This window comes from Stigmatopora argus, chromosome 13, assembly GCF_051989625.1.
Source record: "Stigmatopora argus isolate UIUO_Sarg chromosome 13, RoL_Sarg_1.0, whole genome shotgun sequence".
NCBI lineage: Eukaryota > Metazoa > Chordata > Actinopteri > Syngnathiformes > Syngnathidae > Stigmatopora > Stigmatopora argus.
Genome location: NC_135399.1, coordinates 7,704,011 through 7,825,906, shown reverse-complemented (window position 1 = coordinate 7,825,906; position 121,896 = coordinate 7,704,011). Strand labels below are relative to the sequence as shown.

General features: G+C 37.2%; 1 protein-coding gene across 5 annotated transcripts; it reads right to left on the bottom strand.

Moving 5' to 3' along the window:
- Positions 1–11,153: 11,153 nt before the first annotated feature.
- epha3 (eph receptor A3) lies at positions 11,154–95,401 on the bottom strand. 5 transcript variants are annotated; one of them, XM_077616575.1, is made up of 18 exons: positions 95,197–95,400; positions 88,146–88,210; positions 79,856–80,516; positions 50,323–50,478; positions 48,581–48,940; positions 41,705–41,829; positions 35,807–35,969; positions 35,554–35,659; positions 35,211–35,275; positions 32,891–33,016; positions 30,611–30,796; positions 26,101–26,162; positions 24,538–24,747; positions 21,558–21,707; positions 21,249–21,442; positions 18,050–18,196; positions 15,260–15,381; positions 11,154–13,948 (listed from the first exon to the last, which is right to left on the bottom strand). In XM_077616575.1, exons 1-17 carry the CDS (start codon positions 95,288–95,290, stop codon positions 15,300–15,302), a joined length of 2,952 nt encoding a protein of 983 aa, XP_077472701.1. In that variant the 5' UTR covers positions 95,291–95,400; the 3' UTR covers positions 11,154–13,948; positions 15,260–15,299. The 5 variants fall into 5 exon arrangements, with proteins under 5 accessions (XP_077472701.1, XP_077472700.1, XP_077472698.1 ...); XM_077616574.1 differs by lacking the exon at positions 15,260–15,381 and having other exon boundaries at positions 24,538–24,744; positions 95,197–95,401; XM_077616572.1 differs by lacking the exon at positions 15,260–15,381 and having other exon boundaries at positions 35,554–35,656; positions 95,197–95,401.
- Positions 95,402–121,896: the final 26,495 nt, after the last annotated feature.

Here is a 121,896-nt window from a genome sequence, read left to right as displayed (position 1 = left end):
AAGGGCGGGCGGGAAGGGAGGAGGGTCAAGCAGGAGAAGGGGAAGCAGCTGTAGCCATGGTAGTGCCAGGATTACATCTCAACGTATTGACCAGAAAGTTCAACAATTACTCATTAGCCTAGCCTCGCAATATGATTAGCATGGACTCTGATGATAATGGATTTTACATGCAATTACGCCAAAAGGGAATTAACTGCATTTTGAGAATAAGGGAGTTAGGGAATGAGACAACTGCCTGCTTAATGTCTGCTGTATTTGGCCGACATACTGGAGAAAGACTTATATTCAGACAGACTCTGGTTAATCTTGATTATTCATATAAAGACAATAAATCCATTCGTCATATGGAACTTTTTAGGATTGTGGGAGAGTTCAACTTTGTTATAATAAAAATTGTTAGTGACTGTGTTGGGATTCACCTTCAACATTTTGCGAATTCACTATGCACTTGGCCATTAGATTTTCCTATTAGACTGCAATCTCACACTGACTTGCCACTAAGTAGAATTCGAGAAAAAGTAGCAAGTGTTATTTGAAAGAGAGAACAAGATCCATCGACTGCATTCTTACCCTCTTGGAACATTTTTCTTTGGAAGTTACAGTAACTTGATTTGCAGAATATCCCAAAGCACCATTGGTTGTGACCCAACAAGAAATAGGACAATCATTCTCTCAATGTGACAGATACGGGGCTTGAGTGGGAGCTGAACAACACTTGCAAAGTCATTAGTGGTTAGACCATATCTTGCAACTGTTCTACTCTTCACATATTTCATCACTTATGAACACATACAAATGATTTCTGTTACTTAAAGTGCAAATAATTCTTTGCTCTGTGACATTTAAACTTATTATTGGCTGTTAGCAAAACAGCCATTTTAGATTCATAAATAAAGCCATTACATTCAATTCAGTTCAGTTGAATTTTTCTTCATGATTATAGATGTTGGGTGAGCCTGACTCAAAGCAACGTGGCCAACCTCAATGTAAACAGATGGCTGTGGCTTTAATGAGTACCTGCTGATTTCATCCAGATTGTGATTTTGACTGTCAGTTGAGATTTTCATACCCAGCAGAAGTGACCAAAACAGTTTGAAATTTGAGGAGCATCAATTTAAGACCCGAGACACGCTGCTAGTTCTATTTAGATGATTACATCCGAACTGGTTTAAAACAAAGTTATTTGCACGCAATATGTGTTATTGTTCCACCATTTACTAAGTCAGATGGACTTAGAAAAAACAATTGTTTCGATAGCCATAAAAAAACACATTAGTGATAAAATTGTAAATATTAAGTGACAATAGTATACGGTACTGTAAGTTGTCAAACATTTAAGGACATAAACTCTTTGCTTTAGCAGTACTTCAATATCCGGTAAAACATTTGCCTTTTTGTTGTATTTTCTGTAGTTGGATGTATAACCATGACTCATGCCTATAACTAATTTCCCTGATTATAAGGCCTGATTATGAGACATACTACACCCCATAGAAAAATCATTCCCATCTTGCAATTTATATATGTTCTCAGTCCAAATTCCAGATGCATTGACCATGTCATGCTCAAAACTTTAAACATTTTACATTTGTTTAGTCTTTTTTTTACGGAACTCGCAATTTCAAAGTTCATTATCAAGCTCACTTATATTTACTTTCCCATGAAAGTCAACCATGAATTTGTAAGATTAAAAGAAAAGAAACTACTAAACTAACCGCAATAACCTGCATTGACACATGTATTTGCTTTTCTCTTGTCTTTTAATTTTTTTTAAATTTACTAATTCACATCCAACTACCATGCTTGTCATCAACCACCAGTCTTGACCTTCACACCACCTACTCCACAGATATATTCCTCATATGCTGACAACTTTTCTTCCAATTTATGATGTCAGAGGTACATGTGATGAAGACTTTCCGGATAGTATGAAATGCTCATCTCTTTTGGTATTCACTTCCTATAACTTATACGTTTGACAATAACCAAGGGATCCAAATGAAGCTGTTAAACAAAGAGGGAAAAAAAGAAAAAAATCCTGATCTCTCCACCTTCTGCGGAAGGAAGGGGAAAGAGAAGGATTTAGAGTAAATTTTGGAGGATTGCGTTTGATCACACTGAACCTTAACTTTGATCTCTCCTCACATTTTCAATCCATCGACGCTGAAGCACTAGTAGACCATCACATCATTATCAGGCCTTTGATACCTATACTTCTCTAGTGCAAGAAAGTGGGCAAAGTGCCATGTGTGTGTGCCAAGATTTTCTCCGAGCTGGAATGTAATGTCAACATCCAACGTACGGCCGCTCAGCTCACTCCTCGTCAGAACACTTGTCTTTTGTTCACTCGACCATAAGATGCAAAGCCTTTTATCCAGGCTCTACTGGCTGTAATTCTGTAAATTCAAAATTGATTTACATATGTGATGTGTTTAGGTTTTGCACTGCGACACAGTATTTTGATACTTAGAAGCAATGCTTAATTAACTATTGGAAAATTATCCATCAGTCTATTTTCTTGACCGCTAATTCTTAGTTTGGTGGTGGATATGTTGGTCCTGTTCCTAGACAATCACGACATAATGACTGTCGATATACAGCCATTCAGTTACATTCAAACAAGGGGCGTTTTCCATTAATTCATTTTCCATACCGTGGAACCTCGTAAGGGTTGCTGGAGCTGCGGACTAAAGGCATACTACACCTTAGACTGGGCGCCAGTTAGTTGTAGGGCACACAGAGAGACGTACGATCATTTACACTCACAAACACACCGCCAACAGCGGGAATCGAGCCGCAACCAAAGTCAGGCAAGTGAACCTCTACACCATTTGATTTATGTGCAACTTGAACCTTGTCATGGTAACACAATAATATGTTATCCTTTGATATTTTTATCATCTGATGAAATTGTAGTCAATTATTTATTTTGAATTGCCCTAACCTCATATATATATATATATATATATATATATATATATATATATATATATATATATATATATATATATATATATATATATATATATAATAATAATAATTCCATACTACCTAAATGTAACCTTTCATCATACAACAGCCTGTTATAATTTACTATTAACAACATAATGTCTACATTAGGAAATTGTGTCATGTTACAAAAATCAATAGTGACATGTCTGACAGTCCTCATGACTTTGTCTGTCTATACAGTGTGTCCCCTGCAAGCTCTTCATTCAAGCCATTAGTGAATTTCAACAGCCTCTTCCCTGAAATTGTTTGACTGACTGTAATTGGAGAACGAGTGGGATTCAAAATGCATAAAAAGAGCAAGAGATATTGCTCGGTTTCTTAATGTCATTTCCCCTCTATGATAATATCTGCGGGGGACTCCACTCCAACATTTGTGTCATTTTTTTATAAGGTTCGGAGGGCTTTTAGATTCCTGAAAATTGTATTTCGAGAGACTTTATGCTTGCATTAGTGTTGAAAGACCATGAAGACTTAAAACAGATTATTTAGGAGTCAGGACTACTGTATCTCTGTTCAGTAGCTGCACACATAGGCGTTATTTAAAGGAAATGTTCGAGAAATGATATGTGGAAAAGATTTGAACATAATGTGATAAATTCAAAGGTGAGCTAGATGTTTGCATTGGGGGAAAGGTGAGTGGTGTCATAAAAGTAGTATTTATGTTCAAATGACAGATGCTCTCAAGCTTCAACGAATAATTCAACTTTGAACAACAGGCAGGCGAGGTTATTTGGCTGAGTCGCATAACTATAAGCCAAATGTTTCATGTTTACGTTTTTGGAACTTTGACCTATGACACGATGATTTCTAACCTTCTCAAAATATGAGGATTTAGTGGTCTTTTCAGCTAACCAGAATCATATTTATGTTGTTTTTTTCCTAGACTCACTCTAATGTGAACTTTATTCCAAAAGAAAAACATTATTTTTTGCGTTTTCTAGACACAAGTTTAGGAAAATACTCTGTTTTGCTTGCTATTTACATGAGAAACTCACTGAGTAATGCGGCATCAGGTCATCAATCATGATGCTTCCACAATGTTGTCATATTTTCTCTTAAAACATGGAGCAGAAGTAGCATAACTGACTAACAACAAAAATCCCCACATTTAAAGGGAGTAGGATCCTTAGAATTATGAGGAAAGCAAGATGAATCATTGGTTACCATGTCTGCTAACGTGCTTGCATGGGTCTGGGTTCTGCTAATCGTCACATGGTTCATGAGGGTGCTGGAGCCTACCCAAGCACCAAGCAGGGGAAACCCAATCACAAAGCACAATGAGACAAACATTCACACTCACACCTAGGACAATTCAGAGTATTCAACCAGCCTACGATGTGTAATTTTGGAAGGAGGGAGAAAACCATAGTACCCGGGGAAAACCTACAGAGGAATGGGCAGAACATGCAAACTCCACACAGGAAGGTCGGGCCTCTCCGGGGATCAAACCCTCGTTCACAGAAGTGTGAGGTAGATGAGCTAACCATGCACACACTGTGCCGACAGTTTAGTAACCATCTTTGCTTATATGTAATGGGAGATAACTACAACACAAGTAAATAATGATTCTGAATGAAAAGAGAATCTCACAACTATATACAGCTTTCTCCTTACTCTGCACATTTAAGGATGAATGCTATTGGGGATGTTACTTGGACGCACACACGCACACACCCAGAAATAACCAAACATGATGGTTCCCATGAAAGGAAAGCCGAGGCTTAAAAAAAGACTTAACCAAATTTGACAGTCAACAGGACCGTAAAAGCTGGCCGGGCTGTAACTAAACACAGTGGTAATTGTACATGTCAGGCAGAATTAGCATGAAAGTAAATAGCTTTATTTTTCTTTGTAAATATACTTTGCATTGGAGGGAAAAGAGGAGGGAACAAACACAACTAGATCGAGTACGCTCCATTTGTTTTCAATCAGATATGTATTAAATGTAACATGATCCACTCCTTAAACTGTTTATTCACATTGGAAGTTAAAAAAAATGATTAACCCCTTAAAGGTTGCTAATTTAGATGCTATAAAAAGAAAAGAAAAAAAAGTTAGGCTCCAACACCCCTTCCGACCCTTGTGAGGTTAAGCATTCAGAAAATGAATGAAATGTTAAATTATTTAAATGAAACTAAAACATCATGGAAAATTCAACTGTTTTAACATTAAATATTTTGTGCCACTGGCGATGACAGCTGTTTGTTTTCATTCTTATTTTGTGGGAAATTAGCTTCTCACTTGTAGATGTCCAAACTATTTACTGCCAGAAGTTCCACTTCATATGGATCGGAAGTCTATCACCAATGAATTAAATTACAAAATTTAGTCCCTTGAGCTATGTAAAACTCTATTCTAACAAAAGTTTTGCATTTTGACCAATGTTAGACAGATTTTCCCTGGACATACTTTAAGTATACACCAACTTTTTACTTATAAGCAAGATTTCTTTGCAAATAAAAGGAGTGAGGTTCCAACTAAAGTTTGGACTCATCCTTGGCATTCCTGCAGGACTAGTGCGGTACATCTGATTGACTCATTGGCTGGTTGACAGAGGCACTGTGGTAAATGAACTGGCTCACTTTGGGGAAAGGCCGGAAAGAGCTTGTCATGTCTCCTTTGCAGACAAGAAAACTCATAAGGGAGGAGAGACATATGGGAGGGGTGTCTAGAAGAAAAAGAAGAGATAGAAATCTTGCTTCGTGCGCTATATGTAAGCATTCATGCATGCAGACCTTGGAGCCTTTACAGCACGCAGGATTATGTAATTTGTTGTTTTCTCTATTGTCTTAGTTGATAGTGATCTGATCCGGTGTCGTGTTCACTGTTGGGGTTAGGTCGGGGTTCATGGCCTGAGTGCTGCAAACATTAAATATTCTTCATGCTACTTCTGGAAAGACCGAATTACTCAACTGCCCCATGACTAAAATTACGACTACTAGCTTGTTTGCATTCACTTAAGAATAAAGAATATCTTCCAGATTTGGTTGCAAAATATTGGCAAATGGTTGGAAACTGGACTGAATTAATTATTGAAAATAATAGAATAAAAATATAGTGGTTGGAAAAAACGTTTTGAAAGAGTTTCAAATTCAGAATTTTTATGTTAACGTCCCATGGGATGTCATTGTGAAGGATTGGATTTCATGGACAATAAACGGAATTCGAAAAATCACTTCACTAAGCATCTCATAAAATGATTTATCTGACATTCTAACATGGTGTTTTCCTATGGGCACCAGTTCAGGGGAGACCCTGAATTGGTTGCCGTCAATCATAGGGAAATATTAATATATTAAATATAATACTTTTTTTAAGTTCAATACTTTCGATAAATGGTGCAATTTTTTTGGTCCAGATTTTTTTTTCCTTTTCCAAAGGCGTAGAAGGCCCATGTGCCATATAACAGATGGTAAACTGTTTACCGGAAACTCTACCAAGTTTAAGTAAAAAGTAACATTAACAGGTGACCTTGAAATTCTCAGAGGTTGAGCTGGGGACATCAAAAAGGTGCAAGATTCACCAATGGCAACAGACAGGAGTTGACAAGAAGTGCGTCCCTGTATCCCTGGCATTTGACCCTAATAAAAAAACTCAGAGACACAAAGGAAAGCCAGCAGTAAATCAGTCTGTCACTGGCTCTCGCATGTGGGGCTTGAACCTTGTGATCTATGACTTTAATATGTGCATGAAAGGATGGAGAACCTGAAAAATGAGAAATGAATAGAAATTGAGAGAAAAGAGGGATGTGATGGACAATGAGTGGAGGAACATGCATTTAGGAGACAATTAAAATGGAAGTGAGTGTGATTAAAAGGAATCTTTCAGACATTCATTAAGCAGTTAGGGAGACAAGTATGTTGGGTGTGTGGGGTTTAACTGTAAATTAAGGCAAAACCTTGGGAGGAGTGAGTTGAAATGAAGTGAGATGGGAAGGAATGAAGAGGGAACACATCGGGGTTGGCAAAGTGCTGACATCAGAGCGACGTATCATTCAGCGTTCGCTGAAAATCGATTCTCTCTAAAAGGCACAATGGTGTTAACAGCTGTGGGCCTGACACTCAGTTTTACTTCCATCGTCTTTAACATTAGCAGACAAAACGGTAATAGAAGCATGAAGACAGATATTCACCTTGATCTTCATTTTAGCAACTGCACTCCTTTCCCTTCAGGTTTTACAACTGATGATATAACGCCAAATTTTTGTGAACTCCCATATGGCGTCAGCAGTAATACGATTCAATTATTACCGAGCTGATTTTGTCTCCAGATGTAAATAAAAGTTTTTTTTTATTGGAATTTTATTCAAAAATGATTATATGGTAAGTTTTAAATACACGTGTTTCAATCTTAAATCATAGAATAATTACACTGGAGCATTAGACTAATATTATTCGTAGATCCTGAACATTGTGACAATTTTTGTTTTTTTTTCCTCCGGAAATTCAGGTGTTTTTCATTACCAGTTTTGCGAAGAGGAGTAATGAAAATGCAGCTAATTTAAAGGGAGCCACAAATTTAGAAGGATACAAATGGCCTGGATGTTTTTCTAAAATCCTGCAATTTTCACTCGGTGGAGGTAATTAATCAAAACACCCCTAAATTGGTGAAAAAATAAAGACTGTCGTAGATTTCTTATTTCAGAAACAAACAATGTTTCCTCCTCGTGCCTGCACGGATGCACAGGAATTTGTTGTGATTATATTCCCACTTATTTTTGTGCTCCCATCATTTGTTAAGTTGACAGAAGGCAGTGTAAGCACGCCAGTCCTGGGACTTCTATAAGTGTGTGAGCTGTAAGGGCAGCACTTCATGTGACTCTGGTGATAAAATGATTGAGGATCCAGTATGTGTTTAAGGTCCTTTGAGGGAGCAGACAGTACAAAACTAACATTCATCTTTGCGTGTGTCTGTGTGTGCGTATGATGAAGACAGAATTTTGACAGCTTGGGGGACTTGCACACCACAGGCAGCATTCTTGCAGTAGTGAGTAGACTGTACACGAGAACTCGAAAAACTCTCTTTGAGTTAGCATTTGCTTTTTGTCCGGCATTGCCAAATTTAGAAGTTGTATAACATTCATTTTCTGAACTGCTTTATCCTCACGAGGGTTACAGGGGGTGCTGGAGCCTATCCCAGCTGACTTCGGGCAAGGGGCAGGGGACACCCTGAATGTGTGGGCAGCCAATCGCACGGCATGAAGAGACAGACAACCAAGTTGTGTAACAAAGATGAGTAAATTATAACATTGCGTTAGTGCCCTATAAACCCCTTTAGATTTAACTTCTGAAATTAGATCTACACTGCGGTTTGGCGAGGAGTTCAGTGGAGTGTTATGTGTCCTTAACATGATGTAGGGCAGCTGCACACAGCTGGAAACTCAGGGTTTAATCGGGACTGAAGGAAGAACTTCAGGAATGGAGCAGAGCAAAAGTCTGTGTCGAAAACTGAATTTATGCCAATTCATAATTCTAATATGAACATCAAGTTCACAAACTGTTAAACTGGGAGGACTGCTTGTAATTGCTCGTATTTAAGTACCATTGCCAGCAATATATGTTAAATCCAACGTGACTGTTAGTGATAAAATGACCATAAATGGCAGGGAATGAGTTAATTTTTTTCTTAGAAGTGGAGTTGGCAATAGCTAATAAGTCAGTAATTGTAATTGCTTTTCCATCCACCCAACTCTAGTCTCTGTTTAAAGATGCATTTCTCATGACGCTATGTGGTCAGCAAACAAGCCAAAGATAGCAATGGCTGCAATATTCGTAGTATGACTTATTTGTAATTTGTGTGTGTCACCAAATATTATGGTATTCATGTTGTATGCTGCCGCCTCATGCAGGGCTGACGTGGTCTCGATTGCCATATGTGGAAGTATTTGTCTCTCTGTGTACCCTATGGTTGACTGGTGACTAGTCTAGGGTGCAGTCTGCCTTTCGCCCAAAGTCAGCTGGGATAGGCTCCGGCAACCTCCGCAACGCTTACGAGGATGCACAGTACGGAAGATGGCTGAATGAATGAATGTTGTTGAATTTAGAATAAGGGTGATAACCCTAGACTCTTTTTTAATAATGCAATTACAAATAAACAAATTATATAAAGAAGCCATCTATTTTGATCCAAAAAAGGATGACCTTGCCTAATTTACACTATTAGAGTGGACAGTAATTACAAAACACAAGTATAATGATGGGCTAAGTTGATATTTATCCTCCAATAATTCATTCAAGCTCCCAAGAAGGAACTTTTCAGGGAAAGACACATAAGCAACCAAAAACAAAACAATACAGTGTTGAACAGTGAACATTGTATAATCAAAGAGAGCAAGACAATTTCAAGACTAAAAGTAGTTCAATTATGTGGAAAGCAAACAGGCCCATGTTGGAACTAAGTAGGGGTGTGTGTTTGTGTGTTTTATTGAAAAGGAGGTTTTGAAACATGCATGTGCATCTGTACCCTGAATGGATTACAAAGACATATTGTTGCAAACTGGAGTTTTGAATGGTACTGATGAACTTTGGCCCGGGATACTGCAACGCTCTTGGACGCAAGTAACACCAAGCACACCTGCTCCATATTTTATTCTCTCGAGTACTATCTCTTCCCAATATTCTTCCTGCCTCGTTCACTTACACCTTAGCTCTGTTATCCCCCTACATCAACATGATGGGTTGAGCACCAGGGAGGTTTAATAGATAAAACAAGGCGAAATTGGTGGCGGTGTCAGGCACACTGTGTTCATTGTTTCTTGACACAGGGAGCCCAGGATCCTGTTTTCCATCCTTGTACATCTGCCTTGAAACATCTGGACAGTGTAAACCTTACAACACTGAGCAGAGCAACTACTATTCTTTCTCCTCCCGTCCCTTCAGAGCTCATAAAAAGAAAAAAAAAGACAAATCATGTTTTTTTAAACATATTTGACCATAGAGAAACCTGAGAGATATGAGGAAGAAAAAAAACTTTCCTTGTGAATGGGCAATTACTTGCCAGAAAGGGTGTTGGGATTATAGGCAGGTGTTCAGCATGGAGCCACAAAAAAGTAATGTTTCTTAACTAGTGACAATGGACCAGTTAAATGGAATACATTAGTGATATTGGACGTGAGTGAAGGCCTGACTCACAATCTGTGCTCTCATCACAAAGGTGGATGAGGTTGTGGTTAGGGTTTTAGAAATAACCATGTTTTTATATGCCTTACTCCATTTATACAGAGAATGTTTTGCGCTTAACCTTTTCCAGTGTGAAACGTGTAATTACCAAAATGTGTTCTCTGCATCTTTACCACAAATGATTAATTAAGTGAATAAAATGGAATAGGAGGTGTGGTTCAGTGTGTCTCCATATAACTTAATTTTCCTTCAACTGGTAATTAATGTTTTTGTATCTGTATTGGTAGTGTCAAAAATAATTTGACGATAGTTATAGCATATCCAATACCTTTAAATACCTTCATTCTAGACTTACAATTTTAGCTTTCATGTAATTATGTGTAAAGCCCTCTTGGTCAATAGACCTTGCATAAATCATTAAATGTCATTATTTAAATTACTTGAAAATAGGCATCTTGTGTCAAAATATAAATTGAATCTGCAACAACCCAATTTCCTCCATTAATATACCCAAATAAATAGATTTTCAAGCTGTTTTTCCACTTAAAATTCAATAACAAACTGATAGAAATGTTGGTACGTACTTGTTTTGTGTTGGAACAAAATCCAAAAGCTGTTTAAATTTACATAGTGTGAAAAAGTGAAAGATGTACAAGGCTAGCACCTTGAGTGTGGCACTATATTTTCTACTGTACACCGTGTTGTGATTTACGTGATCATTTAAATGATAATTGTGAATAATAAAATTCTTATTTTTGGCACCAACAGGAACGGTTGTCTGCTGCCACCCCTTAATGTGCAATATACATTCTCTCAACACTTGTTTTCAGACTTTAATTTATATGGCTTCATTCTCTCTACCTCAAGTACAGTTTATTTATATAGCCCTTAATTACAAATGAACTTCAAACAATTTTTACAGGCCCACAGTTGACAAAGATTAATGACATTCCCTGATCAAAAAGACGCATTTCAAGGGAAAACAAATGTTAACAATAAAACACAGAACCAAATCCGTCATCCTTACTTTTTTGGAAAATATTTTGAGAATATTTATTATAAAAATATAAATGTTTCCACTACAAATCCTTTTACATTAGTTGACAAGGCCTTCTACGTTTGAACACGTAAACTCTCACGCAAACATACGGATCAGAAACCAGAGTTGGGCATATGGGTGCATAACAGTATTGCTCTCTCAGATGTTGCAGGTTGATAAAATGACTCAAAAAACAAACACATGTAACAATGACACATAAATTACTGTAAGCCTAAAAAAAAGCAACAACAACAAAAAATGTGTGTGGTGTAATGTTAACAAATAAATAATTATGTAATCACAATTGCGTTTTATTGTAGAAAACAAAAAGCAGGCTGACAAATATAATTCAAAACAAGATAAAGTATAAGATGCTTTTTGTCTGTTTAATTAAAATTGTTGCACAATTTGTAATCTTTTTATACATAGAAAAATTTGTACAAAGAAGCATGGCATGTATATATTGCAGGATCCGTTGGGCTAGTTGCTATATCGTCATGATGGTTTACATATTTACATGCTAATCAGATCACATAGCAGCAACAGCAGCATCCACAGGTAAAACACTGGATATTCCCATACCATGAAGAGAAATGTTTTTTTATTTTTTATTTTTTTCCAAAAGCACTGACGTCATCTCTAGCCACATGGCTAAATTTCTTGAAGGAAAGTGCTCACATATTTGTGTATTAAGTGCATTTAGAGTGCACGACTGTAAATTATTTTTTTTCTAAACCAAAAGTATAAAGTGGTACCAGTTTATAGCACTAGTCATGAGTGATTGACCAGAATCCATGCAGATATACCTTTTTTTTTCCTGTGGACAATCCAAATCTAAAGGTGCATTCAGAGAATCCCTTTCTGGATATATAGTAGTATGTATTTTGATCTCATATTTGAAGTTCACAAGAAAACTTCATACTTTGTATGTAGCAATGGTGCTAAATCCTATTCAGTTCAACCAAAAATTGGGAGTTTACATGGTGATCCCAAAAATGATCCTATCTAACCATGAGGCACTAGTCCTTTTGCCAATAACAGTTCATCTATAAAAATAGAAAACATGTATTTCCTTGGCAAAAGTTAAACATCAACTGTTTATTCCAGAAATTAGAATAGTTGGATTTCCCTTGTTTCTGTTATTATTATTATTATTTTTAATAAAGATAACATTCTACCAGTCTTATTTGACCGTTACAGTTTCTGTGTTGTTCTTAATCTGGACATAATCAATTGATTTTAGTGTTGGTGTTCAATTGTAAATTTCTCCACTTGAGGGCATTGCGTATGACTGAAAATCCAGAACTAAAGTACTTTAGGGTCATTGTTCTTCCATTTATATCCTGTAGATATCAGTCGAGTGCATTTTGAAGAGTAAAAGAAAACAAAAATGAAGTATTGTCTTTCTAGTCACGGGAATGATCATGCTAAAAACAAAACTAACACGGATGTTATCATTTGCCCATTAAGATGTTTTTTGTTAATATGATTTATTGGGACATGATATGCTGCCTGACCTGGAAGGTTAAAGGTCAGATTTTTAGCATTTTCAGTGTTTGCCCAGCTGTATTGAGTAAAGAAAGTGAGTGTGATTCCTGATGGAAACTTTTCTTTCACAAGAAAATAAACTTAAGTACAAGTTCACCAGAAGTATAAAACTAATATGTTGCACAATATGACTCTGAAGGAGATGTGGGCAAAACCACAAGTTCATCTTATGTCTCATTTTCAACTTTACAGAATCTCACTCTCATTTCTCTTACCGTGTGCCATCAATTCCGCGCTTCGATCCGCATCGTTCACTCCATCTGTTTCTGCTTGTTACAGGAAAATATAGATCAAATGATGTGTGCATCCTGAGATTTCACACAAAGGTTGCTTGCTGGATAGCGTTGACACGACCATAAAGGTACAATATCTGCTTCTTTCACAATTAACATACTACATTTGTCATATAAACATCGTGAAGTGTGTTATTGCCCCTGTACCTTCAAAGCTTACTGTTCACTCAACTGTGAGTGAAGCATGGTCATGGCTTCAGAACATTGCAATCTACACATGATTTACACCATTATTGCTTTTTGTGACAAGTATACATAATCATAGAGATTAGAACAGATTGAGTTAACGTGTAGGTAGTTGTAAAAGAATATCAAGACTTCATTAGTCCAGGTTGGGTCCACACTGGATCAGCTGCTGCTGCTGTTTTCCATTAAGAGTCACACAGGGCAGTTTGGCCATGCCGCTATCTTTTCTCACACAGGTTGCTGACCAGGTGGAGTGTGAGGCTGGCAGTATAATGGAGGGAAACATCATCCGCTTATACTGGGGCAGAATAGTTTGGCCTTTGTTCCACCTTGCATCCCAGTCCAGCCAACATGTGTCTATCCCTGACCAGTTCTGTTCGACTGTGTTAGTTCTCATGTGCGTATTTAAATCCCAATCTGTCTGTAAGGCATTTCAACTTGAGCATGGATCAATGGAGGGTTCAAGAGTCAGCTCACGGACTCGGACGGAGTCAGGCCAGTTGACGGACTTGCTAGTCTAGGCTCTTCCCATTCCATATGTTTAATTTCCTATCAGTCATCTGCCATCATCACGGTGTATACGCAGTGTGTAATTGCAAGCAGTTAGCTTAGCTCCCAAGTGGTCTTCCTCTGTTGATCTCATCTTTTAAACAGGCACTGGTCCGTTCTTGTTGTGAGATTCAAGGGCTTTGAGGCTGCTCACGATCTTCTTCTGGGGTCCTGCAATTGTCACGCCAACCTTTTTCAAATCCCTAGTGAGGAGAAAATGCGAGAGCGGGGAAAGAAACAGGGAAAAGAACGAATAGGGAGGTCATTTACCAGGCACAGTGATGGAGAGGGACATGACAGAGGGAAAGATTGGGAGAAAAGGAGATAGAAAGTGTGCATTAGTGATGAAGGATGTGACATCCTTGTGACATTTAATGACATGCTCCCAGCACGGCTCCCTTCACTTTCCCATGCAGCTGCCATTCACACTGGACTGCATTTCCCAGAAGGCCAGTGAGCTGCCACTGTTCTGAATGAGGATATGCCTCTACTCTCCATCGCTAATAATCAACAATATAAGCCTGGGGCAATACACTGACAGTTGCAGTTATGACCTGTCACTGGAAGAAACAATCACATGCGATGGTCTTGTTACCGACACTGAATTGAATGAGATTCGGTCAAACGAGCAGGTAGGGACATGGGGAAAGGAGCACAACTGGTACATGTTATATAATTAAACATGCAATTAATGACTATTCATTTAGCAAGACAAATTGCTCGATTAGAGGCACCATTTCACTTCAACTTTAGTTTAAATGAGCAACTCACATCAAAAAGTAGGGTGTAATTAGAAACTCATTGAAGAAGTTGCTAATCTGGTGAGTACATTTAAGTACAATATTAGTACAAGGAGATAAATGCAGTCCAAGTGGGGATATTACCAGCTAATTTTGGTATTTTTTTCTTCGTTTTTGAATTTGTTATGTGTAAATTGTTCATTAAGAAGCAGGGCATTGGGTGGGCAAAGCAGCACACTTAAAGAGACATTGCCTCAGTCCGTGCTTTAACACAAAGGGGCAGGTTACATGTAATGGAATGTATCAGTTTTGCAGTATAAAACAGACAAACAAACAATACAAATAAAAGACTTGAAGGAACAAGCAGCATTAGTTTGCAAAAAGAGATGATAACTTGGTTTCCATCCACACTTTATAAATGTAAATGCATTCACATACATTTAAATATTTAGATTCATGGACATTCCATTTTTTTTAAAATTATATTTTCATAAATTAACATTCAACATCGAACGATTCTTGCCGTTCCAGCTAAAATGGATTAAATGTCTGTCGCCATAAATGGCTGAATAAAAATAATCCAATATTTGCAATTGGACAGACATTACTATAAAGTGCACATGCACGTTTTCAAAGGAAACCTGTTATTTTATTTTGTACTGTGGGATGGAAACTTAGCCATCAAGTTATTACTGTCCCCATAAAACCCAGATGTGAAGACCAATCAGAACATTCTGCTCCTGAGGATGGACTTGGCTGTGCTGCACCACCCACCATCCAGAGTCCGAGGAATCGAAAGGTGAGGAACTGCATGTTAGAGAGTGGTGATCCCCATGGACGGCTCCCATTCTGGGCAAGTTGCTGGTGTGACGTGGACCTCTGTCAGAATCACTCTACTGAGAAACAGCCATGCCCAGCAATGTTAACAAATGGAATCCCATCACGAGTCACGTCCTGGCTGAAATGCTTTCATACAGTTTTTTGAAGGGTAGTTAGTCAGACAAAGGCTACAATGTGACACGCAAACAATTTAACTGAAAATCTGAAGCTACGAAAAATTCAAACATGGAAATATGCCAACAATTAAATGCAAAACTAGCACGTTGCCTTGTGAGTTCATGTATGTGTTGTAATTTTTCTTTCAATCAGAAACCTCTTGTATGATCTCATATGTCACATGCTACAACCTCCATAATTCATTTTAATTAACCAGGTCTGTTTGTTATTTTCTCGTCAGTATAGCCAAAAGGAATGATCTCAAAAACAGGATGCATTTCCAAAACAATACCTTGATCTACAAATGTATTTATATAGACCAATGGGGTAGGATTACTGTATACTACACTGAGAGATTGGTATCTCTAAAATAAATAAATTTCTAAAAAGCTGTCAAATGTTACTTTCCCCAGTGTTTTTTGCAGACTTTCCCATGACCTAAGTAAAATAACTCTGCTGTGTATTTTTATTTGGCATAATTAAATGTGACAATCGCACAGTGTGCACTCTACGGGTGCTGTCTCCTAACCGAAAAACACTTTTTTTTGTGAAGGGGGAAAAAAAGGCCATCCTTAACCAGTAGAAATACTAAGATATGAACTAAAACGGCTGATGGATTAGAGCTATGATCATTTCCTATGTCCTTGGAGGGTTTAAAGACTTTTCCAGATTTGCAAAACAGCACAAAGCATGTGTGGGAGGAATCTTTAAGATAAGGTCATGTCCACATGTTTACAGGTATTTTCCCCTCTCCATTGTCCAAAAAATATCTATCTTAACACATGCGATACTAGTTTCAGGAAGTAGAATTTTAATTTTCAGTACAGTACAGGGTTAGGTGATAGTAAGATTTAAATACGATATAATCATATCAATATTATTGCAGATAAGAAGAAAAAGTAGGTCAATCACTGTGATCAGCCGCAACATATTTAAATGATCAAATATGGAATTGTTAATTGACTATAGTTTGGGAGATTTAGAGCAATCCCTCAAAAAGTCATTTTGGAAACTGTTATCTTAATGCTATTCTAAGATGAACGAAACAATTCACGGGCATCGCTTGGCAGTAAAATAATTAATATTTTCATTGTTAGATGAATTAATCTGTTATTTTTTTATATGTGCCAAAATGTACTATTATAAAAGAATAGAAAATAGAATATTCCCTGTCATGTAAATTTGTCCAGATGCAAAAATGTCCTTATCCAAATTCTGCAAAAGGACTTAAGCAAGGAGATATTGATTTCTGTCTTTCGATTTAACAAAATGCTCTTAAACACCAAACAAAACACTATTTCCAGAATCTGCTTGTGCATGTGCACCGAATTTACGTTTGGGTGGTACAATTAAAAATGCTTTTAACTTCTTGTTGATTTGCCATGAATTCTATGTACATTTAATTCCCCAACATTCCACTAAATCTAACACCAGTCCCTCCAAACTGGACATATGTTACACCAGCAGATGACTCAGCACATGGCAGCCAAGTATGATTACTGTTTGTCGGAGGTCAGAGCACTGCCAACACTTGTGCTGACTATCAAGGACTAGATTAAGTCTGTACGAATCAATAGAATAATCTATATAGAGCAATGCACAGTCCCAGTCAAGGCTACTCGTTCTGTAGCTGCGGTGCTGTTGGCCTTGGTTGAAATACCTCATCTTTCAGAGGATTAATACTGAAATGATCCAATTTACCATCTAGCTGCAGGGGAAAAATGTAAGGCGATACGATTTCTTTCGTACAAGACTGCTCTTGTATGGTGTGTTCTGTCATCTGCGAGTCTGCAGAGTAAGCTCTTTTATGAGTTGTTGACTTGGGATAACTTATTATTGATGAAACATAGGTATTGATAGAAAAGGCATTATAAGTTTTCACAGAACACACATATTTTTGCGTTTTTCTCGTGAAAAATGTTATTTCTCTTTGTAAAATGAATGTATATTTGTTATTGAAGTCATACTTGATGATAAAACAGCAAATACAAATGTAATAAGACAATCCCAACATGACTGATCTTGTTTGGTCTATGCATAACTTTCAGAAAAAAACTACTTAAAACTTATTTTAATTTGCTTTTTTTTCATTTTAAAGAATGCAGCATTCTTGCATTCAAATCTGACAAGCACGCCTGTGTTTTCATTAGCAAAGGCCTTCTTTGCTGTTCTTTTCAGTTGTCAAATTTACCCTCTCATTCCATCCATGAATAGTTTCTCTTCTATTCCAATCTCTCTGGTGGAGCTCACAATTCCCCAAGACTGTATCTTCCTCAATTTCAATTTCTGTTTCTCCATTTATCGCTTCTTTTCACTCCCACACCGTCTACCTTCATAATCGTACTAGAACCACCGAGAGCATGGCGAAATGCCTGTCATGATGAGTTCAAATGAGACCTTTAGTAATGGCTCCATAGCTCTTTTAGCTTTTGATGAACAAGAGAGAAGGATTGTGTGTCCTTTATCAAAAGACTTTATAAATTCCCAGTAACGCTTGCCTCACAATTTGGGCCCTGTAAAGGCTATTGACATGAATAGGCAGAGTAGCCTTGTGTGTTTGTGTCTTACTCTGTAGAAGACTTGGCCAGGGTATCGCAGGAGCTGTAGCTGACCCCAGAAAAGGCCTCATTGCAGGGTAAGGTCCTCATTCCATCCATCCAGTCCCCCATTGAAGGAACCTCTGAACTACTTCTATCCAACAACAAGTTGGCAGGCCTGTGAGAGAAATTGGGAGAGGAAAATGTTCATATATTTATATGTATGTATAAAAATGGAAAAGACAAAAAGGATGAGAAACTGAGAGGACAGAGGAAATGACATCTCAGACAGAAAAAGGAAAAGAGCAATATGTCTAAAGCCGTGAGTTGGCGGCGCAGTGACAGACAGAATCTTTGGCTGCCAGATCAGAGGAACATCAAAAAGTGAAAGACCCAAAGAAAGAACTAGAAAGACTAATTTGTGAAAAAAAATCTAAAAATTCACACCAGAACTACACAGAGTAAGAACTTTTAACCAGGTGTCATATAAAACTATTTAAGTGGGAAAAAGTCAAATAATTAGAACTACTGCCTTGTTTCGACAAGTTTGTTCTAAAGGTTTATTGATCATCTCTGTGTATTTGCTCTTGTTTGACACTTTCTGCTAAGATCTCTTCCCCCCTTTATCATCTGCTTTCTCCTTGACTTTCCTCTGAGATGTAAACTGCAAACGACCTTGTTTTCCCTGTCTTATCATTCTCTTTGTTTGCGCTGTTGTTGTATTTTCACACAAACCCAAGCCAGGATCATAAGTAAAGGAGCTGGTAGCGTTGAGCAAGATGGCAAAGGGAATTTTAAAACCCTCTGCAGACCTTAACACTATCAGGGTAAAGAAAACACAAGACCGAAGTAAAACAGATATTTTTAGACTATAAACATGATGTGCTCTTTACATTTTTATTTTCCTCCCTTCCACACTATTTGTCATTCTCTTGCCCTCAAGATAACCGGAGCAGTGTAACTCTTGTTTACAGTGATCTTTAGGGAGGAGATGAGGTAAGCAGAAGAACTTGTGCAGGACAGCGGGAGAGCAATTCATCTCAGGTTGTGGTACTGGGACAATTCCCATGAAGTCTCTCAGAGAGGAGAGGCTGATACTTCACGCTAGCGTTGGCCCTTTAAATTGGATTTCTGATCTGCCTCTGTTGGATATGATGGATGTGTTGTAGTGTTAATCAGTACTACTCAGGTGGTCTGAAGGAAGCTATTAACCTGAAATACTCCAGGTGTGACATTTTGATTTTATTTCACTCGTGCATGCAATATTGGTACGCTAAATATTTGATTAATATTATATGGTATAATTGAAATGGATGTTGACAATGTTTTACCAAAGAAACATTAATGTATTTATTAATTGGATATTTTTTCCATGGCCCCTAATAGAACATGTTTAGTTTTATTATTCAGTCAATGACCTATATTGTCTTGACTTGGTTTGACCATTGGATTGGATTGGATTGGATAACTTTATTCATCCTGTATTCGGGAAATTTCGTTGTTCCAGTGGCAAGAGGGTGAGGATGCAGGAATAGGAAAGGCATTTTAGACATAAATAGATAGGTAATAAGTAGGTCAAGAAATAAATACATGAATACCATGAGTACATGAGAACCATGTTATCACATTCACGTCTTGCAACTTACTAGGTTTGTTTCCATCTGTACTGGTTAGTCCATTCTATCAATTAGCTCTCTCCAGCTACTGGTATGTTGTTTGCATTTAGTGCAGTGATTTTTTCAATGTTGTTAATGTTGTTGTTGCATGTGCATGTACACCTGAACCTATACCTTGTATTTTTCTGTTATTTTGAACCTTAAACTTTATTTCACGGAAGTGGGTATTTTCATTCTTTCACACACCATTCTTTGGTATTTGTGAAAATATATATACAAATATTTTTTTTACATTTCATTCACAATTTGGCTTCTGATATGTAAAATTCCCAATATGCGCACAAACAATACAGTGTCTTGAAAGCGACCACAGATTGACAAAGTAGTTTGGTTCACTAATTAACATAATTTGTAGAACACAATAATCCATTATTCAATGATGCCATTGTGGAATCATGCTTTGGTGTGACTGTACAGCCGGCATGATGGACAGTGCCCTCCAGCCCTGTTTGGACTGTTGTTGGCCTATAATTAGTCTCTGACAACCAACCTTGACCCACTGACCCCAGAACCTCTCCATGCAGAGACAGTAAACTCTGACTGGGTCCCACCCCTGAACCCTCCAGATGCTATATTCTAGTCCCAGACTCCGGTCTGGGTTTGAGGAAGGGGGGTGCTGCTCCATTAGCTAGCCAGGACAGCTCTGTGACAAACGAGGTGTGCAGAGTTGAGTGCAGCTGCTTCCACTGCGCAACTGCTGCCACACACACACGCGTACGCACACACAAACTTCCCATAAATCAGCATGCTAGACTCTGTCGGGCAGCCGGTGCTCACCCAGTGTTAAAAGCCAATCAGGAAAATTACATGCAAACTCCAAGGGACCTATTTTCACTTTCTTAAGAAATCATTAGTCAATGTTATGAGATTTGACATCTCCATAATACCACATGCGTCTGCTGCAGACCCCAACGCCTGCCCTCCTTCCTGCCTAAACTGACAATTGTACAAGGACCGCTCTCTTCCATCATGGCTCTCCAGGACAGAATGGTTGTGCCATGAAAAGAACAATGTAGAATCAGTGTAAAAAGAGTCAAGAAAGATGGCTGTAAATAGCAATAATGAACCTAATTTAGTTTAATGTCTAAACACACCTTCCACCTTTCCCTGTGCTTTTCTAGAAATAATGTTGATTGTTTCCGTTCTTTCGTATTCTCAGACAAATATTTTATCATTGAGGTGTTTTTTTTAATCTGAATATTTTGTGTGTAGAGACATTCGTGTGTATGGTTACCACTATATACATTTCCTTGTTGACATCACAAAATCAGTCTTTTGGTGTGTGTGATATGCGAATAATAATTAAAAAAAACAAAAAAAACTGACTGCTGGACAAGTCGTATTTTGAAATGTTTAAATATTCTTGCCATTGGAAATAAAAGTGTCATGTGAATTTTTGGAACATTCTGACATTGGAATGGCCAAATATGTACGGCATCCTGAAAAACTGGACAGAAAAAACATATGGATACTATATGTGTTGAGCTTTGCTTTGCAACGTCCCACCAAACTAAAATGAACATGATTGAGTTCAATTCCAGAGTTTATCCTTACCTTGATGTTGTGTTGGCAGTAATTTTCAGACTACTGGGGTTGCGTATGAGTTTATCAAGTATGCTGACTATCTGTTCAAATTTGGGCCGGTTGTTCCTTTCTTTTTGCCAGCAGTCTAGCATCAGCTGGTAAAGTGTAGCAGGGCAGTCCATTGGTGGGGGAAGGCGGTAACCCTCATCTACAGCCTTTATTACCTTTATACAGGAAGGAAAACAAGAAATATTGATCAAAGTCTGACATTACTACTGTAGATGTTTTTGCCAGTTGATTTTTTATTTCTTTGTCAGCAAAAAACATTCATATACTCACATCTTGATTGGACATCTCCCAGTAAGGCCGTTCCCCATACGACATAACTTCCCAGAGCACGATGCCATAACTCCAAGCATCACTCGATGATGTAAACTTCCTGTAAGCAATTGCCTCTGGTGCTGTCCACCGGATTGGGATCTTTCCTCCCTGAAAAAACAGTAGTAAGGGGGATGAATCAAACTGACAAAGATTTTTCTATTGAGTTACTGCCAAAACTATTGGAATATAAAAGTTAAGAAAACCTAAAATGGGCAACAATTACAATGCAATTCATGAGGTTATTACGGCTGAATTGTGTCTAGTTGGACTAGCTTTACCACAATCATAGAAAATGTTGTGCTTGGCCTTCAAGTGTCCTACAGGAATGAAAATGCAAAAAATGGTGATTGAAGGTTCTATATAGGCCAGTCAAGCCTTTCCACATGGGGCTCATTTAGGCAGTTCAAAATAGTTAAAAAGCTCAACCGCAAATATTTTGCAAAGGGTTGAAATAACACCATTGTCTAATTTTCTTGATAAGGACTTTTTTAAAAACCTTTTTATAGCGTATCCTTATTTTGACTCATTAGCTTCCATAGACAGTGCTAGACGTTCATTCCCTTTGCCTTGAATAGGTTGACAGGATGCACATGATTTTCTTCTGCGGGCTATACATAAAATAGCATAGCGGGCTGGATCAGGACCAAGTTTGACACTTGTGATTTGGATATTCACTAAAGGTAAGCCTTGCGGTAAAGCCACTGTGTGGATCGCTGAAGCTGCTGAGTCACATTTGTTTAAGTTTAAAGAACATTATAAATTCATTTCCCCCGTTGCCATGTATTGATTACAAAATGAAGGAAACATTATTCAAAAATAACATATTCATGAGATGTAATACAAAATTTCCTTTAACATTTCTTATTGTAGCGTCCACATCATTTCTCATTTTAGCTGAGAAACAGGACAAATGAGGGACAGGGAGCTAAGGGAGGAAAGCTAATGGCAGCCAAAACTAACAAATGTCATCAGCCAAGTCTAGTCAGTTCATGCTCGGTGGTGTGCAGTCACACACACTTCTCTACAACAACAGGCACTCCCGGAGCATTAAGCAATCACAGTGAGAAGTATCTGACACAAAGAGAAAAATAATGAAAAACTAAATTGCACACACGTGTGCATTATAATATTTGAAATTTGATTTTGAGGTCCAGACAAGACTCCAATACAAACAAACATAATAACTACTCATCTAAATGAATGTGATAAGTTTCCATTGGTCAAATGTATCATTAATTGTTTAATTTATACTGTGTATTACATTGTACAATTTGGTTCCATATTTTTCTCTATATATATTTTTGGGCATAAATATATATATATATATATATATATATATATATATATATATATATATATATATATATATATATATATATATATATATATCTTTCAGCTAAGATGGCATTGCAAATATAAATTTGTTCTCATTTCATTCACTTCCACTTGACAGTGATGCAAGGGAAATCCATTTCAACTGGGATGGTTGACATCAAATGGTCATATTTTAGAATCCACTTCAAAAAATTGAATGTCTCCTAGTACAAACTCATTTAAGTTTACATGTTTATTTGCTTCTTTTCCATTGTCCTTGGTTGCATTTTTTTCTTCGTTAGTTTGCTTATTTACATTTTTGTTCTTATGTTATTTTTGTTTTTTTTTCAATTCTTTGTGTTTTTATTTTGTTATGTTTTGTTTTTTTCAGTTCATATTCAAATCTGACCGAAAAACTAAAAACAAAAGGGAAAAAAACCCGCAAAAAATAGAAAAAAAAAATGCGGAAATGCAAGTAATGTAGTGAAAAAATTATATAGCAAGATAAATCAGAAACCTGTATACAACTGGAAGACTGAAAACACACCATAAAAATGTGCAAATAAAAAAACATATATAATAATTTCATAAGGGCGGCCCAGTGGCGCGAGTGGTTAGCGCGTCGGCCTCACAGTGGGAGCCCTGGGTTCAAATCCAGGTCGGTTTACTTGTGTGGAGTTTGCATGTTCTCCCCAGGCCTGCGTGGGTTTTCTCTGGGTACTCCGGTTTCGTCCCACATTCCAAAGACATGTATGGTAGACTGATTGGACACTCTCAATCACCCCTAGGTATGAGTCTGAGCGTGAATGGTTGTTTGTCTCCTTGTGCCCTGCGATTGGCTGGCCACCAATTCAGGGTGTCCCCCGCCTCTGGCCCAAAGTCAGCTGGGATAGGCTCCAGCACCCCGGTTCAGAAAATGAAGTGAGATGAGATGAGATAATTGGATATTATAGACGTTCAATCCATTTGAAGTTGGAACCTGCCACTTTCAATGGATTGGATACCACTGGCAACCAATGAGTTAATTGCAGTATCTTGAGAGATAACGGTTAAAAATAATAAATGAAAAATGATCACTGAAAACAAAACGGACTAGGAAACTGAATAATTTGCATAATGAAACAGGAAAAATACAATCCAGTGTGAAGCATTGTCAGTTACTGTAATATGAGTATGTTTATTTTCAATTACCATTCCACATTTTATACTGTATTTCTAAGAGGAAGCCAAATGCCACCCTGGCTGTTTATTTGACAAGCAATCATTTGGTCTGCAAATTGCAGCATATTTAAAAGGGACTACTTGCAAAAATTAGACTAAATTATCTCATGATGCAAAATAACACAGCTGCAATTCTGCGGCATGCCAGGCCAGCTGGTATTTTAGATGGAATAACAGTAAAATATTGGCAGAGATATTGTTTTTTGTTCCACTATGAATATAAATAAATCCTTTACTTTTTAGCATACATTATTCATCTCAAATTGTGTTATTATTAAATGGATGTGATGAAAATGATGTGTACCTTCAATTTATATTCTACATGAAGTACTTCGAAGAGTAAAAAAATCTTCATTTATTAGCTGCTGGCAGAAAGTTTTAATGCACATATATTTCAACTCACCCTTGTGGTGTATGCTGCCTCGGGGTCATCCTCCAGGACCCTTGACAAGCCGAAGTCTGACACTTTACACACCAGGTTGCTGTTGACTAAGATGTTTCGGGCAGCGAGGTCTCTGTGAACGTAGCCCATGTCTGACAGATACTTCATGCCTGAGGCAATGCCACGCAACATGCCAACCAACTGAATTCCAGTGAACTGGGCATCATGCTTCTGAAAAAAAAACATGAAATTAATGTCTTACTCCAAATTTGTTCTTACAGGTAGCACAACGGTAACCTTTTAAGTTAATTGCATGACACAAAAGCTTAAAAAAATAATAACACCACATCGTAATTAATAACCATGTACAGTTTTCATTTAACTCATTGGCTACCACTTATAGCAATAGACATCCAATTCATTTTGACTGGGAGAGGTTGACAGTGAATGGCCACTGCCTATAGTGCCAATCAAAGTGGTAAAAATGTTTATGATACATTTCATAGGTATTTGTTATTTGCTACCGATAGGAGAGGAATACGGTGTAAAGCAGTCAGTGAGTCAATTTTCCGCATATGAGTGATATTATGCATGTCAGTGTAAATGTGGTGTCTTCATATCACATTATTTTCAAGACGAGTATAAAATTAGTTATTTTAGTTTGTTTATAAACCCGACTTGACCATTTCATTTCAACAGCAGCAGTTAGTGTCCAGGCCACCTGGAATTGTCACTTCAAAAGCCTTCTCAAATCAGACATATGCTATAATGCATAAACTATGAGTTGGTGTGTGTGCGCATATGACACATCTATAAAGATGAAGTGCAGGCCTTGGGCAACATGCCAACAAACAGCTACTCCTCCAGGATGAACTATGATGCAGTGCAGACGTAGAAAAAGGCCTAAAACATGAGTGTGCATGCTTTGATGTCAATGTTATGACTTGGCTGTCATGCTTTGTCTAATTTCAGTAGGGCGGATCACCTTTTTTTTAAAGCAGCACAGAAATGGTCTATATATATATATATATATATATATATATATATATATATATATATATATATATATATATATATATATATATATATATATACATACATACACACACATTCTGAATCAATGCTCTGTAGTTTGTGTACCCTTGACCTATTACATATTCATCATGCAGGGATGGGCTTTTATTTAATTATTTTATATTTTTAGGTTGCCTGAAGTTATAATTTAACAAAGGAACATTTTAAAGCCATGGAAAGTATGTGCTTAACACAGACTTTGTTGTGATTATTCACTTACTCATCATTTGAGTACTTTCTAATCTTGATATTTTAAATGATTCTATGTCTGTAATCGAAACATCTGAAAATATTTATGGGAGTAGGGAGTAACTGCTAAATATATTAGTTTTATATTCATTCAATCAAAACACTCACAACACTGTATAGATTCATAAGACCAAAAAAATCTTAATAATTTAATGGTTAATTTGTGGTATTTTCCCTTTTCTTTTGACTTATGAGAATATAGGGTTGGGGAAAAAATGAAACACAAGAGGTTATATTTAAAAAAAATCCTTGGGTACTCACCCTTAAAAAGCTGTCAAGTGAGCCATTCTCCATGTATTCTGTGACAATCATGACAGGCTTACCTACAAAAGAAAATTCCAATATTTTAGAGTATAAATTCCATTTATTTGCCACACAGCTATCATTTTTGTAGTCCTCAATACATATAGAGGATGAGATAAATCAGACGATACAGTTTTTTTCCCTCTGTCGAAAAAAGTAAGGGGCGGCCTGATGGAAGAGTGGTTAGCGCGCCGGCCTCACAGTTCTGGGATCGAGGGTTCACCCTGTGTGGAGTTTGCATGTTCTCCCCGGGCTTTTGTGGATTTTCTCTGGGTACTCCAGTTTCCTCCCACAACACAAAAAACATGCATGGTATGCTCGTTGATACACCAAATTGGCCCTAGCTATGAGTGTGAGTGTGAGTGTGAATGGTTGTCAGTCTTCTTGTGCACTGCAATTGGCTGCCCACCAATTCAGGGTGTCCCCCAATCGGTGCCCATAGTTGGTTGGCACGAGGATAAGCAATTTGTAACATGAATGGATGAATGAAAAAAATAGTTAGAGTTAGAGTTAATTCTCAATTTAAAGGATAAAACGGAAGTAACTATTATTTCTGTTATCGTTATTTTGTTAAGAAATCACAGTAAATTAAAAAGTGACTATTTACTCATTTTTCCTTATTAAAAATAATAAAAACCTTTTCATTTTTCCACTTTTTTCAGAATGGAAACAAAATCAAAATTTAAAGTATTTGCTATTGAGAGACTCCAAAAGGATTTAGAAAGGTTTTAGGTAAACAACGATTAATTCAAAAATAGTTCACATTTCATTTGATAATGTACATAACTGCCCTTTGAAGGAAATTGTTACTGCGATGTGGCCCATGACATAAATGAGTTTAACACCCCGTGCTAACCAAATTCAAACTAATAAAGACAAGTTTAACTCTCCAAACTTTGTAGCTCCAGACGGCCAGCAATCAACAGTGAAAACTTTGTTTCATACTGCAGTCAGCATAAGGTTTATTACTAGGAGGGAAGAAAACCCCACTTTATGCACCTTTTAAACCAGTCATTGTTAAATCAACAGGCTTGATGTCAAGACTTGTTGTGTCCCAGATGGCTTTGTTGTCAGTGCTTCACTCTTGACTTGCCATCAGCTATATGCTTCATCTCCATTCTATCCTGATGAATATGCCACTCCTCTCCTGCCAAATCATGTGTGAACTGTTCTCACATCTGGATTGGATGTGGCACCAGTGATGGAACTGCGTGCTAAATCTAACAAATCTATCATCGCCGATGAAAGAAATAATATTACCACCCCAGTCATGATTGATCGCTTTAATTAAATAAAAGCAGGCTGCAACTGAATACATATCAATTACAATTTGAGGGATATGTCATCCAGTATTTGATTCTGAACCATATAAACCACACAAGTTGGCTGTCTCATTCATTCATACATCTTCCATACCTTGCATCCTTGAAAGGGTTGGGAAAAAAATGAAACACAAGATGCTAGAGCCTATCCCAGCTGATTTTGGGCGAAAGGCAGACTATACCCTAGACTGGTCGCCAGTCACCTGTAGGGGACGCAGAGGGACAGACGACCATTTGTATTCACAGAAAGCTCCATGATTTAAATTACAATACTTTTTTATTTATTTATTTTTTTAGACGGTGGCGCGAGTGTTTAGTGTGTCGGCCTCACAGCTCTGGGGTCCTGCGTTCAAATCCAGGTCACGTCCACCTGTGTGGAGTTTGCATGTTCTCCTGCGTGGGTTTCCTCCGGGTACTCTGGTTTCCTACCACATTCCAAAAACATGCATGGTAGGCTGATTAGGCACTCTAAATTGCCCTTAGGTATGGGTGTGAGTGTGCATGGTTGTCCGTCTCCTTGTGCCCTGCGACCGGCTGGCCACCGATACAGGGTGTCCCCCCGCCTCTGGCCCGGAGTCAGCTGGGATAGGCCCCCGCAACCTTTACGAGAATGCGCTGTATGGATGATGAATTAATGAATAATCTTCAGACTACTTTTGCCATTGATCTAATTTCAAAACTGATCTATAAATTCCAAAGTGTCCAGTGGAAATAGATTGCACATTTTTCTCCGTCATTGGCACTGAAACAAGATGATGAGTTGAAGTATCACTAAATAATGAAACCCTGTTCAAATGATATAGTTAAATTAACTTCCATTTTCATTGATTAAAAATGCTCTAGTTCCATTTTGGGCCCTAGATCATCTAATTCGACATAGTTTGTCTAAAAAAACTCAGAAAGCTTTCTCTTACAGTCGTAGTTTATACATCTGTGCTTTAACTCCTACAACATGGTGATGGACAATTAAGTTTAATAGACAACAACTTTATAGTAACCTAAGTGGAACACGCATCTATCCAGGTTTCTCCCTTGTGTCTTCAAGCCTCTTCGTTTCCACCCTTTTCTCAGTTCGTATTGGCAGCAAAGATAAAGGTCCTACAGCCCTTTTGTTGTGTGTGTGCATGATCATCAAACATGCACGAGTGTCTCTGATAATATGCAGCCTGTGGATCACCCAAAAACAGCGAGGTAAATGAAGTGTGAAAGTCTCAGGATTAAGAATTAACAGGAGCAGTTTAATAAATCGCCCGCAGGGGTGTGCACTTGTGTGATAGGTGCAGAGCAAATAACCAAAATTGTGCCTTGCTTCCGGGCTGCTGCAACCCATGATGAACATATGGTCTGGTGATCCCTCCAAATGTTCACTCTCAGACACACACATACTATACACATGCATGGACACTCATTGGCCATGAAAATGTTAAGGTAGAAGAAACAACTTCTTTATAAATGGGACATTTGCATTTTTTACTCAGTGTCCAGACATCCAACTCATTTAAACTTGGAGGTATGAATGTCCTTGATTCACTGCCATAGAAGGCGCTGGACAAAAAATCCGTTCATTCATCCACTTCTTCTTCAAACGGATTGGATGGCTAGCTTCGTCAATGGTAGCCAATGAGTAAAATGTTATTATAGACCAGTTTTGAAAATTCTGCACACAGGTTGAAGTGGACTCATTTATAATAGGAAGTTTTTGCTGCTGCAAGCATAAAAACAACCCACTCCTTTCACCGCTAGTTAAAGCATTTTTATGTCGCATACTCACATTTTTCTGAGCGACACAGCGGAAAAGGAGGAGCAATTCACGTGTAAGACCAGCCTTGTCACTGTGCTTGGCCAGTGAGGCAACTACATTGGCCATGAAGGGTCATAGAATTTGCAAAATTTAAACGCTTTGAAAATCATATCAAAAGAAAAAACAATATCTGCTAGACAAATGCAAATTGCTGCAACATATAAACAAAATGCCCACAACAGTATAGATTTACAGCGGAAGTAGACTAACAAATTAGAACAGTAATTATTGCTGTGTGACCATCTCTGCCATGTTATCTAGTAGAGATCGTTGTATGAGTATCAGCCAGTGATATACCTCTGTGGTTGTGTGGTGGTATACACCTCTATTGTAAACCTGGCAACCGAAGTAAGGACACACATTCTGGCTAACTTAATCGTCTAACGTCATACAACAATGGACTACCCTTATTAACTCAGTAGTGGCCAATAATGGTGATAAAACACAAAATCGATTTTGACTGGGAGACCTGGCAGCAATTGTTCGATCACTGCCAGGTCCCCAGTCAAATTGGATTGGCTGTCCATCATCGATGGCAATGAAACATTATCATTCATTACCAGCATCCCAGCGCAAATGTTATAATTGGAAATATTTGACTCATTGGCAGTGAAAGAAATAAGCAAATCCCCAAACCAGCTCCTTAGTCTTATTTCAAATATAATACAAATTTCCATGTTTCTTTTTAGGTTAAGGGATTGACTTGAGGGGATGAAAAGTATTTTCAGCAAAGTCAAACTATCCACCTGAAATGGGGCTTTTAAACAAGTTAGACAGTGAGATCACACGAGATAATAAGAGAATTAGAATGAGGGAGATTAAGCAAGGGAAAGCAAAAATTGAGGACAATTAAGTGAGGAGAGGCTCTTGGTGTTTTAGTGACTATTCCAGTGTTTCTTAACAAGGCCGGTGCCTCGGGGAAAGATTGAAGGCCAGGCATGTTTCTCAGCGACAAAGTTCAGACTCATTATTTTTTTTGAAGACATTTCTTTTTAAAGACTCCTTCTGTGCACCAATGATAGTCCTATAAGAAGACCCATAGGGGAGCAAGCAAGAGATATGGATTTATGCCTGCTAAGGACACAGCTTTGATCAGAGTACATTGATCTGCAGAGATTTACACCACAGCAACTCGATAACACTGCTGTGATTTTTACTAACGTGTCAGCCACTTTAGGGCCATTTGTCAAAGATGTTTTCAGATCAAAATCGGTAAAAAGACTCTAGAGACAATGGATCTGTTGTGAAATGTGGATACAAATCATACATACTGCAAACTTTTGCATTAATAAATGTAACATCTAAATGTTTTTCCATACTTTACTACTGAATACTTTTTACTTACTGCGGGTCACTACACCTTCCAGCCTGATGATGTTGGGGTGGTCAAACTGTCCCATGATTGATGCCTCAGCAAGGAAGTCCCGCCTCTGTTTGTCTGTATATCCGCCTTTTAGAGTCTTGATAGCCACACAGATCTCCTTTTTACTGGGAAGCTTCAGGCGACCGCTGCACACCTCACCAAATTCACCTAAAGGTCAAAGCAATTCAGTTTAAAAACATTTCACAGGTATGACACATTGCACTTTGCTTGTTGACATCATTCTATTGTGAGAGTCGTGATTAAACCAGCGATGTGTGTTGATTAGATACATGTGGTCCGAGATAGAGTCATTAGATCACTGTTGCAAAACTCGCCAAATCGGGTCTGTCACATTATTTTGTATGGCCCACCCAAGATAGTGAAACATGTGCTTAATCTTCATGTTTTTTTTCAAAGAAAATAACATTAAAAAAATACTCTATAGTGTACAATGAAAAATTGATGACTACATGAATACTATTCACTTATTTACACAGTATTTTTTAAATTTTACAATTAAAATGTATTTTTTTTTAAATTCTCTTTTTACATGCAAGAATCTAAAGAAAATGACAATTTACAGTTTTTATTTTTTATGAAGTTAAGTACATAAAAACTAATGAAAAACTAATAAGAACAAATCTAGATTTTAAAAAAATACTGACACTCCTTCCTTAGACTAATCTAATAATGCTTAGGTTGAGGTAAGAACTGACAATTGGGTAATGATCTAATCTACATCTTGATTAATACAAATAAAAAGACTAAATCCAGTTATTGACACAGCCTTTATTGTGTGTTAGTACAACTGGATGCAAGGTGACTCAACATGCCTTGATTAGATTTCCTTGCTGGTGAGGGGATATGCACATGTTTACTTCATCCTGTGCCAGTGTGTTAGTTTTGCACAATAAACAGTAAGTGGTGCAGACAGACTGCATGCCTGAAATGCAACCATCAATGCCGCAGCTGGCTACAGGGATTTGGCCGAGCTTTAGACAAGCGGATCAAGAATGTGTGCTCGACAATGTATATGCATATGGAGTGCATAGTGATGTCAGAGCTGAGACATTTGCAGATCTCTCGCTTCCTCTGGCCCACACTATAATTTCCAAGAGCAACTCTGGAACACAGAGCACGGGTCAAAATCTGGACGTGAAGCAACGGGGTCTGGAAGAATTTAGGCTGAAATAATTACAACCTGTCTAAATACCAACATCATGCCTGGTCTTTCCTGCACTGCTCCGTCCAGCAGTGAGCAGACCAGACAGGGTAAAGGAGCTCTTTTTGTGGTTACCCCCAGAGAGTGGAGATCTCGTTTTAATAAGGCTTGATTAGGGACACTCATTCACTTCCTGTTTTAAGTTGAGCTGGGTATCTGACTTTGAAGTGAAAGTCCCATGTCAAAACACACACACACATCTACACACAAAAATATGTTCTGTTTTTTAACACACAAACACTACTTTGCAGATCATAGTCTGGTTGACCTGACTTAGATGAAAATTTAAAAGGGATAGTTTCTCATTTTAGATGTATACTTTAAAAAAAATATACAGACAATTAGAATCTCTCAATTTTTATGCAAAACATCATTACAATGTAGTAATGTGTTGAACACATTTTAGAGCAACGTGTAAATTAGTGCACCCTTTTAAATAGTCTATAATGTAAATTGAATTACAAGTTATATGTAGTAAGGGGCTCATGATTTACAGTACACTATGGTAATCCATAGCGTAAATGCTTTATCAAGCACTAAATAATTGTTAACAAATTAACATATAATAACATTTGGAGGAATAAAATAGTATAGGGTAAGTTAGTTTTAATATAGGTTATCATCATTACTCAGATTTTTTTCATCTGCATTGGGAGGGGGGCATATTAGGCTGCTGCAGCCCTGAAACATTTTAAAACAAATTTTCTGTCTTTAAATACAAATGAATAATAACAGACATACATAGAATGTAGACACAAAAACACTCTAAAAGTGATTTTGGGTTGGAGAGATTTTATAAACAAGTCAATAAATTAAAATGCTGTCAAAAATAAAATTTATAAAATCTAACCTGACTTCTAAACATGTGTTCCTCCTAAAAAAGATGTGTGAACAGTGAGGAATCATCACGTTCAGAATACTTTATGGCATTTTATTTGGTAGTGAATGTATTGCCTTTTAAAGGAAGGAAGAGGAAGTATAGTATGCAGTGTATACACTTTTTCAATTTGACAGTTTTATTTTAATCTGTTGATTCTTACCTGCTCCCACCACTTTATCAATGGCTATGCAAGAGGCATCCAGTTCCTTGGCAAACTCATGCACCGCTTGGCTTGGGTCCTCATAAGTGTGGGGATCAACGTAGGTCTTAATACCTGGCAGACGCACTAGAACAGGAAAGAACAGGCCCCCAGCACAAGGCCATTCAAGAGTTGTCACTTGTTGAATAAATACTCACAATGTCTAAACAATAACTCATTGAAGTGCTGTGCTTTAATCAAAATAAACCCCCCAAAAATAATGAGATGCTCCCAACTTTTATAATGATCTCATCTCTTTTTGTCTCAGTGGGCTTCTAACATGTCAAGACACATGTGGATATTTTGCAGAAGCCAGTTAATACGTGTAACACATGTTACAAGAGCCTTACAGATGTTTTAAGATGATTATAAGAATGGTTCATGTCCAAGTATAAAAACAAAAAACGAATTTGATCATTTTAGGGAAAATCCAGATGCAAATAATGCTTTGTGGCTGTTCATTTTTGTTACATTTTGTCAGCTTGGCTTCAGTGAAGGAGAAAGAGGAAAGAGATGACAGATAATTGCCAGTTTTGCACATTGCAAAACCTTCCTAATAAATTCAGCATTACCTCAGCGCCCAGTTGTTTTCATTCAGATGAAATTTTAGCACTTTAACTAGAACCAAAATGCAAGCGAGTGTTGCTTTAAGACTTCTAAAAATGTCAAGAAAGAAAATAAAACTGTCTATTTAATTGGACTTCCCTATTGGATCGTTTAAGGTCATAACTTGACCCATATAAATAATTCATGAGTCGAGTTCCTGCTACTGTCTTGGGTAGTTTGGAGGCGTTTACCTGTGAAGGTTAAAGGTTACAACATACGAAGGAAAAAGCAAACATTACAATTGAAGTATTTTTCAGTGCTGCAGCCTGTGGCAATACTACTTAACTCATTGGGTCCCATTGATGGCGCCAGACAAGAGCTAGACTAACTAGAGTTGCTCTAAAAAGCAACCATTTTTATGTATTGACCACACAGTAATGTGGCAATATTACCATTAACAACACTGAAATTAAGGAAACACAACAACAGCCTTTCAACAGTTTTAAAGGATTTATGTTATTTCAGAAACTAACTCAATGGATGCCAATGACAGCACTACATGGGTGTCCGATCCATCTGGACTGGACTTTAATCCATTGGACATCTAGCAACATCTATAGCAGTGAATCAGTTATGAGTAAATATTCCCTTATTTTGATTATACATCAAAATTTAATGTTAACTAATTGAAAGAAAAACTAAATACTGCGATTGGCAGGCCACTAATTCAGGATGTCCCCTTTCTGCTGCACATAGTTAACTAGGATAGGCTACAGCACCCCGCACGACCCTTGTGGGGATAAGGGGCTCCGAAAAATTAAAATTATTATTAAAATTAGAAAATACAATTTAAAAACTGTATATGTTCTCTCTTTTATTTTTTATTGTTTCACAATTTTTTAAATCAAAACAAGGAAAAACAGTAATATGATCTTTAACTTTTTAAATTCATGTTCATCGCTGACAATGATAGCACAGAAACATGAACATTGTACGCCAGCCATGCTAGTATGAATCGTATAAATGCTAGTATATGAATTAAAGGTTGTTCGGCTGACTATAAATATCCTTTTCTATTGGCATGTCTGTTACTTTCCTCTCCATTAGTTTTTAAAATCTAGTTACATGTCTGTGATCAAATTACAGAAATAAATCACTGAAGAGTACAAATTAAAACGAGCTGGCAAGAATACATGCAATTAGAAGTAATTTATTGTTTTTCCCAAAAATGTTGCAAATCTTCACCACACTATTCTTCAAAATGGCATTCAATGATTACCATTTCACAGCAACTGGTAGGAAAGATCCTTAGGTGTTCCAATTTCATTTAATTAGCATGGAATGTTATATTCATTTGTAAAGTATTTATTCCACTGATGTTATGATGACATGCTTAATAATAAAAAAATACCCTTTCATTACCACATGAGCCTTTTTTCAATATAATGAATTAATGTATGTTTCATAATATTTTATTTGTGCATGTGCCGAGTTTATTTGAAATGCAAAATATGTGCCTTTGCTAAATAATATTTGAGAAACACTTTATCTTCTGGTCAAGATTTGGTAATTTTTTCCCATCAAAGGATTGTTTGTTTAGAAGTGTGAAAATATTTGAGAAAGAAACATCTACAGAAATGAAACATTCAAGTAATTTATAACGCAACCAGCTAATTGGAGTTCAGTGAACCGAAAGCGGAGACAGGAAAGATTGGAGAAGAAAAACAGTACTTACGATGGCCGTTGCCAAAGTGCAGTCTTTTCTCATCAGGATGTTTGGATTTGCTGTGGCAACAAAACCTGCCAAACCAAATAGAAAAAGGTCAGAAGCTGTGCCACGCTAATAAGGCTTCACCCATTGGTCCTCTGTCGAGTGTGTGTGTATGCATGTGTGTGTGTCCAGAAGCGTGAGCGAGTGTAAAATCCCAATTCTTACGGACTGTGGGAAAAACAGCTAAACCTACTATTAGAACTAGCTTTATCAAGAAGTTATACTTCGCAATACATTGTTCAAGTACAACTACAATCCCATTGTGCGAGAAAAAAAATGTAGATAAAGAGAAGGCAAATGGACAGACCTGCCAATCAAGACGTAAAGCAGGACAGTGAGCAGGATGATAGCCACTGCAGAGGAAATGGCGATTAGAACAACTTGGCTACTCTCACTGGAGATGGAGAAGGCTGCTGAAAGAGGCAAACAACAATATTGTAGTGAACATTTTGTTCCCAGAAACACATAAAGTACAATGCAAAAAAATATATATAAATATATCCACAAAGAATGGTCCCACTGTCTCAGGCCATGCTTTTTCCATTATGGTCACCACTTACAGTCAGGACTTGTCTCAAACTGAAAACTAGGACTGCTGGCTCCATAACCAGCTGCTGTGCGGGCTCTGATCTGCAGCAGGTAAGCAGTGTTGGGCTTGAGACCATTCAGAGTCACATTACAACCCCGAGCCCGAAGAATTGTGTAGCTGGTTTCCTGCTCCTCCTAACAGAAAGAAAGAGAGAAATTAAAGACATACCCTTGGGTGTAAATATTAATGAATACAACATGTGCAGTGTGTCATCTGAGAGTGTGGACGGCCATCAGCGCACACACCCAAACAATGCAGACATTTTGACAGCTTTCCTTTATCTGATGAATTATGGCCTCTATATTTTACAGCTTCACTCCTGCTGATCACGGCTGATAAAGCAATGCAAGAACACTGAGCTTTCACCTTGCAACCAGATGTGGAATCTTGATTGAAAGATGAAAATCATACTTTAAATTTATTTCTATTCCGTGACATTTTTAGATGATAACATAGAATGACTTGTATATTAACATGTCGATGAAATGGAGGGGCAGGCTTCTTATTTTCAACTTGTTAGGACTTTTCCCATCAAAGAATAACTACTTTTTTACAATGTAAAAAAAGACTATTGAGAGGATAAGCCGTATGGAAAATGAATGAAGGAAAGTTGAAAAAAAATGTAACAAGTAAAGATTTTGTAACTTGTGTCCTCTAGAGGGTTACAGAAGCAAATATTTTGAATCAAATGATACTAGAATTAATATTCAACATTAGACACAATATTTAACATTTAAATATATGAAATTAAAAAAATGTGCTGAAAATGATTCAAATAAACTGTACTTGTCTTGAAAAATATAAAAGTTGCACCTGTAAATGTTTAAAAATTAATATTTCCTGAAGAGTTAAATACCACTAGTTTGTATTTGATAATCATTTCTTTTAAATACCAGTAAAAAGAGTGATACTTTTACTGCACTTCTGGAATCAGTAGTTTATGCAAGTTAGTCCTGCACCAATAGAATTTGTGTATATTGTTTTTGGTATTGCTGATAAAATCTTAAAGTTTTTCTTATTTATTTCAGTATTGTTATCAATTAATTGGGCTTTCCATTTTAAATGTAACACATCCCCCCACCAAGCGCCATTAATGTGCCATTTAGAGGAATTACTCCCATGTCACATTTCTCCACCTTTGCCTCCTGGTCTGATCTCGCAACTGTGGATCAGACCAATTTACTAAAAAGAAACAAGTATCGGAAGATGAACTACAGAGATAAAGCAAGGTTAACAACCAATAAGGGATTAATTTAACAATCCCGAAAATTAGCCTTGTATTTCTCAACTATATAGCCATCCCATAAAACTTCCAATCGTGTCAAGACAAAGCTGAATCCTCATTCAACATTGTGGTTTGTTTACAGGCTTTCATTGTGAATGGCACAGCGCAATATGAAAGGACTTCACGCACAGTAATGGGAGGATTAGAGTTTTATAGTGCACAAAGCTTTTTAAACTGGTATGTGTGTGAGGAGGTAACTGATACACCAGGCCTGCATCAGGATAACTCTTCATTGCGACTATAAATCGACTCGCGGCTTGTCACCATTCAATGGTCAGGCCAGCATGGGATCCTTTTAAAATCACACACAGGTGTGGTAAGATGACCTGTGTGTAAAGGCGCAAGGCATAGCAATGCAGAGCTCTTTGATTATAGGCTATCCATGGGTGCCTCTCACCAGAGCACTATGTAGAATACTCCTCTAGCTGAATTGCCGCATTGGCAATCCAAACAAAGCTGAAGCAAATTATTGCCTGCATAAACATGCACACAAAAATGCTAAACAGGATTCCTTCCATGTATAACCAAATAAACACACAAAACTTGTGCATGTGAAAGACTGTGCTCTAGAGATTGCATGGATAACCCATCCAAGAAGTGCAGTATTTGGCACTGACCAGAAAAAGAGTGTATATCTTAATATTTAAAGCTATTATACCAATAGCTTATAGCAATAGGTCAAGGTATCAAACAGGCATTTTAGGGGCCTAAAAAGCCCACCACATTATTTTGGGCGGCAAAAGTAAAATATTGTCCATTGACTTAAGGTTTTTCGCAAAAAAAAAAAATAGAGAATTTGCTCATTCAAAAATAATCTGAGAATAGTATTTGCTGATTTTTGAAAATAGAATACTATGTACTGTGTTCCTCTTTTTTAAATTACATCTTTAAAAAATGAAGAAACAGAATCTTTATCAATTTCTTAAGTTTATATTTTATGTTTATGCATACATTTATGATGGGGGCCTGGTTTGCAAGTGGTTAGTTAGCATGTCGAGGGTTGGCTGGCCACCAATTCAGGGGGTTTCCCTGCCTGGTGCCCATAGTTAGGTGGGATAGGCTCCAGCACCCCCTTAAACCTTTGTTAGGTTGGTGTTACAGAAAATTAATGAATAATTATACTATATAGGATTTCAAAATATATGGCAATCACACACACACACACACACACACACACACACACACACACACACACACACACACACACAGCCCAGACATGATGTTTTGGACATCTAGTGTCGTCAATTGCAGTCAAAGTAGTTAAATAATTATATGAGCTGGCCATCATCAAAATTCCCCCAAAGGAAACCCCATCTTCAATATGGACCATGACAAATATGACCAAAAAAAGCATTGTTATTTTTTAATCATCATCCAAACCGTGCATTTTAGCAAGGGTTGTTGGAATCTATCTAAACTGACTTTGGGTGAAAGGCAGATTACATCCTAGACTGGTCCTCAGTCAGCCGTAGAACACAGAGAGACAGACAACAATTCACACTAAGAATCATACCTCCACCGAGCGGAAATCGATCCCACGCTCGCCTGCACCAAAGTCAGACGAGCAAACCACTGCACCATTGTTATTTTTTTTCGCACCAAAGATAAAAAAAATCATAACCATTTTTGGGCGTGAATCCTCCTCAATAGTATGATTAAACATTCTCTTTAGGCCCATGCTACACAAGCTGCATCTTTGGGGTATTCTTTTCAAAAGTCTGGCGAAAGCTTTATCTCTGATAAAATGCATCTGCTTAAAAGAGAGCGATTAAACTTTTTCAAGAGTGATCCATCACAGTAGTAGAAACTATCATTGAATGTGCTGAAGTGTAATGAGTCTTCATTCCACACTCCTTTTGAACATCATAGACAATTGTGTCCTCCAGGCAAAGAGGAAAAGGACATCCAGATTTCCGCCAGCTTGAAGCTGAAAATCTTTGATGATACATTAAGTGTCTTAGTGCTCGTGGCACCTTGGGTAACTTGCACATCTGTGAAAGTACCATTAATGCTGAAAAGCACTTCCAGGTTTCCCAGCAACATGTGCTGCCACCCAGAAAACATCTTTTTATGGGTCTGCCTCCTTATTTTGGCTAATACCACCAAGCTATTCTTGCTACTGCTGATTGTTTTTTATATATGTCATTTTTTTGACCATCCTGTCTCCTATTGAATTTGTGCATCATATAATCATGTCTGGAACTACATTATAAATGTATTTTTAACATAATCAACATTTGTTTATTTATGAAAAGTGGTTGATTAAAGTACACAGTTAAAAGGTAAATTGGGTGTCCTTGTTCGCCGATCTGCATAGTAGAACACTTTTTCTGAAGTTTAAAATCTTGGTTACAATGGAGAATCCTGGTGAATGTGTTAACATTTGTGTGCCTGTCCTTACGTTCTCCTAGATGTGACTAACAAGAATTTATGCAAAGGCCCAGTACTATACACTATTAAAAACACCCATTTTCATTTCTTCATCGTCTGGTAATGAATTAGCATTTTGTGGTTTAGTGGGGCGCACGCAAGTGTGTGTGAATGAAAAAACACAGTATCAGTCATTAACTTTTCCCCTTGCTGTCTTCCAGCCGTGTATTAGCATCTTAGGTAAGGGTGGCTGAGCAGGGAACGGAGTTTAGAGAGGAGACTGCTTCTGTCTGCCTACTAATCAAGAGATTAGGGGCCAGGGTTGGCACTGAAGCAAACTGTGATCTGGGAACACACGCATTTTATTCCTTTACTCTAGCTCACACACATACACACACTGCCCTCACACAGTGAATCTGCTCGAGTGACTAAGCTCGCGTCAATGGCTAATTTCACCATCAAATGTCAGCTATGGAGCAGCATTGGTGCTGAAAGACAGCATAATTCGTTTTGTGCTAATTTCCCTTACAGAGGAATGAACAGCCCCGTTTACAGTCTGCCATAAAGCATAAAAGTCCATTAAGGAGAAGGGAGGACAAGATGAGAGGCAGAACATGAAACATAGAAAAAAGGTAGGAATAAGTAATGGGGAGCGATATAACCAAACTGCAGTGAAAAGCAAAGATAAACATATGAAAGATAAGATGAGACAAGGTTCAGTGGTAGCAAAAGCAGGTGGGGATGTTCAAGAACTTTGGGGCCGATTTTAATTGCATATCCTCGATAACATCATGCAATTTTCTGAAACACAAGAATCATTTAAATGTGTATTAATCCTTTACATTAGGGTATAATCTTACTTCACTCTATTTTCTTATTACATTTAACCTTCATCCCCTTTTCTCAGATACCAAGAAGCTTACTTGTTAGTGTTTCTACGCAGGTGTTTGAAAGTCCCTTCAAGTAAATTAGGACTAATGGTGTTTTTGATGAACCAAACTCATTTTGCCAAAGCACTTCTAATAGATGAATCAATTTGCTGAGTTCATGTTGTGTGACACACTTTGTCAGGGGAGTAAGAAGGTGGGCAGTCCCAAACAACAAAGTTATCCTTATTTGTTCTGTCAACAACCCAAAAACTTCTATCTACCCTCCATAATAAACTAAGAGTAGAATAATGAACTTTTGAATAACAAAATTCAACCACAAATCTCTACACTACATCATGATAAATTACAATAATTTTCTAACAACATTACAAAAGCATTATTTATGGACCAAAGTCATTGTCTTTTGTCACTAATGGCTTTCATGGCTAACTAGCAGAGGGTGTTGTTGCTGGTATATGTAGTGCCAAATAAATCATGTTGTGGCTTGAAGCCAACAAGCAAGAACTTTGGCCCACTACCCTAAATTTTCTTGAAAAGAAAAATAAACGAAAATATCTTAATCATATGCAACGTTGTCCAGCTATCTAAATCATCTCCTAAAAGTGCACTTTATCACTCCTCATTCAATAAAATAAATGGGAATTTGCAAAGGCAATATGACTGGTTAAGAAAACAAACATACATTCACAGTGTGAGCTCTTGGGGAAAAACAAAACAAAAAAAACATGATAGAAACTGAAATATGATTGGTCAAAAACTTTTAAAATATGTTGTGTGGTCACTATACAGTTGGGCTCCGTTAAAAAAAAGAATGTTGTAAATAAATTAAAACGTTTTAATCAAAATGGTAAAAGTTGGGGGTTTTGACAATGTAGTCAGGTAGCATAGTAGAAAAAGGGCTAAACAGTAACTTTTTGCAATATTTATTTACATGTTTTTACAGTAACAATGTTTAAAAAAGCTAAATAGTAGGGCATGTCTATATTATATAGATATGTGAGTCTGAGAAATGTGAATAAGGTCATCAAAAGTTGCATCACGTCAAATAATTCCATCTTCATGCAAGACTTTGCACCAGCTATAGCGAAACGCAGAGCTTAGTTTTGCCAGTGACAAAGAATATTTTGGGCTTTTGACACTTATTCCAGAAGAAGGCCTTTTACAAGCAAATAAAGTAATTAGTCGGCCATTACCCTGGGATTAATCACTTGGGCTTTTAAGGGTCCACTGTCGATATAAATTTCCGTTTAAACACAATATTGAAATAAGACTTGCATGAAAATGGTATTCAAGAAAAATGTAGAGTGATCCAGTAAGAACCAACCTTTTCATAGTATTTGATCTCGTAGTCGAGGATAATGCCATTCGGTCTCTCTGGCTCCAACCATGACAAGGAAACACTATTCCGAGATGTCTTTTCCTTTTTGATTACTATCACTGGGGAGGGAGCTGGATAAAAATACAGAGAGAGAAAGATTGAGCATGTGAGACTTTAAGATCCCCAATATAGAGGTTCAGTTGAAGTTCAGTTGCCAGTGTTGCATCCTGGCAATTGTCTATGGTTCCTGTTAGGCTAATTCAGTTTGCTGGCCAGTGGGGCCACATTAAAGGATAGGGCCCTGGATTGGGGGCTGTATATGGATCATTCATACAAAGCAGTAAATGCAAACAACACATTCATGCACACACATACACACAGAGTTCTCATGCAAAGGCAGAGAGAGACTCTCGAGAGGACAATGCTTAGATATCGTAATTCAGTCTAACTTGTGCATATAATGCAAAAATTCCGCCCACCCCACCGCCTACTTAAACAAACGTCTGTAGGATCATGGGTTTTTGGGGCGTCTCATGATTGGGTATAGGAACTGGCAATACATTAGTCGTTAGTTTTTCTCTTTATAGCTTTATATATCATTTCAATACTACATTCTAAATAAAAAAAAAAAGTCATCACTTGGCTGGCAGGAAAGAGGAATATTTCCCAAACGATGATTTAAAAACCTGGCGTACTGAGGCTTCTCTCAGACATCTGTGTTTCCTTCAAATAAGATATCTCTTAAATACACGATCAGTTAAATGTCACTCCTTTAACCTGTTACAGGACAAGGGACCATTTTTGCTAATTTTAAAGATAAATAAACAAATGACACTATAAAGACCTGCATCAATACACATAATTGAATTGTTCAAGTATAATGAGATTTAAAGCTTCACCATCAATTACTCAAATACATAAATAATCATCATATACTAATAATATCATTCATCACTCAACACTAATTTGTCAACGTGTGGGACCTTTTTCAATAGAATGTACATCCAAAATATTTCTACCTATAATTTTAAGACATTGTGGCAACATTTGTTAATTTTTTTTGTGGTAATAATAACTTGAAAAACAATACATCAGTTTTATATATTATTTCATCCAACTTTTTTTTTGTTTTTGATGTTGGCTTTAGCTTCCGGTTCTCCTCACTAATTATATACTGCAGGATGTTCACATGGTACCACTCAAAGTAATGTTCTGCCTGCCATCCGTCTTTTTCAGTCGTTCTAATTCACATTCTCATTTCCCCTTTGTTTTTACTGCTCTTTACTGTAAGTGCCAGACGGTTCCAGGGTCCGCTCTCCATCTTAAGCATCGACTTTTAATTTTATTAGACCACAGGAAAAAACAAGTTTGTCTTTGAAATGTTCGAGCTTTGGTTGATTGGTATTATAAAGCCGCAGTGTGGGCCTGCGTGGGTTGGGTGTGTGTTTTTGTCTTTTCATGCATACAGCCATGCGTAGTTCTGGTTTAAGGTCTTTTTTTTTCTATAACAAATCCAGATGGGGAGAATCTGTTCCCATACCACTCACTCCTCGTTCCTTTTTTTCTGATAGTGGGGTGAAGCTGTGCTTTTTATTGGGACTGTGGTTTATACCAGTAATGATTGAGCAGCTTGAGGGTAACTTCAAGTTCTTATACTTTCTCTCTCTAGGCTTTTGTCTGTTGCAAAATGCTAAATTTGTTGGGTCTTCATTTCTTTTAAGTATAACTTTATGACAGATCAGTAATGGTTTTAAAATGGCATATAGTGTCATTAATAAGAGTTTAAATAGCACTTAAGGGAATACAAGTCATATATCAGGACCATTAGCCAAAGGAGCACACAGTAACTCAAAATTACTAAAAGACCTGAGGTTATTACATAGAGAAATTAAGTTTCATATAAAATACTGAAATAAACATTAAAATTGGTATGCCATGATAAATACCCTTGTAATAATGTAACCATTATATCAATGATCTCTGTCTGAAACCTTGTATGTCTAAATACATTTTATTATGGGTCGTTATTTCTCACAGACTTTTTGGTGATGCAATCCTAACGATTCAATAGGCATGCTGTGTTTTTAGTTATAGCTAATAATGGAAAACAGTGTTCTCCAGATATTTCTCCTCAACTCTTTGACAAAGCCAAATAATACAATACAGTTCTGTCTGACATTTTTGATCAAAAAATCTAAACATGACAAGGAGGTTGTTAAAAGTATTGATAGTGAAATATGATATCAGGATAAAAAAAGTTGATTGAAAAAGTCTCAATAATTAGTTATTTATTGGCCACAGGTCACCAGAAATTTGTTTTCATGGGGTAAATTTGATTTTGCCTTACACTTAATCGGAAAGGAAATTAATTTTGCACTTTTTAAGATAATTTATTTCCAATGGCAGAACTAGATGTTCAATCCATTTAAAGTGACAGCTGGTAGCTCATGAACAAGTTGATAGATGAATTTAAATTCATTCATTCCTTGATTTTCTGAACCGCTTATCCTCACAAGGGTCATGGGGGTGCTGGAGCCTATCCCAACGGACTTCAGGCACGAGGCGGGGGACACCCTAAATTGGTGCCCAGCCAATTGCAGGGCACAAGGAGACGGACAACCATTCATGTTCAGGTATCCAGTATTTTATGAGTATCAATATTGAGTTGAGACATTTTAGTATCGTGACATCACTAATGTCAGACCTTAATATTCTAATTATGCACTATGTGTTCCATCTGACTGGCCACTGCCTTATTTGCCCTCAATTTGACTGGACTGTACAATAAAAACTTTGGATGAAATGACTTATCCAACTATTTTTAATGTCCATATTGTATCCCTACAGTGTGTGGCCCTGCTTTCTCTCTCCATCTATCCTAGAAGCAGTTCACAGGGATACCACTGGAATAAAACGCTTCAAATGTAGATCACAGACTTCATCAACATTGCAATGACCATGAGATGGAGGTTAAAGAGATGAGAGGAGGAAATCTATCTGACAGCACCACCCGGACACAATGCTACTACCCAGGGAAACACTTAATCCATCTTTTAACAGATTTGGCATCTCTATGTGTGAGTAGATCAGTTAGGGCTGCGGTACTGACATACTTAATCCCTGTAAACTCACAGGGCCAACAGGGAGTGGATAGCTGGAGGTGGTAATGTTGTTTAGGCGGCGAGACATACAGTGATGTATTGTATGTGGCGATGAATTCAGGTGAATTGTGCATTGTGTTTCACCTTCAAAGTGTGGGTCTCTATCTACATCTTTTATAATAATTAGTGTTGCAATGATGTTTTTTAATTTTTTTTATCCTGGTACAGACTCTGACACATTGCTGTGTGGTATCAGTCTATGCTGATACTGTTCCGACACCATATATATGTATATGTATATATATATATATTATATTTACCTTTTTCTCTTTTAATAATAAATCACTACATGCTCACTTGAATGTAAAATAATTGCCCTAATGGCTTGGTCAGACACTGCTGAAATCATTGTCTATCTTAAAGGTGCTGGAATTCCAATCCATTTGAAGTGAAAGGATTGACAGTGGGTGAACGTTCATTAATTCACTGCCATTCTTCCACTTCAAATGGATTAATTCACAGCATAAGGATAATTGGACGCTACACAATTGGACATCTTATCATCTTAAGAAGGGCAACAAGGGGTTGGAAAATAGAGCTCAAAAGGTACATGTTGCACAGCATTCGCACATTATTTTTAGTACTCTCCGAACCCAAATTACATAATTTCAATATATAAATGTCAATTGCATGTATTGCAGAATACCACAAATATAAAGTACATCTCAAATAGTCAGTTAAATATGTTGCTGAAAATTTAAGTGCTCCATCCGTTGAAGTTTGATCATGCATACATGAACAAGCAGTGCCCTGCGATCAGCTGGCCACTGATTCAGGGTGTCCGCCGCATGTGACCCGGAGTCAGCTGGGATAGGCTCCAGCACCCCCCGCAACCCTAATGAGGATGAAGCTGTTCAGAAAATGAGAGCCATGAGAAGAGATAAACAAGCATACAAAATAAAAACATCTATATAGTATGTGCCACTAAATCATATTCTGTCATTTAAAATAAGTCTGTTTTTCATCAAGGGAAATATAAGCCATATGGGACCCTGCAATTTAATTATTGCAAACATTCAATTAAATATGTAGTAAATTTATGAGTTCACACAATCTAAATGCTATCACACGATCACATAGAGCCCATATGTTCCCCTCATGCCAGTTGAATTAACGATTCCCAAAATGTGTTATAGAGTCGGCAATTAAAATTGAGCATTCATAACAATTCCCAAAACAAAAAAGGCTAACTTGTGCATTCTGTTATTGAAGGATGAAGTTAAATTCACACCTATGACAGACAATAGAGAGAGAGCAGACAAAATATAGAATATGAAAGTAGCGCCCCTCATTGTTTTTCTGAGAACTGTCGATGATTTTTGGTTTGCTGTATTTAATATAAGAATAAAAGCTTTATGAGTCTGTTTTCCAGTTGTTGAACATGATTAGTAGAAACTTGCAGTGACAACTTTTGGAATTAAAATATTTTTAAAAAGACATTTTGGGTACTTTAGGACATAATATTATCATCATATAAACATGTGGCCTACAAAACCTAAAATTTAATCATCATATAATAATCTACATCAGTCATTGAAACATACATAATGTTGCAGTTATGAATTTGGTCGCGCATATCTGTCGGTTAATTTGACTTAATGTTTGTGTTAAAAAACAAATACTAAAGAAATTTTTAAGAAATTTATGGGATATGTTTGTAATATAAAACAAGAGGTGGTTACATTTTGAAGTTACAAGATCAAATGCTACACAGGTTATAAAAATAATATTTTGATAATTTAATAACAGATTAGAGAATTTATCTTAAATTTGTATTTGCGTCGGTTTGTAAAGGGAGTGCCCACTCTACCAAATATGGCCATGTCTAAAATTTAGCTGCATAGGCAGTTTAAAATAAGTGAAAAGTCTTGTGCACGAGTTGTGATGATAACATGTTTTAACTATTTTCCTTTGTGCAGCTGCCACAAGTTATCACTTCAAATGTCATCCAGGTCATGCTGTAACCAGAAGGGTTGAGTCGAGACAGTGTTCAGTCGCTATTTAGATAGCGTGCAGTTTATTAAAGCTCCTTTGTGTCTCGTGACTCCTTGCTGTCTCCCTTCTCAGTCCTGCTTCATGTGACCCAGATATCTATCGTTGTATGTCATTGCAAAGTAGGATACAATTGCTCAAGGACAATGGAAAGGTATATACTTTTTGGCGTCTGTGATATTTGAAAGAGGCATGCCACATTGCTATGAAAGCACACAACTATATTTGTTTAGTCAGGCCGTACTGGAGTCCCTCGGCTGCTTGGTCAACAAAAGCAATATGAAAAACAATATAAAAAGAGCTATGGACAATATTTTAGGTCCGCAAAAACAAATATTGGTAAAAACAAGTTGCTCTTGCCCTGTACCGTTTTAAAATATAATCTACAGCAGTACTAGCCGCAAATACAAATATTAAAGAAATGTGTGGTACTCATACATCACTTGTATGTAAATGTCTTAGCATAGTCCTACCGAAACCGTGTATTGTTTGTCTCTGTAATTAACGTGCAACTACTGAATGGCTGCGTCTGTATAGTGAATGAGTCATAATGGTTGTTTCTATTGGGCACCAAGTGGGGACTTCCTGTGTACATCAATAGCAGGGTGGTTCCATTTCCCTCCAAATCGTTTAACACTCATGTCCTCATATGACCCAATGTTTTTTTTCTCTTTTTTTGACATTCAGAAAGACATACCACACACACAGCATGCCACCTGCAACAACAACACAGAAGGTACACGTGGGTGTTTTAGTAGAGTTTGGGATACACAGTTGCATCCATGACCATGATGTTGGCTTGGTAGAATACATTTGATTATCTCTAGCAATGAGAAAAAGGTTGGTAGTAGTAATGACTGATCACCGTCCCCCCCCCCCCCCCCAAATCTAATTTGTATTTATAATTTTATTCCATCTCGATTCTTTTCGCATTTTGTTATGGTTTATGTATCTGATGCTGTTTTTTTAAAAAATAAATAAGGCAAATTTACTAAAATGGCAATTGTGTCTTCGATTGTATGTTAGCATTAGAATAGTGGGTGTTAAAAAAAATACAATTTCTATTTTAATGCACAACATGTGTAATTTTTGTTGGTCTGATTAGTGTTAGTGTATGGCAAATGGATAGTAATCAAATGCTTGAAAACCAGCAATATAGGAGTCTTTTTGAGTGACTGTTAGCAATCAGCGAAACTAAAAATGCATCTCCACTAAATTTGGTTAACTAAAACTCACTGGTCTAGTTTTTTTTTTTTTGTTTATTATGTTGATCTCAAAATCTTCCAGCCCTAATCGATACTCTCTCTGAGTTAGTTCAAAATAATTTGGCTACATTTCAAGAAAATTGCCAGACTCATTAAATCCTATGAATACTTGCACAAATCCTAATTTCCTCTTAAAGTTTATTTACATTGCTCGTAAAATGAATAGTTTTTTTCTTTATTGTCCTTTACTAAACTGTTTCAGGTTTAATTAGTGTTCACATTTGTTTGCATCAGACCATATTAAGTAGTATTACACTGAACGTAAAGTTAGTATGTACCATTTTTATTTCTGAAAAAACAATAAAGCTTTTTAATGTACTTTTGAAAAACAATGAGGCTAATCTGTTTTAAAATAGGCAGACAGACATATTTGGGATGCTTATGAAATGCACTCCAGCACATGTTGTTGCTGTGGAAACAGAATATTTGACAGGTATTATCTAGCATCTGTTGGAAAATCTCACCGGCTTGATTGGTGGTGATGGTGACAGCAGCAAACTGCCTCATCTTGGGTGCCAGTGATGAAACTCCGTTCTGTGCCTCAATCTCAAACGTGTAGTTAGTGTGAGCTAGTAGGTCCCCCACTGTCACAGTAGTGTTTTGTAGGCCTTGGGCTCTTGGAAAAAAGCGTACGTTGCTTCGGCAAGGCTCACATTGTGGGCTTCCACCACTGCTTCCGTTTGGGGCCCCGGCACGGCATCGTTTGCAGAGGACTGTAAAGGTCAGGTCCCTGCGGCCACCTGTGTCCTCGGGCCAGCTCCAGTCTAGGATAACCGAGGTCTCGTTGATGGAGGAGATAACATTACGAGGAGCTGAGGGAGGGCCTAGTGGTCAGAGAAGAGGACATGAGGTTGAAGCGAGAAGACCAAATAGGTCATTGGATACACAGGATGAGAAAAGGAAGCAAAAGAAGAAAGGAAAGTGAAGTCATGAGATGATGGGGAAAAAAGCTGAGCGGCCCAAAGAAAATGGCATTTAATAGTAAATGGCAAATCCATTCAGCGCCATTTTATGACTGCAATGTAAGCCAATACATCAGCTCAGCAGTTTAGAATTCTACTTTTACAAGGCTAGGTATTTTACAGTTTGTGTTGGCAACAAGAGAAAAGGTCATATACTATAATGTTTATTCCTGGTGTAAGAGATGGTGTAGAGACTGTTTTGTAGTGTTTTATATAAAATAAGCATTCTGACCCATAGTTTGTCAATTGTCATTTTAAATCTCATAGCCAACTCGAACAATACTCAAAAATACTTATTTAAATATTATATTAATATTCCCTACTCAGATTCAATGTATCTCTCTGTCTCCCTCAAAAGAGTTCAAATATGGCCAACGTACCAGATGGTGTTTAGGTGATAATAGCCTCTCATAACTGTTCTGTGTAATTAGGAATCTGTCCATTACTGTGTTGACCATTTGCATCATCTAGTTTTCAGCTCCGAGACAAATTTCTTTTTTCCTCTTTAGTCCTTTTGTAATAAATTAATGTGTAACCAGACATCAGGGACTGGGGTGATTTATACTTTCATGGGTAGCGGCTTTTGGAAGCTTGTAAAACAAATCTGCAATCAATTTGCATCAGACGAAGACAAACAAAATCATGTCAGCAATAGAAAGGGGGAATCAGACCGATTCGTGAATTAATTACCTCTGCCATAGAAGTTTATTTGATGTGTTTTTTGCCAACAGCCTTTGATGAAATATATTGGACAGAGGTTGAAAGTAGAAAAAAATGAACATATGTGTATTGACATGGAAGGCCAGACGCTAATAAAAGAAGCCAATGTCTGTAATATATGTTGTGAACCAATTTAAACATGACAATTCCCATTCACTGATATATTTATCCCTTTATTATGATTGAGGGTGGTTTTGTTTAAGCAATGCAAAGTCTGATCCTTTGTTTTCCCAAATTTATACAACAATCAGATTGTTTCGGAAAATTGATCAAAAGAAAAACAGAGTGAGAACAACACCTGGAAGCATTTAGAGAACCATGGAACCATAAAGTTCATTGACAATAAAACTAATGAAGGATGATTGGTTTCTCATAGCAGGATGCAGACAAGTTGATTTGCCAATAGAAAACAAAATTCCACCCATATCAAAGTTGTTCTCTTGTGAGAAATTGGAAAGTACCGTTTGCTAAAATAATTACAACCTGCATCTTATGCAGAGTGATGTGCACACATGCTCACTTACGTGTACAGGCCATGGAGGCCTGGTCTCCTTCAGCCCGGAAGTAGTTTTTCTCACATCCACAATGCAATGATCCTTCATGGTGGGCATAGCTATGAGGCGGACACTTGGAACACTCCATATTTCCCAGTGCAGATTTGTAGAAGCCAGCCCTGCACACTGGGGGGAGGGAAAGGAGACATTAGTGTCATTCAAAAGGAGCAGACCAACATCGAAAGTGTAAACCAATGAAAGATGGGTGGTCACTTAAACACACACAGCACCAGTAGATGAAAGCAACGTAAATCAGAGTTTATGTATTCGGTTTCGTATGTCTGTTCAATATTAGAAATTTGGTTTTGAGGCGTGGCTGGTGAGAGTTTTCGCTTTCAGAGTGCTGCTCTACAATATATAATGATAATTAATAACAACAATTAAAATTGAACTTTAACAAAAGACAATGATACTTCAATACGGTACTACTATTGTCTTATCCATCACTGACATTGACACACCATGGTCCCTATAATGCAGTAAATACTTCACTATATTCAATCTTATTTGTGTATACACGCGTGTGTGTGGGTGTGTGTGTGTGTGTGTGTGTGTGTGTGTGTGGGGGGGGGGGGGGGGGGTTAAATTCAGGCTTGAATAACGAAATCTGATCCTACTACTACAATGACAACCACAATTCTTGCTGACACACCCCGAAAAAAACATCCCCCTTACCCCACAAGGATGATACACCATAAAATTAGACTTGACATCTAGAAGCTACACCCATTCACTGGAAAGAATTGAAAATTGCTGGATCAGCACAAAACTGCAAGGAATACCAACCAGAAATGTAGACAACACGTAAAATGAATTAATCCAATCATCGTACCAATCTGACCCTGTTGCCCATCCTCTTAGCCATAAATTGACCTCTGACAGAGTACCGATGTTCCAAACAGTTAACCTCTCGATACCAAGGGAGGAATATTTCATTACATTCACTGGGCAGGTGAACACTTGGCTTGAGATCAATTGTAACAGTGGACATATAAACTTGTCACATAACGCTATCCGTGTGTATAAACCCGATCCACAAGCATATCCTTTGAACCAAGAAAGTAATTTTATTTCACAAAATATTACAATAATTAAGAATGATTAGAATTGCATTATACCATCAAAAATTATATTTGAAACACAAATCTCTATTTGCATTTACAACAACAAAAGTGTATTCCAGTTTCAGAAAAACTTGTTTGCATTTGTAATTTCTTATATATGGTGTAGTTGATTTGTGACTGATATTGAAATAAAAAATAAAAATTATATGAGGAATGTCATCCGGGTATCGGTAACTTTGCCCGACTTTTTAAAAGATCAATTTCAGTGATCCCCCATTTGCATATGCAAGCTAACTAGTTTGTCAAATATTTTTCCAATGGTTCCTTACACTCGAGGTGAGTTCAACTGCAAAGTTCAGCACAAACAACAAAGAAAGATATACATATTAGACACTAAAATAAAATATGTTCATTGTTTTCGTACCTACTATCTTATTGTCAATATAAAATGGCAGACGCCATTGTCTATAAAACTACTTTTTTATTTTTTTAAACAAGCAACACCCACAAAAAACAATGAAAAAATATGTTACAACAAATTGTGAAAATAATAGCGATTGGACAAGATCAAAATACAAATATTGATCATTTTTTTAGCCAGATCGCCTCGTCCTAATGTCAATCATTTTGATCTTCATTGCTTTTAAACAAAATTAGCCGCGGGAGATTGCCACAAGAACAACATATATTACGCTGTGAGGTCCTCATAACACTTTTAGTGCGAGAATTAATATCTCCACATACACTTATGAAGTTTTCATATGACAGTGGCGATAGTATGTTGGTTTTTCTTAACCACAACTGTCGAAATATTTTTGTAACAGCTGGAATTGGATAAAAAAATCTTTTTTTAGTGTCTGCCAGGAAAAAAGGGGGGGGGGGTCTCGAAAAGTACGATGGCAAAATCAGATTCCACTCTAAGGAGGTAACTCCTCATTGAAAAGAAAACCAACATGTGTTCCACTGACATTGCAGGGGTGTGCATGGAGAGTGCGAAAGCATATGTGCCGTTAGACAGAAATGCAGCACCTCTTCAACGGATGGAACTCATTTTAAATGGTATGTACCAACCCTGAAAGAGGGAGAAAATAGTTGTTCCACTAGTGAACGGACCACCGGGATGGCCACAGAGCCAAAGATCGATGATCGTGCAAGTGTGCGCAGCAAGGAATAAAAACTGGACCAACATTTTACAATAGTGCTGTGGAAAAAAAATATCCTATCACGATATGAGCCATTTTAAATCATAATATAATACATTTTTAATGATTTGGTCAACAAGCATACAACATTTGTGTCCGCTTTCCCCTTACTCCCTTTTTTTTTGGATATTAAACTGATTTGTAACAATTATTAATGTATTGATAGTAGTATTGCTGCTAACTAAAACTATTCAGTGTAAACTGAAGCAGTTGCATACACTCGTCAAATGAGAAGGTATCTAATTATCTAATAATACTTGTGACCGGTAGTTTTCACTTTTAAGACAGTTAAATATTAAGTTCCCATAATATCATAAGCCACCCGATGGTGCAGTTTTCCTTGACTTTTGTGTGAGCAGTGTGGAATCGGTTCCCCATTCGGTAGCATTATGATTGTGAGTTCAAATGTTTGTCTTTCTCTATGTGTGCCCACAACTGACTCTCAACCAGTTTTGGGTGTAGTCCACTGTTCACCGCAAGTCAATTTGGATAAGATCCAGCGCTATAACAAGGATAAGCAGTTTTGATAGAATAAGATCATTAATGATGAAAGTATTTGGATTCATATTTGAACAAATTGTTGTATTTTCTGTAGAGATTACAGGAAACTATTTTCAATTATCTTGTATACATTACACACGTACGGTTGGCAGGCAAAGTTGAAGAATGCTGTGTAAAAATACCACATACAAGAGTATCAATAGTCAATAAACATTGGTACTGTTAACAGTATGTTTTCGTACGGAAACACATTGTACTTGTACTCTCCTGAGGATGCATATATCATGCTCTCGACAAAATGTCCCCTGGAACAACACCGCATCAGTCACTTGCATAGCAGACGTACTAGCACACGATAACAGCTGCTCTGTGATATGCTGGTTGTATGAATAACTAAGGTTGTTATTTGTTCGATCAATAGCTGATGTCATGGGTCACTCACATCAATAATTAACATGGAGATCTCTTGCGTACCCAATGATAGATGGCCAATCATGTGTCTTCTTTCAGTCTTCTGCTGTGAAGTGAAATTACTTTGTCACTTGTCGATGCCCAATCATTTGAACTGGGAGGGTTGCGATGAACGTTCGTTCATTCTCTACTAGCTCTCCCACTTCAGAGGGATTGAATGCTTTGTGCCATCTATCACAGCCAATGAGTTATTTGTTGGCAATGTTAATCACTTCTTTTCTCTCAACCGGCACATGTTTCGTATATCTTTGTTGTCTTTTATTTTTCTTCATCACATCAAGAGATTAAATTGAACGAAATGACTCCATATCTATTTGCAGCAGTAGTGTACGAACTATGGCCCTTGAGCCTATCTGCAGCCAACAGAAAATTAGGAAAATATCATTGAACATGGCCCGCACAAGAAGCTTAATTTCAGCCCATGTTGTGTTGCACTTTTCAGCTTTAAGTCTAAATGGAGCTATTCAATTACTGAGTTTTTACATTAGCTCAGGGGTCAATGCCAGACATGTTGAAATCAGTGTAGGAAACTGTTGAATTTCAGTGCTTTGTTTTACCTAAATACAGTAGTGTAAAAAATAAAAATAAAAATTATAATAATACACCAAGGTGATAAATTGGGCTATCTTGGTTGTGATTTTCTTCTCTTTTGCTGTTGCAGGATATTTCCTCTATGTTTTTTAAAGTTTGTCTCAGAAATGTAAATATAAAGATATTCAGATATCACATTTTCATTGTACATTTGATTTATTATCGTTGTTTATATGAAATAACTCATTCACTGTCATATATTTTAATTGGCGGTTGGCAGAGATCAAATAATAACTGCTAGACCTCCCAGTCAAAATGGATTGAAAGTTTATCGCCATCAACGGCAGCTAAAAAAAAGAGAAGAGAAAAAAAATAATGCACAGTTCTGCTCTACCGTTGTTTTTTCATGTCACAGTGGTGATGTGGGAAACTATCTCTACCCTTGACCCAATGCCCTAAATAGAAGCTGCATTCCAAGTCACCATTGCTCGCTCTCCTGATAATAATGACTCTTACATGAGAATCCATTCTGGTGACAAACAGCAGTGGAGTAAATTGACAGTGATAGATGTCCTTTTTATTTACCACGTCCAGCCAATTTATCATTAATTTTACAAAAAAACAGTCACAACTTCCTTTTTCTGTTAATCATTTACATCCATCAAAAATTAAAACAGTTCATTATTATTTTGTGTTATTTAATATTATTGTTTTTGCCATCAATTTGATTTTCATTTAGGCTGCAAACCTCCGCTTTTATGATAGCGGAATATTTTCCCAGGTAAATTTCACCGCAAAAAAACTAATGGACATACAAGAAAATAATCAATTTTGGTATATAAGGATGGTCTAATTGAGTTTTCACACAGCCCACGTGGAATCGATTCCCACTCAATAACTTCGGATGTGAGCATGTGTGTGTCTATTTCTAAATGCTGTGTGACTGAATGCCGGCCAATCGATGGTTTACTTTAACTTTGGCCCAAAGTCAGCTTGTCCAATTTTCTCTTTGTTTCTAAAACATCCATGCTTGTGCTTTAAATATTATAAATTGTGCATGCTTCCATGCTTGTTCAAGCGGCTGTTTTTGCAGGGCACTAAAGTGGGCCACAACAAGTGAAAAAATCCTACAAACAACACATATCGAAGCCTGGATCAACTCCCTGCTGTATCCATCAAGGACGCAATAACCGTTTCATACACAATCCACACTAGAGATTAACCAGGTCAGTGAGGAAATCCAAGACAACCAGCACGAAAGGAGCAAGTTAACGCTTCTAAACCCACACCCTAACACACGCGTTATGTATCGAGGTGGGTATGTGTGAATTGTGTAGATTGACACTAACCCTTTAAAGCTCTCACACTTGGCCATACACACACGCGCAGCCACACACATTCCGTGTTCCCTTCCCTGGAAACTGGCATCTTCCAAACATACTATTTAAAACCATGTGCCTTCATTCATCCTTCACAAAACTATTGTGCTGCTTTGGACACCAACAACCGCCTGTGTACACCAAACACACACAAACACATAAGATGCCGTCATCCCGGTGATTCAGAGTGACACACCCTATTGTAGCAAGGTCCGCAAGTGTTACAATAGTAGCCAACAGCAACAGATTACAATTTGCAAGCAAATATGTGATTCAAACTTCCCAATGGCTAATTTACAAAAGGATGATCTAGTAGTTCACAAATTGGGGAAAGATGCTTCAACATGAACAATAACACAAAGAAGAAAAAAGAACTGTCAACACCAGAACTGTGAGACCGATGAGCTAACCACTCGACCGCCAGTCCTAAGATATGAATCATAACTGTATTTTATATACTATATTTATAATTTTCATTATAATTTATATGAAAATTTATGAATAAATACATTTGGAAATGAATAAAATGCTAATAAAAACAAAATTCCTAAAATAAAAATAATAAAATCATAAAAGCAATCTTGTAATGGTCCCCCAAAACATTCCAAAGTAGTTATTTTTATAATTCCAAAGTATATAACTCATTGCCAACAATACATTCAATTCATGTACCTTCTCCCAGTCAAAATGGATTGAAAATGTAGCACCATCAATGTCAACTAATGAGTAAAATACTGTACGTGCTCTATAAAGGGTTAAACAGTCTCCCTTGTCCTTATCATCCTTCAGATAATTAGAGGTCCACCTGGCTCCTGACATCGAGTCCCAGGGAGGAATAAGCTCCCCTGCCTACACAAATGTAGAAACCTCCAACAGGGAATATCACTTTCATTTTCTCGAGCACCTGAGGACGAGTGAAGGACATACACCTGTATAGTGTGCACAAAGGCACTCTGACAGACTTCTACACACACTCCTCAGTGAGGGGCCGATGCCATATGCTAAAGATCCCCAAGACTCCCCTTACTTCAGACAGTATGACAGTATTCCCCACAGTGGTGCTTTGCACAAACCTGTCTCAAGAAAGGATGCCGAGACCAATGAAAGAAACTAAACTGTTATTCACAATGGTGCACAGTTGCACATTTACTCATAAGATAAATTTACAAAAATAATACAAAAAAAACCATTATTCCATCTGCATTCATTTAATCCATGTTCCATTTCTCCATTTGATGTGGTCTGCTCAATTCGCTACAGATGTTTTACACAACAAAATCCATACAGACTCCACTGATCATTGCAATCTCATAAAGCTGGCATATTTATGAAATACAAGCTTTTGGAAGATTTCCAGTTTCCATTTCACTCATCTCATCTCATCTCATCTCATTTTCTGAACCGCTAAAATCGTGGGGGGTGCTGGAGCCAATCCCAGCTCACCCCGAGCCAGAGGCGAGGGACACCCTGAATCGGTGGCGCCCATTTCACTCATATTTTTCACAAATACTAGGAGTTGAACTTAATTTTAGGCTTAGTCATTAATTACTTTATTAATTATGCATTCATTTGATTTGAAATTTGACATAATTTCAGTGTATAATTGAATCAAATAATACACGTGAAAATATGTTATGAAAGATGAATACAGTTCTCATCAACATTTATTCATTACTCACAACGAACGAATAATATGTTGTGACACAAAACAAGAAATGGAAAACTAGAAGCACTGCCTATCAACAACACTTGGTTAAAACAGCTGTCCAATGATTAGTTTTGTGTTTAAATTATGTTAAAGTGAGCATAATGTATTGTAAATTTGTACAAAACCTAAATTTTATCTCCATGAATTTTATTTTAACACACAAGATTTTCAGATGTATTATTACTGCCAGAGTATTCGATGTACCAGGAAATATTGCACTGCAAAATGTAAAATGTTTATGTTTTAAACTCAACAGGTAATCAAAATGTGTGAGTTTGTTTTAAATTCATTTAATCTTCTGTATTAGACGTAATTATGGTATACATTGTGAATCCCTAATGAATACACTTTTGTTTCAATGCAGAGCGATATTAAACTTCATAATGAATTTCGTTGAAATAAATTATATTGGTTTTTTCCCGGATGGCTGGAATTTCTTTTTCTCTCTGTCATATTTAGGAATTCAAATGGCATTTGAATTATTAAAGCAAACAATATTTGATACTTAACGGTTTTAGATGTAATATCAGTATCTAATTTAACTTAAGTTAAAGCATCTTTCAAACTGAGGTCTGGGTATCCATAAAATAAATGTGCATGTGTTTTTGTCAAGTTGGAATGCAGTGAGGCAGGTGTGTCAGCTGGTCGGGGCAAAGCAACACTAAATCACTTCTCAACTGACACACCTCACCACAGGGTGTACCGCCATGTGTTGGTGCACACAGACAGTGGTAGAGAGCGAACCAGGGGCAGCGGTTACTGGGTCACAGATACAAGGATAAACCTTTCTATAGTTCAGCAACGTACACACTCGCCGCACTGTATGACCCGACTCGTGAAAATTTAGTGTACATACAAGGAGTACAAGATGTTCTTTAAAAGGTTGCAATGGAAATGTCTATTTGTTTTTCAGTGAGCGCAACACACATCCTTTGTGAATACCTTGTACATTCTCGGTAAGAAAAAAAAATAAAAAAATGTCATAACTACATTAAGTGGAATCAGAGGCCAGCCGATCGCAGGGCACAAGGAGACGGACCATGCACACACACCGATACCTAGGGGCAATTTCGAGTGCCCAATCAGCCTACCATGGATGTTTTTTGGAATGTGGGAGGAAACCGGAGTACCAGGAGGAAACCCACACAGGCCGGAGAACATGCAAACTACACACAGGTGGGACGTGACCTGGATTTGAAACCAGGACCCCAGAGTTGTGGGGCCGATGCGCTAACCACTCGTTCCACCGAGCCGCCGGCCTTAATATGTGGGTAACATATTTTGGGTAATGTAGGTCACACCAAATGTTCATATTTGAATCTACATGAAAATGATGTGCTCATATATTTGGGTTAAAATCATTTTAAATTAACAACAATATGTGGATGCCGAGTCACAATTAAAAATACATACTCATTTAAAATAAATAATTTTATATATATATATATATATATATATATATATATTCTTTTTGAATAATACAATAATAAATTATTAATACCTTAGTAAAACAATATTAATAACATTAAAATGAATGGCCCCAAATAACACTTTTATTTTTCTCTGTAGTAGTAAACTCCTTCCCTACTAGGGTAGACGACAGACATCCATTTGAACCGTGAGGACTATCTGTGAATGTTCAGGGATGTGGTTGGCATTAGACGTCCAATCCGTTTTGATTGGGAGGGTTGGAAACGATCGTTCGCATTCAATTCATCGTCATTGTCATTTTAGCTGCAAAACATTGTGTACAAGTACCCATTTTTGTGTGTGTGAGTGACAGATTAGAGCAGGTGAGTGACATCTTGGCACAAACCCATTACACATCAAGATTCTCACCTTACGCCATGTCCCATACCACAACAACACTCCTGTAACTTATCACCTGTACCTCTAGTCTCTTTTCCTTTCCTGCTGCAGCACATTTCATGCACTCAGACATGATAGAAATCGTAAAGTCTGTGTCACCTGAATATTTTCTTTTACAGAACAAATTTGAGTTTCACGCCAACTTTGAGTGTTTTTGCGCATACGCTCACAAAAATGCACACCTGCCAGGAGTAAATCAAACACACGTGCAAACACACAGAACATAGAGGCACAATCTTGCCAATACTGATGGACCCAAAGAATGGGAGGTATTTGCAGGGGTCTTCTCCAAACACCCTCTCTGGACTAAACTTGGATCATGTGCAAACACAAATCACACTGTCAAAGAATCTTGTGGTGATTCATAAGAGCTCAGTGAAACAACTCTCCAGGGTCCAATTAAGATCCAAAGATTTTTTTCCACTATGATGGACACTCTTGAGCATAATATGCAGATGAAAGAAAGTGAAGTATAAAATATGGCTAGCTCCCCTGTTTGTAGCTTCCCCACATATGCTGGCTTGGATTTCCTCCAGTTGCCCTTGTTTCCTTTATAAAACAAACATTAAAATAAGCTTGGACTATAGTTACTTAAAATACCTTGTAAGCCTGAGTGTGAGTGTGAATGGATTGGTACAAGAGAGCTACGTGATTTACCGTTGACACGTCCAAAGGTGCTTTTGAGATTTCAGACATCTGAACTGAAAGCGTAGTTTGACATGCTTGCAACATACAGGTTCCGTCATCAATTAGATGACTAGGACTCTCAATCTCGCACCTTTCTATCTTCATTCCGTACAACTTTGCTTTTGATTGACATATTGAAAAGAGCGACCACAGAAAAATTACTTTCGGTTAACACCTACTTTGTAAAATTGAGTGTGCCTGGAGTGTGTTTAAATGTACTCACCAAATGTGCTGTGACCTAGATATTTAGCTATTTGTTGGCTGGGAGTGACTGAAGCAAAAATACTCCAACAGTGCCATATATATATATATATATATATATATATATATATATATATATATATATATATATATATATATATAATATAATATATACATTATATTATTTAAATTTTATTTTAGCAAGAAACAAAGTCGCTACACATGATTAATGGGCCGGCTATGTCCCATGATCTATGTAAATTAGATGTTAGTAATGTGCCCCAATTACACTTAAGATCAGGTCAAGTTAGGTGTTTCTTTGTGCTTTCTATTGAACAACCTGTACATCAAATTATGTGTAATTTCACTTTCGGAGAAAATCTATTTGTAATAACCTTGGTTAATCATATTCATGAATTCATTTGCAGAGTCAACAAATTGCAAACTTTTTTCTTTGTAAATCTGTGTCCTAAGGGTGTGGTGCAGCAGTGGGTTGAGATATTATGGGGATGTGCATGTTGAGCAGAAATGATTCTCCACTACAGCACCCTGCAATGTAACCAGTAGCTAGACTAACGAGTCCAAAGTGAAATTGTTGGAATGCCTAAAAACTGCTGTGAGTACGAACTTAGATTAGTAGTGGTATGATCTTTCTAACCAGAAAGTTGGAGATACTTTTTGGTACTAAACCATAATCATACACAACTCATGCACGCATGGGCACGGGCCCAAGCCACTTTTCAGTCTTTGGGTTGCAAAAACTTAAGCTGACTCATGTTTTGGAGCTGGTTCAAGCTTTTTAATTGAAATCAGACAGTGGTGGGTCTGCCATAAACGGGTACCTCGGCACATCCAAGTTATCGGGCTGTAGCTCGACACTGTGTTAAATCCGTAATGAAATTCATTCATGTGTTTAAGAATCTCATGGTAGCTGAAATGCTGTTTCAGACTTGGAACAGCTTTACTATTGGGAAAGTGTTCACTAAAACCATTAGCTTGGCCTAGTGCTTTCTTTTGACATAATGGTTCAATTTGGAATTTTACAATAACAGATCATATATAATCACGTTTGAGTGCCATTGATGATGATAGACATCTACAAAAGCCTTTTTGACAGGGAGAGGCTGGCAGTTGGTGATCGTTGACAACCCTTCCAGTAAGAATAGATTGGACATCTATCATCGCTGATGGCAGTCAATTAATTTATTTTGCTGGAACATGAGGAACAAAGTTGATCTGTTTTCTTAGTTTCAGTGTTGTAAGAGTATTATGGAAAGGTTACTGTACGGGGAATCCATAAACAGTTCATTATTAGAGCTGATCTGGTTTGTTTATTAATGTCAATGAAACCGAGTGAGTAAATCAATCATTACAATGTAAAAAAAGATTGAACAAATAATTTTTAAAACGTCAATATTTTAAGTAAACTGGACTGTAAAATGAAGACATTTTTTTCTTTAGAAGTGTTTTGAGACCATCAAGCTAAATTCACACAACTTAAAACAAAGTGTTCATAGAAGTAAAGATTTTCTGGTTTTCCCAAATTGTGATCTTTTAAGTTAACGTAATTCATTTTAGCAAGCTAACACTTAAATTTATGTCCCTGAAGAAAATGTGAGTTTTGTCCTCTTAAAATTTTAAATTACCATAATTTGCTGGATGTTATATCTACGTAGACTGTGGAAAAGAATTGGACGATTGCTTTGCAAGATTTCTTTAACGATGCTATTTTAATGTAAGAATTAAACAAAAAAAGAGCTACCATTGAAAAACAAGACAAGAAAAATGCTTTTACTGGCAGAATGTGAACATCAATTATTCGTAAAAAGTTACAGTGATGCAATAGTAGTATGCTCAGCGCTTTAAGGGAAAATTTCAACACTCTTGCTAATTATTTCAGTGTAAGGAAGCTTTAGTTTATGTGGCTTGAAGGTTAGAAATGATTGTCAATTATAGTAAGTATGATTTTTAACCACAAAGCTGGCTCAACGGTCTTTCTTTTGCTATTGAGCATACATAAACATAAGAACAATGCCACCCCTCTTTAATTTGGGGTGAGTGACATTCTGAAAAGAAAGAGTGATAGATGGGCAGCACTTAATCACCTTTAATCAGCTTCTTCCTGAAATAATGACGTAGTGCTGCTTTTTACACTTGAAAAATGCAGTGAGAGCGAGGAAAGGAAAGACTGAAAGTCCAAGAAAGAAATGCTGAATGCCCTTTGTGGGGTTTATAAGTAGAGGCAGATGTTCTTTGTTCCGCTGTCTGTTTTCTTTGCATACATCCGCTTTGTTGGTGATGCTGATTGACTTAGTAGAAAACATTGCTCGACTCACACATTCTCATAATTCTATTTCAATGACCAAAAGGTAAATTAGAGTGGAAGTCTAAGTCTTTTTGGGTTGGGGCAAAGGCTGTGTGACTCAATTCAGTGTTGTTGATTTTTAAAGAAATGTTAGATTTTTTATTGCCATTTATTTTGGTTCCATCTGCTTGATGGTAAAACAGCTTCTGGCTATTTGCTGCAATTTTGAAAAAAATAAAACATTGCTTAAACATATAAAGTAAAATGTAAGATAGTAGTTGTTGAAAGCCAGAACAGAACATAATGCTTCATAATAGAAAGTAAAGGTCCGCCACTTGACAAATTTGGGGAATTGCGAATGGCCGATCACTAAAAATATAACCCATGTTTTCCGCCGACCGCGTCTAGGGTCAATTTAGCACATTAGCCTGATATTATTTGGATATTCATGGTTATCAATGTATTATATGGGAACAAGTTAAATGTCTCCTTCCAAATATTCATTCTATACTGATATGTTTGTGGATTGTGGATAGTCTCATAATTTCCCTTGTGAGTGTATTTAGTCTAATAATACTCGCATTTGGCCCTCATGCAAATCTTAGCATTAAACTGTATTTAGATTTGAAAAAGGTCAACATAGAGGGGTAATAGAATTTGAAAGTTCCCTTCTCAAGTATATTGATTGAACACTTTCTTTTAAATTTCAGTTTTTCTTTTTGCAAATCAAAATATTACTGCATTTAAAATTTAGCTGATGGAAATCATTATTTAGTGGTTTCAAAAGAAACATGTGAAGTTAAAAAATGTAGTTTTATCTAATGTTTCTACAATAAAATATGATCAGGGAGAATACAAAAAGTACATGCTGTTTTTAACTAAACTAAATTGAGATTGCCAGGTCAGGTTTGGCAAAAATCGGAGATCGACCAGAAAACTGTGATCGGCTCACCTCTAATAATTACTTTGATTATCTTTTTAAAGCTAGTAGCAAAGATAAATGTTTTTTAAGAAAATTAAACCAGTAAAATGATCTCTTCTTTTGGAACCGATTCATAGGATTAGCAATGCCTAGATCTCCATTAGCCCACACTGTCCCATCACGCATCCCCATGTCAATGCGGTTGACACCAAGCTGAAGGGTAGCACTGTCAGGGTGGCCACAGACTGAAGTGTGGGGGGCCTGTCAGGGCGGCTGAGCCCCAAGACAATACCCTTACAGTGGGGATGAAGACCGCATGAATGACCAGAGGAAATCATGGGGCTAGCAGGAATGTCCCCCCGCTGGGCGCACACATGGTATTTCGCTCTACCGAAGGATGGGTGATAACCTCTACCTAGAACAGTCTGTCATTAAAAACAAATCTGGCAAAGAGTTCTGATTGCAGACAAATACATCATGCTGGCAAACAGTGAAGATGCTCGACTTTATGATCTTTAGCCACATTTCCAGTGAGTGCTAAAGATCAGATCAGTTAAAGTCTCCATGGTAACGTTTAGAGAAGTAAAAGTGATAGATGGCTAAACATTTGAATTGAGATTCCTGTCACTGAATGAACCAGTGCCATTGACGGTGATAGCCATTCAATCAATTTTGACTGGGAGGGATGGCAGCATTTAGATGTCTATCATTATCATAGGCAACCAATGTTAAGTAAAGCAATGTCATTCAAAGCAGTCAGTGTAGTTTGTAGTTTGTAGACAGACAACCATTCTCATTCACACTCATACCTAGGCACAATTAAGACGGTTCAACCAGCCTACCATGCATCTTTTGGGGATGTAGGAGGAAACCACCGGAAGGTCCGGACAAGGGATGAAACCCTCGATCTCAGAACTATGGGGTCGACGCGCTAACCACTCGTCCACCAGTTCACCATTGATTTGTGTTTTTTTATTTGAAAATAGTCAATAATCTCGCCAATCAATAGAACATCTAAGAGCTATGGCTTGCATCCTAAATCAAGCTATTAGAGTTAGACATTTTCATCTTTGGTGCCTTTTACAGTGTCAGACAATGAAAAATAACCTAAAATTTACCTGTATCTGAAACAAACAGTCCTGCTAAGATTAAAGCACTGTTATTAGACAAATAATATCTGTCTATTAGACTCCCAATCTCCTAATCTCAATCCAAACAAATAACTATGATAACAATTCATAACAATGACAACTCTAAATCTATGTAACTAAAGTTGGTTTTGTTCAGTGACTAACCATATGGCATATTCACCTGGAAAATTCATCATCTCCTGCTGAGACATACACAGTAGGAGATCCCCAGTGCACTTCAGTACAACTCGAACTCCAGAGGCAGCAAGCACATGTTACAGCCTCATAAAGATGATCAAATAGTGTGTGGTACATACTTCATTCTGGTTGATGCAACTGTTTAAACTAGATTAATGAACACCTCTAGGAACAGAGATTCTAATATAATCAGAAACACACTACCTGCCAAGTGTCGTATTAGAAAGGAAAGCCAGATCAAACCAAAATTGCGGCTGTTACATACTCTAGTATCTTTTTTTTCCTTTTAACATTTTTTCTTTTAGGAAAGCCACCTATGCACCTAACACCCTAAGCGCAAAAGCAACCGCACCATAAATTCCTGTCAGTGCTTGTAATTTGCATTACATCGCATTTCCCAGTTGACAGGCAGAAAGCTTTGATTGACATATGCTTGTAAGCCTCAAATAATGTTTAAAAACCCATGTATGTTGGAAATTAGTATTTTTTTTATTAACATAGATGATGTTTTACCTGGCCTTATACTTTAGAGATTAGATGTTAAATCCAAGTGCGCTTAAGCATTTTTCTTACTGTTCCAAATGATGCCATCAGTCAGAGAGCTCAAGATATGGCACGGACAGAAAATACATAAGTATTTATTTAAAGCAAGTGAGTTAACAAAAATAAACAAATTAATATACATATATAATTTAAATTGATCAAAACTGGCTTTGAAAGACTTCAGAAGGAAGGGACTTGTCAATATTTCCTATATGCAACTAAATGTTTTTGCTTTCCTGAGTTGACACACTTAGAAACTACATTGGAATTATTTTTTCTTTTTTCTTTTTGAAAAAAACCTTATATTGCCAATTTGGAGGAATGGTAAAGTGTATCTAACCATCATTTCCTTTGTATCTATAATTTGTGTACGTGTCATTAGTCCTTTATAGGGCAAGTGGCAATTTTGGTTATTAAAAAAGAAAAACAAAAAGACACCATAAAGACCTGGTTTGCTGTGCCATTCACATTGACATTACATTTCGGGTCAAATATAAGCCAGAATTTTAACGCTTGGCACAATTCATTTGAACTGGGAGGATTGGCTGTAAATACTCTTATTTCAGTGAGATTCTCCGCACCCACCATCCGATCCATTTTGACGGGGAGGAGCAAATGAACACCCTCCGAGTCAAAGTGGATTGGACGTTGAGCACTGCCAATAGCAACCAATGGGTTTAAAGGTGTTTGGTGTGCAAAGATATTTTTTTTTCATCCATTTTCCAAGCTGCTTATCCTTACAAGTGTTGTTAGGTGCTGAAGCCTATCCTATCCAACAATTGGCAATAGTCATGGTATACCCTGTACTGGTTGCCAACCAATCTCAGTGCACATGGAGATTTCCAATTTACATGAATCTGCCTTAGCTCAATAAAGGTTAGGAAACATTGTAATGCACGATAAATTTGAATCAGTACATATATGAAAAGACATGTAATAACCAGAAAGCATGACTGGGCTTAATGCATGATTTTAATTACTGGACAGATGAGCTATAAAATATGTTGCGAAGCATTCTGCTTATATGAAAATATACTCCAATGTTAACCAGATGCTTAGAATCCACTGCAATTAATTGATAATTATGTGGTATGCTTTAATGAAACCTCACAGACCTCATCATTCTCTCACGCTATAGGCACAAACCTCCAATTCCCCCCACCCCTAGTCTGCCGCTGACTTGCTGGACCTAAATGAACGAGACCACAACCATTAAGACGAATGGAGACACGCAAGCCATGATTGATGCCATTATTATAGAGTGGCACATCTCACTTTTGGTGATGTTCCAATCTGAATGCTAGGGCAGGGTTACCACACAACCATCAATAAGATATACTTGGAAAATCCTGTAATATATTGACATAAAAACACATCAATAATTCACATTCATGACAGATTTCAGAAGCCTGACGGGCCAAATTTGGAGAGAAGAATATAGCTGGCATACCTCAAGTGTGATTTAATTTTATGACAGAGACAGTTTCCAAGATGTTCATGTAATAATCAAACTATTTGTAATGCTGACATTGTAATTAACACCTTTTATTCTAATAATTGAATAAAGTTCAATAGATGAGTCTCACATGCATCTCATCTCACTGCCAATAAATCATTCGTAGGTGTGTGCACGTGTGAGTCGATATATCACACTGTGCATGGCATTAGCATAGTAAGCACATGCAGATGGAAGTCATAGTAACCTTTCAGGACCTATTTACATGTAAATCAATGGATTAATTTCCCAAAGATAATTAGCGTTAGGATCTCATCTATAACACATTAATTACATTCGAGACCTAGAACACATGATGATTGTCATCCTTGTTTTAATAAATGCTTTTTAGTAGTGTCAAACTATTTTTTTTTAATTGGGATTCATGTGAGGTTTCATTTGGTGGGCAGCTATGTCTGCCAGATTGGCAGGCACAGATGCAGAGGTACCTCCACTTACGAAATTCATTGTTTCCAGAACTTGTTTCGTAACTTGGATTTTTGTGTGAATAGGTCACAGTTGCTTTAACCACGCTTATAAAACTAATGATAAAAAAAACATGGGCAGTTGTTTTTGTGAGACAGCCAGAGATTGACATCGAGATTGTCAAGCAGAAAAAGTTCACATGGGTTGGGGAGAAGATGCAAACTCAACAGAGGAAAGTCGGAAACCGCCAAAGATTGCTCGTGTGTATCACAGGCGTGGGTCATGCTACCTTCACCTTGACAAATACCTGCTATCATGTATCTGAACAGGCAGAGATGTATGGAAATGAATGGGTGGTGGGAAATATGTGGATGATGAGTCAAGTAATTTTGTTGGACACTGCTGTTTGCCTTTCCCACTCTTTCTTTTTTTCCATACTTCTGCCTTCCTGGTTCGTAGGTATGTGTGTGTATGTGTGTGCAAAAGCGGAAATATGTGTGTGTAATTTGGAAGAAAGGTCAGTGCTCATCTGAACTGTGTCCCAGAACCTTTAAAGGTTAGATATGTTGTCCTAGAATAAGTAATGCATTAAAATCCATTCAGGAAGAGAAACTTAGAGTGATACGGAATGATGTTTTAGGTTGAATCATACATTGTGGCTCTACTCTTCTCTTGATGACACAGAACAGTAAAATTTCTAAGTACTTGCAGATAGCTTGGAATAACTACTGTTTCATATGGAGGGACAATTACAAGCTGAAAAAACATAGTATTTAACAAATGTATATTAAAAATCTGATATTTTTCACCCAATTATTATCCAGTGAAAGGTATAGCCAGTATTCCGATCCAAAAATAGTATATTTATACATTTTATCTTTTTACAAATACATTTAGAAATGAACTCTTCATAAAACAGAATCAATAAAACCAGAATGAATAAAAACTCAAACAATAACACTGAATCCCTTTTGTTTCCACAGCATTTAACTAATTACCCACCATTAACAACAGTAAATGTCCAATTCATGTAAACCCAAAGCGAGGCTGTAAAAAACTCATGCTTCAGTACCATTAACGCCAATCCATTTTATCTATTTTAACTGGTCAGACTGGTAGCGCATGTAGTACCGTCAAATGACAGCCAATGGGTTGATGCATGCCCTATTAAAGGTTAAGAATGTACTGCATGGGTAAAGTAAGGGGTAAGACACTCACCCAAACATCCACACAGCTGCAGGCCTTTAAGGTCGCCGATGTTCCAGTCACCATGCTTGGCTGCACTGAGCATGCTCAGTTGTGTTTGGCATTCAGAGTGCAGGGCAGTTAAAGGCCTGGTCGCTGAGGCCTGACCGCTTTTAATCAGCACACACAAACTCAGACACACTTATATGCATGCACATCACTATGAAGCTTGCACGCAAATGACCCACTACCACAGCTGAGCACACAAACAGTCACACTAGAGGGCATATCAATGCATCTGACACCATTTCTAAGTCAAGTGCTATGGTTGAGGGTAAATGTCACCTTTCTGCTACTTGCAAGTGGACAGAGAAATGTAGACTCTACAATAAACGAGTGTGCAGTGAGTGTTTCCTTTATCTATCAATTGTGGGAGTAGACTCAGGGATGCATGGAAGCGTATGAATCATTTTGACACTTTCCAAGTTGAGTAAAAGTCTTGTCCTCTCATGCAAAGGAACTGTTGACTTGAAATGTTCAATCATGCTCACCTACAGTGGAAAATATAGTTTTTTTTTTATTTATACTTCCATTGGATATAGGGATGGTAATTAAAAAATAAAACACATTGACTCTCCTTTGGGATATTACAAGCATACATTTATCTCTAAATAATACAAGATTGAAGAGACCTGTGAGTTAAATCAATTTCAATTAATTTTTTTCGGTACACCAATTTTAGTGCATGGAGGCAGGTCAAGTTACTGCCCATGCTGCTCTTGGGGGTATGTACTCTCCTTTTAATTGAAAATATCTTGTCACTAGTAGATTCCAATTCCACCTGAAAGAGAATGTTCATTCACTGCCAACCCTTTCTGTTCAAATGACTTGGCCACCTATCACAGTCAATATGTTAAATGTGTTTAACATAAATGTAATTTGCAATTGATCTTGCCAACCATTTTCCCAACATGCCCATTTTCTCACAATCAAAGATTACTATAGTAAATAGGGTCACAATCCCTGGTTGTTCTTTTGCCCCAGCTTCAATTAGGGTCAGTTGCCAGTCAGTGATGCCAAACGAGAAAAGCTTAACTCAATCCAAATGTTCCCTATTCGCCAAGAAGCCTCTTGTATACAGTACAGAGTAGGAAGAAAGCTAATGGTGACTCATTTCCAGAGAGTGATAGTTTTCAGGCAATTTGAACCTTATTGAAAACGTGGCAAATTGGAGTGTCGGTTTATTTTCAAATATTAACCAAAAAAGTACACTGTCCAAAACACTCTAACGCACTATAGCCCCAAATCCCACACAACCACATTATGTGTGTGAGAGTCTGTGTATGTGGGTGTTGAGAATTCCTTTGTGCAGTGGTAAGCACATCGTCTTCTTGTCCTCACCACCAGTACTTTACTAATGACTTGTATGCAGTATATTGACAGATGTGTCTCTTCCACTTAACTAGTGCATTTATTTTCTCTTGGTTTCTCTCTTTTCCTGGCTCTATAACATATACTATAAGTGGTGGAACATGTTGCTCCTTGGAGTTCTAGCTTCAACTTTCCCATTGCCTTTTTAGAGGTATAAAAAAAGAAAAAAGAAAAGCATGAAAAAAACACATCATATCACTCAGTTTATAAATAAAATATATTTTTGCTCCTGCTTAATGTTTTCTAATCATAAGCTTCAGCAAGACATTAAGGCAAGTTGAGGCTTAAATGTGACCAGCAAGTGAGATATTTTATATTACACAGATTCATTTTTAGGTCAAGCTTCAATCTTTTGAACGGAGCATTAATCTAACATGCTCATCCTTGAGGAAAAAAAACTAAAAGATCGCTTTGAACCCAATATTACGACTGCTGACACAAAAAACAGCACAAATAACTAAGATAAAACGGTCGTAATGTCATATTAATGTTAAAATGAGTTTTGGTATATTGAGGAGGTTCTCAGCTCAGTTGCAGACAAACCATAGAACTAGGTTCACCTGCAAAATTCTTCTTGTAAGAAATTAAAACTCACTGTCATCACCATCAGTTTTTATTGTATTTATTTTCTCTTTTGTTTGGGACTTAATAAAGTCCTTAGGTATAGTTGTTATAATAAGTAATACAAATATCCCTGAATATAAATCTGCTTGAACAAAATAATAAGAAGAAGGTTGACTTAACAGGTACAAACACAATCACCTACGAAATCGATGTGCAACAAAATAGTCATATGATTCAACAAAAGATGTTAAGATATTATTTGACATTAGCCTAAAAAAAAAGAGAGAGGAAAGCATGCAACAGTGAAACCTCGCCACAGTGGCCGGACTACAAAAATTGTCCCAGGATAGCTTAAATGACTCATCCAGGACATTACAAAGTACCTATGACAACATAAAAAACAGCAGACCTCCCTTAGAAATGTTAAATTCAACTAAGATTTGTAATAGAAAATTAACTACTGAATGATAAGACTAGAGTAACTTTTTGGAAGGTGTGTGCCTTATTGCCTCCGGTATGATTGTAAGCCATCATTTCTTAGAAAGAAAATAGTCATGATCACATCAACAGTCTAACATCGTGATTGTCTGGGAAAATCCTAAACCTTCATGAAGGGCCCTAAATAGGAAGTGTGTTAAATAGCGTGATACCATAAAGAAATGTATGCATGTGTGTGATTCAGCTAGCAGAAAAAAAGTATGGCAAGATGAGTAGAGTCATTGTCATTCCTCGTCTTTAATACTGGAAAAATTGAAATAAACAGAGCTGAGCAATAGCAATTATTTCCAGTGAAAACAGATGTTGCTTCGATGTTATTGAAGAGTTTGTGGAAATTCTTGTCACGCTTGCGTTTGTGACAAAGCAGCACACTGAGATTAGACGGCTGCTGCAAGACAGACATTTATGTGGCCGGGAGCTTCCTTCACAGAATTGCAGCTGTACAATGACATGATGTCTATGACAACTACTCACAATGTTGCCATATATGCCTACAGGAACTGTTAAGATAAGTGAGGCACTTGACAGATGTGCCACCCAAATGAATCTGAAAGGCAGAATGCTTCACACATGGGAGATTTTTAGGAATAAGCCTTTTCCATACATTGGGAGCAATATTGGGAAGGATACACCTCCAATATAAAAAGATCGAGCTCAAAATTTGCAATAAAATGTGAACTGTGGGGGGTAATGTAGTAGCAAGTAGTTTATTGTATAATTATTTTCATAGCTGTTGTTTGGGTGTAGAACCATGTCAAATTGAAAGCCATTTCTAACATACTAGTGACATTTTTTAATTGAACAAGTCATGCTATTAGATGCATATTTTACCTCAACAAAAATCTATTAAAATTAATATTCATGAAATGATATATACTATCTTTTGCTGTTGTTGAAAATGTTACTAAATGTTCTTTGTTTGTCCATGCGACCAATGTATGTACAAGATACTGAATAAAAAGTGAATGAGCAGTTATTTAGTTAGTTTAACTGTGACATGTATTTTAAACTCAATTAGAAAAAAAAGTCTGTTTTTTTTTTCCTACATTATTTGTTTTTTGGAAAATTTTAAAGTAAAGAAACTTTGAAACTGATTAACAACGTAAAAATAAATACAGTGTTTATAAATTGTTACTGTCTGGGATCTACTCTTCTGGAAAAAAAACATAGTTAAAGCTATATTTTATCGCAGTGTTTTTTGTCACAGATACATATAGGGTGCTGAAGACAATAACTTGACAATTGAAAAAAAAATAAGGCTGTATCTTACTGTCTGCTCAGTCTCAAATATCACAACCAACTTTTGTGACTTTCTGCAGCAGTCTAAACTATAGAAGGCTCCTTCTTACTCTATGACATTCCCTCATAGCCAACCTTCTGTATTGCATGTTCTTATTCAGCTCGCCCTTCCTGCCTGCACATCGAGCAGTGATGGATTGACTTCTTTGCTACATTTCATGTGTCTCCAAACAGCCACAGTGTCAGTAAACATAATGTTTCCCACAATGTCCATCCTGCTGTCATACTATAAGGCCACCCACGGGTTCATTTCATACACAAGAAACACACACACACATGTAAAATCCATGCCAGGAAAGGTTCCACACCCATCAAATGGATATGTGGTTTGCATGCAAAGATACATACATAAAAATGTTTTCCCCCCCTTCCTTTAGTGTGGAAAGACACAAAACCACACGCCTTGAGCCCTTTTGGGCACACGCTAGCACAGAAAGACTGACCACTGCGAAGTGGTTCTGTCAACTGGCCAGGATTCTTCAACAAATAAACACCCGATCTATCTAGATATCTATCCTTAATGTGGGTATTTGTTTATATGTACATGTGTTTGTTTCAGAGCGTTAAGTTGGATTCCTGAGCCTGTGGTTACCAACAGCTTTGAAGTCTCAACATTACCAGGGCCCCAGGGTGACAGGTTTACTCGCCACCCCCAGCTTGCTTTGGAAGGCCCATAAAAAGAAGCGCAATAGGCAGTCATGCCACAAATGAACAAGCCTTCCTCGTATCCTTGGCTAAGGCTTGTTCATTGGCCCCCTACAGACACTAAACACACAAGTTCAGTTCATCAGTGCAGTGAACCCATTAATTGAGAGTGATATGTTCCAGACCCACCTTTAAAGCTGTGATATACAGAAATCTTACATAGTTTTAGCTCATGCCACATGCTTAACCTGATATTTGTGATTTTTTTTCCAAGTATCTCTCTCAGTGCTATTGTCAATGATAGTTGTCGAATCATGTGGCACTTTTCATCTTTTTAAATGTGAATTTCAAATAGATTGTCACTACTAGATATCCAAATCATTTTCACTAGGGGGATGGCAGTGAAGGAACATTTGTTAATTTGCTGCCAAGTCTCAAATTATAGTTTTATATATTTGTTAATTATTAATCTGGGTAGACTGGCTGCAAATTCTCTTGTCTCACTGCCATTGACAGCTCTAAATGTGCTGTGAATGATGGCTGCCAGACCTTCCAGTCTAAATTGATGTTTAGTGCAGTCCGTGTCAGCCAATGAGTAAAATGACTGCCCTATAAAGCACCTGGTCCGACTGTGGCTCTCCAAAAACTAGTTGACCTATACTGTTCATTTGTCACTACCAGTTAGAGTGTACTGAAAAAGTAGCTCATAATACAAAATAGAATAAAACAACATTAAGCCAAGCCATGTAACTGTTTCCAATCAAAGTCAGATAGTTTATTGTTCACATATGATAGCTAATGGAGATCAGTTTAGCTGTTCAGGCAATTATAATACTTCTAGCAATTACTGCTTTAACACATACATAGCAGAGAACATTACTCACAGACACGTAGTCTGTGTGCTCAATGGAATGACCATAATATGAGTTAAGTGAGTTATGGCAGTACATTCCACATTGCAAAGTTGCGTACACTTATCAGGACCCCTGTATAACTCCACCAAGGATGAGCATGTGCGTGTGTTTGAGTTTAAAGATGAGCATATGAGTGTGTGTTTTAGTTTAACTGTTTGGCTCTCTCATTCTTTACCGCACACACATGCAGTGGGAGCAGCACACGCTCCAGCGGTCAGAATTATTGCTGAGTTGCCTTGCTTATTCAATCCAGTCTTTGAATTAATGGTGTCTCTAATTAACTACACTCTCTTGCCTCTCTCTTTTCACTTTTTCCACACTCCCTTCTTCTTTTGCTCCCCCTCCGCATACATTTTCCTCCAGGCTTCTGTGTAGTGGAGTGGTATGATTACTGCGGGCCCCTCACCAAGCTATTTAATTAGATTTTTGTATACATCAAGGCAGAGAGGCCGAAAAAGTCAAATTATACATGAGGGCTCCTTTTTGGAATGAGAACTGTGTCTGTGAGAATTTACAATATCATGGTTTTCTTTATCTGGGATTTATGAAAAATAATGCCTGTTGTCTTTTCAATTGAAGCGCTCACTTGATGAGTTTGCATTTATTGACACTATTTGGAAAGTATCATCACATAAATACTAGACCTCTGACTGGAGCACTCAATCCAAACCGTGTTCTTTCTTCTCAACTCTTCTTTTTCTCTTTCTTTGCTCCTATAAATGGCTGCATTCCAGGGAGCAACCAGCCAAGAGGCTGCAGTAGAGAAAGCTTTCACGCTAAACTGAAGTGACAGGGGAAGAGAGGACGGATGCAATGCAACAATGGCCTAGAACACCACTATGTAAAGTAGAACATTCATATATATATATATATATATATATATATATATATATATATATATATATATATATATATATATATATATATATATATATATATATATATATATATATATATATATATATATATATATATGAATGTTCGTCTGTGTTGAAAACTTGTGAGCATTCTGTTGGATGTCTCTGGGCGGTATTAAATAACGCTGCACTCAACCACGAAGAACAAAGCAGCTTGAATCTGGTCAGCAAATGGTAAAAAACATTATCTGGAATAAGAAAATAAGTATCATGTGTAACTGAGCTCTGCTGGATCAGAAAACGTTTGCTCGGTTTACTCTGGGAAGATATAAATACAAAGGCTACAACACAGAGAGGTAACTATACAGATGCATACTCATGTGAGCAGAGATGACATGTTCTCAAGAGGCTAGCAGTTATATAACAGTCAACACAAACAAAGCCAGACTCTCTAGGAGAGTAAAACAGAGCCAATAGTAATTTGAATTTTATAGAAACCAGACTATAGTATGTGTCTGGGAACAAAAGTATTCTATTTTTTTTTTTTTTTAATCTTTTACATTACTTCTATGATTGTGTTGTTGATATGTGTCCAAGAACAGAAATATTCAGTTTTATAAAAAATCATATACATTACTTCTAATTATTATTGTTATTTTTAGGTATGTGTCCTTTTCTTTAAACAGCCTAACCCTTGTTAGAGCAATTACCAATTCTTGATTATTAAAATCACAAAATTAAATTAACAATTGGTAGATGAGTGTGGCCAACAGGACCCAAAAGGTGATGTCCACATATGTTGACCAGTCTAAATGATTTGGATGTGTTTAGCCCTGCCAAAGGGAGCCAATATCTTAAATGACTGTACTATAAAGGGCTTAGTTGTAGTAGACGTGTTCACATTATTTGTGGTGCAAACCAAGAGGAGGAGCAGGAAAACACGCATAAGACACCATATAATTTCTGCACTTAACTCCAGAATAAAAACTTTCGACTTGCATTTCCATCTAGCCTAATAATTTCAAAGCACGGTAAAAACTGTCAGAAGTTTGATGCAGCAAAAGATACATAAAAAAAATGAGCAAACACAACTTTAACAATGACTATTTCCCAAACTTCAGACATCAAGCGAGAACGTAAACATGGGCCTCTCATCAACATGCAACCAGACAGCTGCTTGCATTTGCAAAGTACACATACATTTCTGCCGACACACACACTCTACTTACAGACATTTGGTTTGCTGTTTTAAGATCAAATTAAGGTCGCAGGAATTTCACACTGATGGTAGAAAGGAGTCGCTTCACCTGCTGCAGTTTGTTCAAATGACAGATGAAAGACTGATTTAGCTAGATTAAATCTGGCCTCACATTCTCAGCAGAGAGGCTACTCTAAAAACATAGAGCAATCTGACCATCACCAACACATCCGCTCACACACACTGAGACCTAAAGATACCGTCCACTGTGATACAGATGATGAAATATCTACAGGTAAATGCACTCACAGCATTCGGCATCCATGGTTTGTGCATTTTTTGATAACAAATGTAGATAAGTATGTGCTCGCTTTTGATGACACCCCTACAAAACAACCTTGTTTCCATAAACAGTTCATGCTATGGATAGAAATCTGTGCAGATATAAATAAATGATTATCACAAGTATACTCTATTGGCACCCTATAAACACACTTAGTTACTGTATAAACACAGAAAACTGCTCTAATGTTCTCTCTTGGCACTCCTCTCATCACGCCAGAGGTGTTGTTTAATGGAAAATGCTGCATTAATGCAACTGCAGTGATAGAAAACAACACATGAAATATTCAGCAAATAGCAGTTTGAGTCCAAAATACATTTAAAGAAATTCAATACCTTGATCACTATATCCTGTGATGAAATGCTCTTTCAATTTTGACCTGAATTTATTTTCTCTTCTTACATTAACATTTGTTTGTGTGTGTACCGGTAAATACAGCAAGTTGTGAAAGTATTTGAGTGTGACTTAGAGCCAGTCCGTCATAAACCCGGAGGGCTCCCAGGCTTTTCTTTTTGTAAGGTTGTACCTTTGAGTATTGATAATAAATGGCTTTAAAAAAGTAACATAATCCAAATTTCTAAATTCCTCTCAGTTTAACATTTTTATTTTATTTGTTTATGTTTTTGGGTATATTTATTTATTTATCTTTAAACAAAGTAGGACATTGGTGGGCTTCTTTACCACTTAACTTTGCTTGTTTTCTGGAGGAGACGCTGACCTGTAAATCCTTACATTAAAATTCATGACTAGTCAATAATTGCCTGACATAATAATATCACAAATATCAATTCCTTACCTGAAGATGACTTGCTTTTACTCAGCTAGCTTTAGTTTCTGTTTATTTTAGGTTGTTACCACTTTTATTGATGTTATCTAAGGCTTTCTCATGCTTAAATATATAAGTTTTAGCTGTCTGTTCAGTATCCTGCACTGTAAATATGTGTTTAGCTTCTCTACGTTCAGTCTGGAAGGTGACCTAACCCCATACACTCATCTGTCTGTTAACACAGAGGGACTAGGCAGTGAGCTGTGCTCCGGGGCCCATGGTGGCTGCACGTGGGGGATGCAGGGACCTGTTGATGCAGCTGTCCCACTCCAGAGTAACATAAGACCTTATTAGAGTCCATTAGAGCACTTTGAATTCAATAAGAGATTGTCCAGTACATCCAAACATTCACACAATTTACAGGGAGGTAGGAAGTCAAAGGGGTTGTTGTGGGCAGCAAGCTGCTGTTTGCCACCATAATGCATTGGGTATACATTTATTTGTATTATGTGTCCTTAATATGATATCCATCTCGCTCTATAAAAAAAGTGTGAATTATGCTAAAATCGTATGTCAATATTGTAGCATTTCTTTTAGAATTACACTAATGATATTTCAGTCGTTGGAGGTTATAAGCTTGATCGGTGGCTAATGCCTTTGCCTGTTCAGTGTCTGTTTTCAAAGCATTATCTGGCCACCGACAAGTCTAGATAATCCTCATTTATCAGAACAAAACAAGCGTACGTTTGTTTCCTGTATCTTTTGACATTTTGTTTGTACAGGATACCCACGTGATAGCGATAAAACATGAGGACAGAGAGTCTGCCAGAAGTGCAACATCCCAGAAAACAAGTTCCCCTGGCCCCACCAGCAGGGGTTTAACCCGTGACTTGCTTTGATCTTTAATTAACAATGAGTCTGGATTTCTGGTAAGAAGAAAGTGGATAAACATGTAAGCATTGGCAATTAGAGAAGATGAAGAAGCTGCAGATAGTCTATTGTATACAAAAAGAGCACTACGGCCATAGTGGACAACTTAATGCAGAAATGTCTGCTTCAAATGCATTAATATTCTGGAGCAGAACATATATAGAATGACATGAACTATTGCTGCCTGCTACATCGAACAGAGACTGGGGTTTTATGGCACATGCTTTGTCTGCGAACACTTTCTGGCTTTCCTTTAAAAAAATGTAAACACACGCTTGGACAACAAAAAGGCATGAATAAAACAAGAAGTGAAGGGCCTGGCAGTTGAATGGTAAGTCCATTGGCCTCATAGTTCTGGGGCGAGGGTTCAATCCTTGTGCCCTGTGATTGGTTGGTCACCAATTAACTGTGAAAAATGAGGGATCACTCTACTTTATTAATGAAAACATTTTTTCCCATTTTCTGAATAGAAATATGTACAGGATTTTGTTTCTATCCCTGCCTCTGGTAGTGCCATTGAGTTTGTGCCATTTTTTTCTTGGGGTTATTATTTGATGGAAATCTTTATCAACGTAATTTTTCTTTAGTCAAATCTTTAGTCAATATTTTAGCTTGACTGAAAGCAACTCACATCCATTTTGTAACACGCATGACAATGACAAGCAGACCATAGACCAAAACTGTGCAACATAATATCTGGAAGCAACATCCAAAGTATCAATAAAATTTAGGGTGAAATTGAGTATCTCCAGACTTGACTCATTCATGTCTCCATGAACACCCACAACCCACACCACAGCTATTTTGTATTTTAGCATCCACTCTTCAACCTTTTCCTTTCTTCTGTGTTATCACTTCCATTCTTGGTCTTCTGGTTTAGATCTACCCAAAGTTAATGATGTGACACAGAGCGGCTTACTATCAAACTATTGCATGCCGAACACTCCAGCCAAGACCTGGATAACACACCATGCATGAATGGAAAAATAAACGTATGACTCCTGATTCATCCACCCCCACTATGGTTTTCTTGGGCTCTTTTGAAGACAATACGCACAGGATACACAAGCAACTTAACCCTTTATATAGCTCTCTTATGACTAATTGACTGCCATTGACGACACAAGACATCCAAATAATTTCGACTGGGAGTGGCGAATGAACATTTGTTCACATTAGCTGCCAGGGAAGGCAGTAGAGGTCAAATTCATTTAGACTGGTAGCGCCGAAACACTCGTTCATTCACCATCCGAATAATGATAGGTTTGACGTCTCATGCTGTCGATGGCACTGACAGTTGATCATTCATGGCCAGTTCTATGAGCTTAAACGAATTGGATGTATGTTCTTGTCATTCATAGAAAATCAGTCAAATACCATTGTATAAAAATATAATAAATAAATAAATAAATAAAACTCTATTGGGGTGGGCGGCCCGGTGGAGCGAGTAGTTAGTGTGTCGGCCTCACAGCTCTGGGGTTCACCTGTGTGGAGTTTGCATGTAATCCCCAGTCCTGCATAGGTTTCTTCCGGGTACTCCGGTTTGCCCCCACATTCCAAAAACATGCATGGTAGGCTGATTGGACACTCTAAATTGCCCCTAGGTATGGGTGTGAGTGTGCATGGCTGTCCGTCTCCTTGTGCCCTGCGATCGGATGGCCACCGATTCGGGGTGTCCCCTGCCTCTGGCCTGGAGTCAGCTGGGATAGGCTCCAGGGTCGCGGTGGTTGCTGGAGCCAATCCCAGCTGTCTCTGGGCCAGAGGGGGAGGCACCCTGAACCGGTGGCCAGGCGATCGCAGGGCACAAGGAGACGGACAACCATGCAAACCTCTATGATGTTTAACAGTCAATGTAATTGTAGTTCAGACCAGGGATTCTGGCCTAAATGAGAAAAAATATAACGTGTATGTGGACACCATGTTTTAATGGGATTAAGTTACTTTTTATTTTGTGTATTATTTATTATCATTACCAAAAACATTACTTGCTCTATAAAGGGTTAAAGCAAAGTTTCCACATTTTATGTAAGAAAGACAACATATTGTGTGTGAAAGTTGTCACATCTGCGGATTTGTTAAATGTGCATTGAGTAACATCCAATATTTCATAAACCTAAGGCACTGTGTGATTAAGAGAGGCAGATTTAAGGTGTATAAGCAAATAAATTCTACATGGAAAAGTAAAATATAATAAAAACAGTGATGATGAAAGCATGCAAGAATAAAAGAATGTTGTCTTACTTTGGCAGGTGTTGCTCCTTTCTTCATAGCCTGGATTGCACAGACACTTTCCAATAGGCACAAGCCACTCGCCCTCTGTGCTGCAGTACATTCGCGGGGGCTCCTCCTCTTTCGAGTTATTGACACATAAACCTTTCACCTCAACCAACGACTTGGAGTCTGTGGGCACTGTGTCCGGAAAGGAGGCCAGATTCTTCACTATGTTTTGGCACTTTTTGAAATAAACTCTAACGGAGACTAAAGCTACACAGGCACCCACGTCCTGGAATGCCAAGTAGAAGCCCTTCTTGGTCATCGGGCCTACTTCACGAACTTCAGTGTTAAGTTTTAGAATACGGTCACCAAGGTCCATTTGTGTAAAACTTTCATCTGCGGCTATGGTGTCAATCTTGGAGAACAGGTGTTCTCGGAAGTGACTGCCTTGGTCGTCATCGAGCTCCAAGTACAGAAGGTTGAAGGTTTCCTTGCAGGTGCCCAGGACTAAGGGAATGGAGTTGCAGTCCCTCAGAGTGAACTTCAGTTCAATGTAGATCTTCTGGGCTGACTGACGCGGGATCCAGTTGGTGCGAAGCCAATTGTTCTGGCTGTACTCCATCACATTGCACACCTGGAAGGTCCTGATGGGAGTGTAGTGCTCATCCACCCCACTGATCTCCTCCCACTAGAAGAAAAATGGGTGGAAAGGGACAGTAGATAGAGGAAGAGGGAGACGAATAGAAGCAAAAGACAGGAAAGTTGTAGGGGAAATTTTAAAGGACAGGCAGAGAAATGAATGGAAGGTAATAAAGATGTAAACCACAGCAAAAATAGACCAGGAAAGGGGGGCAGTAGGGAGTTAAGAGAATGAGAAGGTGCAAGAAAATGAAAGCATCAGAGAAGCAGAAGTAAGGAAAATAGGGAAGGATAATAGAGACAAAAAATAAAGTTATCTCCATCCTGTAAGCATTTACTGTCAAGTTATTCAAATTCAGGCAATTTCATGCTGAAATCTAAATACGTAAGGGTAAAAAAAATCCCACTACGAGATCTCTGATGCTATAACAATGAAGAAATTTGATCATGTTAAGTTCTTAAAGTAAAATATAAAACACACAGGTTTTAAATTAACATGAGTAGTGTGTGTGTGTGGGGGGGTGTATTTAGAGATCCCGTAGTGTTTTTTTCCACCCTTATTACTAACTGTTGATCTACTAGTGAGGACTGCTGTCTTTGGCTATCTACGTCATAGTAATGCTACTGATAGAAACGTGCGGTAACTACTACGAAAATAAAGAAGCTAGAAAGTATGGAGAGAGTTCAGTGTATACCAGGAACGTTCATGGCTATCTTACATTTTCCCTCCACTGGAAGAAAGCGATGGGAGAGGAAAGGAGACAAGAAAGTGGGGTCATTCCTTTTGAATTCAACACAGTGGGAAGACTCGTTGATCATGCGCTTTGACTTCGCAGTTCAGGAAAATCAACAGTAAATCAGAGTGACAATGAATGGGCGAAAACCTGAAACACTGGGTTCATTGTGGTTAAAGTGACATACATTAGAAAGACTGGGTCTTAATGAATGCTTTGTTCTTTTTGGGTGAAATAAAAGAGAAAGTGGGTGCTTAGATGAGCAGTACCTTTAAATGAGAAAGACAGAGACCATCTTTACAAGTGGAAATGGAATTTACTGCAATTCGGAACAAGTGTCACTTGAAACTTAAACCCTTCCAGATGCTTACTGTATGTATGTTCATTCGTATATAGCTCAAGTGACACATTTTCAGGCCCATGGCAGGGACACAGCAGGTGCTTTAGAGCATGAACACAGCATGAGGAGATACAAATGTTTCTCTTCTCTATTACAAATTGCGTTGCAAATTTGCGTGTGCCAATCATATCGGCCGAGTGTTCAAGGACCTCTCAGGAATAAGGACAGCCACTCGCTTTTCATCTCTTAGTAAAAGCCTGGAGGGCTGATGAGAGGACGCTGGCTCAAGAGTGGAGAGATGGAAGAAAGAGAGAACACCATAAGATACAAAAAAATGGCCCTTGAAATTCCTTTGGTGTTTATTCTCCAGTGTTGTAGTTTAACAGAGATACGGCCAACAAAAACAGGCAAAGTAGACATACATACTTGAGTGTGTTGGCTGGATAAAGGGAACAGTTCTCTTTGGGGTATTTTTTTTGGTTCTTTTTTATTTATTTACCTCTTTGTGCTGTAAAATAGTTGGGTGACACTCAGTCAGAAATTGTAAAGGACAGGATTGGTGATGATGTGTGACTATGTTTTTTTGTTTTTGGACATACATTGTCATATATTGTGCACGTTTATGTTTTTAGAAGAAAATTATTGTTCGATTTTGCCTTGAATAACTTTGTATGAATACATAACTTTAAAATGTATAGCCTAGTATTTGCATGAATGTTTGAAAAAAAATACAGATTTTTAACAAATACAATCGCCTTTGCATGTCTAATTATTTCTGTATTTGGTTTATAGTCAGTTAGTTATAAACAAGCGCTCTTCATTGAGTAACATTTAAATGTTTCGTGTTTGTCTCTACAATATTTAGCCTGATTTATAAAGGTTCTTTTTATGATTTGTAACCAAACAGTGGCTATTACAAGAATCAATGGAAGCCCATCTAATTTCCATGTTATGCAAATTAAATATTATAAGTTTCTAAGTGTAGGAAAAACACAACATTAATCATTTCAAATTTCCCTCATCCGGGTGGTAAATTCCAGTGCGGACTTTTGGTGATTCTGAATCATTGTTGATTCTGTAGTCATTTACCAATGAGAAAATGAACTTCACCTTGCTGCATACTTCTCATTTGGTTGAATTGCAAAGCCATGAGTGTAAGACCTCACCATCACCATTCTTGAATTAAATAAATTTATTTTTTTTCCAGTACAAGCAAAAAAATCATCAACAGGTTTGATGTTTACACCCTATTAGCTCGCTAGAGAGAGGCCACGTGATCTTGTGAGCGGAACCTAATACCATCATCTTATTAACATGTTATTATTTGAATGCTGTGAATTTATAATAGTTTGTCAGTAGTAGACGTCCAAACAGTTCCAACAGCGATTGAACAAATGTTTATTCGCTGCCAAACCTCCTAGTTCAAATTTACTGGACACCTACTGGCACTGCTAAGTAGCCAAATAAATGGTAAACATTGACCTCATACAACAGCAAAATTACTAAGAGTCAATACAAAAAGATCCAATTGTTAAGTAAACTCTAACTGTGTATCAGGAGACGCTTGCTTCCCAAACATGTCTAAATAATTAAAGGCAACAAGCGAAAATACTCTTTTGTTTATCACTGAACGGGTGAAACTCTCCGCCCATTGGCTCCTAATTGACATATAACAACACTAGGACTCTACGCTGGTGCTTGTGACCTCTCACCCCTGCCCCCCATGGTCACAGCTGGCCACTGTTTTGTGCGACCTTGTCCCAGACTTTTCTGATCTTTGCTGTAGGTTTAGCGACTTAAGGGACAGTAAAATGAGAGTGCAGTAACATGAGCCGTTAAAGAAATTACAACTATGGCAACAGGCACGTCTCAGCAGTTCACCAGTTCACTTGCTTCAAAGAAAGGTCAATGAGAGTTAACGGGCCAGTATATTGGCCAGTACAAGGTAGGAATGCTTTTAGACCAAGACTTTAGAAAACACGACAGAAAGTGAGCATTCTGAATCAAGTTAATCGTGATTAATGAAATTACTTCTACAGTCATTTTGAACCTTCTCACTCAGTGTTGATCGTACAATCATATTCTTGAAAATCAATCATATTAATGAAATACATTTATCTGTATTTCCCGAGAAAACCTGCAAAGCCTAGTGATAAACGAAGCTTATGTTTTTAAAAATAAATAAATACATAATTGAAACTCATTGACTGCCAATGTAGTATTGACAGTTATGTGCTGTGATAGTTAGTAAAATATTTGCATTAAAAACACCCACAGATGGTGGCAGCCCTTATTTGCTGCTGACTCTCTGAGTGAAAATAGAAACTAACGTCAATCACCATCAATAAGTAGGCAGACATTTTGAAATAATGATCTATTTCCTATAAGTCATTTATTAACAAAACTTAGAACAGAACTTAGAGCCTTGCAAAATAACAGTCTTGAATTTTTTTCTTCTTTTATAAACAAACAAAAATATGATGTGATTTCAATGCAATAGCAGAGAGATGTTGCCATTGTGCTTTCAAATGTATCAAAAGATGCGGTTAAAATGGAAAATCCTTCTTTTGTAGCACTAAGGGGGGAAGGGTTCAACAAAATTAGGCCAAGCTATGCATGTTTGTTTCAAACATGAAATGAGCTAATGGAGCTACCGGAGGCATTAATGGTTTGTGCAATGAATATTTTTTTCCTCCACAGTCAAACATGACTGTCTACAACAAGTGTGGAGCCATCTTAGACTCTGGCCTCCCAAGGGGTCACTTGGGTCACAGACACAACAACTGCTGCATATCAGTCAAAGGGCATTTTTTTCAGCCTACCTTATCCAAAAGAAGCGCACATTTTAGGATTCTTATTGATTTTCCTGCTAACCCCTCTACAAAAATTGCTTTCCAATACCAACTATTTTTTGGTTAATTTTAAGCAAGGCAAGAACTTAATGATCACATCACAAATGAAGTGATGTAAATACAATTTTTCCAACGTTAATTCACGGAAGTTTATGTACAAATTGTAATAATTAATGTCTATAACGTGTATGGGGAAAAGACACCTTTTGGTAGTCTTGGGGACTTATAGACAGAGTTAAAAAGACAGATTTTCTCAAGCTCGGCAATCCTATATACTGATGCCAACCTATTTAACAGCTCTGCAGAGGAGAGGAAATATTGAGGAAAACTGACAGGCGTTTAGAATGTGTTTCCAGATATAAGTAAATAAGAATATTTTAAATTTAAGAAACCCTGTTCACCTTCTGGAATACTTCCGAGCCTATATAGGAGGAAAAACTGTAACATCTAGAGCCCAATAAATAACACATCCTAAATATTATTTTAAATACATGTTTTACTTCTAAAAATATTTACACCCACATTCACTGAGGCCGAATCAATCACTGGCTGCTGCTGAAAAGTGTGTACCAATGGATTATTGGTGATGTAAAATGTATATTTGTAACACAGAGGGCCGCTACATTTTTTTGCCACCCTGGCTAAAACTGCGTTACAGAAGAATTTATAAAAGTTATAGCTGCATATTTCAACCATGTCTGATGATAAGGTTGAAACAGCTAATCTTCAATATATGAACAAACTGGTCCCAGCGCTCTGCCATTGCACTAAAGTGCATTGTATTTTTTGTTTGTTTGTTAAAACTCTATTTCAGGACTGTAAGTATTTATAATAAAAGGCTTAGAAAAACACATCATAATTTCAAAATTCCAGACAACTCAACTTTTTCTTTATTTTTATTTTTTCCATAACAGGGTGGGCCGCAGGTGGGCTTCTTTACCATCAGTTTTTGCCAGTTTTTTGGGATATCATTTTAAACTCTGTTAACAAACTTTTCTTAAAGTTCATGTTCACATGATTTTGCAAACTTTCTGGCCAATGCTACTATGTATTTGTATTCTCAATTGATTTTCCTGAAAAAATAGACTTAACTTTCTGTATACCCATTAATTCTATGTGCATGTCCAGATAGTGTCTGGGGTGTTGGTTTGTTGCTGAAGAATGCTTTCAGAGCACTCAAGAATGTAATCTGTAACTCTCTTTAGTCTTGTGGAAGGCTAAGCTCCCAGGACACTGCTCAGCCATCAGCCTGCCTCCAAAACAGATAAGAGTATATCTGGATCACACACATTGGCATATATTAACACATAGACACTCATCATTTCAGCCTGCCCACACAGTGAACATCCTGGGAGGGTGAACTCTTTAATTTGCTCTGACCGGAGCATGTTGTGTCTCAGTGGACCAATAGCCACTGCCTCTACATCAATGTGAAGGAGTGTGCGTGTGTGTCAGGGCTCGGTGCCACATTATGAGAAATCATTTGAGCGCAGCAGTGTCCCAGGGCAGGGTGCTTATCGGAGCAAGTCACTAGATGACGTGAGTAATTACAGATGATTCACCTTGAGGACTTCATCATCAGCATTCTTTCCTTTCCAGTCTGTCTCTTATCCTGCTTCTCTCTTCTCTTGTGCCCCTTTTGTGCCATATTGATAAAATCTTTTATTTCTTTTGTTTTAATACAGCATCCAATTACTTAATACTTTATTCTTAATACTATGGAAATGTACCAGTTTTGCAATATAGCAAAGTGAAGATAAATATATTGCACAGGTCACATTTATGTGATTTTACTTTATTTACAGCTAAGTTTACGCTTTTGACAGCTGCATACATTTAATACCAAGCACATCGAAGAACTACAAGTGTAATTCAAAATCTGCTTGTGTTACTTTTCCTCAAGTATTGCTTTCAGATATGGAACTTTAAGACTAAACTAAATATGTTCTGTAACACTAGGTGAGTGAGGCCTGGACATAATTAATACTTTCCATCCCAGGTCCAAAATGTTACTGTCACAAAGCATTATATGTTTGCAATGTGTCATCTCCAGCTGGGATGAAATCGAAGTACTAGTATATGTTGCTCAGCTGCTCAAATGGCAAAACAAACAGCAACAATTCTGCTACTTCATGTGGCTCTTCCAACAAAACGTGTGTTATACTATTGCAAGGTGTGTACTCCACACAAATGCAAAAAAAAAAGACCTAACCACAGATGTAACCTTATGACACTCAATGAGCGACAAAATGCATTTGGCAAATGTTTCCTTTCTGAATACGAATAAATATATGCAGTACCTTACCTAATTGTATATGACATTTTTGAGTTCTTTTTTATATAATTTTTCCAGTAATTAATTTCAAAGCTCGGCCAATTCTCTATGCAATTAAGGAACTTCTGGCAGTTCCTCTGAGCCACTGAGAATCATTTTAGGTCTCAGACAAAAAGTGCACTTAATCATAAAAAATAAGAAAACACACATTTGTGAGTCGGTGTGTGTGTGTGTGTGTGTGTGTATGTATGTGTGTGTGTGTGTGTGTGTGTGTGTGTGTGTGTGTGTGTGTGTGTGTGTGTGTGTGTGTGTGTGTGTGTGTGTGTGTGTGTGTGTGTGTGTGTGTGTGTGTGTGTGTGTGTGTGTGTGTGTGTGTGAGTGTGCACAAACTGGCTCGGGGCACAGTTAGACAAATAAACTGAGCTATAACCCATTGCATACTTTGTAGTGGAGAATGGCTCACAGATGAGTCTACAACCCCTTCTTCCCTCTCCCCCAAGAAAGGTTAGGGTGAAAATTCATTTTAGAAAGCACACCAAAGTGTGGAATTTAATAATGCAATATTAACACTTTTGTGATGATTTTTTTTCATATGCCTGCAATCAAAATTTTAGAAGTGTTGGCAACATGCGTGACAGTGTTTAGTAAAAGAGACGAAGTAAGACTAGTTTCATTCTTATAATTCCCACAAAGTAAATAAATTAAATATTTTTTTTTAACTGTATTCTTAAAAGGCTAATTACATTGGTTTAAAAAATATTTTATATTGACACAAACATTTTTTTCTAATGTCATTTTGGGATGCTGACTCCAAATTTGACCTTTTCGATAAGTGCACTTGTTCTGCCTCTTTGTTTGTGCAAATCAAAATTTAAAATTTTTTGGTGCAGTGCAAAATTACAGCCAAGAAATATTTTTAACAGTTCATCTGTTTGTAAAATGAGAGTTAGAAAATGTGTTTTTCAATTACTCCACTGTATTTGTATATGTTATATGAGTAGTCAATTCAATTACAGTGTTTGCATAAAACAGGGATATAATACAAGGTCAAATTGCTTATTGTACCAAAAAGAGGTTAAGCTTATTGGAAATTCCAGCATGGCTGCGTTTGTCCAAACAACCTAAAATCTCATAATAACATAATCTTTCCTTTAACATATGTGCAAACAAACACCAATATATTTTTTTTCTCTCAACCATCGCAACCATATGGCGAGCGCTGGATGTTTAACCTATAACCTGTGAGATGTAAAATAGACCTAGATGTTGAAAGAAAAGTGGGTTAAGCTACACTTGTCTTATGTGTCTGACAATACAAAGTGAGAGAGAGACTTTCTACAATAAAACAAAACAAAAACAATCATAGTCTACGTACTAGTGAAGCATACGTGAAAAATGCTAACAGTGAAAATAACAGTAGCTTCCAAATGTCAGAAGGCTCACATGTCTAAGCAAATTCCAGATGGAGGATACTCACCCCATGTGATGGGTAGGAAATCCATCCTAACTCTCCTTGGCTTGCTTTAGAATCTAACAGGTTCACTGTCGGGGGGGAAAGAGAGAAAACAAAGAACATATGAGTGTCTAGTCCTTGTTAGCCCCAATTAGCCCTTATCTAATCCCACAGGAGAGATCCCCGACCTCAAGCACTCTCGCGCTGATCATGCCACTGTTTACTCAGCTGCCAGACAATACACATATTCTACGCTAGGCAACAGTAAAAGCAAAGTTAGTCGGGGACCGTTGAAGCAGAAGTTGCTAGGCACAGATAGCAGAAAAGAAAACCTGACGAGGGAAAAAAAATAAAAATGTCTTTTTTTTCTGATGTTGGTAACCGGTCCGGTTTCTCTGTTGAGAAATCCCGAAATCATTATAGATTTTGAGAGGAATGGCAGCATAATATGAATGACTGGCTACCAATTTAGGGTGTACATACTAGTGCATACTGTCCATAGTTGCCTGGGATAGGCTCCAGCACCCCCACGACCCTTGTGAAGACAAGCTGAATGGAAAATGAATGAAAATAATGCAACCAGTAGTTCCAAAGTATATCCTTTTTATTTTGGTTTACAAAATGAAGTGTGTTGCTCCCAACCTTTGTTGCCAATATACAGCACTGATAGTTAAAAATCAAAAGCTCATAATAAAACAAAAAACAAATGCTTCAAAAAAATACCGGTGTTAACGTTGTCGGATGACTCCACTTTAAGTGACAAATCATATTTTTGGTATTTAAGTGGGCTCTACTGGTAGGTTCTTGAGAAAGGCTATGTTTACAAACACTGTATAACACAATCCTTTTTTACTACCCTTATTTCTCTCATTCATTATCTGTTGGATGAAAGGTAGATTACACCCTAAACTGGTTGCCAGGCAGTAGTAGGGCACACATAGAGAAAGACAACCATTAACACTAATAACCAGTCTGCCATTGAAGGGGAATTGATCCTACGCTGCCAGCACTGTGGTCAGGCAAGAGAACCACTGTGTATTTGAAATTTCTTAACAATTTATTTGATAATGCTGGTCAAGTAAAAACATGATTGCATTTTGAAAATATTTCTTTAGGTCATTTTAGACTGCAAAAACAAATCTGACTTTTTAAATTATTTACTTTTGATTGCAATTCAAAATGATACTAATGCGCCTTTACAATACAATTACAAAACAAGCCCAAAATTAATAGTTGTTAGCAAAATAATCTCTTATATCATGGTTCCGACAATTGCAAACACAACTATGAGAGACAATGTGACATCTGATTGACCGGACTGATGACAAAGTGCTCCAATATCTGAAAATTGGTCAGCTACGACAAGCTGGCGCTAGTACTCATAAAAATTTACATAACTATGCAAAGGACTGAAAAGTTAATCAGGTATTGTCTGGAAATACAAAGCATATCAGGAATTTGTTAAAAATACCACTAGTATAAGAGGAGCAAAACTGTCGATTACTAAGCCATCCAGGAGGGAAAAAAACGATATGCAATTTAAGTTTAAAAAATAAAAAATGAAAAACTAATGGCCGATTTAAGTGTAAAAAAAACCCTCACGCAATCGACAATGAAAAACAATAGGTGGAAAAATAGCGTTAAGTCATTTGATACTCAAAAAGTTATCCATTTATCAATGACTTCGTACTTCAAGTATGAAGCACTGAATGCCGAATAACTGCTCAAGATGCACATATTCATTTTATTACAGCAGGGTTTTATTCATCAGGGAAAAAAGGAGTGTGTTTTAATGCAAAGAGTGAAGAACACCTATTGGCACAAAACAAATAATGTTTTTTTCCAAAGTATATAAATTGGCATCCACAGTGTTTTCTGTTTCCAGAAAGACACTCAACTTGACAAAACATATGTCAGAAAAAATAGTGTGGTCAAGTTACAGCTCCCAACTTTGATTCTGATTATTCATCCCAGGTTGATGGTGAGATGTGACGAGCAGTTTCTTGGCTAGAAAACACACAGCACTGTCAGCACTATTGGCAGACTGGGGGGGTGGGGATCAAACTTGACAGCAGACCAATTTTCATTTGCAGTGATTATGTAGCGAGAATTTTATTTCTAATTTGTATTTACACAAATGGAAAATGTTCAAGTGAGCCAAGGAAAGAAATTTGCATTGACGCAGTGTTTTCTCAAGTTTCTCAGACAAGACTTGAATAAAGAAAACAATCCGATAAAAAAGCTCTTTCAGATATGTGCATTTTAAAATGTCTTGGCTAGAGGCATCCCGACAAACCTGAGAATTTTTTTTTTTTGCACAAGCTCTCAACCTTGTGTGCCATATAATTTTCTTCTCAGTGTTGCAGAGATGCAGGAAAAAGCAGTGGAAACAGTCCTGTCCGAGTTCGGTGCGTAAGAGCTCATTGGCAAATAACTATTCAGTTACACTTGAAACCATTGAAAATTTGAGTCTAAAAATGTCCCTTACTTTTTTCACTGTGGAAAAAAAATTGCGACTACTTTGCTGATTCCCCCCCCCCCTAATTTCTCACGATAATATAATAACAATGTGACAAGTACAGCAAGAAAACAAGCAAGTGAATTTAGGTAAGAAATATTATGCCAAACAAGAGAGATTTTAATACATACAGAACTATTTCTCATTCTCTGAAAATATGGCAAAAATATAACGTTTTTGCTCCAAGATACTTCTTAAGCACAGCATGTACGCCATTTTGGTGATGCACTGCTGGCAACCACGGCAATTTTGTATGGGTGTCTCGTTGAGGGTTTTTACCTAAACTCAAGGAGCTAATTTTGCCGCAATAACAAGTTATTAAAGTGGCCATAAAATTGTAACATGCATTTGGTAGATGAATGAAGACCTTAAGAAAACTACTTTTGCTCAAAATGATACAGAATTTGCCAGATTTCACTATCTACTTCCACACACAAGAATTACACTACACAACCAGCTTTGAATTTGTCTTCTGATTTAACACCAGAATTTACATCTACACTTCAAAACAAGAATTTGGGTTCGCCTGAACTATAGCCTCCTGGACCCAACAAGCCAGATGAGTGGCAGTAGACACATTCCTATTAGAGTCTACTGGAGCTATCTGTTCATGTCAGATAATAGCAGCTCAGCATCCAGGACCATTGCTTCCAATTTACATTTCTCAATGAGGCGAGCCCACCACTCAAATTGAGCCGAGCGAGGGAATTTGAGAGCAGAAAATTAAACAGCTCTTATATCGCACGCGTGGGGGAAAAAAAGCTCCATCCAGCTGCAGTCGGCCGAAAATTCATCACCAATACTTGCACGTATAAACACTCAAATAGAGCACATTCTGGAAAATATACATATTCAGACCAAAGTACTCATCAATGGGCCTTCACTTGAAAACATATCATATGTGTATAGTCCACGTACAAATTATACTCCACAACCGAAATGGCAAAACAAAGACCGAGATAAACAAACAGACACGAACACGCCTGACCATCCGTTCGTGTGAACACACTTAGCATACTAGCAACATGCAGCATAGCACATGCTCTGATAGGGAGTGCCTCTGACTGGAAAATGTTAATATTTTTAAGCCAGTTTATTTAAAGACAGAATAAAAACATTATATCGGCTTTGAATTAAGAAAAAACAGCTGATATATATATATATATATATATATATATATATATATATATATATATATATATATATATATATATATATATATATATATATATATATATATCAGCTGACTTCAGGCACCAGGCGGGGGGACAACCTAAATTTGTTGCCAGCCAATCGCAGGGCACGAGGAGACAGACAACCCTTCATGCTCACACTCATACCTATGGGCAATTTAGAGCTTCCAAGCGTCACACTTTTTGAAATATGGGAGAAAACCAGAGTACCCAGTGAAAACCCACACAAGCCCGGGGAGAGCATGCAAACTCCACAAAGGAGGAGCGACCTGGGATCGATTTTAAAAATATATTTTGGGGAAAAATCCCTGTTGGTTTAATCCAGAATAGAATAGAATGGAACAGAATGGATTAGAAAAGAATAGAATGGAATAGAATAGAATAGAACAGAGCAGAACAGACACTTTGACGTATACAGTAGAATGTCATCTATGAGGGTGTGCATGTGAAGGTTGGCAGGCTGCAGTGCAGGCACAGCAAGGCGACTTGTGTCTGAGTTAAAGGATGAAGTGTTCACCTCCCATTATGAATAATTCAAGTGCAGAGTCGCTCTGTCTGATGTTGCTGCTGCGTGCCCAACCCCTCTGGCCCCATTCTTCTTTTCTTTCTCTTTTCTTTTATACATACGCCCTATACTTATCTATACCTATGCGTTGACAAAAATATAAAAATATACGCAGTGCATGCACTACATAACTGTGGTTATCCACAAATGGACCAATCGCGTATCCAAGTCCAAGGCTCAATTCTGTTTCTTCTCAGTGATCTCCAGCTCAGGGATTGGTTGTCACACGAGGTTGTATGCGCAGTTGGGGGGAAAAGAGGGGGATTATTTTTTTTTTCTTTAGCTCGTTTACAGCTTCTCTTAAAAAGGTACAATCGCTCATAAGTGTTGAACCTTCCCAGCGGGACTCTCCCGCGCGAGTCTGGGGGCCAGTGCACCCCACCGGCCCCCTAAAAATAGAAGGTCGCAGGCATCGCGACGCCCACCGGAAGGGCCAGATTCATGCCATATATCGATATAGTCACTGTACCACATAATCCAATTTAACCTTCCAGAGATGGAAAAAAAAGAGAAATTAATGTCTGGAAATTAAGACAAAATACAGTGTTAAGTGTTATCTAGTGTTATAGTCACATTGCAATGGATTTTAAGGAATTAAATAAGAGGTGAATATATAGTTATTTTATAGGGCTCACTTAGTTAAATTGAAGAAAAATGAAGTCAATATATATTTTAAAACACTTGGATCACATTAGAATGTGAAACATGAGCATTTTGTGCAGAATAATTTAAATGGGAAAATATGATTGAAAGTTTGAAGTTATATAAAATATACTTTGATCTTTGAAATTAGAATTTGAATACTACCCATGAACTCATGAAAAAGTTTCAACTTTGCTTTCTCATTAATTGGCAAACTTCAATACATTTTTCTAATCTTTCAAAGTGGGCAGGGGCAAGACAGGTGTGAAATTGATACTAAAAAGTATTTTCTTAACAAACTGCTAATTGCATATAATTGTTACGAGGGTAGATTGAAAATGTTTTAATCTCGTCTGGAATCTTCTCTTCAGTGGATGTGTGTGTGAGTTCATTTGAAAAAGAAAAAAAATGATAATTTGCCGTTTCCTTTTGTACTATTCTTGTACTATTCATTCATTTTCTGGTTCATTTGAAACACACACACACACACACACGCAACTGCGCGCTCAAAAAATCCACAAACACACTCTGACACACAAAACACGTACGAACAGTCATATATTGTAATATTATGAACACATTTCCATGCGTCCCTGGGGTTCTTGATTATTTCAGCTTGATCTTGGAGTCATATATGTTGATAAAACTTGAATAATTATTATTTCAAGTCTTTATATTTGCTGCGTTTATATATTCATGTATTTATTTATTTTCAAATCACAAAAAAATAACTTAGTACTTGCACTGACTGTTATTCTTCAGTATTGATTTAGCGCTCGGAATTTTGCAAACTTGCCTAAAATAAAGTTATTTTGATTTCTTTCTCCATTTATTTTCTAAAGCTGGTAGATCGTTTTTCTTCATTCAAACAGTCTAAACTCATCACGCAACATCAAAATTGCCGTCTCTCCCCCTTCAGGTTTAAGCTGTCCCACATGGATAAAGGCAGCATTCTCCAAACGTATCTTTTTTTTTAAGTAAGTCTGTTCAGCTTTCCGATCAAAAGATATTTTACTAAGACGTTTAGGTATTTAAAAATGACATTACAGACGGACTTGAAGTCCAATCATTAACTATTTGGAGTCAAATGCATGAAATAGGTGCGCAAACATACAAAACAACGTCATTAGGTTGCGCAAAGTAAATGCAGCAAATGTGTTCCCCAATCATGAAAAAAAATACAATATGAGACGGTTACACACTAATTTATGCATCCCCAACCCTCGCAGAAATTTAGTGACTCATCCAACATGCACACTCATTTCCTTGTTTTGATCTCTATGCAATGTACATTCTATCTATGGATTAAAAAATAAGCATTTTATAATTCATGCAGCATGAAAGACATTTGCCATTTTCACTTATTAGCAAGTTCATGTTTTTAAACAGGTGATTTTACGTCCAGTGGACCACGCTTCTCTACTTATGACCTATTACTAAACCCCCACCCCCTCTCTATAGATACTAAATATCAGGCAAAATATGAATTACTCACAGACTGAGGAAAAGTATTGTTATTTGTTTCGGGTGCTGGTTTCCAACGCATTTGGAACATTTTGAACTTTAGATGTTCGCGTTGTAAAACCATCAACCATAAAAAAGCGCTCTTTGAGGTGATGCGAGTCAAAACATTAGGAACACAGACTTCCTTACTATTTACACACGTGTACCCGTAGATTGTTTATTGTTTGGGAATAGGGGCGACTGGGGTCCAAATTAGGACTTTGGGGGCTCATTTGACAGAACAGATCGGCGAGCCGCGCAGTTTCTTTTGAGCTTTTTTCCACCCTGGTTTAAATCTGCTATGTTTTGTCTGGTAGTCAATCTGTACATTCTCCCCCATTCAGACACTTAATCCGTATTGGGTCGTTAATCCAAATTTAAAGGAACTGTGTGGGATGAGCGTCTTTTGTTTTGTTTCGGGGTATCCAGTGTAACAGCAAGAGCTACAGATCTATCTTTACTAATGTTCCATATGTACTCATCTGAACTATAATCGTGTTTATTTTAAAATCTTTTGTTCATTTGTTTGTTTGTTTTTTGTTTGTATTGCAATCAGTTAGACAAGTCGGAGCCAAGCGCAAAATCCCGGCCGATGAAGCAAAGTACGCTCGCGCACATGCCAGACACAAGAAAAAGAAGACGGACTTTGCTTACCTTCATTTGGAGCGTAGACGATGGTGTAGGCGGGTAGCACAAGAGACAATAAAACGGGTAAGATGAAAAACTGTGATCGCGAATTGCAATCCATGGCGGTGCATCAGAGGTGCATAACTCCATGAAGCCACTGACTGGTCTGAGAGCTTCTTCTGTGCGCGAGGCTCTCTCTTGCTCTACGAGCGCAGGCGCTTTTCCGCTGGGTCCTACAGAGTCTGCAATAAGGGGAGTGAGAAAGCTAGAGAGAAAATACTAGTATTCAACTTTACCACCAGGACAGTGGAGTCTGCGATTAAGAGTTCATTTGGGTAAAAGCAAGCAAATCTTTTTACCACTCCATAATATTCATCATACTAAACAAGAAAGAGTCTGTACCATGCTTTTAAAACATGATTATTACATATACAAATACAATGACATGCTTATCAATAAGAAATTGCTTTGAAAATTAATTTCTTTTACAAATTGAATAACGATAAGCAGTGATCGCAAAGGCATATTGTACCAGAAGAATAAATTGAACACACTTAAATACAATATTTACACTTTAGTCTGGATTTGGAGGAAGAACAACGCTTCTTTATTTGCAGCAGGTGACAGGTGATTAATTGCATTTGATGTAAAGTCAGAGACTAAATGGTTCTATGGTACACTGTAGGACCCAAATTTTGATGCTTGTGTTCCAGGCAGTGTGTTTTCACAAGCCCTACAGATGGCAGTAATGCCTGTTTCAAAAAAGTCAACATACAAATAAAAACTGAAGAAAAAGAAGCTTGGTTAAGCCAAATGTGTAGCATTCTGGAAGATTATTCAGTGGAACCCTTGTTTGTCAATTTGATCTATGTATTTCTTGACTCCATTCGTGATCTGCTGTAATGTTTCCATGTTAAAAATAAAATCTGTTTTAGCCATACAAAAAATGTACCTTGTTTTTTATGAGGTTGAAAAAAGACAAAGAAAAATGTGTGTTGTGTGTGTGTGAGAGAGAGAGAGAGAGAGAGAGAGAGAGAGAGAGAGAGTGAGAGAGAGAGAGAGAGAGAGAGAGAGAGAGAGAGAGAGAGAGAGAGAGAGAGAGAGAGAGATGATGCATTGGGGGATGTGTTGGCCATTTTGAGCCGTGTACGTATATGTACATGACGAATTTAAACAAGGCCGTGGTCTTACTCATTAAAAAGGTGCATGTTAAAATAGGGTGGCAAAAAAATTGTGGCAAAAATGTTTACGTTCAATTTGAAAATGTTCGCAGTATTTATTTATTTTTTGGTGTTGTTGTGTTTTATGAGTGTTAGCAAGTGTATACACGAACCCTTCATCAAAGGTGTGTTGTATTCAACACCCCACTCACTGTTATGTCAAGGGTCAAAAATAGTTAGAAGTGGAAGGATAATATAATAATAAACAATGAAAACATGAACATGCCTGAAGAAAATGAAAACTTCAAGACAAGTCGAAAGAAAAAAGTGCCAGCCAGTGTTCCTTACCACATTTCATGACAAGCGCTGTATTTGACACTTTTCCTCTTCGTTTCGAATGTTAAATTTAAATTGATTGGGTAGAAAATGGCAAAATAAACATTGGCCTTAAATTGATTCACTTGGACTTTAAGTAATAAACATAAAACACTAAATCATAGAAAAGGTTGTAAGTTTGTGATCCTGCGGTTTTGTATGATTTGTTTTAGTCTTAATCCTTCCGTTGGCATGACAACACATTCCTGCTTTTAAAAAGGGTGCTTTACGGCAAGTCCTTTGAGGTTGTCAGACTAAATTTCTAGAGTTTATTTCATTAGGAAATGATGAAAAGCAATATTTAAACATTTCTACTTCTATAACCTGTTGTAAATTAAACATGGAGGTTCATAAGCAACCCAATGTTTGAGAGGATACATCCAATTTACAACTGGGAGCAAAATCTCTGGGCATTGAGGGATATTATATCCTATTGCGTGCGTGTTTCTGTAAGGGCCATTAGGGGCCCCTGACACTACTAGACTTGATCCGGAGCAAAAGCCTGTACTGACAGTCTAACATCAGTGTCCGTGCTGAGACACCAGCTGTTGTGGTGGTGGGGGGGTTGAAGTCTGTAAAGGCATTTGACGTATGGCGAAAGTTAAAGTAGACAACACCGAACAACAACACTACCCAGTCGGATTTTTTATTTTTTCTATTGAAACAGCTACTGAATTTAAATGACTTTATTTCTTAGTCTACAATTCATACACTGTCATAAAGCTAGCAACTGGCAAATGTTAAAACAAATGCAAACATGTTCCAAATGACCTAGTATTTGTGATTTTTACAAAGAGCTGTTCTTTGAAGTCATTCATACTCATGTCATGTGTATGTTAATGAATTTCTTGACATTTTTGGAGTGGTCTTTAATGATTGGGTATGAGCTTGTTTATGTTTATTTTCCTATGAGTTATCAGTGTATGCTATATACAGTTTACTATATAGGCGTATGTATGCCATTAGTGGCGCCTCACATTTCATTTTCTTTTTCAGGAGGGTCTGGTTTGCCTTTCCTGATGGTGTGACTCTGCTAACAGTGGGCTTCACTGCATTTACAGTTCAATCCCAGTTTTCAACAGCATGTCAAAACTCATTTTGACTCATATTCCAATGACAGATGGGGAACCTCTGTTTATTTCCAGTTTTGAATAGTGAGAGAACCTTTCTTTACTTATTGAATGTTTTACGGCACAGTGTTTTTCTTTATTTTTTTAAACAGTGTGCTTACAGTACATACAATAAATATACCACTTGCAGTATATGGACTATATTGGGTTAACTTGTTAGGATGAAAGACATAACACTTAACTGGTTTCTGTCAAATTATGAGCTGTTGAGTGATACAGCCAGGAGAAACTCTTGTATGGGAATATAAAACAAATATAAATTTGTGTGTCAGCCTTTGTATTATATCATCCCAGTTGTTCACTCCTTAAAATGTTAAATTTTATTCATGAAAAGATTTACTGGGGTTGTCAGAAATGTAAATCCTGGACAAAAATGTATCTGCATGGCTTCATGTCACGAGGTTGGTCTATGCCTTTTGAGCTTGTGCTGAGCTAAATCATGTGCTAGGCTAAAGTATTGTTCAATGGTCTTTCTTGAATGAGCTTGCTCTCAGTAATTAGTGCAATGTTGAATGTTAAATACACAGCATGGGTTTAACTCAAAACAATTAAGGTTTTCTTTGACTCAAAGTGTGGGCATTTAAAAAACTGGGGGTTTTGGGTTAGGGTGAATTAATTTCAGAGAATTTAAAACAGAAGGCAAATGGGAAAATGTAAGCTGAAAAATGATGGGCGAAATAATGATATATTTCTGTGTGGAATTTTCATGTTCTCGCATGGATTTTCTCCAAGTCAAAAAAAAAACAAAAAAACATCACTCAACCCCTTGCTGGGAGAGGTGCAGCTCAGCCATGGCCATGAAAAAGAACTCAATGACAAGATTGACTAGTAGATGTAGGATCTATGGATTCAATAAACTTAAGATTCCATCATTTTCTTGAAATCACACCAGTCTAAGTAAAATGGCAACCACACAGATCTGTCATTTCATTCGGTCTGATGAGCACAATTTTCTCCACCCTTTTTCTTCAAATACTGACCATTCTTGAACTTCTTCCAGTGGAACAATCCAGTATAAAATGGAAGCAAATATTGATTCAGAGCCACGATATAAATCCTGATGTATCTAAGACCGGGTATAGAGAGCCTCAAAAGGCTTTGAAGTTGCCAAGGCCTGACAGTGTTACACAGTAACACACCAACAAACAAAGATGGGCTGGCTGGGTTTCCTGCTTGCTGTCAGTACCTTCTTCCTCCCTGTGGTTCTCGGGCAGTACATTCTTTTATACTCCCAGTATATAGAGGGAGCAAAGGCAAACAGGCTGCTGGCATGGAACACAATCCCACTATACCAAACATCTCACTAGTAATGCTTTCATGGCTTTCCCATTGCCATTACTGTCCTTTCATTTTTCTTTTTGTTTAGTTTTTTTTCCCTTCACTGAAGTCAATTGAATTCTAGGTTCCAACTTCAGATGACCTCACTTTTTCAGTTAAAGTACATTTTACTTTAGATATGAAGACACATTTATGTTCCAATACCCAATGGGATGGTGGATTGTCAATTCAATCAGAATTTGCAGAATATTTAAGTGCCAATAATTGTGCAATACTTCATTCATGAGGTGTCATTGACGATAATAGATGTTCATTCAACTGGCTCTTTCCTTCATGAATTGTATGTAGTTTTACCCTTCCGTTTGATCTGCGAGGTTTGGCAGCGAATCAATCAAATGCATTGAACATCTAACACCATCAAGTGAGTTAAAACATTGGACTATTCATCAAAGCGGGATAAACAAATTACGGGAGAATACCCCTAGGAGGTATGGGTGTGAGTGTGCATGGTTGTCCGTCTCCTTGTACCCTGCGATCGGCTGGGCACCGTTTGAGGGTGTCACCCGCCTCTAGCCCGGAGACAAGTGGGATAGGCTCCAGCACGTCCCGTGACCCTAATGAGGATAAATTGATTCAGAAAATGAGATGGGAGAGATCTTGAAAGTATGGGTTTAATTTAATGTCATTTTCACAAATCAAACAAAAGCCCCTATGGTTGTAGCAATTATTAATTGGTTAATGCTTCATGTAGCAGATTCTGCTTAAGGACTAACCAGCCATACGGAGAACCAAGCTTTGGTCACATAAGAAACAATTCAGTTTTTCCACATACAGTTACCATCATGTCAATCATTTAGAGGGATGGGCAGGAAAAACAATACAAAACCACCGTTATGGGAACATTGGTTATTCTTTGAAGATTATTTGTACAATATGGGAAATGTTAACACTGCTTATGATGCATAACAGTTAAAAGCATTATGATTTGCATTGTGTTTCATGGGCTCTCTGAGTATATGCTTTATACAGTTAAAAAAAAGACAAATGCATTATTTGGATCCCCGTGTGTTAGTTCATTTGCAATTTTAGTTAAGGAAATATGAGTATATTGTCAGTTTTTAAGACATTTTACAAAGAAGTGTCAAATGTGACCTGGGATTGAACCTTCGACCCCAGAAATGTGGGGCCAACGTGCTAACCATTTGGTCACTGGGCCGCCCAATAGCCATCATAAAAAGCTTAATTTCTGTAAGGTGATGAATAAACAGTAAACCACACGACTGTTTAATTGGAATGAAGGAAAAAAACAATTGGCCTGTTTCAAAACATGCTTTTGTACAAAAAAATCTCTTTCCTCTCCATTTCCTAATTCAATTTTTCTTTAAAGCTACACACATCGTGCCAAGGTTAATTCAAATATTATTGGATCATTACTTAGGCACATTTGATAGAAAATACCAAGCAAATGATCTGGGCATTTGGGAATCATCAGTCTGTGATAATATCGGTCTACATGCCAGGATATGTTTAAATTGCTTTCAGTCATCACAAACTGTCGGCTCTGTTGCCACGCTGCTGCACAGGCTTTGAAGTGAAATATTTAGGGCAAAAGCACCCCAATTATACAGATGACAGAGAGAGGGCTCTGCATTACTGTTTTTGTGTGTGCATGTCCATTGTTGAATGTCCTTAAAGTGTGTGTGTGAGAGTCCTCCTAAATGAGTCTAATGTAAAACACCATTCTGAATCAGACCTACCTACACCCTACACCTGTGGAGGTATTTGGTGCACGGACGATGTACACAAAGGCAAAAAAATCCATCCTCTTCTAGCTAAAATGGATTGGACGTCTAGCCCTGGCAGTGACATGTTAGCCTCTGGGATTAACAGGATAGCACTAGAGTTAGGAAACACTCTAAGCACTCACTAACAAGCACACTTGTTGCCATCCCTGCCCCCCAAGATATTAAAGTCCCTCATCCATTAATTATAGCTGTTACCTGAGCAACAAAGAGTTGAGCAGTCATACAAAGAAAACGTAGCTGAAGCATCAAGTGACTTCAAACACTAATGTAAATTTCCAACTACTTAAAATATTACATTGACATGATGATCTCAACACCTCCCGATGTACAATTGTGCTCTTTAGACCTCCACAACCTTTTTGTTATGAGTAGTACCAGGTTGATTTAATTGTGAATGATAAATGTGAGTGTGATTATACTTAATGTGCACTGCAGATTAATAAACATGTGAGAAAATCTAAAAGTGATAAAAGTAATACTGACGTTTGTTTAAGAAACTGGATACTAAACAGAACAGAACAGATTATTAAATAAACATTTTAATGGTGGTTATGTAGTTTTTCTTCACATGTAAAACTTTCCTTCTAGTACTGCCTGTGGAGCTATGAATAGTTGGGCACATCTATTAAAAGCCAAGGCAATGGTTTACCACACCTACAGAATTTGGCGGCTGGCCTTGTGGAAAACATTTTTGTGAAAATGTATGGCATTCGCTATATAACACATGACAGCGAGGTAATAACCAGTCGTTGGAAATTTATAATAAATACACTACTTTTTTTAAAGCCAGAAACACAATCTGTCAAGTACACACTAAAACAAGAAATAAGGACAGTTTAGGCATTGTAGAAAGTAAAAAATTACATTTAATCATGTTACTGTACCCAGGGAGTTTTTTTGTAAGTCATTTTTTCTTTCATTCATTCATTTATCTTCTGTACTGCCTATCCATACAAGGGACTGGATAGTTTTTTTTTGAAATCAGGATTTTAACTTTTCCTAAAGTAAGATTTTGTAGGAATTACTATAATTATTACATTTGTGTTTTAAAATGCTTCCATTTATCCATTCATTCATTCATTTTCCAAGACGCTTATCCTTACGAGGGCCATGGGGGTGCTGGAGCCTACACCAGCCAACAACTGGCAGTAGACAAACAACCACAGAAGCACAAACACATACTTATGGACAATAGGGAGCAATTAATTAGCCATGCATTGTTTTGGGGGGATCCGTGTGGAAACCGGAGTAGATGGAAAAAACCTGCACAGGCACAAAAAGAACATGCAAACTCCACACAGGAAGGCTGGAACCCACCAGTGATTGAACCCATGAGTTCAGAACTGTGAGGCGGACAAGAGGAAAACGGGTGGCGGGTGGGGTAGGGCGGATGTCATTGTGTGGGGGTGAATTTAGCTACTCTGTGCCACTACACCGTGTGTGATTACCTCTCATAACTGGAGCACCGGTTAGAAACACAAAGTAGAAACCCTATTATATTGAGAATGGTGCTGCTCATCGCTACTATATTGGTTGTGTATGTTTAGCGATCACAGAAATAGTAAATGTAGTCAAGGTACTTTACAATTTTAATTTACCACTGTTTTCAAATTCCAATTGCAACCACAGAGAAGTGAGTGTGTCTAGCATTGTTTAATAGGTGTATCATTTTTAATACTTGCATTTTGAGCTCTATGATATTTTCTTTCTCTGACTTATAGTAATGAAATGAATTTTGTTTAGAATAATCCATGTTATTACAATTTTAGTTGACTGTGTGAAACTATGTTTCTTTAAAGGCAATATATTTAAGTTATGAGTGTACCTTGTCACATATTCATTTAATGTAGTTTGTGGAAGCACCAATGTGCTTGCAAGCAAATATGTTAATTCAAACCACACAATAAAAAGAGGTAAACATTGGCTTATAATGCAGTGTTTATGATTCAAACATTACTTGACAAAAGCTTTCAACTCATAGGACATTATAGCTTGAGATAGATGCCATGTCTAGAGGCAATACAAAATGGGTGGTCCTAACAGGTTGCATAAAATATAAGATCTTGTTGAGAAGTTCGATGCATGGTTTTAACTATTTTACTGCCATTGACAGTGAGAGACATGAAATCGTGTTGCTCTTTTGGTACTCGGCTGTTTGGTCGCCCGGAAGGTTATTGATCATTACCATTTAAAATTGTTGCTCAAATTCCCTAAATACAAACTGTGAATTATTATTTAGTCATACTTAATGCCCTATTAATTATTAGGCTAAAGAAAAGCTCCAAATTTCCCGTACTTTTATTGTGTTTTGTTGGAGAACTTGTTAAGACCCTGACTGACGTCCCTTCCTAAGGGGACAACTCATGTATCGTTATGTGTCGTTATTGATCATTACCATTTAAATATTTGCTCAAATTCCCTAAATACAAACTGTGAATTACTATTTAGTCATACTTAATGCCTTAGTAATTATTAGGCTAAAGAAAAGCTCAAAATTTTAGAGTTTTATTGTTTTTTGTTGGAGAACTTGTTAAGATCCTGACTGATGTACCTTCTTAATGGGACAACGCATGTACATACAAACTCTTATACACTCACACGTCCGCTCAGTGAAACTGCTCATGGCCATTGTTGGCTTTTATTTATGCGTAGACCATGTTGTTTTACCTTGTTTTGTCGCCGGACTTTTGGTCGCTGGACTTTTGGTCGCCGGACGTTTGGTCGCCGTTGGTCCGGGCGACCAAAACGTCCGCGACCAAATGTCCGGCGACCAAAAGTCCGGCGACCAAACATTCGGCGACCAAACGTTCGGCGACCAAAAGTCCGGCGACCAAACGTCCAGTCACGCGCTCTTTAAATACTTCTGCTGTTAACTCAAATGTGTTAATTTGTTGGCTCATCGCTGGTAGAGGCACTACCCACCCCTCGCGTACGCACACACAAACACGCACACACACACTTTGGATGGATAAGACATCCACCACTGTCAAAGGTAGTCAATGAGCTGAGTGAACAGGAAACATCAGAAGAACTGACAAAATCATTTTTTAGTTTATAATGTTGGCCTAAAGACTTCTATAATTGAGTTGACCATCATTCTTTAAAACACATAATGGTCCCCTCACATTTTTTGTTCCTCAATTTTTGAGCCACAAAGGAACGCAAAAAGCTAAAAGTGTTTCCATCACATTCAGCTAAAACAGGGCATTCACAAGCCTTTTCAGACATCAGATCTTTTATGTAAGGAATGTCTGTTTCATACTCTTTTCTGTCTTGTTTGAAAGTTATTATCTCTTTAAAGCACAAACCACTAAATACTTGAAAGCGATTTAAAATTATTTAAACTCTGAGCCATTAATGGTCCCGTGGAACAAAAAACACTACCAAAATAGTTATATGTATAAATTTTCATAAATTTTAACTTATATGACACCAGTTTTATCAGTGAAAACAAAATATCACGTTGCCTAAAATTCATGTATCAATTATGATATACTAGGCTATATAGGATTGAATGGAGAGAGTTTAAACGTTAGCAAAGGGAGTTAAGTTGTGATCTTTTTGTATAGCTGTTTTGCATTTGTAGCTCTTGTAGTTTTGTTGTAATGTGTGATACATAGTTAAGTAAATGCATAAGATAACTGTGACTGTCTTTAATCAAGATTCTTATTACAGTGTTTTTATAGTTAACATTTTTTTGTATAAAATCGAATAATCTTCGGGGTTACAGCTAAAATACCCTTCTTTGCATACATCACCTGCCAATGAGGAAATGTTTGATCTAATAAAATACTGCAATAGACTGTGAGTGAAATTGTAAAGTGTGTGTTCCTCAAAAACAGTGCAACTGGCAGCTGAAATGTGGATAATTGCTAGGCACAAACAAACACAAATATTGCCCAATTAGGCGATATTTTTGCAACACTTTCTTGTGGTTCTGTATTTGATGAAGTGCCAGGATGGGGGTGCAGCAAAACGACTTCAGACAGTACAGGTTAGAAAGTAGGAGTTGAAATGTTCTTGTCATAAATTGTCAACATACCTATGTACAGTTGGAGAAGTGCCTATCTCAATTAAGTAATTAATTGGACCATTTCTACAGTGCACCAGTTACACTGTGAATCATAATCTATATGCTATAATGTATTGTGTTTATCACCATTATCAAAACATCTTTAACCTGTTTAATAAAAATCAAAATGACAGCTGTCCTTTAGTCATGTTAGATGACATTGCAGTGCATTTGAGAGCACAGCATTGCATGTGTTTATCACCATTATCAAAACATATTTAACCTGTTTAATAAAAATCAAATTGACAGCTGTCCTTTAGTCATGTTAGATGAAATTGCAGGGCATTTGAGAGCACAACATTGCATGTTGCTGGAGACATAACAATCATAACATGACGAAATGGAAACATTCAGTCAAAAATTCATATTTGATCATCATGAAATGTATTGTAACAATATGTTCAATTGGCCTCAGGGTGCTGAGCTTGCATGCAAACCCAACCAATATACACACGCATGCCTGTCCGACTGTCTCAATTCTAAAACATTGTGACACAGGCCCTGTGGCACAATTTCACTGACACACACGCTTAGCATCACTCTACCCTTAACCTTTTATAATTATCATTATCATTATATTATTATTTTCATTTGACTCCTTAATTTTAGTGTTATAGCCAATATTGATACTCTGTGCAAGATTTCTTGGTGAATCTTAAGTGTACTCTGGTAAAATACAATCTCTGTTGGTAAAAAGTATTGTTGCCTGTCTCAAGGGATTATTTTAGAATAGTGGAGTGTCTAACTAGGAATGCACTGGCACTTACCACATTGTAAATCTGACTTTATCTGTCAAAATGAAAAAAGGGTACAATTTACAATGGAATTGACAAACAAAACTCTAATGTCTTGAATAATGTTGATAACACTATGAATATGCATTTAACAGGATACAGAAACATAAAAAAATGTGTTTTCAAACATTTAACAAATGACTGCCCGTACAAAAGTAAATCGAACAGGAACAGAAGGCAATATGTCTAAGCAAACTGACCAAAAAAATCCCCATCTGAGTAATTCTCGTTCAGAAATGTAGCATTAGCTGCCAAATTGTCTTCCTCAAACTGGTCGCCAGTCATTCATTGAGACAGGCAACCATTTGCTCTCACAATCACACAGCGACCGGACCAAAGTCAGGCAAATGAACCACTACACCATTAATGACTCTCTAATCAACATTTGTCTGTCCATATATGTCTATATTTTATTCAGGGAGGTAGAGTCCAACCCAGACGACTTCAGGAAAACGGCCAATGCGTGAGTAGGTTTGCATTTGTAACCATAAATGGCTCAATAGTTGCAGTTTGCTTTTCATTTGATTTTTATGAGTTTCAAACTAACACCGTCATTAAACAAGCATGTAAACAGTAAAATCCATTTTAAGTAGATAGTGATTGTATGTACTACTTCATGGTGATAGTGGTGTGCATTGCAGCCACTGAGACAGGTAAAAATAAACAGTAGGAAAATATAACAGAGGGTGCAAGACTGGTGGAGCCTGGTGGTTAGAGAGACTTGGACCTTAAATGAATTTGATTTAAGGTGCCACACTGTCTGCCAGAATGCCCCAGGAATTTGTTCACTTTAAGAGATAGAGTTCACCCAAACAGATATCAATAAATCTAACATATCAATATAACTGAATGACATGAACAAAAATATTTTGTTCGCCTAAATGTTTGTCTTTCTCTATCTCTTCCAAATGGCTTGTTTTCTTTGGCTACTTTAGAGCCATTTTAAGCCTGCCAGGTCAAAGAATTCAGCTGCATGTCAGGCATTTCACTCTGACACAGTCTCTCCTTTTCTTCTTCTTTGCCAACCTCATACTTCGCATTCTCTCACGCAAGGTTGCCCTCTTTTGTCACGGCAGACACTGCATCCTACAGTCCATTTCTTTCATCTCTTAAAAGAGGATATTTAAGCAATTTATTGCACAGCTAATCATACAGTGCAGGATAATAAAGTCTTGTAACAACTGTCATGGGCCGGCTCGGATGAAATTTAAGGATACTGGTTTATTGACTGTATTTTACTGGCTTGTGAAAAGGAAAAAAATGCAATAGAAATAAGATACTCTTGCAGAATGAAACGTAAAATATTTAGCTGAAGGATTTTTCATAAGGATGGAGGAAGGACATTCAGATGACTTGTTTTCTTCAAAACCATGATTTTCATAATGATTAAATGATATCTGTGCAACTTTCGCAAAATATTCATCAGGAATCTGCTCGGATATATTTTGGATTAATCTTGCTGAAGGTGGCAATTGCAGTTGCTGAGACTAACAAATGAGTTGTTTTTCATTAACATAGTGCATTTAGCATGATTTATTGGAGCCCTGATGGTGATGTATGCAAAGCAGAAAGATACAATGCCAGGAATCCAAATTGAATTTGCAATAGATCCTCCCACCTCTCTACTTACATAATTTTGTATCAAATTCCATTTGATTTTTAGCGATCGTGTTAATTTTAAAAACACATACATAATCATGGTCACACACATAAATGCAATGTTGTAGATAACTGGTTAAAGAAAGTTATGATTAATGTCTGAACTGAGCAATAAATGAAAGGAAATCTAAAATCAATGGCATGTCAATAGAACATAAACTGACCACACATGAGTCACATGACAACAGGGCTACAGTGATGGGTCAACAATACAGCCTCAGATTATGACTTTAGTTTAGACATTGTGACTATTTGAGTCTATATGGCAAATGTTTGTCAACAGAACCAGATGATGAACAATGGCTTACATTAGCAAGATATAAAGACTCGCATTGACTTTGAAAATATTGACATGTTATTTTAACTGGATAGTTCAAATTGATCTTTGTTCTAGCTTTAGAATATTTCCCCATAATACAACCATATTGCTGTATGGTTGCATATTTTTCAATTCTAAAAAAAATGTTTTGGTTATCATTGTTATATAAATGGTATACATGATTATATATGTCTATTTGTTTCTTTTTTTTTACCAACAATTGACTGAAACAGCAACTAGGACATAAATGAGATGCATTTTGGGATGTTTTTTCTGATTAATTTCAAATATTTGAATTATTAGATTTATAACACTTCAGCTAAAATGTCCCTGATGGAATACCTGTAGAACATCTCATCTCATCTCATTTTCTGAACCGCTTTATCGTCATTAGGGTCGCGGGGGGTGCTGGAGCCTATCCCAGTATACACCATTATTTAAAAAATCGGGGAACCAGACTTAAGCCAGGGAGGCCTCATTTACGTTGCAGTAGGGGGCACACAGCCAATGGAGTGAAACGGTTTTGAAAAAAAATCCATTTTTCCAGTACTAATTGGGGTCAAGCATGGTAACAAGCTCACTGAGAATTCAGAAAAGTGACACTACAGTCCTCAAGGTATAAAGGTAATTGGTTTAGTCATGTAATGGGTTTTTTGGGGTTGCCGACGTCAATTGCGTTTGTCATTCTAGTGAATGAATTATCAAGAACATTTGTCTTCTATGAGTTGATATGGAGTAAAGAAATTAATCATTTTCAGTCGGATAGAAATATATATATATATATATATATATATATATATATATATATATATATATATATATATATATATATATATATATATATATAGTATATATCTATATTCATCATCATCATCCGTACGCGCATCCACGCAAGGGTTGCTCCAGCCTATCCCAGCTGACTTCGGGCGAAAAGCAGACTACAACCTAGACTGGTCGCCAGTCAGCTGTAGGGCACACAGAGAAAAAGACAACCAAACCAATCACACAGCCACTGTGTAGGAATCGATCCCACGCTTGTGCACCATCAGGGAGCAAGAGACAATATATATCTCTTATTTTTGTTCTGGGTAGCCGATAACTTTGACAATTTTCTTTCTCCTAATGTTTTGTGTTATGGTGTCAGCACTGTTTACTGATTTTCACTTGATGTCCAGACACAAGATTTAGACAGACACATCCATCCCAATGTGTTACAAACTTATGACTAACATTGCATGTGCAAAATTATTCTCTTTGAAACGTCTGAACTCCTCCCAGAATGCATGTTTGCAATTCTGGGTGCACCCAATTTAGCAATTTAAATGCCACATCTGTTTTGTGTGAGCAATTAAGTTAGTGCTCATTTGTGGAAACCTTCAGTAAATCAGGACATTGTTGTCATCACCATGGTGGGTTTATCTATTTTAAAACAGGTCATATATATATCATGGCTCTTGCCCACCTTTCTATATGAAACTGCTGGATTTGCCTAAAGTATGGAAGGTGATTCAGCAGTTAATGTTGTTGGTGCAAAATCAGCACACACTGAGTATCAACAACTTGCACTGTACTGCCAGCAAAGAATGTGCTTGCCCCAGATTTCAATTCTGCACTTAATACACGTGTGCACATGTATAAACACACAATTACAGATTTATCTATGAAATCAAGAGAAAGTGTTCATTTGGCCTACTCTTTTGAAACTGTTTGTGGGTGTCTTTACCATTGCCAGAAATTGGGGTTGAGATGTTGCAATTGTACGTTGGCCCTGAACGTTAATGCATTCTGATCGAGAAGTTATTTTGACTCTTGAAATGGGTGTGGGAGTGCCTCTCCTAGACACATTGGTATTTGGCCAGGGGAAAAAGGCTAATCTTCTGGTATTATTTCCCACTCTAACTTTAGTGTCCTTGTCTAGCTGCCTAAACAAAACACGCAAGTTCAAGCATGTTATGGATCTGGACATGTTGACGACAGCTGTCTTCTGTCTTTGCAAGTCACTGGCATGGCAAATTACTGGGTACTGACACAGTCATGATAACAACCACCAACCAGCTTGGTTGCGGTGAATGATCATAACTCACATATGCACAGAAACTCACTAAGGTGGTGAAATTACTTAGTCTTCATAATGCAATCATGTTGGTTTAAGAAACCACCGCAGGGAAAAAAACATACAAAAAGCACATGCAAAAATTTGTAAAATTCCTAAAATACAAACACCAATATATCTTTTCTTCATCTGCCATTAAAATGTATTTCATATGTTCTTTCATCTGTTTGTATGTATGCAATCCCACACAAAAAACAACCCAAACTCTCAACATCCTATTGATTGGACATTCTTTCAGTTTGTCCTGCTCTTAATCTTGATTCACACGTAAGATGTAGCCTATTGGGAGGAAACACCCTGAACTTGTACAGTCAGCATTGTCTGCACAACCAGGGATTTTATTGCTTTCCCAATTGGCATCTCCACCACTAAAGTTTGGAAGCCTTGGCCATTACACAGTATGAGGACAATGATGTCTTCCCTGGAGGTGGTTCGGAGCTAAATTGGAAATGAAGGGAAGAGTTCTGTGTCCCGTGTGTTTAGGGCCCCGAAGAACCCCGCGGTCTCCGGTCCCCTCATTAGTAAACCGGCCTACATGTTTTCATTTGCAAGCAGACTGCAGGAGGTCAATTGCTGCTAAATTACCAGCACTGGCTGGGAAAACAGCATGCAGATAATTAGTTCACTCTGCCTGTCCACACAATTAGGTTTTCTGAAAAACAGTCCAGGAGTACCACTGTTGCAATTAGTCCAACATTTGTGTCAATATGTAGCTCTACCCAAGAGGCAACAAATATAATTTCTATTTTTATTTATGAATGAATAAATGTATTTGATGGCAACCCGGAGGTGCAACACATTTCCTTTGAAATTTTAATGTTGCCACATTTATTTCTAAGCTGTCACCTAACATAGATGAAATGAGGAAAAAAGGCTTTGGGGGATCTCTGTAGATTTCAATTATGTGATTAGCATGGGTAAAAAACAAAAAAACACATATTTTTTGCATTTTAATACATTTACTGATTATATCTGAATTATTTCATATGCCATCATTCCTGTTACATACTTGGATGAGACAAGTTCCTTTTAAATATATATATATATATATATATATATATATATATATATATATATATATATATATATATATATATATATATATATAAATATATATATATATATATATATATATATATATATATATATATATATATATATATATATATATATATGGTTCGATCCCATGTGGGTCCTCCCTGTGTGGGTTTTACTTCAAGTAATAAAATACATTTGCAATTGTATTTTTTTTCTTATATCTGTAATGTAATAAAATAGAAGTTGCCAGTTGTAAACAAAGGCTCTCTAAACTCCTTTGTTATCACAAGCACCAGTTTTAATCTATAGGGAAAATACAGAGTAATATTTGGGTTGTGGACACAACGATACAAACACAGTTATCTCTACCTTACGCGCCTGTGTCCAGAGGCGAACTGCTTGGAATTTAATGCAATGACCATACAAACAAGCCAACCGACTAGAAACCTCATCAGCACATGTGCACTTATTACTTACTTGAATGAGTGCGTAAATGTACTTGCTCATGGAGAGATTTGTGGACATAAACGCCAAGCACAATACAAACATAGGGAGTACATATAAAGTACAACATATATTGTTATTCCATTCTGTTATCTTCACTCATTTCTGCTATCTCCACCAAACAGGCCTCCAGTGACCTAGAGGGTCAAAGAAGAGCAGGTATCTTCCCCCACATTGACCTATAAGGCTTGCAAGGGAGAACCCCAAGGATGCTAACTTCAGACAGAACAATTACATTAAAATGTAAAATGCAATTGGAACCTTAGGGAAATGAGTGTACCTTGGATTTTTTATACTCACTTTTAAATATTAGCTAAATATGTTACATATTTTTATACAATAAACATTGGAAGTTTAGCCTTTTATAGGCCATATTTAGGGTTATATTTTATTTCCTAAAACAAGCCCTGTGGAGATTATAAAGAAACATTTGGAAAATTATGGCTAAAAAATAGCTCAGCAAGGAAAAAGGTTTCATTTAAAATGAATGGGAACCATAAAATTGTAAAAATAATAATATAACTGGGAATCCTAAACTCAGAGCACAGGCTTTTTTTGACTGTACCTGAAACACTTCGATACATTAAGATACATCAGTATTTACAGTACTTAATTATTTAGAAGTCAACATTTATATTGTTCAGAGTTCAGAAAAGTGAACAATGAAAATTGTTGTTGCAGATTTTATCTGAAATTGTCTTTTTAATTTTTCTAATAGTTTCTTTGTAAATGGGTTTGATTGGTGGGTCCATAACCCTGTCTCTACCAATGGTGGTACAGGACGGCAACAAAAAAGGGGAAACATTATATAAACAAAGTTTAAAGCTTCCAGCTCCAGGGCCGCAATCCAGTTAAATGTATACAAAACATTTGGTGATAACATTTCAACCTTCAGACTTTCCACTACAGAAAGGCAGACCCACTAACAGCCTTCAGGTGTAGGCCTTCCTTTTGGGCAGCTGGCAGAGAAAACTGAGTAGTCAGTGAACACGGTTTCCTCTGCCATCAAAGGTCCAGTGGAAAGTGGAGGAAACTAGCAGGAAGAGGTCTGTCAGATCGAAAGCCACAACATAATCACAGGACGACTTTCTGACAGTCGACCCACAGGCCAAGAACTTCAAGCAGCTTAAGAATCAGTTATGACTCGAAAGGAAAGATTTGGCTGCAAATTGCAAGTTCGCCATGGCAGCAGGCACGATATTGATGAAATGCCAATTAAGAGAAAGAAACAAGTCTGGGTCACGAAGAAAGCAACTTACTGTATGTTAGACATTTATAAGATAAACAGAGGCAACAAAGCTAAATTGAATTGAATGTTTTTATTGTCATTATATAGGTACAATGACATTTAAAGCTTAACCATAGAGTCCATACATAAATAAGTAGTCATAAAAAGATTTATATCCAATAAAAATGAAGTAGGGAAAATAAGTGACTAAAGTGGTTAGCAAAATGCATGGTCACTTATCGTATTCTAGCATGTTAAATGTCTGAATTTTTTAAAGAAATTGTGCTCCTAGTGGTATAATCTATTATCTTACTACATTTGACAACAAAGTAACCCATTGTGTGCGTCGGATTAACGTATCACTACTCCTTTAACAGCACATTTTAGTGACCCAAAATCTTTTATTCATTAATTTTCAACGCTGCATTTCCTGGCCAGGGTCGCAGGTTGCTGGACCCTCTCCCACCTGACTTTGGGCAAAAGGCGGACCACACCCTAGACTGGTCGCCAGTCAATCAAAGGGCACACATAGAGACAACCGTTCACACTCACAATCATCACCACTGAGCGGGACACAATCCCATACTGCTCACACCCTAGTCCAGTGAGTGAACCACTATACCATAAGGTGGATAACTTTTTATAATAGTGAAAAATTATCCCTATACTAGTATTTGTATGCGTGTATTATTTTGAACCAGAATGGTCTCATGGATTTTTTTTTTTTTTTTTATCTAAAAAAAAGTAGTTATAGAACCAGTGAGTTATCTGAGTGTATTTGACAACAGCTGCACCCTGAAATCAATACTTTCAGGTGAATTGGACGCAGTGACTTAAATCCCTAATGTGAAATTTTTTGGGCATCATTGGTCAAACCTCTTCCCTAACACGGGTTGGCATCCAGTTAATCCATCTATTGTTATTCATTAGCTGTGTCGGTTATCACGGGTTCATCCGTGACCTTTGACTCCTCTGTCGAGATGGATTAGCTCATTGACTCAGATTCAGACATCATTTGCCCCACCTTCAAGGGTCAAGGTCATTAAGGAGCACCTTCATTCTAATTACAGATTTGGATTTGTTTAAAAAAAATCACAATTCATTGGAAGAAGTCTATTTTCTGGAATGAGCACATTTTGCCCATCTTCCTGATAGAATTGAGCTTCCATACCCCCCACGGAGATACTTGAGCAAAATGAGTCTAATTGTGAAACATTTCCCAGGACCAATTAGTAAAATAATTTCCATCCTTTTCATCCCTCAACTATTTGCAATTCCACTGCCTTCATCTGATGTCTGTGGATGTGAATAGTGGATATAACTCACAAAGATGGAGGCAGAGTGAGAGGGAGAGAAAAGAAAGACCCTGCACATGAATAGTAAAGTGAAATACACACCTGATGTTCAGAAAACCATTTGGCTTTTGAACGAAGATGATAGGAATGGAATTTATAATGAGGTTATATTTAGAGCTTAATAACATGACTGACCAGAGTAATGAAAAAGTAAAAGTGGTTATTCATTACCAGCTGTATTATGATTTATTCAAACTACTCAAAATTAAATAGGGTTTCTTCGTATCAGGTCTTTTCCAGTTAACCATTCACAAGGTCTCCTGTGTTACAAAGAAACTCACAAAGAGGGAGCAGAGAAACGAATGGGGAAGCATCTTGGAGCTGATCTGGTGGAAAAGACAAAGAGATGGCTTTTGGAATGCAGTCTAATAATGGGTATTGTCATGTAGAATATGACGTTTGTTTGTGTATTCTGTGTACACCTACCAAATGGCATTGAGGATGATAGACATCTAATTAGGTGGATGTTTTCATCCTTCTGCTGTGCAGTGAAATGAGTTTGCCACTAATAGACGTCCAATTAAATATGGAGGGCTGACAGCAAATGAACATGCATGACCACAATCTCCGTTCAAATGGATTGGGCTTCTAGCGCCTTCATAGCGACCTAAGTTACTGTTGAATAATTCGGAGTGCAAGTATATTAATGGTTTATTCTTAACGTGTGGTGTATTTAGAAATGACCAAAAGAATACTAAACATTTCATCACTGAAAGAGTATATAAACCCAAGTCAGAAGAGTTCCATATGAGATATTTGAACAAGAAGGCGATCAAGACATCCTGAAAATACACTGGAGTAGGAGTACAATTTAGTGACAGTAAGTCCACAGTACATTAACGCAATTGCTTACCAACGTGAACTTCTTCTTACCGTGCTTAGCGACTTAAAAATCACATACAAAATCACAAATGAATGAATTGTTAGGTGTCAAAAACGCAACGTACTCGAGTCTATTAATATTTTATTTTAATTTCTACTCGACAGTACACAATCTGTGCCCACTACCCAATTGGCTGGTGCTTTTCTTTTCATTATGGTAAAAAAATGTGTACATAAATCCTAAACTTTTTTGATAAAATCGAATTTTGTATCAGCTTGTGCCAAGTTCTCTGTGAAATAAGGTTCTTCATGGCAATGATGGTTATATGCTTGCTGCAACAGCAATACTTTATTTAAGATGTGCACTTTACAGGGTAAACAGAGTTTTAAGGGATCTTAAATGAGGTAATCCCACCACGGCCCCCTGTAGCTCCAGGCTGGATTTTGAATACGAAAACTGTTACACACCCTCTTTTATGTTAATCTGCTCCTTTGGCTTCAAAATAAGAACCACATGTCCTAAAGAAAGTGCTTCAGAGAGCACTGACAGACTGCTCTTTCATTGAGTGGATGTTGTGTGTCCTGGCAGGGACACGAACATATTCAAAGGGAGGAGTAGTCTCTGGAAGTAGGTAGATGCATTTGATTGATCCAGAAGGAAATTCTGGAATATTGAGAAAGCTGCAAACTAGATTTCAGTCGACCTGGTATTACAAAGATGATGTGATCAGATGTTATAAATGTTGCCAAGGGCCTGAATGGGAAGCCATGCTCAAAATATGGCTGCTCACTGGTGTGATATCAATGCATCTTATTGTTTAAAGGATGGAGAAGGAACAAAACTGCGGGAAATAGCGGAAGCAGAGAGAAATTACAAATATTATGCTCTATTTGGATGACTGTTTGCAACACGGCAGACTAAAGCATTTCTTGATTTGATTCAATGGGCCCCAAATATAATTTAGGCAAAGTTACAACAATATTAACGTTTCATTGTCTCTGTTATATCAAGAATAAAGAACAAATATTAACATGAGCCTCGTTTTAATCCGGGCATATGGCTCTTTTTTGACCAACCCACTCCACTTGGGCAAAAACATCCTTCATCCAAAAAAGAAATGTCAACATGTCAAGTCCTTGTTTTAAGTTCAAATATTTTAAAAAACATGTTACTTCCTGGTGGTAGTGTGCCAGCCAAATGGGAATTTAAGGAAGCAGTCAAATTGATCTAAAGCTGTTGAGGTCATGTGTTGGTTCAGCAAAATTGTGTTGTTTTTAAGATGTTATTTAATTGGGCAATTCTCAAAAGTGGTTGTGCTACTGCCAGTCCTTTATAACCACCAACATATGACAAAATGATGTTCATCTATATCAGTAGATACAGCAAGAACTAGCTACACTAGTTAAACAGTTAAAATCTTACTAAAACTTAACTCTTTATAGGGTATCATTATTAATAATTATATTACATGCTCATAGAGGTCTGATACATTTTGCCACACGCACACACTACATATATATATATATATATATATATATATATATATATATATATATATATATATATATATATATATATACATTCTAATATCCTGTTTATTGATATATTTTTTCAGTGTGGGAACAAATTAATTTGTATTTAGTTCATTTCTATGAGAAATGTTGATTTGAGATACGAGTTAATCAACATACGAGCTCAGTCCCGGAACGCATTAAGCTCGTATCTCAAGGTATGACTGTATGTATTTGGAGTCATTTAAGTGTATACAACTAAACAAGCATGCATTTTTTTAACCGTGGAAGCAAGCTGCAGTATCCAGCAAAAACCCACAAAGGCTAGAGACCAGGATTGAATCTTTATCGCAGAATTATTAGACAGATGTTGTACCCAATCAACTACTGTGCCACCAAATGTCATGCAAACATGTAAAATATGTATGTATCACAATTTTAAACTTCCAAAGCAACCTGCTAATTCATGTATGCCTTTCCTCTATGCAAGTTTATTGAACTTTTCCCCCCACACATTGAAGCATTGATGGAACAACAATTTACTATGTGAGGAAATGAACATTGCGCTCATTTGGCAGAGATTTATCAGCATGGAGCAGCATGCTTTGTTTACACCTTTATCTTGAATGTTATGAGTGGAGGTGATAAGGGAAGGAATGGTGTTTACATCCCCAATCGGAGACCGGGAAATGTAAAGCAGAAAGTTGAAATGAGAACAAGCACAACTGCCATTTCATCTTCATATTACTCAACTAACTGAACTTGATTACAAAACCATTAGGGTGGGTGTTTAGAAGAGGCATTTGCTTTGGGTTAATTTACTACTTGTACAACCCATTTTTCTCGAAGAACTTTTTAGTTTTCATCCGTCAATTTACTACAGTTTATCATGTTTATGGTCTGGAGACGGTCTTAGCTGGCTTTTGGTCGAAAACCATCATGTTGATTAATATTATCCCAATATTGCTTCTGATAATAAACATTAAAACAATGTTGCAGCAAGTTGTTTATAAAAAAAAGTTTAATTTTCAGTAGTGATTACTAAAATGAGTCAATCTATCTTGAGTCATCCTTATGACTCCATTTTCTGTCTTTAGCTTTGCATAATTTAGAAATGTACTGTGTTTTGGTTTAAAAGACAGTTGACTTTAGTTAACAAACTGTTCTTCTCATCCTGGTTCTTTCATTTCGATCACACTTTTTTCTCTCCGAGCTTTGAGACAAAGCAGTTCTTCGTTCCGCTCAATTGATCGATTTCCTGTCAAGTTGCTCGTTAAGATGTACCCCTGTTTAACAATCTCCATGCTCTTAAATGTGTTATTGTGATTGAATCCAAAGTGCTTTTTACTTATGTTGACAGCCCATTCTCTAAGGTATCCTTCTTCTTCTGGAAAACAAAGTGAAGTTCACTCGTTCTAATTGAAAGCTCTTCTGGAAGTGGTCCAGGGTTTTTACTGTAGAATGTGTCTCCGTTTGTAACTCCTGACTGTTAAACTATTTCCTTTGCATCATCTATTACATATAATAAATCTGTAAAAAGTCATTTACTGTAAATACATTACTTCTAATTCTTGACAGGCTATTGCTTGGCATAATTATATACTCTTGCAATTTTGTAATGCAACGCATAACAATTCTTCATGTCCTATTGTTGTATTATAGAATTCAATAACACTCAATATTGATAGGTGACTTTTTTTCGTATTTATCCACTATTCAGATTAATGCCTGTTGCAAATTGTGGAAATAATACAAATATTTAAAACTGATGAAACCATGAGTTTAAATATTTGAGTTTTTGAAGTAAACTGGCAACAAAATGACTAATCAGACATATCACATTTAAACCGGTCAAAATAAAACACACATAATCAGTCAGTTGGTGTGAACACACCACCAGCAATTTGCAATGTTATTAGTAAGATGCCAATAAGCCGACAGTATACATATGTAAACCATTTCGTAGAAAAATACCTTGGGAAATATTTATCATTCTAAACCACACACTATGCTATAGAATCCAGCAGATTCATTTGAGGAGAAGTAAAAACAAAACTCCTACTACCCTCTGCTAATTAGGTCATATTTCATTTCACACACAAGGCTGACCTAACGATAATGAAATGCATGCAAGACTGTAATGTTTTGACTGTAACATAGTCCTCTAAGTGCCAGAAAAGATCTATTGAGTTAAATATGCTCCAAAGTAACTTGACTTAAAATAAATCATATAACGTCTTAATTCTGTGCAATTGTCGATGGGAAAGTTGCTGTTGAATTCACTCCTGCCATCTCTGTCCATCAGTATCTATATTTACACAGTGTGTGGGTGTATGTATTTTAAAGCACGACAACCTGGGCAGCGGATTAACAACAGAGGGTGTCACTGAATGGCTTATTGTTAGTTTTCCTTCCTAATGCCTGCATTTACTTTTTTGAGCCTATAATTTCCAGGACCCACACGCACACACTTACACAGAGACCCACCTGCATGAGAATGGTAGCAAGCTATGGCAAGTTTATTAGTCTAAGGACTGACAAGGTAATTTGCAATACTTTGAGCAAGCCATTAAGTTGAGACAGAAAGAGGAACACTTAAAAATGACATCTATGAGAATAACTTTTAACCCTTTAGGCTTAATTTTTAATCATTGGTTGCCACTGATAGCAGCAAATGTCCAATCCACTTTGAATGGAAGAGGCCAGCATTGGGTGATTGATATGATATCAAAATAGATTGTCTAGCTGTCAGTGACACTGAAAGATAGTTATTCAGTTACTCCTCCCAGAGTTCATGAATTCTCATTTGCCGCCAATAGTAGTATTTCCATCACGTTAGTAATTTGCAAAATTTTACAATTATAAATATGTATTGGAAAGGAATTGATTTTTCTTAACAACTCTCAAATATCTCTAAAGTTTCAAACATTCTTGAGGAGGTTTTTCAGATATGTTGAAAACAAAATATATTATAGAGGCCAAATGAAATCATATTTTTTCAAAAACATATGACCAAAGAGATGATGCACCCTGGCACATAATGACTTCTCCAAATGCAAAACAAATTTGGAATCCATCTTCTTTCAGTAAAATCCCACAGAGAGTTAAGAGCCTTTGTCAAAGAACAGCCTTCAATGGAAATTCACTTAATTCGCACTTATACTTTGCAATTATTTTTTTTTTAAAATGTACATATGCGGTATTTTATTAAACCATCCATGCTCACACTCCTACCTAGAGGCAATTTAAAGTGACAAACCAGCCTACCATGCATGTTTCTGGGATCTGAAATCCACACAAGCCCAGGTTGAACATGCAAACTCCAAACAGGAAGGCCGAAACCCACCAGGGATTAAACCCTGTATAAGTAGTATTCTTTGCCTTTTTCTGTCCCATTACATTGCGTTGTATGACAGATCCGCTTGCCTTTGAAACATAATTTATATTTGCCAAATTACCTCTTGACTACACATCATGCCGGTATTTGCTTTTTTTGTACTATATGTTCACTTAAAAAAATAATGAACTGTATCCAGAGTTTAATCCCTGGTTAATCAATTATACTGCATGACTCTTCCGGCTCAGAAGATGATATATCATCATACATAAAACTTAAGTTTGGGGAATGGGGAACATCAGCCCTCAATACCGCCATGACTAACTGCAAACATGTATCTGTTGGTTTTGTCCTTGTCACAGCACACATTGTAACTCTAACATACTGTTTAGTGACTCAACTACAGTTGCTGTAATGCCACAGCAGACTGAGAAACAAGAAACGGGAATTTGGTGAATACGCACTTAACAATGTTACACACACATACAAACCCCCACAATGAAAGCACACTCATGCTGCCTACCAAATCGTTGGATTTGCATCTCATTTTACTGTGTGTGTGTGTGTGCACTGGATTTAGTGTGTGGGATTTTTTTACATACTTCTGTGAATACCTTGGTGTCACACAAAGACTCTTTTGCTCTTTGCTAACGCTTGCACCGTTGCAATAGGGAGCAGATTTAGATGTGCAGTGACAGCTTAATAAACTGGATGTCTTTGGGTGCCTCCATCTGTAAGGGGAGGTGTCTTAGTAAGATGCTCAAAATCATCAATAAGAGGAGGCTCTTGCTCTGCTGAAACTACCGGCTGCACAATGAAGGCAGTAGCTGACCTACAAAATGCTGGTCAAGTTAGGGCCTTATGTTTTAGGGCTGAAAGGGAAGAGAGGTCTGATTAGTGGGTTAGGAATAGTTCAGTGACTCTGTATAACTCTGAAGACCCGCTAACTGCAAATTTGAATAGGCCTGCTGGTGTGGTAAACAATATGAATGGCAACCCAAAGCAAGGGGAGTGGGGCAATAGCTCAATGTGGGAGGGGAAACACTTGTTCGGGTTCAGGGAACCTTCACAGGCGGAATGTAAGGGGCACGGGCTCAGATTCAAAGCCCAACTGAGTCTGTTGCTCAACATCCCCCTCAAAGGTTGCCAAAATACTGTCAACTATTCGCACTCACAATCACAATCATACTGTCACCAAGTTGGAATCAAGCAATAAAGTCAGGTCTGCAGCATTGTGTGGCCAAAAACACCATATTTTAGTATCGTAATTTGCAGAACACCTCTTGTGCATTTGCCTGTAAAACTGAATGATCATTCAAATTTCCATCATGTTAAAGTTTAAAGTGGTTTAGTTATTAATCATTATTTGTATGAATTTCAAAAAATAAATGCATTTAAATAACACATTCTAAAATGTTAATAAACAAGATCAGACCTGTTTTTTTATATTCAACATGTCTTTAGGCAGTCACATGATTGTTTCCTCTGCAGCTGCACTGTTTTCTTTCCTGCACTACCTTTCCCCTTTAGCGAATAATATAAGTGATCATTCACTGCAGTCTAAACAGTGTTGCTTCATCCGTGCTGTTTTATATCCCCTCTAACCATTTTACCAGATCCCCTTTTCCCATCCAAGATCCATTCTTTGAGTTCAGTGCTAGTCCTCTGAGCTCAATCACTGCGCTGTGCTCCGGTGTCCTGCAATTATGCTAATGCACAGCGGCGTCCCTGTATGTTTAGCCACAGGCTAGAGGTAACGGACCATTCGCTATTCATCCGCTTAACCCCAATCTAATGCCCCATTAGTGCCACAATGCTATAGTTTGAATACTAAGGGAGTACTTCTTTTTCCCAAAGTCACCTCATCATGCTCTCTGTTCCTGGGTAACAATGTTTTATTTGTTTTTATTATTATTATTTTTAATATGTGTACTTCTTTGTCCTGTATTACAAGTATGTGTGTTTAGCTGCTACGACTCTGTATGTAAACTTGTCTGTAGTAGCAAGTATGTATACTTGCACTACAATTTTGTGTACTTGTATTACAAGCATGTGTACTTGTATGTACTAGTACTAAAGTAACTTTACTAAAGCATGTTTATTTGCGTGTACTGCAGCTATGTGTTCTTGTGTCTAATTATACTTAAAACGCATGTACTTGTGTGAACTAGTACTACCAACGTGTATGTGTGTGTCATGTCGTATTAGTAGTAGTAATAGTTGGTA

Coding starts and splice junctions, on each gene's coding strand:
- epha3 (XM_077616571.1), bottom strand. CDS start 95,290: ATGGATTGCAATTCGCGATCACAGTTTTTCATCTTACCCGTTTTATTG. Junction 50,479..79,855: donor AAGGAGCAACACCTGCCAAA/GTAAGACAACAT, acceptor CCCTCCCCCCAG/TGTGCAGGGCTGGCTTCTAC. Junction 13,949..18,049: donor CTGGCCAAGTCTTCTACAGA/GTAAGACACAAA, acceptor TCTCCTCACTAG/GGATTTGAAAAAGGTTGGCG.